The 123072-nt window shown below is 36.6% G+C and overlaps 1 protein-coding gene across 5 annotated transcripts; it reads left to right on the forward strand.

The window, feature by feature from the left end:
* Positions 1-29125: 29125 nt before the first annotated feature.
* On the forward strand, positions 29126-121019 carry LOC108718065. Of its 5 annotated transcripts, XM_041564778.1 has the most exons (84): positions 29126-29288; positions 37698-39611; positions 39645-49463; positions 50372-50497; positions 51432-51557; positions 51731-51841; positions 52011-52127; positions 54126-54239; positions 55310-55423; positions 56855-56968; positions 57129-57251; positions 57490-57618; positions 57752-57862; positions 58041-58151; positions 59071-59184; positions 59519-59632; positions 59792-59905; positions 60585-60707; positions 61344-61468; positions 61692-61859; positions 62074-62232; positions 63330-63463; positions 63895-64019; positions 64540-64755; positions 65488-65703; positions 67068-67184; positions 67302-67510; positions 68731-68800; positions 69161-69328; positions 70039-70152; positions 70446-70709; positions 71219-71365; positions 71510-71688; positions 72584-72764; positions 72857-72982; positions 73621-73749; positions 74920-75036; positions 75326-75562; positions 75666-75788; positions 77163-77285; positions 80785-80910; positions 81911-82036; positions 82203-82325; positions 82547-82783; positions 83383-83505; positions 84928-85050; positions 85878-86000; positions 86443-92019; positions 92798-92931; positions 93029-93193; positions 94065-94217; positions 94339-94460; positions 94673-94767; positions 95490-95672; positions 95818-95958; positions 96610-96729; positions 96908-97113; positions 97231-97309; positions 99062-99235; positions 99367-99468; positions 99846-100088; positions 100711-100848; positions 101013-101191; positions 101288-101447; positions 101869-101967; positions 102569-102685; positions 103498-103614; positions 104324-104440; positions 105016-105132; positions 105909-106025; positions 106789-106905; positions 107613-107729; positions 108296-108412; positions 108946-109062; positions 112784-112900; positions 113378-113548; positions 114612-114685; positions 115162-115229; positions 115577-115767; positions 117551-117707; positions 118118-118297; positions 118646-118689; positions 118790-118902; positions 120269-121019. In XM_041564778.1, exons 1-84 carry the CDS (start codon positions 29216-29218, stop codon positions 120299-120301), a joined length of 28266 nt encoding a protein of 9421 aa, XP_041420712.1. In that variant the 5' UTR covers positions 29126-29215; the 3' UTR covers positions 120302-121019. The 5 variants fall into 5 exon arrangements, with proteins under 5 accessions (XP_041420712.1, XP_041420710.1, XP_041420711.1 ...); XM_041564776.1 differs by having other exon boundaries at positions 37698-49463; XM_041564777.1 differs by having other exon boundaries at positions 37698-49463; positions 112787-112900.
* The last annotated feature ends 2053 nt before the right edge of the window (positions 121020-123072 follow it).

Below are 123072 nucleotides of genomic sequence, written 5' to 3' on the forward strand. Positions count from 1 at the left end.
AGTAGAATTTGGAATGATATCTACAGGTCCCTTTTAACTAATAGCACCCCCAATCCTTTATTTATGAAGTTGTTCAAAAATGTATATTTCTTATTCCTGGAGCTGTTATTTGTGCATCCAGTTGTAATTCCTTCTAAGATGCAGCATCTTATAATAAGAAGTATAGACTAGAGCTTCTATTATGCTGACTTCCGAATCTCCCAATATGGGGATAAAGAGGACAAGTACTTGGGTCAGAAGTAAAACACAAATGTGTTCCATCTAATTTTTGCAGGATAAGCCATTTCTTTGAAAAATTGTTTTAGTTTACGTTTCTATAAAATTAAAACTTAGAGGTAGAGATAAGAACCAATTTTGTGTTATGGAAAAGGGAAATGAAAATGGAATCAAAGGGTTAACCCAGCTTATTTGCAAAATTTGTGTAAATGCGACTAATGTTTGGATTGCTTTAAATGCAAAATGAATATCTACATGGAAATGTGTAAGCAGCACAAACCGTATATTTGTGTAATTTATGGAAATGCAACGATGGCAGTTGACGGGTTCAGTCATTTGTAGTTGGCTTGTTCTATATCTATTATAGTGTTTTCTATATACAGTGCCATTAAACAAAGTAGTGCATACTGTGCTTAAAATTAAGTATCTTTCGTCTAAATGCATATTTGTAAATAGCATGTACTATCCAAGTCTGCATGATATGGGCATAATTATATTTTCTCTGTAATAATAAAACAGAACCATGAACTTGCTCCTGCCTAAGATATAATTAATACTTATTGAAGGCAAAACAATGCTATTGGGTTTATTTAACGTGCAAATTGTGTGTTTAAGCATATTTGTGTATTGATTTGTAATCCTGGCACATTTATATATTATTGTAGGAAAGGAGGTGTCTATATATGACATACATTATGTTATGTATTTCCTTAATTATGTCATTATAGGTATATTTTATTAAGGTTTTCTACACTAAGGGGCATATTTATCAAGGTCGAATTTAGAGTTTATGGGAGTTTATAAAAACTCCCATAAACTCAAAATTCGAAAAAAAAAACAAACAATCGAAGTTCATTAAAACATTAAAATGTTTTAAATTCAGGTGAATAGGATCAACCTGCAAACTCGAATCGAATTCGAATTTAATTCAATTTGAGTTTTTTTCACCAAAAAAATTAAAAAAACACCAATTCGGCAGGTTTTAGATGGCGAATAGCCTAATTTGGATTCTTACAGGGACAGTACATGATAAATTTTCGAAATTCAAAATTACATTTTTTTTAAACCTGAATCGAATTTGGATTATTCCCTAGTCAAATTACACTAAAATAATTTTCAATTCGACCCTTGATAAATCTGCCCCTAAGTGTAAAATCGCGTTTTATTTTTTCCTAAAGTTTATTGTTCCCCCTAATCTGTTTACAGTACCTTACGCCTAATTTGTTTTATTGATCTTTATGATTAGTTATAAAAATTCTGTTTTTGTTTTTACATCATCATACACTCATATTATACAGGAAAGCTCATGTTTTGTTTTTTGTTTTTTCAGGCAATAACACAGTCTGCATGATATGACATTGTAACACAGCGATGAGTATTGATACATTTACAATATATGTAGTAGATCCCTCATTTTAGGGGACTAGGAAAAAAAGTGTGAAATCTGGAAAAATATAATTTCAGGGAACTTATTCAAGTACTGAAAGTATATAAGCACAGGAGTCTGACAGTAACATGCCCAACCTACAGCAATAAGTGATTAGTCTGTATGACTAGGGATGTAGCGAACTGCCGTTTATGTGTTCGCGAACGCCGTTCGCGAACACCGGCAAAAAATGCGAACAGTTCGCGAACAGTTCGCGAACTTCGAACATCCGCAAAATCGTTCGATTCGAACGATCGAAGGATTTTAATCGTTCGATCGAAGGATTTTCGTTCGAATCGAACGATCGAAACCATTCGATCGAATGATTTCATTCAATCGAATGGCTTTGATCGTTCGATTCGAACGAAAATCCTTCGATTTTAGCGGTCGAAGGAATCGAATGGTCGAATGGTCGAACGATTTTTGTTCGAATCGAACGCGAACACATATTGGCGAACGTCGGGCGACGTTCGCGAACATTCGGCGGACGCGAACAGTTCGCGAACATTCGGCGGACGCGAACAGTTCGCTACATCCCTATGTATGACTTGCAGACTAATAGGCTATTTACAGACAGAAACATGGCAAAATATGCATCTGTGTCAATCGATGACTGCAGCTGTGGCTCAGTCCCAAGCTTTGCACAGTATTCATAATGTCTTGTTGAAGCATGCAAGGAAATGGGAATGTGGCTTTTCCAGTTGGTTGGAATAAACCAGGATTGTATCATTGAACGTCTATTTTTAAATCTTTGAATAAACATTGCAGCTATTGCCAGTTACTATACAGTGCACTCTAATAAAATGAATTCTGGGTGTTTCCATTCATGAAGATTTAGATAAACTGGAAATCTGGCTGCAAGTATTCCAAGCACTACTAGCTATGAATACACTGTCTGTGTGGCCTGTGTAAGCAAAGACTACTCTTACTTGAACTCCTATATTACTAAATTAAATATATTACACTCAATCTTAGTTATGAAGATAAGCTACCCAAGTGTCTTTAATCTCTCTTACAGGGAATATGATCATTCTGTGCAAAAAACAGTGCTGCTTGGTAAAGTAAACTAGAATAAACCATTTCTGGGGATGTAAACTATACCAGGCTTTCAGCTCAGTAGCTCTCTTTGAAATACAGAAGTATCATATACAAACCATAGGGATGCAAATGCAAAAGTATGTGTTCACTTACAGAGCACTTGTGTCCCAGGGTTTCTGCTTTCTGCGGTGTCTTTTATAGCATGGATGTTTATCAGTCCTTAGCATTACTTGTATCAATATTTACCTGAATTTTATTTGCTTTTGCTTAAAAATGCCCTGTATACACAATACTAGTTAGTTATACATAATACTAGTTAACCACCCATAAAAGATACATGCATTTCTATGATTTTATGGGCTAATGTCAAGCAAGGTCCAAAAATAAGCATTTCAGAGTTTTTGGGCTTAAATCCACCCTGTGTGAGAACTGACAAGCGGATGTCATTCCTGTCAGTGTTTATAGAACATGGGGCAGATCAAAAAAATCATAGTTTAGGGGTTGCACTACGTCCAGGACCCTAGGGCATCTATGGGAACAAACAACTTCATCAAATAAAAAAAAAAGAAAATGACTAAATGGAAGGACTAACACATTATTCCACATGTAGCAGCTAAGGGATTTAGGTAGATGGGGGTGCATCAAGAAACCTGATCTTCTGGGTTTCTCAGGCCAGCAGATTGAAGGAAGAACTCTGGGTCTTTGCACTAGGGGCCTTTGTACAGCACTGGGTTCTCAGAAACATTAGAAAAATCTATAAAAATGCCTGTATCATGAAAATGAAAGCTTGATAATGTTGCAATCCACCAAGAGTACTGATTTAACAAGACAAGAACCTGCCTAGGACCAGTTCTACAAACTTTTAAAGCATTACAATGCGGGCTTGTCAAGATTTTATATTCAAGTATACTAAATATTAACGTTATAACTCTGCAAAGCAAATAAAGGGCACATATAAACAAAAAGATTTGCTTTTCTGTAAGTACTTCCTTCTTAATTTCACACAATTGTTTATCAAAGTGAAAAGTTAATAACCTATGACATTTCCTGCATTTCTTTCACTTCTTATTATTCTGGATTTTTCTGGATTGCTTACTAACACTTGGGGGCAGATTTACATATGGTCGAATATCGAGGGTTAATTAACCCTCGATATTCGACTGCCGAAGGTAAATCCTTCGACTTCGAATATCGAAGTCGAAGGATTTACCGCAATTAGTTCGATCGAACGAAATAGAAGTCGAAGTCGTAGTCGAAGGTCGAAGTAGCCAAAAAAAACATTTGAAATTCAAAGTTTTTTTTTTATTCTATTCCTTCACTCGAGCAAAGTAAATGTGCCCCTTGGCTGTTAACAATTTTTTGGCCCCAGTTTTATTCTCTTATAACAGCATTGTAGGAAACTTTTGTAAAAAGAGTACTCTAATGCTAGTTGTATCAAATTCAGATTTTTCCCGCAATTCCATAGAAAACACAGTGATAAACTACAATCAATAATATTTGCATGTTTTGAGTTAAAAAAAACAAACAAACAATTTCTTAAAGGGAATCTATCACAAAATTAAAAAAAATATTATAAGCTTCACCTCACTGAAATAAGAAACTTTGTAAACATAATCAATTCAAATATCTGTGCTGTTTATGAAATAATCAACTTATTCTTCACTTCCCCCTCGCAGGAACTTGTCTCTCTTGAGTCATGCAGGAGGTGTAGTCTGATTGTGATTGACAGGTCTAATACATACTGTCACGGCCGGCACCCGATACCAGAACAAATGCCAAGCACCCTGGTCTCGGCTCGGCTTCACCAGTAGTGTGACCACCGTTGGGCTTCGGGAGGAGCCCTCAGCTTACTTGGGTGCCACCTGGACTTAACGAGGGGTGTAAGGCGAGATGTTCTGGCTGGCAAAGGGGCACGGCTGTTTAGCAGAGTCTTTAGGCCGAAGGTCACGGTACAAAAGGTCAAGGCAAGCGGATGGTCAGACAGGCTGGATCGAGGCAGGAGGATATCAGAATCGTCAGGAAGGCAAAGGGTCAAAACCAGGTGATCAATCAGATGGGTTGAGGCAGAATCGGAGTCAAATAACAGGCAGAGATCAAACCAGAACGTCAAACAGGAGGATTAAGCAGAGTCAAGGTCGGTTTCAGGCAAGGGTCAGGTTCCAGAGATCAGAATAGTCAAACAGGCAGGCAAGGGTCAAAACAGATAATCAGGATCAGATTCACACAGAATAGCAACAGCTAAAGCACCAGGAACAAATCCTATCACGGGCAATGACAAACTGTGGGAATGCCCCTTTAATACTTTTGAATTTGGCGCCATTGCGCGCTGACATCATTACGTCAGCGCGCATGCGCCTTTAAATCTGGAAGTGCGCATGCGCGCGCGCACTAGGAGAGAGCCGGCACAAGAAGAGGATCAGTGCGACGCGGCGGGCGTCCCCGCCGAGGGGGCGGCAGGCGTCCCTGCCGTCCCCCCAGTAGACCACCAGGATGAGACTTCGTTACACATACTTTGTGGGGTGAAGTGTCTTATTTCAGTGGGATAAATCTTATATTAAATTGTTATATTTGTGATAGATCTCTTTTAAAGGAACAGTTCAGTGTAAAAATAAAGAATTGGTAAATAGATAGTACATGCAAAATAAAAATGTTTTTAATATAGTAATAAACTAACTACTACAACTAGTGTTTTCTTTTAAATGTATTAAAGCATTTGAAATTTGACAGCCACATTCAAAATTAGCGCTTTTTTAAAAATATGCTAGCGATTCAGAATGAAAAACTGTCAAAACCGTTGTGCCGATTTTTATGGCTAACACTACTACAAACAAATAATAGCAACACAAGTGTCCTGACAATAATTTGACCCCAAAACCTTATATTTTTGGAATGCACTAATTTCATTCAAAGTGGGTAAATATGTCTTTTTTACCAGTGCTGAGCTAATCAGTTGCGAAAAATTTGCAAAACACATTCTAATCAATAGATGACAATTTTTAAAATGGGTATATTTATCAAAGAGTGAAGTTATAGATCGCCACAGTCCGCTAGTGTGAAATACCATCTCTCCATTTATTTCTTTGGGATTTTTAAATGCGCATTTATCAAATGGTGAACTTTCACCCATTGATAAATGCGCCTTTAAAAATCCAATAGAAATGAATGGAGAGATGTGGTGATCTCTAAAAATATACCCCAATGGGTTTTTTTTTCGCACTCAAAATGCATTAAATCAATGGATGTTTTTTCTTGTGTTGACTTTGTTTCTCTGCCACAAATCCATGCCTGCCTCAGATATTCACTCATTGCTATTTTTTTTATTCCAAATAACCATTCTGCATTTTTTTTTGATATTTTTTCATTTTGACTCAACACTTTGACAAAATGGGAAAAATAAAATTAGATACATATATAATTGTGCTAGTAGTCTTTCTATTCACACTGCCCAATAAAAAAACTACAAGTGCATAAAAATGGGTGTCTATTTTTGAAACTGTCTGTAGTGTCGTACATGAAACACAAAGAAATCACCAGCACACACAGTCTAACCCACAATCTGGAGTTGACCAGCTGCTATATACAATGAAAGCCAATATTTGTACACAAAAAGAAAAATTGCCAGCACAAAATTCCTACACTATCCGTTAGCATTCTATCAATGTAGTGCATTTAAAACAAAGTCCCCCAGCAAACAGTGTGAGTAGTAAGACTAACAGTGCACTTTAGTGTAGTGTTGGTCTTATCTGGGTGTAGAGAAGCAGAAGGACCACCATATAGCTCAGAAAGTTTATCTGGGACACTCAAGATGCAAAAATATTAACAGGGCATTGGCCTATTGCATTAAATGTATGACCATTATTGAATGGTGATTGTAATGTGGTGTGTGATTGGATAGCTTGCTGGGATGTTGATAGTGTCAACATGCTATCCTATACGTTGCTACAATACAACCATTAAAGGATTGCACTGCACTGACCTGCCACTTTGGCGATTCTGAAAAAATTAATAAATACAAAATTATTCAGGATGCTTCTCTGAGAAATGTTAGTTTACAGCTATTGTATTTTCTATTTTCAGTGTATTCTGGTAGCAGTTTTGGAAAGACTTCAGCTCAGCAGCTCTATTTGAAGGCCAACTTTAAATAACAACTGGATTTAGTCCTAGGGTTGCTGACTCTAAATTAATTAAAAATGAAAATATTTAAGATACAAAAAAAACATAAAATGAAAATTGAAATTATTATAAATTGGAAAATTGTTCAGAAAAGCACCCTGTGTAGGTATACATGAGTTTAGACCACTCCCCTTTAAATATGAGCAAAACAACACAGAAATGTGGAGCCCAATAAGGTTGCAATAATAAACAGTATTCTTAGATAAAAGGGTTTGGGGTTGCTGTTTTAGTACCTCTATGTCACCTTTAAAGGAAACTAAAGTTCATACTTTCAACCTGTTGAAATATATTGATGCCAAAAGTAAAGCTGTTATTCAGTGTATTTAAGGTTCAAATATTTAAATTCCAAATTCCTTCTAGATTTTTCAAATATCAAATGGGAAGAACTGTATGTTTAATGCCAAGTCATCATTTCGTTCACATAAAAAGCAGTGGCATTCAAATATCCTGGTTAAAAAAATACCCCACTTTGCCAGTCACCACTTCCAGCAATATCTATGGGTAACATGGTGCCATACAGTAATGGTGACAGGCCCATGTTTTCTGCCTGATGACAGCATGGATGGCTGTAAAACTGTATTCAATCTATGATAGTATTTTTATCAGTATGACTTTAAGGGGCATGTTTATTATGCTGTGTGAAAAATTTGCTGAAAAAAATGTGTAAAAAGCTGTGTAAAATAAATGGTGAATTTATCAAGGCGGATGTTATTTTACTGCTTGCGAATGTAGTAAAGTGCCTTTACTGAATGGAGTTTTCTGCGCAACTTGTAGGAAAATTTGGGCTTGCAACCATAAATGACCCTTGCTCCTCATCAACAACTACCCCCCCTGACTGCCAACCTCCTGCTTGCTAATACCAATGCTCAGCTCCAGACATCACCCCCTACCATACAAATTAATGTCAGTTACCCAGTAATACACCTGTGTGTCTTGCAGGATCCACAGAAGGGAATGAATAAAAAGTATTTGAGTTTAAACTTTTATACATTTGTGAATCTGCCTCCTGAAACCTGTTCTGATGGCTTGTGACAACAACAAGGGTCAAGTCCATTGGGATATATTTAGCTGAGGGCAGGGGTAAAAATCCCGGCGGATGGCGGACCGCATCTGTTCGCAGGGGCGTAACTACAGAGGAAGCAGACCCTGCGGCTGCAGGGGGGCCCAGGAGGTACAGGGGGCCCCATAAGGCTCTCATTGATGAGCAATTTGAACATATATTAGTAAAACAGGACAAACACTGGATATGTTGGGGGCCCTAAAATTAATTTGCTGTGGGGCCCAGCAACATCAAGTTAAGCCACTGTCTGTTCGTATATGATCAACTGCCATATACCTTTCAGTATGGTACAATTGTTGTGCCCTAGTGCCCTTGATTAGATCAGCTCAATATCGCCCATCTAGGTGGGTATATTGGGGGGAGATCCACTGGTTTGGCAACATTGCCAAACGAGCGTATCTCTCTGTGTATGGCCACCCTAAAGTTGGTTCTGTTCTTTAAGAAAACATTTTGCCCCATCAGGCATAAAAGTTTGGATTGTACAGATTTAAAAATATACAGTACATACATAACTATTTTAAGCAGTCTAGAGTCAGAATTGCTTTCCTCTGTGCAGCACAAATACCAAGAAGATAAGGAAGAGAGTGTCATTTTCACTGTGGTAAATGGAGTATCTACTAACTATGACAGATAATACCAGATCCCATTTAAAGTCTAACTGTAACAACACCTTGGAAATACTTTTGAGTTTAGTAAATGAGCCTTCATTTGTTATTATATGGTGACACCCTCATTGGGGAATGGACTTCTCTGTATAATTATGCTTGTCTATTCTTTCTCTTCCATGTGTGTTATATGCTATACTGTAAAACTGAACAGTGTTATGTAACAAAAACATAGGCAGTTTTCTTTCACAAAAATAGCTTTTTTCTACAACAGTTCAGTGCAAAGACAATGCTTCGACACTGCAACAGATGTGCTCTTATGACATAACATGTTTGTATTGATGGTTTTGCTTCCAATAAGGATTAATTATATCTTAGTTTGGATCAAGTACAAGCTACTGTTTTATTATTACAGAGAAAAAGGAAATCATTTTTAAAAATTTGGATTATTTGGATAAAATGGAGTCTATGGGAGACAGCCATTCCGTAATTCGGAGCTTTCTGGATATCGGGTTTCCGGATAAGGGATCCTATACCTGTGTGTGTATGTGTATATATATATATATATATATATATATATATATATATATATATATATGTATATATATGTATATATAATGTCTAGTATTTAAGGGTTTTAAAAGACTTGAGAAAAAGTATGTTTTACTTTGTTAACACTTTAGGGCTGATTTTCTAAACCACAATTTTTTTGGTTCAGGCTTTTTGCAAAAATTGTGACTTTTCCTAGATTTATTATGCAACAAAACTGGGACAATTCTGAATCCGAAAATACTCCAGCTGTCAAAATCATGTATAAGTAAATGGCAGATGCCCCTTTCTTTGCATCATGGTTTTTGAGGTTTTCAGGTATTTTTGATGCTGGCTTTTGTGCAACAATATAAGAAAAGTTGTAGTTATTGTGCGGCAAGTTGAAAAAATTTCGGTTTTCGACACTTTTCTGCAACTTTTTCTTTTTTGTGCTTTTCAGTTTGGATCTTTTGATAAATTAATGACATTCATAGAAAGGAGTTTATTCTTTGTTTCAAAAACCACTAAAATTCAACCGTTGATAAATGGGCCTCTTATCAGTTTATCACTGTCACATTAGAGCTCACCCATTTTCCACATTCCTCATTCTTATGGGATTTTTAAGAGTGCATTTAAAAAATGGTGAGCATAAATGTTGATGTGTGGCATCACTTTTACAAGCGAACATGTGACTCTTGGTGGTAATTGTCTTAAAATGTAAACTGTAAACAAAAAATAATGGAAAGTAATTGAAAAAAGTCTTTATTTCTGGGGAACAATCTGAAAACAACTGAAGTGAAAAAAGTGTTTGGAAGGTGAACAATCCCTTTAATGAAGTGCTGTAAGGGTCCTACAAGCTGAGTAAACATTCTTTGTCCCCCATTTCATAATAAAACATGCTTTGCCGATGGAGAAGAGGAAACAGTGCCAGAAGAAAACAAAGATCAAAGAAAGAACAACTGTCAATGCTGAATTTATTTTTTATAAAGTTGTACCTCATATACTTGTATAGCTCACTGCTAAAATGATTTAAAACGTTTGCTGAAAATAGCCCAGGTTTCCAAGGTACCCATAAATACATTGATCATTTATCATGCATATGGTAAAAATCGCAATTCGCAAAACGTTCGCCGTGAATTCGCGCCTGGCAATAAATTCACCCATCACTAGAGAGCAGGCATTTGCCATTCAGTTCAGACTACTAGACTTAAACTACCTGAGTATCAGCATGTCCTAGTAATTTGTTGTAAAGTATGTGCGAGTGGGAATTGTAATATAACTACTAGAGGCACAGATCTCACTCAAACTCAATAGATCTTTTAATTATTTGGTAAATTTTCCCTATGAAAACTTTAAAAACATATAAATGAATCAACGTTTACATCTTTCTATACCACTCCCCGGTTCGTTGACATATTTCATCATACAAAACATTTCTATTTAAGAAACAATTCATGATAAATGCTGTATTTAAGTTACCTCCTTGTACTTGTCTTTTACTGCAAACACTGAAAGGGATATTTCACATTTTGATTTCAACTTGACCTTTTGAAAAGTCTCTATTTCATTTTGCATTTTTAAAGGGATACCTTTTACCTGCAACTTGATTTTCCAGGGTAAAAAGGTAAATTAAGGAACGGTTGCCATTTTTATTGGACACCACCAGGATTACCTAGCAGAAGCTGGGATTTCTGGGTGCTACAAGGGACTGACAACTGCATCTGTTTAAAGTAATCATGGGTTAAACCTCCAAATTTTATATGGTCAACAGGCTATTATTACAATGCATGATCATTTTTGCCATATACAAAGAAAATACAGGCAACATTTTTAGTTAAACTTAAAATCAGAGACCATATGGTGGCTCATAAAACATTGTAGGAATGTTTTAGGGTGCTGAAACATTATTCATGTATTTCATCTCTAATGAAACAATGAAGCAACTCATTTTCAGCTTTGACACAAAAGCATATGAAAATAGAAATAGAACATGTTACACCATTTTGATCTGCCTCGCCCTATATCTCACTATCTTTCTTATAGTTTTGAATCTTTCAAGTTTCAAGTTTCAAGCACATATCTACCACTCCCTGGAGATGCCTGCGACGTTAGACATCAGAATAGATTGGTATCAGTAGTAAGCTCCCACAACAATGAAAGAAAACAAAACAGGAATTTCCAGCTGAAAACATTCTTTGGAAGATTGACATATAAAGAACTAACAATTAATTGCATGCTTCGTTCCAGCCACCTCTTGAAATAACACTAACGAGTGTTCTCGAAAAATTTACAATAATTATAACACAATTATTTTGACACTGAATTGTCATACAATTTTTGCCACCAGACACAAGCAGAATAAATGATAATGAATAGTCATTATCATTTATTCTGTTTATAAACAAAAATACAGACTGTTTTAGACAAATGTTAGTGCTCATTGCTCATTGCTGCTGTTGTGTACTGCAAAGCATTGAAAATGAATGTGATCAAGTAACTGATCACATTCTGGTGAAATGTTATATTTATTAGCTATTTTATTACCAAAAGGGTAATGGCACACAGGGAGATATGAATCTCCCCATTCAGTGTGAATAAACATGATCACATCTATTTGGGCACATTTATCAGGGCATCTGCCAGGCCAGCCTGCACCCTAGTCAACCCGGCCGGCCACAGCCCCCCACCACACGTGTGCCCGACGAAGGAGAGAGAGATGGAGGGGAGGAGAACATAATGGAGGGGATCAGAATGCAACATCAGGGAGGGGAGGAGAATGCAAAAGCGGGTAGGGAGAAGAATGCAATGGAGGAGAGGGGAGGGAGGAGAATGCGATGAAGGGGAGGGAGGAGAACACAACGTGGGGAGCAGAATGCGATGGAGGGTAGGAGAACGCAACGGAGTGGAGGAGAACACAACAGAGGGGAGGGTGACAGGAAGGAGGGGAAATTGAGAGAGGGCTGGGTGACAGAGGGAAGGAAAGGTGGGGAAGGGGGAGGGGGTGAAGCTGGATAGGGGTGGGCAGAAGACAATTTTAGAGGTAGCTGCCCCCTATCATTGTGCCCTAGGCAGCTGCCTCTTCTGCCTACCCCTAGTTCCGATCTGGCAGCTCAGTAATTGAGGTTCAGATTCTGAACTGTTACAATTTTGCAACATTTAGTTGTTACATTTCTCAGCAGCAACTCTGGAGCATTAGCAAATATTGTATCAATTCTAACAGCTGCCTGTAATGAAACCCAGGGATTCTGCTCAGCAGCAACATAGATAAGAAATGTATCAACCAAATGTTTCAATTGAGAACAGTTTACAGAATCGACAGCCCCCCTTCACCAGAGCTGCTTTAGAAAGGTGAAAAATGGGACTTACACTTTAATATTAGGAAAATGGTCATACATAGAAAATCGAAAAGTAATTGGAAAAAGTATTTATTTGTGGTGAACAATCTGAAACCAACTGAACTGAAAAAAGTGTTGGAAGGTGAACAACCCCTGTAAGCCTCATTCTTGAGTGCCAGGACCTGCACCTGTATGCGATGATGGTGGGTCTAGGTGCAAAATAAGACATACAGGGTGGCTGTCCCTGCCCCAACTATCGTATATAAGCTTTATGTCCCACATGTCTAGATTTTATGTAAGATAACTGTCAGTGGTTAAGACAAATCTTGCTTCCCTTTTTTGTTTTCTAATTTCTTAGAAATTCAAACTAAGATTCAATGACAACATATAAGGAGTTGTTACGGTGACTATTATAATTAAGTAGTAAAATCCTAAAACCATTTACAATTACAGCACTAAAGCCCATTGGTATCCCAAACCCAGAACAAACATCAAGGTTTCGGTCATGGCTCACTCTTCTGCCTATAACAGCTGCCTTTCCCGTCGGAAGGAGCCCTTCGCTACTCAGATGCTGCCAGGTCTTCAAGTGAGAGAACCAAGGTGAGAGTTCTGGGACTGGAATAAAAGTGAAGAGCTAAGCTTAGTTGAAGCAATTCGCTGGGGTCAAAAAAAAAAAAAAACGGTCAGCATAGTACAGAGTCAGAATACAGAAGAATAGTCAGTAACAGGCAAAGGTCAGTTCAAGCAGTGATACAGCAGCCTGGCAGAGGTCAAGGAACAGAGACTCAGACTAGAAGCACATCTAAGAAATATCTAGAATAGACCCACATTGGGTAGCGAGAATTAGTGTGCGGTGCCCATCCTATGGACAAACAAGAATGTATTGAGCAAGCAGTTTTACATTATTTGTCCACCTTGCTGTCAGTACACACTGTCAGAGCATTCTAGTAGGATTCATAAAAATACACCAAAAAAAATGTAGGTATGGCATCTAATATCCAAAACGTTTAGGACCTTCACTCTTTCTGTATAGTTGATCACCATACCTTTAGGTTGCTTAACTTATTGAACTAGTAAAATATTGTTTCAGGATTGTTTTGAAATCAACATGAATTTCTGCTTTGTAAGTATAACAAATGATGTGCTGTATTATTAACACACAAAAAATGTTTACCAATTATGGCACTATGTAATATGACAGGGGTGTTTTTCAGAGCTTTCCAAGAAATGGCTTTGAAAACAATGGATTCCATTGTTATATGCAAATGACAGGGGTGTGTGTGATTTTTAAATACAGATTAATCCTTATATGCAAAGGACAGGGATGTGTGTGATTTTTAAATACACATTAATCACCTTAAACAAAGGATGTGGTGCTGGCTTTGCAACTTTTTACATATGTCTACTTTTCCCCAAATCTCTGCAATTTATAATTTTTTTATTAGTGCAACTACCATACAACTAGTTAGCTATCATCTCTCCTATTGAGTTGAACTAGTTCTATTATTAAGCCCACAGTTTACTGAGGGATATCCTCTACTGTTTAGTAAACAATTTAGTTGGAGTGTAGTGTTCAGGCCCCTTGGCACCACACATCCTTATTCATGTGTCTAAAATGCCTTTTTTCGTGATAACATCTGATTTATATCCCCACCCCTGCGTGGAGTTTTTACATAGTCCATTGGCAGACATTTAAAAGAGGAAATAGGATGTCTCACATTTATCCAATGTTGTACAATCTGTTTTTTCGAAATGCCCTGTTTTGTTAACACAGAATTTTAGACATTTATGGAATTCAAAAGAAGTTATTTGTGTATTGAATGTTGCTGGTATCCAGCCATATGATGGGTTTAATTTTGCACATGATGTCACAGGCACCTTCCTACCTATGTGGAACAAGGGGGGGGGGTAAATAAAGTCCCTATGGACCACAACATGTTCTATTCATTATTATTTTTCAGCCCATCACCAAGCTGTATTGCAGTGAATATGACTTTCCCTTAGTAAAATGTAGACTTTTATGTTTATCTTCAGACTGCTGTTTTGATTTCAGTAAGTCTATTTCCAGTAAGCCCACATGTAGTTTATCCTCCTTATTTTTTGGCTTAAAGGGATACTGTCATGGGATAAAAAAATTTTTTCAAAATGAATCCAACTTGCATTACAGCAGTAAAGAGTGATTGAAGTTTATCAGAGCACAAGTCACATGACCAGGGGCAGCTGGGAAATTGACAAAATGTCTAGCCCCATGTCAGATTTCAAAATTGAATATAAAAAAATCTGTTTTCTCTTGAAATGGATTTCAGTGCAGAATTCTGCTGGAGCAGCACTATTAACTGATGTGTTTTGAAAAAAACATGTTTTCCCATGACAGTATCCCTTTAACTTTTTGATAACAGCTTATAAGCAATGTATGCCCTTTGGCAGAGGGATTGAATTTCTGATACTCACATACTAACTGACATCATGAATTTTGGTAGGGGTGCTGCAGCTTACCACTACTGTGGAGCTCTAACCTACTGAATTGGTTTCAACTGCAGTTACATTTTTTTTTTTTACAAAACACTACTGGTTGCAATAGAAAATATTCATGGCAATGAGGAAAATGTTGAACAGAAATGGCACACTTATCAAAGCAGATGTCAATCATCAAATATTTAACATTTATTACAGTGCTCAATCTTGCATAAGTGAATACTACATAAGGAAAATGTACCCCTCCCAATTCCTACAGCATTAGACCATTACTTCTGGTTTACTGATTTATTTGATATCACCCACTTACCATACAACCCCCCTTATACCATACTATTTCCTGATTCCTTCTAATCTAGCTATTCCTATGATGATTGTTATAGTCTTTCTGCTCAATGTCTTCTATTATTTCCACAAAATGAACTGTGCCATCTTCAATCTCACTGAAATCAACAGACCAGCTGTATCTGCTGTCGTCAGAAAGTTAGAAATATGTTAAATTATTTCTTGAAAATAATTACTGAAGCTAAAACTCACAAAAGAAAACAAAAACATATTATGCATAGGTATAGCAAGCAGGTGTAAAAAAAAGACTAAACATTAAAACCTCACAAACTTCCATTTAAGGCAACATTTTTATGTGGTACAGAATATTTAAACTGAATTGTATTATTATTTCTTGTGTTAAGGCTTTTAGGTAAGAATGCACCGAATCCACTATTTTGGATTCGTCCGAACCCCCGAATCCTTCGCAAAAGATTCGGCCAAATACCAAACCGAATCCGAATACTAATTTGCAGATGCAAATAAGGGGTGGGAAGGGGAAAACATTTTTTACATCCTTGTTTTGTGACAAAAAGTCAAGGGATTTCCCTCCCCACCCTAATTTGCATATGCAAATTAGAATTTGGATTTGATTCAGATGGGCAGAAGGATTCGGCTTAATCTGTACTTTTAGGGGCAGATTTATTAAGGTTCAAATGGTAAATTCGAATTTGATTTGAATTTTCGGGTCATTCATAAATAACCTCCCATTCGAATACATTCGAATTTATTAGAGTTAACAAAAATTTACATAACTTCGAAATTCGACCTTTGATAAATTTGGTCCTTAGTGTGATACGTTATTCAGTGATATTTGGTGTAATTGTTAGAAAAAGAATTCCAACTTTTGTGTATAGCAGATGTCATTCGGTACAGTAGGTGTAAATTGTATAATACTGTCACTGAAATATGTGCATATGTTTATTAGATTGTTTGCTAATGTAAAGAGAATTTACTGAATCTGCTGTACTTTCCGGCCTTTTTTCCACCTAAAATATCAAGCTGGCACCATTCCAGAACCCCAAAAAAGTTGATTAGTTAGTAGAATCCAGGCGTCCAAAAGTTTTTATGAAGTAATACAAAAATATTTATTTACATCTTGTATAAAAAAATAGCCTGACGCGTTTTGTGTTCCCAAAGGACACTTAATCATAGCACACGAAACGCGTCAGGCTAATATTTTTTATAGGGCCTAGGGATGCACTCTATGTAAATCCAGCCCTGGTAGATCCTTTTAACAACAGATTAAATACATAAGCTTTTTTTTTTAATTCTTTACAACTACATACTGGGTTAGGTAACTAAGGAGGCCAATGACCACACAAAAATTGATTTTTACAACTAAGGAAAATGCAGGGAAGGGACGTAATTGTATTTGTAGAAGCAGGGGAACATAGATTTAAAAATGTTGCTCATTGAGAACATACTGTACTGTACATGCTTGAGGAACCAAAGGGAAAGTCCCGGGACCTTTATGACTGGAATCATGGGCCTCTAGCTAAGCTTCTGTTTCTACGTGTGTATCCGTGTCTCCTTGTAAACAAGGCCACCTTTAAGGTATGAAGATCTAAATTTGTTTTCCGGAAATCCCCAGGTCCTGAGCATTCTGGTTAACATACACTTATTTAAGATTAGTCTTTTTAACTGTATTATATATTTCTGTGGAGGCAGATTCCATTACTCAAATTGCCCTCGCAAACCATGCACTGATTTAAATAAAAGACTGTAATATGAATAGGAGATGGTCTGGATAGAAAGACAAGTAATAAAAAGTAACAATAACAATACATTTGTAGCCTGACAGGACATTTGTTTTTTAGATGTGGTCATTCGAAAGCTAGGAAGAGTCAGAATAAGAAGGCAAATAATTAAAAAACTATACAAAATAAATAATGAAGGCCAATTGAAAAGTTGCTTAGTTTTAGCCATTTTATAACACACTGAAAGGTAATTTAAAGCTGAACCACCATTTAACTTTTTGTCGTCAAAAATGAACACTTGCAAATGTAATGAAATATGACGTGTATGTACATATGACTTGTAATATGTTTATATAAGCAGTTGTATTACCCCTATATCATGTGTTTATACATAAAAAACATGGTTGGACTAGAGTCCCAATACAGACATGGCAATATAGATAGCAGTGCAGCAATCTCATATCAGTGTAGAGATTCGCTACTGTTTTGTTAGCTTCTCCATCTGTAGGTTTTAGTGTAGTTCCTGGGCTAATCATTGTTAGAAAAGGGGAAAAACCTATAAATACCATTCCCTTGGCTTCATAAATCAGTGCACCCATAGAAATGGTGAAAATACCACATTCTTTTGAATCAACCTCAGGCTTTAACATACCTGAAGGATTTCACAAGCCTTTTTCAAGCAAACATTCATATTCTGATCCATTATCTAAAAGATGTCTGAAAGCTGCTTTCCTTCATGAATATCCGTTAAACAATATGCCAGGCCCGTATATATGTACACTTTTGGACATAGTTATAAAAGGGTGAACGTTTATATTTAGAGTATTTTGACTAAAAATGAAAATGCGCCACAACATCACCAAATAAAAGTATAACAAGTTTTGGAAAATTAAAGGTGAACTAAAGCTCAACTAAAGAAGTAGTCTATACAGTAGGCTGTACCAGCCCAAGGCAACCACAGTCTTTTAGCAGTTCTGTGCCTCCAAATATGCCCCAGTAGCTCCCCATCTTCTATTCTGCTGATTCACTGCACATGCTCTGTGCTGCTGTCACTTACTGAGCTTAGGGACTCACTCACAATATACAGTACACATAGAATAGAAATGTCACAATATAAGGCTGATTAGTAATTAATACAGATAATTACTATATGGCAGTAGAGAAAACAGTGCAATTAAAATAAGAATTTAATAATTATCCTTGTAGCATCAGCTTATATTACAGGCCAACCTCATTTTCTGCTTGATAATTAGTGACAACCCCTAAGCTCAGCTTCTCAACAGCTGCTCAGAGCCCACTGAGCTTGTGAGTGTCACAGACACTTTCCGAGAGGGTGACCCTTGTGACAGGTTTGAAGTCCTGAATCATTGCTGCTATTGAGAAGCTGAACTTATGCTGGTTATTGCGTATTGCTGGTGCAATAAGTTCATTATATAAAATATGCTATTTTTAGCCATATTCATTTTTACGCTCTGGTTCTGCTTTAACTTTTGGCTTATTGGTGAGCATTCACATATTTTCACCAGTGCAAAGCTGTGAATATTGTTATCAACCGCACAAGAATGCATTTTTGTCAGGTTTCATTATAAAGATACAGCAGCCACTTTTGCACCTAAGTCATGTCCACCATGCTAATATTTGCACATGACATTCCTTTATGGCATTTATTCTCTAGCAAATTTTCATAATACAATTATATGGGGAAAATTCTCTCGAGAATTTTCCAAGAAAATTTACAAACCGCAAAATTTCACCACAGTTAACATGCAACGTTGTTGCAAAAACATGCCTGGAGTATTGAACAAACTTTGACTGAGTTAGGCAAGGAGAACAATCGGGAATAAGTTCGGTATATAAAACATGACATTTTTAGCCCTTTTCATTTCTAGGGTTTAGTTCTCCTTTAATCAGGGATATGAGAAATATTTGTACATACCTGAGGTATAAAATGGAAATGTTTTCCTTCTGTGACCTCATCGACATTCAGAAATGTATGATCATACTACTGTAGCTGCTGCCCCTTCCCTTCAGGTACAACCAACATTTTTATCATTTTCTGGCTGCAAACGCTGTCCGTAGCAAAAACGGATGAATATCTCTGTCCCTGAAGAGGAACATTAATCTAAAAAATGCTAAATTATATAATTCAAAACATTGTAACATGAATTTTGAGCTATTGCAGTCAGTCTATTCTGTGTAAAATTTGTTGTTTCCTTACTGGAGACCTTTGCTTTTCTTTGCTTTACCTTGGGATTTCCATATCATTCATCATGATCAGTGTCCTGTCAATGACACATAAAAATGGAACTGACCAAACTTGTTCAACCTTCATTGCTTGCTGAACATCTAACATTACCAAAAGCAGATGTCCATGTTATGGATAAATGCAGGAAGAAAAGAATTTAAATGTACCTTCAAATTATAACCTAATCAAACAACTTGCAAGAGATGAGTAAACCCCCAGACTTTAGGGTTCATTTATAATACTCCAAGCAGTATGCAAATTGCAAAAAAGGCCCTAATCAGCCATTTTTTATACAGCCTGCATCAGAGCCCTGTCTTTACCAGCTGTACCTCCTCATGCTGCCCCCTTTATTGACAATAGTATCTAGTATAAGTAATTCTAAAATAGCTGGACTTGCTGAGTAATCATTGAAGACGTTTCACTACTCATCTGAGCAGCTTCTTCAGTTCAACATGAGCAGCATGACCTGGATGAATGAAAATCTTCATAGTCTCAATGACAGAAGTATTTTCCTTCCTGGGGTTTGTAAATTACTCCGTTAAGCGTCTGAACAAATGTTGTCTATCACTAGACCAATTTGTAGAGTGATTGGGGAAGGGTTGCACTCAACTTTGACATATTATTCTACAACCTAACCTACCATTTTATTGTGTGTTCATTTCTGCTAGTGGGTTCTATAATATATGTTCCTACCGCACACTCGCCTTTCCTCTCACTGCGTTGGTGGTGTTGGTTTCTCCGTTGACCCCGAAACGTTGATCACGAGGTGATATAATAAAGAGGGGTGTCCCCCCAACTGCTGATCATAGCGTGTGTGCGGATCCGTTTCTTGTTTGCCATTTCTGCTAGTGGTACATATTTACCTGGTACAGTTTTGTAAATCTTTGCTAAAATTTTACTAGGTCTTTTGTTTAACTGGAAGAAAATTAAATGTTCTGCCCCCGAAAGAGAAAAAAAATGCCATTGGCATTATTAGAATTTATCCTTGTGTTTATCTTACATGGGGAAAAAAGTGTTTTTTATTTTTGTATGGAGAAAAACACAAAAAAAAAAGCCATTGACTCCAAAGCATTCGGCGAAATGTTGCACATTTTTCAGCAGTTTTGCAAATTTGCTGACTAAGTGGAAAGGATGAGTTTTGCTCATCACTTCTTTCTGCCATCTAATAATGTTATTGGCTCTTGAAATGCCAAAAATAAGTCTTTTTACAGAAGTGGATGTGATGTTGAGATGTGACATAGGCCTTACTAGTTAGTAAAGCACATTTGAGATTTCAGATTTCTGTGACCAAAATCTCCTTTTATTGAATAATATACCAAAATTCTTATACAAAAGTTAACCACAGGGTTGTGAAATAATTTAGGCAAAATCCTGTGTATTTCAAAAAAAGGCACATTGTTCATAAGAATGCATGCTTATACAGTACATAAACATAAAGGTGGTTGAGAAGTTTATATTCGCAAAGTGCCGGACAAATGGAAGGTCACTGTGACTGATCTGTACAGCATGAAAAAGAGGAGGTGCTTTTTGCAAAATATTTGAAAATTTGTGAAGTCTTTTCCCTTTTCTATCAATGAGAACAGAACAGAAAGTCTATTAGGCATTCATTCATCCAGGTCATGATATTTAGTGGGATATTTATCAAAATCTATTTTTTGAAAATGACTCCCTTCCAATGTACTGACTTTCCCCCATATCTATCAATACATTTTCCAGAAAATTTCTTGTGCAGGAAAAAAAATCAATAAAATTGTGAAAAATCTGAATTGTACGAAAACTGTGACTTTTTAGGATTTGACGCCTGAAACCTGTGACTTTTTTGGATTTGACACTGAAAAACCACAAAATCTTTGGATTATTGAACAAAACCCAGCGCAGATCAGGAGGCCATTGACCTCTACATGAATTTAGCAGGTCTGAATTGGAGTACTTTTTTATTCCTACTTTTAACACCATTGGGCTTCTATAAATCACAAAAAAAGTTGAGTTTTTTGTTCTATGAAAAAATGGTGGTTTGTTGTACTTTAATGAATAACCCCCATAGTTATCTAGTAGTGACTGAACTTGCTTAGTAATCTTGAAAACATTTTGCAACTCATCCGAGTGGCTTCTTTAGTAACCTAATGTGTCTTAACTCTTCCTCAGAACTCAGTGATCAAATGTCCCAGTCATAAGAATAAATTAGCTATTCAAAAATAAACTTTATCTGATACAAGGAAGCACATAATATAATGTATGTAAAATGTAGTCACACTGGTTCTCTGTACAAAAAATAATAGCAGAACTGTAATAGGATTCAGATAGAATTTTGTAAAATAAAATTGTTGTGGTTAAAGGGAACTGGAGGTACTGATGCTGTCCAAGACTGGCAAATTTGACCGCAAACAACTGTATCTCTAGCCAGTTATTCAGAATCTACACCAAACCATTTTCTATAATTAGGATTCCAATATTAAGGATTGGATTGTGGATTGTTTATACAGTTCTTAAGCTAATAAAAGTGATTTTCAATAGATGTAAAAATGCAGTCTATCATACAAGCTTAGTAATGCATAGTAATAAGTGAGGATCTGGGAGTACTTGAAACCCGCAGTACTGTAAGTAAGGGTAGGTTGAACAAAATTAAAAGACTGTGAGCGAACATAAGGTAGGGAAAAAAACATTCCTGGGACTACAGAAGAGTGGCAATTGTTTCAATACTTTATCCCCTTAAAAAAGAAAAAGAAATGAGCAGAGGTAGTAATAAGTAATTTTCAAAGACAACAGTCAAAGACAACTAAATTTTCTAATTGTTTATTTGTATCCAATTTAATGTAGTGAAGTGAACACTGGTAACTGGTAAAGTTAGTTATTTGTGATTAGCATTTGGATGGATTCCATTATGAATGCAATTGTGTGCTTTGCGGCACCCAATCCTCTCTACTATTTGAAGCAAATGTAGCATGTCATTCTCATTGAATTGTTAATATTACCGCTTTTCTTTGGTAATTCACTTTCACTTTACGTATGAGTCCTTTATAACAAATTTAAAGTGTCAGCACACCCCATTATGTACATAAAAAGTTGTTTTCCTTTCTAGTTTCCCTCCTTAGCTGCTGGGGGTGATGTTCATTGTATTCTGACTCGTAAAGTTAGTTTAAAATGTCAACTAACATTCTTGTGGCGACAGCTTGCTTATGTTGTTAGCTGTTTAAAGAATGTTTTCCCCTAGAAAGGAAGATTAGTAGGGGGTTGTTAAATGTCATTTTCTGACAGTCAAACACAAGAAGGTTTTGTGATAGTTTATTTGTGTTTAAGGGTAAGTAGTAAAGTATGTACCAGTATTGCAAATCATATGTTAAGTTAGCTTTTACTGGTCTAGTGCAGTTAGAGTAATGGAATTAAACAAATGGTTGTTTCTTTGGGGGGCTGCTATAGATTGTTTAAGCTGAACAAACCTTTCTCTATACTGTACATTTCTCTTTACATTTCAGTTCACAAGGGTGACAAATATGAGTACAGGTATGGGATCTGTTATCCAGAAACCCGTTATCCCGAAAGCTCTTAATTACAGAAATTACAGACTCCATTTTATCTAAATAATCTAAATTTAACAAATGATTTCCTTTATCTCTGTAATAATAAAACAGTACCTTGTACTTGATACAAACTAAGATAAAATGTATCCTTATTAGAAGCAAAACCAGCCTATTGGGTTTAGTTAATGTTTTACATGATTTTCTAGTCGACTTCGGCTATGAAGATCCAAATTACAGAAACATCTCCCAGGTTCCAGGCATTCTGGATTACAGGTCCTATACCTGTATTTGGAGTGCATATATAGTCACGAAAAGAGCCTGTGCAGATCAAAGCAATACAAGTTCCTATGTAAATCCATAAGAATGTGTCAGTATTAGTGAAAAGTTGCAACACAAAAAATCTTTTTTTAAGCAAAAGCCCCCCAAAGCCACCCCCAGCCCAGTGATACTTAGTGAAGGCGGCACTCAGACATAGCTAGAGGCTCTTCAGTAGTTGTTTTAGTCATGCTGGGATCAGGTGGAGTGATCCTTCCATGTGCTAATTACAAATGAAAACAGTACTCCAGCCTATGGAAGGATCGCACCGCTCCCAAACGACTTTTTTTTTGGCGTGCCAAAGCTCTCTGCACTAAAAAAAATAGCACAAGGACTTGTTTTGTCCTATGAATGTAGCACTGCCTGTATTCATCATTTAGGAGCACACACTGTGGAACATAGGCAGGCACAAGCTGCGATGGAGCCCTGTGCACACCAGGATCAAAACAGTTGGCATGTTGCACAATCTTATGTCCTTTGGTTTCTTGGGTACAAAGAAAATCATTTCACATGTCTTTGATACCACATACACATATGATTTCCCTGCTATGTGGAAATTAGAGGCAATAAGCAAGAAATACATGATCATATCTTCTTCTCAATTGTTTGATAGCACATGCATGTATGATTTCCCTACTATGTGTCATTATAGGCAACAAGCAGAAAATATATAATCATATCACACATCCTCCAGTCCCCCACAATTTCTATTTAATAATAAACAGTTTCTTGTACCTGAGCTTAACTAAGCTGCATGAATCCATATTGGTGGCCATATATTACTATAGGGAGGTATGAATAAGCATTCATGGATGTAGTTACATGATCAGGAGATAATTCCTGGGCTCATTTGTTGTGCAAAGTTGATTGTGGGGGACTGGAGGGTGTGTGATATGATCATGTATTTCCTGCTTGTTGCCTATAATGACATGAAGGCAACATTTACAAACAGTCTTCCAACCTTCATACTCCCTGCAAAAATAGGCTTGTTCTTGGCATTGAGGGGGCAGCACCTCTTGCACAAGTAGCTTATTATATCCATTCTTTAGTCATGTCTGACAAAGTGGCGTGCCCTCAAAATTTCACATTGTGATGTAATAAATGTCTCTCCCTGCTTTACTTGTCTGTTAATTTTGTAATTTGCAACATTATAAACAGGTAATTAAATACAAAAGCAAAGTTATTTAAAATCTATGCAGCTCTTCATTTGGGATTCTATTGTTCCCAAAATGTATAATGCTAATTTATGAACTGAACACTGTGTACTTAATTTACTTAGTATGACTAGCAGGTATAATAAAATATGTTGCGTGTAGTGACAAAATCTTTTTTCTCCTGGCATGGATTCGAGGCGAAATTTCGCACTTCCCCATCTGCAAATTTTTTCTCAAAACTGTGGCAAAAATCCACTGCAAAAAAAAAACCTCCACAAGAGAAACGGCCATTCACTTTAATGCATTTGGAGTGAGAAAAAATATTTTGACAACCTATTAAAATTCATGATATCATGATATGCTCTGGATTTCGTAAATAATCTGAAGTATTTGTGGTTTTCCGGTGATAATCCAATAAAATCTGAGTTTCTGGGAGTCGAATCCGAAGTGAGTTTTGAATTAATGATAATTACTTGCTTTTAGGTTTTTATGTAAAATAAAACCTTTTCATAATGGATTTATATTTATACAGAAATACCTAAACTCATTTTTACAGTTTCCACAAAATCAAAACAACTGGCATGTTGCACAATCTTATGTCCTATGGTTTCTTAGGTACAAAGAAAATCATCTTAATATGATTGTCGCATGTCCAGAAAATATAAATTCGGCTATGGTATTCCTTACACAGGAACCAAAGATCTGAATTAATGGAAGGTCATACAATTTCTCTGATCAGGTGATAATTCCAGGGCTTGTTTGTTGTGCAAAGTAAATTCGGGCATCAAATTCGAAAAAACGATTTTATCAAGTCTTTTCCTGCACCAGATTTTTTTGAGTAAATGTATTGATAAATACAGTAAAAATGTACACGGGGGGTTTGGTTAAAGTGGTTTTAAGAAAATAGTGTGACATTTTTGGATTTTTGTAAATAACCCCCAGGTGTAGATTTAGTAATACTGGTGCAGATTTGATTGATGTTAGTATTTTTATAACCATAATTTCAGTATACTGGATTTCAGATAATTACTTTGCATATACTTCAATGTTTTTTTAATGTCATGCACAGTTAATACTTCTGTAATCCAAAATACTTCCTCATTCTCTAATAAAAGTGCTCTAAATAGGTGATAGGTTGAATAATGTTTATACTGGTTATTTTTAGTCTAGTGAAACATTGTTAAGCATTGACAAACTTTGCTGCAGGGAGAAGCATTAGCAATAATAAATCACAAAAATAACTGGACATTTCCTCGACTGCACAGCATCCTCATACCTGTAATTTTTGGCCACTATTGTTCATAATTATTAACTTGCATGACCGCCTTAACCAGTTTTATTTTTTATTAGGCAGGGTGGGGCTCCTACACTGATGATGTGGGATGACAATGGGTAATATTTGAATGCTTGAATGCTACTGTTTAGCAGTGATCTTGCTAACTCACGTTCATGTCTCGGTAGGTTTCGAATCAAAGCAAATTACCTGTATGCCTCTATTGATAACATTCGCCATAACATATTTTGTGGTAGTTTCACTTTGAAAGAAAATATTTAGAAACCAATACAACCTAAACCACCAACCAACATTGATATAATTTGCAGTCTGTAAGGAATTCATGACCTGCTCCTTTTATAAACTAAAGTGACTTATTGGCTCCTTTTAAAGGTCAACCACTGACCAATTGTGAAATTGTTACGTCTCTGGCCACCTTAACTGTAGACTAGGTATGAAGGAAAGATCCATTAAATGGACCAAATACACAAATTATTTAGTTGTGCTTTGCAATATTGGCTTTTGCAATGATTTTTCTAAGACTGTTCACTTTCATTATACAATGCAAGACAAAAAATAAATATTCCCAGCCACTTGAGAGAAGACAGCAGAGTATTGTGCTTAAGGTCCTAATAGATCCCCCCCCCGACCCACACACAGCTGAGCTGGGCTCTAGGCATGTACCTCTGCTGTCTACCCTTAGTTCTTGTCTTTGTGGTGTTTCCTAACTTGTCTATCTGAAAATTGTGCAAATTAGAAATTGGGTTGGTTGTTGGAGTATTTACATGTGCCAATGAGAAGTGTACGTAATGAAATTCTGCATGGCAAACTCATTTTAATATATCTTTATATTTCATATATATTTATAGTTTTCTGTATAATGCTATGCATAATGGACAGTCCTTTTTTAAAGGGTGTATATGCCCAACCTGCTCCCCTCCAGCTATTTCTGAGCTACAACTTGTTTGAACTCTCAAACAGGGAAATGCAATAAATGTCATAATGAAAAAAAGCATAACTATGCAATATTCAATGTCACTGTTTTTTAAGGTGATGTATGTTTTGTGTGCAAAAATAACAACTAGAAGTATTATTCCATAAATTGTACACTTGTGTGGTGACAATGGTTTTCTGCTTGGGGCTGAGGCCCTATGGGTTTGCAAAGATTCTTCTAAATTGATGATGTTCACACAATGGAAAATATTGTTTGCATTGCCCATTTCCACACCTTGGGCTGTATATCAGACAGGTGAAAATAGTCAGCTCTCTATTGACTTGTGTGAAACTTTTAGAGGCATATTTGTAAAAAATATAAAAAAATTGAGTGAACTTTATTTTAGCCCTTTGGCAAATTATGGCTTTTTTTCAGTTACTTAAAAGGGCATTCAAATATGCTTGGAGCTGGATATCAGTGGGCAACCTGTTACGTTATTTGTATAAAAGTGGTTGAGGTTGAGTAATTTCAGGGCAGGGAGGAAAAGCCATCTAGCTTCGGTCATGAACCTTAGAGTATAAGTTCTTGTCTATTTTTACTCATGTTAGGGTTTTTTCATTAGCGGTGCCCAGCGCCTTTCTTTTGTAGCTGCAGTCCAGGCTAAAAACACACGTGATGAGTTCATACTTAAAATGTGATACACACCAGAAAGTAACAGATCTTTGGCTTCCTTTTGTAAAACACATTATGTTAATACTTATTATTATTAATAATAATGATCAAGGCATTTCGTGTCCCAGTGAGCTAAAAAAAAGTTTTCTGTTCATTCATTTTCTATGAAAAAATAAGTCCATGCTCCCATTTTTGTGAAAAGTAATTAACCAGTTTAAACCCAATGGATAAATTCTAAAAATGCATTGGCTTTTTTTTTTCCTGTTTTTTTTTTTGTGAAACAAAATGTGTGTTGAAATTCTAGTGCAGATTTAACTAAATTATTAGCTAAACTATTCACAGTTGATAGCAACGGGAAAAGTTTACTTATCCCTAGTCAATGGACCACTTTGAATACATAAAATCCTTTTGCCTCTGTTTAGCACCACTTGTTGCCCATATAAGGTACAAAATGAGCAAAATGCATGTAAAATATCCCTACTACTATTTTTGTACCTACCCATTTTTCATGTGGTGCCATTGAAATGGTCATACAAGGGGCAGATTTATCAATTTTCAGTTTTAGATGGCGAATGGTCAATGTCGAATTCTTCAAGAGACGGTAAACGATTAATTTCGATATTCAAATTTTATCATTTTTTTCAAATTCAAATCGAATTCGGACTATTCCCTAGTCGAAGTACACAAAAAATAGCTCGAAATTCTATTTTTTTAATTTGAATTTTCACTTCAACCCTTGATAAATCTGCCCCTATTAGAGAGAGTGTTAAACTTTTGATATTTCCTGTTCACAAGCAATTTGTTTTGTGAGCCTATCCACTATTTCCAGTGTTGGACTGGCCCACCGGGATACCAGGAAAACTCCTGGCGGGCCCAGGTGTCAGTGGGCACTCTTGTTTCTAACCATTTGGCCTATTTCATGATCCTTACATATTCCTTTATGGGGAAAAATGCTTAATAATGGAAAAAATATAGTAAGTAGATATACTGTAGATATAAAAGACTAGAAGAATGAGAGGTTGAGAGAGGAGAGGAGGAATAATAGTTTGGAAATTGGGGCCACTGTCTAAGGTTTTCTGGTGGGCCCCGGGCATCCCAGTCCGACACTGACTATTTCACATAGATAACAGATAAAAGGAAAGCTGTAACATTCTTGACCTTTATCCATCTTTTATACAAAGTATATAGTTTAATCAGATAACTGTTGAATAAATGTTGTATCACAATTCACACATAATGATATGGGTCTGGTACAGGTCAAGCAAGGCGTAAAGTACAACACTGCATCGAAATGAACAGGAGTTAAACTGTGATTCTTCTTTTCTAGCAAAAGCAAGATTGACTCCAGATAGGCTTCCATTGATATACAGCTTTTTAAGACAAACCTGTTCAAGTCTTTTGTCTGGATTTTAAGTTTGCTGTAAGACCCTTTCTCAATGTAAGCACACACCACAACAAACACTTCTGTATCCCGTCCACTTTACTTGCCAGTGCTCAATTACTTGCGTTTACCCGGCCAGGTTCAAAACTCTACTTTCTGTAACCATGTCCCACAAAACACACACACACACCTTTATTCTGCCCCTGGGATAATGCACACAGGACTGACATTACTTGTTATACTACCTGTATTCCTGGAATGCCTTCCAGGTATTTGTTGTATATCCAGATATCAGAGATTAAGCTCCACACACTGATCTTTATGGTCCATTCTTTGATCATTTTCATATAAATATTTATCCAGAATTCCATGACATTAAAAACACTGAACAATTTTTTTTACATCAGTTTAACAAAGCCCCCCCCCACCAATTATTAGGAATGCAGTCTGTTTTTTTAAGAAACCCTTTCTAATAAATAATAAATATATTTCCTAATCCATAGGAAACAAATCTGGCGCCTTTGCATAATTTGCGCATTATTTGATAAATATTATAAATTAGCATTCCACATATTGGTTAACCTCAGCATTCCATTGCATTTATGTAGAGTAAAAGGTTACAGGTGCAGTTGATTCCAATGGTGTAAATGTCCAGCATGTTTTACCTGTATTTCCATGCTGTGGGAGTGGAGTGGGGAGGAAATTAACTGGCTTGTGATCCTCCTCTCTTCTATAGCTACTTGCAAAGAAACAGAACTAAACACCTGCCACTCTATCAGTAAGCACATCACCTTCCTGCACTATGTTCTGATGCATGGGGACTTGCACTACATGGAATAAAGGATGGATAAATATATCATCTGGATTTTTGTTCTTGCCAGCCTTTTGGTATTTTCAGCTACAGATTCATCTACAGGTAAGAAGATGATATTTTTTGGATTTAATCGTTCGATCGAAGCATTTGCGGTTAAATCCTTCGACTTCGATATTCGAAATCGAAGGATTTTACTTTGATGGTCGAATATCGAGGGTTAATTAACTCTTCATATTCGACCCTTAGTAAATGGGCCCCTAAGGGGCCATTTACTTAGTTCGAGTGAAGGAATAGAGGAAAAAAAGTTCGAATTTTGAATGGTCAAATGGGCTACTTCGACCTTCGACTACGACCTTCGACTTCGAATCGAACAATTCAAACTAAAAATCGTTCGACTATTCGACCATTCGATAGTCAAAGTACTGTCTCTTTAAAAAATTCTTCGACCCCTAGTTCGCCACCTAAAACCTACCGAGGCCAATGTTAGCCTATGGGGAAGGTCCCCATAGGCTTGCTAACAATTTCCAGATCGAAGGAATATCCTTCGACTTTGATATTCGAAGTCGAAGAATTTTACTTCGACGGTCGAATATCGAGGGTTAATTAACCCTCGATATTCGACCCTAGGTAAATGTGCCCCTATGTGTTAAGCTACTATATTACAGGATTGTCCACTGGATTTCTTTCTTTCTTTCTTTCTTTCTTTCTTTCTTTCTTTCTTTCTTTCTTTCTTTCTTTCTTTCTTTCTTTCTTTTTCTTGTCTTTCTCTTTTTCTTGTCATTTGCCTCGTTGCCTTGCCTAGCTAACGGGACAGCTTTTTTTCCCTTTCTGTAAGCTTTGCCTGAAGCACAACGGATTTTTGTTGTTTGTGTCAATGAAAATAAAGGAAGCATTCCACTTACATCTTATAAAAATAATATAAACAAGCTCCAGAACGTACAAACATGAACATATTAGGCAATATTAATGTACACATTTTTGGTACATCAAAGCAAGCATTTTAGAATGTTTTTAATGAATATCTAGATACTACAGTCTTAGTTTCAGAGTTTATGAATCAGATGTAACCAGTTGTTCTGATGAAGCAACAATGTGACTGTTCCAACCAATATGTAGACAATATACATTTATTTTTCCAAATGCCATCCTTATAACTGTGTAAACTATATGCTGAAATGCAAAATTTGCTCTTTTACAAGATATTTGCTCATGACAGAAACATTGTCTCTCGTACTTATTTGCAAATTCTTTGCAAGTATGAAAATTTGCAGCAGAAATGACCATAATCCTGTGTGCTTGTTGCTGTCACAAAGGCATTTTGAGGAGCCAACAACAGGTTGTAATTAGGAGGATATCACCATTTTTTGGGTAGGGGAGTTGTCAGCAACTGAGGTATGTGCAACAGTCATGTGACAGAGGGCGGAAAGCCATTTAGTTAAGGTTTGGCCGGTTCAAACAAGTACTGTGCTCCCTGATTCCAGTGTCCAGAAATATGGCCGGTGTAAAAGCCTAATTTACTAGCTGGCTACAAAAATAGTGTTACTAAGCAGCTTTTATTTATTCATAACTTGCAAAACATGCCATAATATGATGATAGATGTGCCCTAATTTCTATTCAGTTCAGTGACTAAAATAACTGCACATCTATGCGTTGCCCCTGGGTGGGATGGATAATAAAATAGAGTAGCAGAATTGTTAAGTACAGCAACACACGTCATATTTTGGTACATACATAATTATACATATAATTTTAGTCATATATTTATACACGTTTGTGGCTGAAATTATTTCTGATATAATACTGTAGCAGAATAAAATAAAGCAAACAAATTCAAATGTTACCATCAGAATTAGTGATGGGAGAATTTCTCCTGTTATTTCCCCTGAAAAATTAGCGAAAAACTCATGAAACTCGAGAATTGACGCCGTGTCAATTTTGACGCCATGTTAAAGTCAATGGGCGTCCGAATAGTGTTGATGTGCAATGATTTTGACGCAAGCGTCTTTTTGGACACACGGGAGTTTCGCAAATTTATTCACCGGAAGTTTTATAAACGAGGAAGTTCGCTGCAAATTTGCGACAGGTGAATTTATTTGCCCATCACTAATCAGAATATATTATTGCCACACCTAATTTTATGGTGGGAATTGCAGCTACAAGTCATGTTTCTGTCACTAAAAGAAGATTTTAATAGTACTTGTACATTGCACAGTCCAGCTTCAGCTTATCAGCGTTGCCTTATTCATTTCTGCAAATGAAAGCGAAGTACAATAAAAGTGTCAGACAGTCTGCATGGTATTTGTATAGAAACAATGCAGTTTTTTTTTTATTCCATCATTTCGCAATAATTGTGACAAACTTTCAAAGGGGACATTTGAGGGGAAGTCAGAGGAACTTGATCGCAACTTTCTTCTGTTTCATAAAGCATTTCGCAAGAATTAGAACAGGGAAGTACCATCTCATGGGAATGTAAATATTTTTTGAATTATTTTGGGGAGATATTGAACATAGTTTAGTTTAGCCCCTCCCATGTGTACGGTAATTTGGAATGTATGTATGTATGTTTACAGAAATATACATACACATGGAGACCAATATCTGCAAATACACGGATTGTGCCTTATAAAGGTTTCAGCAGAGGAAGACAAGGGTTTTCTTGTCAGCTCTGTGCACCAGGAATACATTTAACCCAATGAAATGATAAACTTACCTGTAGACTACCCTGCAGACCTTTTTGGATTGAAGACCCCTGTTCGACACCAGCTTATAGATAAATAAAAATCTTGTGTTATCAAGTATTTTTGCTATGCTTTAAGCCAACTGATAATACCAGAATTTAGTAATCTTATTAGCCTTCACATTTGACTGCCAAAATTATGAAGAGAAGCAAATACAGATTATGACTAAAATTTAACTTAAATGGTTTTCAAGATAGAGCCCATAATAATATAACAAACATAATAGGATCACACTATCCCACGGTGTAGGTTTGTGGTGCAGAACTGCCTTTTGCTTCTTAGACAGAAAAATTGTTGTTTGCCCTGTTATTGTGAAATATTAACTACTGCCTTTGAAAGAATAACATATAGCAGTCCTAATTAAAAAAATATTCAGTTGGCATATTTATGTTAAAACGGTCCCACACACAAAATGATGAAAGAGAATGTACATTAATAACATTTGCAATCAAATTCAAGTTATCTGCAAATGTACTACTAGTTTGTCCTTTTCTGTTCTCTGGGTGTGACTTTTAAAACAATTTATCCTCAGTTGGGTCTCCTTCAGGTCTAGCTGGCTTGCAATATTGTTGTGTAACCAAGAGTAGTGAGAATGTACACATATTTGCAATAGCATTTGCATTTAAAAGTAACTTTAATACCACTGAAATTTCTATACCAATATATGTATATTGGAAAGTGAAACTTTTCAGCCCTTCGGCCTTTCAAAAGGACCAAGGGGAGCCTGAAACATTGCCCTTTTTACATATGCACTTTCTCTGCTGCTAAATACCGACTGCTTGGCATGAATGAGGTCTTCCAGGCAAGCACCCAACACTAGTGTGTGTATGCTACTTAGTGGGTCGATTACTTCATTATTGTGCATTACAATTTTTGTTTTTACTGTGATGAAAGCAATTTTGGATGTTATACCGCTTTGAAAGGACCATAAAGTATAAAAACAGGCACTCTTGAGAATGTACTACATAATGTTTAAATTCCCAGTCTGCCTTTCAGCTATGAGGATATTGCTTTATCAAGGGTCGAATTTAACAGAATTCTAACTATTCCCTAGTCGAATTTCAAAATTTGAAATTCGAATTTTCACCCTTGATAAATCTGCCCCTAAGTATTATCCATTAGCATGATCAAGGTTTAATGCCTCTGCCATCACTAGAAAGCTGTACCCTTACTTGTAATATGTTTTAATATTGGCGTCGGCAGCCATCTCAGGTCATTGTGCCGATCCTATGCTTTCAGAAAGAGCCAAACTTGCAAAATGGAACTGCTTTCAAATAAGCTATTGTTTCTCCTATACAATGTTATTTCCCAAGTCCCAGCTATAAGTCCATAGCTACCAGTAGGTGGAGCATGTGAGAATTTTTAGCAACGCAAATGATTGATCTCTACAGTGTTAAAATAACAAATAAAAAAACAAACAAATACAAAAAGTATTGCAGAAGTGATACCTATATTGGCTAACAATAAAAAAAATACATTGCAAGCTTTCGGAGCACCAAGGCCCCTTTGTCAGGCAAAATACAAATGAAAGCTAGAAAGACACAGCATATATTCCGTTAGATCAGTGAAAGGTATTCATGGGCAATAAATTAGGAAGTTACAGATAGATAGAGATCAAATGTAGAGATAATACAATGAATTAGGGTGGGTTGTAAATAGTCCAGGAGTCTGGATTCAATCAGGTCACATAGTGTGACATGAAACCTGACCCTAAATTATGGGTATTATTTTGCCTGACGAAGGGGCCTTGGTGCCACAGTTTTTGTTTTGTTCTCTACAATGTTGAAACCTTCTTGTTTTTTGGAGGTCACTGTATCATTATTTACAAGTACATAAATATATCTATTTCATAAGGGGAGCACATTGCCAAAATACTTGCCTCGGGTGCACTGTAAACATGATACTTCAAAAAAGACCAGCAACACCACGATATCTTGTGAAAAACAGCGTGTTCATGTTATTTTTAATACACTTTTTTAAAAAGATATCTCAGTGTGTATATATATATATATATATATATATATATATATATATACTGTATATATATATACCGTATGCGATTATCTATAAGTTACTGAGAGAAAAGCCTCTGAAGCAGTACTAGCTGCTAATAACTGTGTTTATTACCACAACATGCTTTGGGCTCAAGGCCCTTTATCAAGTATCAAATCTTTTTTGAAATATATATACAGGTATATAAGATTTATCGTGGCTAATGGCACAGGGGGCAGTTTTCCCACAGTGAATTTTTAGCTGGCAAAGAAATGCCTGAAACCATCTTTGCCAATTCCAGTGGCGGAACTACCGGGGGAGCAGGGGGTGCGAGCGGGCCAGGGCCCGCACCCCCTCAGGGCCCCCCGGCAGCTCAAGCGCCACTGACAAATGTAGCCGTACGGAGGATGGCGGGCCCGGCTGCGCATCACGCACCAGGGCCCGCCCCCCTCTAGTGACGCTACTGGCCAATTCCTACTATAAACTGAAGTGTTGCTGCCTGACACAGCAATTACAAGTTGGGTCTTGACTTGTCCCAAAAACACACAATGTGCATTTCAATAACCAACTGCACCAGCAGTGTTAGGGTTAGGGTTGTGGCACAAATGGCATTGTATCCACCAGCCAGCTAAAATGCCCCATTGCTGCTCTGTCCTGATAATATTAAATTAAAACATTGAATGACTTACATGAAGCAGTGAAATTAGAACCTCCTCCTCCTCAGCTCTTTGTGTATGCCAGCCACAGTACATTTCACATTACAGGTATAATTGGAATATTGGTGCAGCCTGCTCCTTGGAGAGCATAGGAAGACTAAAGCACCAGGTGTATATCATTTATATAATGTACCCATTATTGCACATAGTGCTTAGCCTATTGAATAATGTTTGCTACACATTATACTCCTGAAATTCTAGTGCAGTGCAAATCTAAGTGGCTGTTTAAGAGCCAGAGCCCAAGATAGGCATTTGTAATTGCATGGTATGGTGGGTTCTCTTTTAATCTATGCTTAGTAAACTTCTCCACAGGGTAGTGTTATGATATGGAGAAGAGGTTATGAAAAGAAAAATACATTCAAATTAGGGGACCTTTACTGTTGTTATGGTTGGGGATGTATAGCAACCCCCTTGGGAAACATACCGTAATGTGTTATCTTTTCAGAAGGAAATATACATTTTAGAGATTTTTTTCATATAATGGACCAGATTCAAATCAATAAGAAAACATTATCTTATGGTTTACCACATGAAGGGGCAAATTTACTTAAGGTTGAATATCAAGAGTTAATTAACCCTCGATATTCGACTGTTGAAGTTAAATCCTTCTACTTTGAATATCGATCGAATGAACGATTAAATCCTTCGAATCGTTCGATTCGAAGGATTTTAATCCATCGATCAAACGATTTTTGTTCGACCAAAAAAAAAGCTAGCAAAGCCTATGGAGACTTTCCCCATAGGCTAACATTGACTTCGGTAGCTTTTAGGTGGCGAACTAGGAGGTCGAAGTTTTTTCTTAAAGAGACAGTACTTCGACTATCGAATGGTCGAATAGTCGAACGATTTTTAGTTCGAAACGTTCGATTCGAAGTCGTAGTCGAAGGTGGAAGTAGCCCATTCGATGGTCGAAGTAACCAAAAAAAAAACATTCGAAATTCGAAGTTTTTTTCCCTCTATTCCTTCACTTGAGCTAAGTAAATGGGCCCCGAAAACTTATAGGCAAAGTTCAATTCAGGAGTAAAACTTTTCTCCTAATTCCATTCCAGACTTAAACAGAGTTTCTCATTGAATTACATCTGGCACTGTGGGACAACCTGGAATTAAATGAAGAGATAAGCTTTTATTATCACAATGCATCTAGTCCATTGTCTGATAACACCACATATAACCATAACTGTAGTGTGAGCAGTTAGTCTGCTTGAATTCCAAGAAACACCCGCACACCCTAATCAATTAAATAGAGAACACCTGGTGCACAAGCAAACAGGAGGAATCGGCCACCTCCCTGGAATACTGGAACAAAAACTTCACTGGCACACAGGATATTTCAAGCAGGAAAAACCTTGCTAGGTATTTATTGCAGCATGCAACGTTTCGGGGTTACCCCCTTTGTCAAGCATAACAAACACAAATTGCACTAAAAATTTATAGGTGAAAAGGGTCACGTGATTCCAAATGGGTGTGAACCCAAGCAATGAATAAATTACTACATTAAAAATTCAAAGGTCAATAAAGTGCAAGAGCTGATAAAAAAGCCAAAACATCCTTGGCAAGAAAAAGTGAAAGCATTTTCTTCGGTGAATAAAATGTTCATAAGTGAATAAATGTCCCATAATCAAATCTTCTGTCCTAACACAGTGTCTAAAACATGAAAAGTGGAGATATAAAAGACATTTTAACCACCAGTTATAGTATCAAAGTGAAAACATGTAAAAACATACATTGAAAAAAGATAAAAACATTGTATCGATACAAAAGAAGGTAAAAAGTAATGTTACTAAATCACCACAGGCAGAGGTAAGGAAATATTATATAACTTTTCAGCAAACGATAGAACAAACTGTCTAACCTTATGTGCAGAGAAAAATCTAACTCAGGGATAGATTTTTCTCTGCACATAAGGTTAGACAGTTTGTTCTATCGTTTGCTGAAAAGTTATATAATATTTCCTTACCTCTGCCTGTGGTGATTTAGTAACATTACTTTTTACCTTCTTTTGTATCGATACAATGTTTTTATCTTTTTTCAATGTATGTTTTTACATGTTTTCACTTTGATACTATAACTGGTGGTTAAAATGTCTTTTATATCTCCACTTTTCATGTTTTAGACACTGTGTTAGGACAGAAGATTTGATTATGGGACATTTATTCACTTATGAACATTTTATTCACCGAAGAAAATGCTTTCACTTTTTCTTGCCAAGGATGTTTTGGCTTTTTTATCAGCTCTTGCACTTTATTGACCTTTGAATTTTTAATGTAGTAATTTATTCATTGCTTGGGTTCACACCCATTTGGAATCACGTGACCCTTTTCACCTATAAATTTTTAGTGCAATTTGTGTTTGTTATGCTTGACAAAGGGGGTAACCCCGAAACGTTGCATGCTGCAATAAATACCTAGCAAGGTTTTTCCTGCTTGAAATATCCTGTGTGCCAGTGAAGTTTTTGTTCCAGTTAGTCTGCTTCTCTCGGCCTGCAAAAAAAAACCTCAGAGCAGCAGAGCCAACGCTCCATGTGTCCTGGTACTAAAAGCCTAATAATATTATTTTAGACTGGGTACCATTACTCTTTAAACTAGTTAAACATATTGGTAAACATGATAATGATTATATGTTAAAAATGTTATTTAATAGGGGTTGGGAATTGTAGACAGTGCTACACCATCCCCATAGCTGGTACCAAACTGTTATGTATTTAACAGAACAGAAAAGTTAGAACAGCACCAAACTCAATTCTGAATAAAAAAGTCTTTATTGGTGCATGGGCATTACAGCACCGTTTCAGGCCATGTGGCCTTTTATCAAGTTTCAAAAAGCCACATGGCCTGAAACGTTGCTGTAATGCCCAAGCACCAATAAAGACTTTTTTATTCTGAATTGAGTTTGGTGCTGTTCTAACTTTTCTACAAGTATTTCCAGTGGAAAGTGGCCATTGGAAAACGTGCACCAACAAAAGGAAAAAGGTGATTGTCTTGCTGACTACTTGCTTATTGTTTAACAGAGCAGAAATCAAATAATAAAACATATTCATTACATATTATTTATATTTATTTTGCAGCAGAAACAACCACAGAAACAACAGCTACAACAACAGATGATGGATTTACTACAGAGACTATAAATAGCACAACACCTGAGAGTACTTCAGGTCTACAAACGAATGTTACAGAGAGCACAAACATGTCAGGGACTACACCAAGTTCTACTAACTGGATATCTAGCATAACAGATTCTATTTCAAAAGCAAGTGTAATTGTGACTGAAGAAAACACCAGCCCAGAGAGCAGTACTTATGCACCACCCAGCACAAAAGAACAAAGTACAGTTCTCAGCTCAGATGTAACTGGGACTGGAGAAATACCAGAGAGCAGCTCAAGTGCAACACCAAATCCTATTAGCACTGAAGGCTTAATTACAACTATGAGCAAAACTACTCTACCTTCTGAGCAAAGCACAACAGAAGAAACCTTTAATACAGAGAGCATCTCACCCACAGTACCTATATTGACTACAACAAATGAAATAGTATCTAGTGCAGCATCAGACCTCACTGTGACAGGAGAAATCTCTACCCCAGAGAGCAGCTCAAGTGCAACACCAAATCCTATTAGCACTGAAGAACCAATTACACCTTCAAGCAAGACTTCTCCAACTTCTGAGCAAACCACAACAGCAGAAACCTTTAGTACAGAGAGCATCTCACCCACAGTGGCTATATTGACTACAATTAATGTGATCACAAATGAACAAAATTCTAGTGCAGCATCAGGCATAACTGAGACTGGAGAAATAACTACCCCAGAGAGCAGCTCAAGTGCAACACCAAATTCTTTTAGCACTGAGGAACCAATTACACATTTGAGCAACACTAGTCCTCCTTCTGAAAAAAGCACAAAAGAAGAAATCTCTATCACAGAAACCAGCTCATATGCACTGCCTATATTGACTACAGCTAATGAAATACTTTCTAGTACAGCATCAGATTTAACTATGACTGGAGAAATCACTACCTCAGACAGCAGCTCAAGTGCAACATCAAATCCTACTAATACTGAAGACGCAGTGTCAGCTCTGAGCAATACTAGTCCATCCTTTGAGAAGAGCACAACAGAAAAACCCTTTAGCACAGAGAGCATCTCATCCACAGTGCCTATATTGACTACAACTGATGTGATCACAAATGAAATATTTTCTAGTGCAGCATCAGCCTTAACTGAGACCAGAGAAATAACTACCCCAGAGAGCAGCTCAAGTGCAACACCAAATCCCAATAGCACTGAAGAGCCAATTACACCTGTAGTCAATACTAGTCCACCCTCTGGGCAAAGCACAGCTGAAGAAACCTTTAGCACAGAGAACAGCTCACCTACAGTGCCTATATTGATTACAACTAATGAAGTACTTTCCAGTTCAGCATCAGATGTAACTATTACTGGAGAAATCTCTACCTCAGAGAGCAGCTTAACTGCAATACCAAATCCTATTAGTACTGAAGAAGCAGTTTCAGCAACAAGCAATACTAGTCCATCTTCTGAGAAAAGTACAACAGAAAAAAACTTAAGCACAGAGAGCATCTCACCCACAGCACCGATATTGAATACAACATATGTGATCACAAATGAAACAGTTTCTGGCACAGCATCATATGTAACTGAGACTGGTGAAATAACTACCACAGACAGCAGCTCAAGTGCAACACCAAATCCTATTAGCCCTAAAGAACTAACTACACCTTTGAGCAATACTAGTCCACCTTCTGGGCAAAGCACAACTGAAGAAACCTTTAGCACAGAGAGCAGTTCATCTGCAGTGTCACTGACTACAACTAATGAAATTGTTTCTACTGCAGCATCAGATGTAACAGAGACTGGAGATATCTCTACCCTAAACAGCAGCTCAAGTGCAACACTAAATCCTATTAGCACTGAGGAACCAATTATATCTTTGAACAATACTACTCCACCTTCTGAGCAAAGCACAACCAAAGAAACCTACAATACAGAGAGCATCTCACCCACAGTGACTATATTGACTACAACTAATGTCATCACAAATGAAATAATTTCTAGTTCAGCATCAGGCATAACTGAGACTGGAGAAATAACTACCCCAAACAGCAGCTCAAGTGCAACACCAAATTCTTTTAGCACTGAGGAACCAATCACACATTTGACCAACACTAGTCCTCCTTCCGAGCAAAGCAAAACAGAAGAAACCTTTATCACAGAGACCAGCTCATCGGCAGTGCCTTTATTGACTACAGCTAATGAAATACTTTCTAGTACAGCATCAGATGTGACTATGACTGGAGAAATTACTACCTCAGAGAGCAGCTCAAGTGTAACACCAAATCCTACTAGTAATGAAGAAGCAGTGTCAGCTCTGAGCAATACTAGTCCACTTTCTGAGAAGAGCACAACAGAAGAAACCTTTAGCACAGGGAGAATCTCATCCACAGTACCTATATTGACTACAACTACTGTGATCACAAATGAAATATTTTCCAGTGCAGCATCAGCTGTGACCGAGACCGGAGAAATAACTACCCCAGAAAGCAGCTCAAGTGCACCACCAAATCCCACTAGCACTGAAGAACCAATTACAGCTGTATCCAATACTAGTCCACCTTCTGGGCAAAGCACAGCTGAAGAAACCTTTAGTACAGAGAACAGCTCACCTACAGTGCCTATATTGATTACAGCTTATGAAGTACTTTCCAGTTCAGCGTCGGATGTAACTATTACTGGAGAAATCTCTACCACAGAGAGCAGCTCAATTGCAACACCAAATCCTATTAGTACTGAAGAAGCAGTTTCAACAACAAGCAATACTACTCCATCTTCTGAGAAAAGTACAGCAGAAGAAAACTTTGGCACAGAGAGCATCTCACCCACAGTACCTATATTGAATACAACGTATGTGATCACAAATGAAGTAGTTTCTAGTGCAGCATCAGATGTAACTGAGTCTGGTGAAATAACTACCACAGAGAGCAGCTCAAGTGCAACACCAAATTCTTTTAGCCCTGAGGAACCAACTACACCTTTGAGTAATACTAGTCCACCTTCTGGGCAAAGCACAACTGAAGAAATCTTTATCACAGAGAGCAGTTCATCTGCAGTGTCACTGACTACAACTAATGAAATTGTTTCTACTGCAGGATCAGATGTAACAGAGACTGGAGATATCTCTACCCTAAACAGCAGCTCAAGTACAACACTAAATCCTATTAGCACTGAGGAACCAATCACACATTTGAGCAACACTAGTCCTCCTTCCGAAGAAGAAACAGAAGAAACCTTTATCACAGAGACCAGCTCATCGGCAGTGCCTTTATTGACTACAGCTAATGAAATACTTTCTAGTACAGCATCAGATGTGACTATGACTGGAGAAATCACTACCTCCGAGAGCAGCTCAAGTGCAACACCAAATCCTACTAGTACTGAAGAAGCAGTGTCAGCTCTGAGCAATACTAGTCCACTTTCTGAGAAGAGCACAACAGAAGAAACCTTTAGCACAGAGAGCATCTCATCCACAGTGCCTATATTGACTACAAATACTGTGATCACAAATGAAATATTTTCTAGTGCAGCATCAGCCGTAACTGAGACCGGAGAAATAATTACCCCAGAGAGCAGTTCAAGTGCAACACCAAATCCCACTAGCACTGAAGAAACAATTACAGCTGTAGCCAATACTAGTCCACCTTTTGGGCAAAGCACAGCTGAAGAAACCTTTAGCACAGAGAACAGCTCACCTACAGTGCCTATATTGATTACAACTAATGAAGTACTTTCAAGTTCAGCATCAGATGTAACTATTACTGGAGAAATCTCTACCTCAGAGAGCAGCTCAACTCCAACACCAAATCTTATTAGTACTGAGGAAGCAGTTTCAGCAACAAGCAATACTACTCCACCTTCTGAGAAAAGTACAGCAGAAGAAAACTTTAGCACAGAGAGCATCTCACCCACAGCACCTATATTGAATACAACGTATGTGATCACAAATGAAATAGTTTCTAGTGCAGCATCAGATGTAACTGAGACTGGTGAAATAACTACCCCAGAGAGCAGCTCAAGTGCAACACCAAATTCTTTTAGCTCTGAGGAACCAATTACACATTTGCGCAACACTAGTCCTCCTTCTGAGCAAAGCACAACTGAAGAAATCTTTATCACAGAGACCAGCTCATCGGCAGTGCCTTTATTGACTACAGCTAATGAAATTCTTTCTAGTACAGCATCAGATGTAACTATGACTGGAGAAATCACTACATCAGAGAGCAGCTCAAAAACAACACGAAAGCCTACTAGTACTGAAGAAGCAGTGTCAGCTCTGAGCAATACTAGTCCAACTTCTGAGAAGAGCACACCAGAAGAACCCTTTAGCACAGGGAGCATCTCATACACAGTGCCTATGTTGACTACAACTAATGTGATCACAAATGAAATATTTTCTAGTGCAGCATCAGCCGTAACTGAGACCGGAGAAATCTCTACCTCAGAGAGCAGCTCAATTGCAACAGCAAATCTTATTAGTACTGAAGAAGCAGTTTCAGCAACAAGCAATACTAGACCACCTTCTGAGAAAAGTACAGCAGAAGAAAACTTTAGCACAGAGAGCATCTCACCCACAGCACATATATTGAATACAACATATGTGATCACAAATGAAATAGTTTCTAGTGCAGCATCAGATGTAACTGAGACTGGTGAAATAACTACCCCAGAGAGCAGCTCAAGTGCAACACCAAATCCTTTCAGCTCTGAGGAACCAACTACACCTTTGAGTAATACTAGTCCACCTTCTGGGCAAAGCACAACTGAAGAAACCTTTAGCACAGAGAGCAGTTCATCTGCAGTGTCCCTGACTACAACTAATGAAATTGTTTCTACTGCAGCATCAGATGTAACAGAGACTGGAGATATCTCTACCTCAAACAGCAGCTCAAGTACAACACTAAATCCTATTAGCACTGAGGAACCAATCACACATTTGACCAACACTAGTCCTCCTTCCGAGCAAAGCAAAACAGAAGAAACCTTTATCACAGAGACCAGCTCATCGGCAGTGCCTTTTTTGACTACAGCTAATGAAATACTTTCTAGTACAGCATCAGATGTGACTATGACTGGAGAAATCACTACCTCCGAGAGCAGCTCAAGTGCAACACCAAAGCCTACTAGTACTGAAGAAGCAGTGTCAGCTCTGAGCAATACTAGTCCACTTTCTGAGAAGAGCACAACAGAAGAAACCTTTAGCACAGAGAGCATCTCATCCACAGTACCTATATTGACTACAACTACTGTGATCACAAATGAAATATTTTCTAGTGCAGCATCAGCCGTGACCGAGACCGGAGAAATAACTACCCCAGAAAGCAGCTCAAGTGCAACACCAAATCCCACTAGCACTGAAGAACCAATTACAGCTGTAACCAATACTAGTCCACCTTCTGGGCAAAGCATGGCTGAAGAAACCTTTAGTACAGAGAACAGCTCACCTACAGTGTCTATATTGATTACAACTAATGAAGTACTTTCCAGTTCAGCATCGGATGTAACTATTACTGGAGAAATCTCTACCTCAGAGAGCAGCTCAATTACAACACCAAATCGTATAAGTACTGAAGAAGCAGTTTCAGCAACAAGCAATACTACTCCATCTTCTGAGAAAAGTACAGCAGAAGAAAACTTTGGCACAGAGAGCATCTCACCCACAGTACCTATATTGAATACAACGTATGTGATCACAAATGAAATAGTTTCTAGTGCAGCATCAGATGTAACTGAGACTGGTGAAATAACTACCCCAGAGAGCAGCTCAAGTGCAACACCAAATCCTTTTAGCCCTGAGGAACCAACTACACCTTTGAGTAATACTAGTCCACCTTCTGGGCAAAGCACAACTGAAGAAACCTTTAGCACAGAGAGCAGTTCATCTGCAGTGTCACTGACTACAACTAATGAAATTGTTTCTACTGCAGCATTAGATGTAACAGAGACTGGTGATATCTCTACCCCAAACAGCAGCTCAAGTACAACACTAAATCCTATTAGCACTGAGGAACCAATCACACATTTGACCAACACTAGTCCTCCTTCCGAGCAAAGCAAAACAGAAGAAACTTTTATCACAGAGACCAGCTCATCGGCAGTGCCTTTATTGACTACAGCTAATGAAATACTTTCTAGTACAGCATCAGATGTGACTATGACTGGAGAAATCACTACCTCAGAGAGCAGCTCAAGTGCAACACCAAAGCCTACTAGTACTGAAGAAGCAGTATCAGCTCTGAGCAATACTAGTCCACTTTCTGAGAAGAGCACAACAGAAGAAATCTTTAGCACAGAGAACATCTCATCCACAGTAGCTATATTGACTACAACTACTGTGATCACAAATGAAATATTTTCAAGTGCAGCATCAGCCATAACTGAGACTGGAGAAATAACTACCCCAGAGAGCAGCTCAAGTGCAACACCAAATCCCACTAGCACTGAAGAACCAATTACAGCTGTAGCCAATACTAGTCCACCTTTTGGGCAAAGCACAGCTGAAGAAACCTTTAGCACAGAGAGCATCTCATCCACAATGCCTATGTTGACTACAACTAATGTGATCACAAATGAAATATTTTCTAGTGCAGCATCAGCCGTAACTGAGACCGGAGAAATCTCTACCTCAGAGAGCAGCTCAATTACAACACCAAATCTTATTAGTACTGAAGAAGCAGTTTCAGCAACAAGAAATACTACTCCATCTTCTGAGAAAAGTACAGCAGAAGAAAACTTTAGCACAGAGAGCATCTCACCCACAGCACCTATATTGAATACAACATATGTGATCACAAATGAAATAGTTTCTAGTGCAGCATCAGATGTAACTGAGACTGGTGAAATAACTACCCCAGAGAGCAGCTCAAGTGCAACACCAAATCCTTTCAGCTCTGAGGAACCAACTACACCTTTGAGTAATACTAGTTCACCTTCTGGGCAAAGCACAACTGAAGAAACCTTTAGCACAGAGATCAGCTCATCTGCAGTGTCACTGACTACAACTAATGAAATTGTTTCTACTGCAGCACCAGATGTAACAGAAACTAGAGATATCTCTACCCCAAACAGCAGCTCAAGTACAACACTAAATCCTATTAGCACTGAGGAACCAATCACACATTTGACCAACACTAGTCCTCCTTCCGAGCAAAACAAAACAGAAGAAACCTTTATCACAGAGTCCAGCTCATCGGCAGTGCCTTTATTGACTACAGCTAATGAAATACTTTCTAGTACAGCATCAGATGTAACTATTACTGGAGGAATCTCTACCTCAGAGAGCAGCTCAATTGCAACACCAAATCTTATCAGTACTGAAGAAGCAGTTTCAGCAACAAGCAATACTAGACCACCTTCTGAGAAAAGTACAGCAGAAGAAAACTTTAGCACAGAGAGCATCTCACCCACAGTACCTATATTGAATACAACGTATGTGATCACAAATGAAATAGTTTCTAGTGCAGCATCAGTTGTAACTGAGACTGGTGAAATAACTACCCCAGAGAGCAGCTCAAGTGCAACACCAAATTCTTTTAGCACTGAGGAACCAATTACACATTTGAGCAAAACTAGTCCTCCTTCTGAGCAAAGCACAACAGAAGAAATCTTTATCACAGAGAGCAGCTCATCTGCAGTGCCTTTATTGACTACAGCTAATGAAATTCTTTCTAGTACAGCATCAGATGTAACTATGACTGGAGAAATCACTACATCAGAGAGCAGCTCAAAAACAACAACAAAGCCTACTAGTACTGAAGAAGCAGTGTCAGCTCTGAGCAATACTAGTCCACCTTCTGAGAAGAGCACACCAGAAGAACCCTTTAGCACAGAGAGCATCTCGTCCACAGTGCCTATGTTGACTACAACTAATGTGATCACAAATGAAATATTTTCTAGTGCAGCATCAGCTGTAACTGAGACTGGAGAAATCTCTACCTCAGAGAGCAGCTTAATTGCAACACCAAATCTTATTAGTACTAAAGAAGCAGTTTCTGCAACAAGCAATACTAGACCACCTTCTGAGAAAAGTACAGCAGAAGAAAACTTTAGCACAGAGAGCAGCTCACCCACAGCACCTATATTGAATACAACATATGTGATCACAAATGAAATAGTTTCTAGTGCAGCATCAGATGTAACTGAGACTGGTGAAATAACTACCCCAGAGAGCAGCTCAAGTACAACACTAAATCCTATTAGCCCTGAGGAACCAATCACACATTTGACCAACACTAGTCCTCCTTCCGAGCAAAGCAAAACAGAAGAAACCTTTATCACAGAGACCAGCTCATCGGCAGTGCCTTTATTGACTACAGCTAATGAAATACTTTCTAGTACAGCATCAGATGTGACTATGACTGGAGAAATCACTACCTCAGATAGCAGCTCAAGTGCAACACCAAATCCTACTAATACTGAAGAAGCAGTGTCAGCTCTGAGCAATACTAGTCCACCTTCTGAGAAGAGCACAACAGAAGAAACCTTTAGCACAGAGAGCATCTCATCCACAGTGCCTATATTGACTACAACTAATGTGATCACAAATGAAATATTTTCTACTTTAGCATCAGATGTAAATGAGACCAGAGAAATAACTACCCTAGACAGGAGTTCAAGTGCAACACCAAATCCCACTAGCACTAAAGAACAAATTACACCTGTGGGCAATACTAGTCCACCTTCTGGGCAAAGTACAACTGAAGAAACCTTTAGGATAGAGAGCAGCTCATCTACATTGCCACTGACTACAACTAATGAAATAGTCTCTTCTGCAGCAACAGATGTAACTGAGACTGGAAAAATCTCTTCCCCAGAGAGCAGCTCAAGTGCAACGCCACATCCTATTAGCACTGATGAACCAATTACACATTTGAACAACACTAGTCCACCTTCTGAGCAGAGCACAACAGAAGAAACCTTTATCAGAGAGACCAGCTCATCTACAGTGCCTATATTGACTTCAGCTAATGAAGTTCTGTCTAGTACAGCATCATATGTAACTATGACTGGAGAAATATCTTCCTCAGAGAGCAGCTCAAGTGCAACACCAAATCTTATTAGTACTGAAGAAGCAGTTTCAGCTCTGAGCAATACTAGTCCACCTTCTGAGCACAGCACAACAGAAGAAACCTTTAGCACAGAGAGTATATCACCCACAGTACCTATATTGATTACAACTAATGTGATCACAAATGATGTCGTTTCTAGTGTGGCACCAGAAGTAACTATGACTGGAGAAATCATTACGCCAGAGAGCAGCTCGAGTACACCATCACATCCAATTACCACTGAAGAACCAATTACACCTTTGACCAACACAAGCCCTCTATTCCTGCAAAGTACAACTGAAGAATCTTTTAGCACAGAGAGCATCTCATCTGCAGTTGCTAAATTGAGTACAACTAATGAAATTGTTTCTAGTGCAACATCAGACGTAACGGTGATAGAAGAAATCACTACCAAAGAGAGCAGCTCAAGTGCACCAACAAATATGATTAACACGGAAGAATCAATTAGACCTGTGAGCAACACTAGTCCTCCTTCTGGGCAAAGCACAACAAAAGAAACCTTTAGCACAGAAAGCAGCTCATCTACAGTCCCACTGACTACAACTAATGAAATACTTTCTAGTGCAGCTTCAAATGTAACTGTAAATAAAGAAATCTCTACCTCAGAGAGCAGCTCAAGTGTACCACCAATTCTTATTAGTACTGAAGAAGCAGTTTCAGCACTGAGAAATACTAGTCCACCGTCTGAGAAAAGCACCACAGAGGAAACCTTTAGGACAGAGAGCATCCCACCCACAGTACCTATATTGATTACAACTAATGTGATCACAAATGAAGTAGTTTCTAGTGTGGCACCAGAAGTTACTATGACTGGAGAAATCATTACACCAGAGAGCAGCTCGAGTACACCATCACATCCAATTACCACTAAAGAACCAATTACACCTTTGACCAACACAAGCCCTCTATTCCTGCAAAGTACAACTGAAGAATCTTTTAGCAAGGAGAGCATCTCATCTGCAGTTGCTATATTGAGTACAACTAATAAAATTGTTTCTAGTACAACATCAGATGTAACAGTGATAGAAGAAATCACTACCAAAGAGATCAGCTCAAGTGCACCAACAAATCTGATTAACACTGAAGAAACAATTAGACCCGTGAGCAACACTAGTCTTCCTTCTGGGCAAATCACAACAAAAGAAACATTTAGCACAGACAGCAGCTCATCTACAGTGCCACTGACTAGTGCAGCTTCAAATGTAACTGTAAATGAAGAAATATCTACCTCAGAGAGCAGCTCAAGTGGAACACCAAATCTTATTAGTACTGAAGAAGCAGTTTCACCTCTGAGCAATACTAGTCCACCTTCAAAGAAGAGCACAACAGAAGAAACCTTTAGCACAAACATCTCATCCACAGTGCCTACATTGACTACAACTAATGTGATCACAAATGATATAGTTTCTATTTCAACATCAGAAGTAACTTTGAAAGGAGAAACCACTACCCCAGAGAGCAGCTCAAGTGCACCATCAAATTCTATTAGCACTAAAGAACCAATTACACCTTTGAGCAACAATAGTCCTTCTGCGCAAGTCACAGCTGTAGAAACCTTCAGCACAGAGAGCAGCTCATCTACAATGCCTACCTTCACTACAACTAATGAAATACTTTCTAGTGCCACATCAGACCAAACTGCGACAGGCAAAATCTCCACTCTTGTGAGCAGCTCAAGTGCAACACCAAATCGTATTAGCACTATTGAACCAATTACATCTTTAAGCAAAAGTAGTCCTCCTCCTGATGAGAGCACAACAGAAGGAACCTTTAGCACAGAGAAGAGCTCATCTGCAGTTCCTATATTGACTACAACTAATAAAATACTTTCTAGTCCAGCATCAGACATAACTGTGAATGGAGAAATCTCTACCCCAGTGAGCAGCTCAAGTGCCCCACCAAATCCTATTATCACTGAAGCATCAAGTACAGCTCTGAGCAACACGAGTCCAGCTTCTGAGAGAAGCACAACTGAAGAAACCTTTAGCACAGAAAGCAGCTCAGCTATAGCATCTAGCCTACCCTCTGGGCAAAACACAACAGAAGAAACCTTTACTATATTTACTACATCTCATGTGATCACAAATGAAATAGTTTCTTCTGCAGCATCAAAAGTACCTGTGACAGGAGAAAACTTTTCCTCAGTGAGCAACACAAGTTCCCCACCAAATCCTATTAGTACTGAAGGACCAATTGCCCCTTTAAACACTAGTCCAGCTTCCAGGCAAAGCACAACGGAAGAAACCTTTAGCACAGGGAACAGTTCAATCACAGTGCCTAGCCAACCATCTGAGCAAAATGCATCAGAAAGTTTTACTACAAAAATCAGCTCATCCGCAGTACCTGTATTGACTACAACTGTTGAGAAAGTTTCTAGTGCAACATCAGTAGTAATTGTGACTAGAGAAGTCTCTACTCCAGAGAGCAGCTCAAATATACCACCAAATCCAATTAGTACTGAAACACCAGTTACAAAGCTAAGCAACACTAGTCCGTTATCTGCACAAAGCACAACTAAAGAAATCTTAAGCACAGGCAGCAACTCAACTACAGTACTTATATTGACTACAACGAATGTGATCACAAATGGAATAGTTTCCACTGCGTCTGTAAATTCTACATCTACAGGGTACAGTAATATAAGTGCACCTGGAAATCATGTTGTTTCTACAACTACAATCAAGACAACAAGTAAGTGATAGCCATTTTTTTAACAGTGTCAACAGTGTGTTTAACAGAGGTTTAAAAAGGTACCATAATTAGCAAATATCCATTTTGAACATAAACAAAAAGTACATTCAGTGATATAGGAGTGGTGTAGTTTACTTTATTGCAGCTCCCCTAGAAGAGTGCACTTTGCAGGACCCACAAATACACTTAATGTTTCTGTAGTAAAGCACAAAATGCACATGTGCTACCAATTAAAAATACACACAGTGAACAAAGTGCAGCCTGGAACCTAGTACAGGTGGCTTATCTGTCAGTTACTCAGCAGATGAAGAACAAACAGGTGCTCAATATAATCAGACAACTCAGCCTTCTGATCTCCCATCCATGGTTCAGAGGATGAGGCACTTCTTTTAAATCTTGGCTCAATTGCCCTTAGTGGCAACTCTTCAAATAGTTTTGATTAATCTACTACAACTTAAAAATTAAAGTTAACTTTCACTTAATGTTAGTCCATGGATTCAAGGGAGGTCTGGAAGTAACACCAGTCCCGAAGAGATGTTACTTGCACGTAATGAATGACATGATGATGTAATTTCCAGTGAAGCACATTTTTTTGCCTGAACTGACATTATTGCTTACAATATGCCAACGCTGATTCTATGTTGTGCCTGTTTTGCTAATATTGTGCACGTTTCTTTCTGTGTTATTATGGAGTCAACTACTATAATGGTGATATTCTGGGAAATACTACTTCCAGCTAAAGAATGCCAATTTGTGGTGCATTTATGTATTGTTCATAAAAAATAAATGCAGTGCAATATTTTTATTGAATTTGCTGATGGAAGCACAAAAGTCACTAATCACTTTTACAAAAAAATTTTTAATGTTGTATTTTTTTAATTGCGACTAACCTTTTTTTTTCTTTTTAGCTCCCCCTGTGGTTTGCAGCCTTCCATGTATGAATGGGTTGTGCAGAATTAAATCTGGAACTACCACTCCAATATGCATGTGCAATGCTGGCTTTAGTAATGATGAGTCAGAGACACTTTGTATAGGTAAATGGCAATATCCCACCATATACAAAGCATTATTTAAATAAATATTTAAATTAAAAATGAAAATGTAATGTTCCCTGTCTTTATAATATGAGGATATTAGAAGTCAGCTCAGAGTTCCATTTCCTTTATATGGTTGTGGAATGTTTAGCTTAATTCTAATATTATAAAGAAAAAAGAAAATAAACACTGCTCTGTAAACATTTTATTTTTATTATTTTTTTTCATAATGCAATGCTTCAATGTGCCATGGCCATGTAACATGTGATGTCGCCACCTATGGGAGGGGAGATGTCTGAAGGGAGGCAGGAAATAGGAAGTGTGTGAGCTACTTTATAAGAGAACAGAGTTGCCAGGTTGGAAATTTCCAGCCAAATTTGGCTACTAATTGAAAGCCCAGGCAGGTTTTGAAAGTACAAACTAGCCAAGGTATAGATTTGGGCTACTTTTTGGGCCTTTGGCTGGTTTTGTACGTTGGAAACCAGCCACTATTATTTCTTGCCCTAATGTGCCAAGCCTGTGTCTCTCAATGCATGTTGAATAATGTAGTTTTTGCTTAATTTGCCCATTGACAAGTTTAATGTAAGACTACAATACCCAGCATGCAATGGGACTGACTTAGTCCCTTAGTGTAGAAGTCAGGAGCTACCAGATTTTGGGTTCGGTACCCAAGTCTCCCGTCACTCTTAAGCATTTTCAATTTCAGACAATTTTGGGGCAAAAACTGATGGGTTTGAAATGATTAGATACATTCAAAGAACTCTTCTGTTTTAGACCTTGCTAGAGACTGAGAAATTCTTATTAGATTCCTGTTTCACTGAAATCTGAAATTACTGGTCACCTAAACAAATATTACCAGTAGCAGTTTACTTGCTTTGATATAGTGAGCTGTGTGTGTTGAATTGATATGAGGATATGCGGTTTTTTTTTGCAGACATCGATGAATGCACACTGAATACAAACGACTGCCAGCAAGTCTGCTCTAACACGCTCGGTGGATTCAAGTGCTCCTGCAAGAATGGTTATGAGATAGACCCAAACATTCCACAGAACTGCAACAGTAAGATATTTAAAAAAAATTGTAGAACTAGATTTACATTTATTCTCCATAAAATAATATTTTGTATTCAGCTATTAATTATTATTAATCAGGTTTATAAAATACATAGAGTAAGACAGTATAAAATATGAAAAATATATAGTGTTTTGCAACTTTAAGTTTTTCTTTTGCAGAGATTGACTATTGTAAAACCTCCCCCTGCATAAATGGCCAATGCCACAATGAATTATACAGCTACACATGCAATTGTAACTCAGGATGGCAAGGAACCAACTGTGACATAGGTAATATGGGATTTAAGCACAAGGGTTTGACATTTTTCTTATCTGACAGCCAGGCAATTTAATTCTGTACTTCCCACAGTCAAAACAGTTTCCAAAACCTTAGGTTTCGTACCACATAAATACCTTAAAATACAAAGGCTGTAACTCTTTTTTTGTTTTTCATTATCAGATGTAAATGAATGTGCATCAGCAAATGTATGCAGCCCTAAAGGTGATTGCACCAACACATTAGGATCCTATACATGCAAATGTATACCAGGTTGGACTGGACAAACCTGCAATGAAGGTGAGTTTAAACACAATTGTTATGGTATTTAAATATATAAAGGTTTCAGATTTCCTGTTTAAATGAAAAACACAAAAGTAGTTGCTGTTGGAGCAGTTGTTTGTGTGATCTAGTTCTAGTAACTCTTAGCAACCAGTAGTTAATATGTGCTGCTCTGTTGTTGGAAAGAAAACATTTGATTGTTTCAATGTGTATTTATAAAACCATGTGCTTGTTATTAAGAAAAATGTAATTAGGAAGGATATCAGACATTAAAAACAGTGATTCTTATTTGGTTGTAAGCGTTTAGACAAGTGCTCTGAAGACAATTCTGCTCTAGGAGTGTTAGAGTTCAGCAGCATTATTTTAATACAATCTCTAAATATTTATTGCCACTGAATATTGAGTATTCAGTTGTTAAAATACAGTTTTTATTACTTTTCTTACAAACATGTACACTAATAGGGCAATTAATACATGCTATCAGCACTATCAACACTATTATTTGTTAAAAATAATCCTGGCTAACAACCTTAATCATAACTTTTGCAAATAGATTGGATGATTGTAAGAATGTGTGCCAGTGTCTTAGACCTTAGGCTCTACACCATACTTGAGTATAACACTAATCACTGATCATTACTAATTCCTGGTGTCACTGGTCCTCTTTGTGCATTGTGTATATATGTATGTATATATATACAGTATATATATATATATATATATATATATATATTATACACAGAGAGGTTTTTGCATCACCCTGTAAAGTAACAACACCAGTTTTAATCATTACAATTTCTTATATACCAAAATAATTATAGCTTCAGAGAAAACACCTTGGTTTGGATCATTATGAGAAAAAATATGACCAGCTTTATTTTGAAAAACATTTAAGAAAGTGAATTGTGTTGTGGGTGGATGAAAGAGTTAAAATATTGTTTGTGAATTATGTGGTGTTAATGAAAATTTATATGTGAAAATGTGTTTATGGTTATTAAGGAAAAGACCACTAGGTGGTAGTAGAGCATCATAGTTAGTAATAATTTAATTCTTTCACCGCTAGAGGGAGTTTTCTAAAAAGGTATAAAAGGGCAGCCACACCCCTAGTTAAGGGCTTTTATTGGAGGAGATGAGGTCATGTAACAGCCCCACTGAAGAGGAGGAACACCGGCCTGGGATCAGGTAGTCAGTTAGGAAGTTTCAGTACCAGCGGCACTAGGTGTCAGAGATAGGGAGAAAGCAAGTGTAGCCTATTGCTCCAGCAAGGCGCTTAGTCGGATTTGTGTCCGGGGAATAATTCCCAAGATAGGGTTACAGTAGCAAGTTTGTTAGGCAAGAGAGGGTGGAAGTGGAAGACTTCAAGTCAAAGGTTGCTGGTGGCCTGCCGGAGTGGCCAATGGGCACTGGTCAAGTGCCGGATGGTCGAAGGGGGAGGCTGGTGGAGTTGTGAAGGGGTGTAGTAGTGCACCGGATCACCGAGTCAGGCCATTGAGGACCAGAACGCTGTGAGTAAAACCCTATCCTAACTGCTGAGTAGTGATTCACAGACTGCTGTAAACTATGAGGAAAGAGTTCTGACACTTGAGTAAAATTGACTATTGGAAAGTTTGCTGAAGTAATGTGTCCGCTTGATAAGCATTTAATAAAATAAACAAGTTAAAGGTTTTTTTTTTAAGAACTGATGTGTCCGACTTTCTGTGTTGGTGGTTAACAATCAGAATTTCCCCTTACAAACAAATTAAAATGTTTGTATATCCATAATGCCTCTTGCTTCAAAAGTTTTCTATCACTCCTCTTGGTCGTAAAGGTATTTGCTCTATAGGAATGCATCTAAATGCAGCAGGGTCATGTTTGGTTGTTGCCATATATAATTTGCAGTTCTGTGACATATGCTGGAAGAAAGTTCTATATTTAACATTTTTACAGGATACAACAAACTTTTGCATCACATGTATGGTTTACATTTGTCTTTCAATACTTGGAAATAACCAAAGTGTTCATCTTTCTATGTTTCAGACGTAGATGAATGTCTTGCAAGTCCTTGTAAAAATGGTGGGCAATGCAGGAATAACATGGGAAGTTATAATTGCCTGTGTAACGCTGGGTATGGTGGTGTGAACTGTGATCAAGGTAAAAGGAAGTTATTCTTACGTGTGACGTGTAGGGCTAGATATTTGCCAAATTTAGTCTTAAATTCAGCAGCCATTAACAGAAACCAAAATGTTCAAAACTGCTTCTGGAACTCCATCTGTGCTGGTGGAGGGCACTGGTAATGCCTGTTAAAGTGGACCTGTCACCCAGACATAAAAAACTGTATAATAAAAGTCCTTTTCAAATTAAACATGAAATCCATATTCTATTTTTTATTAAAGCATTTAAAGCTTTTGTAAACACATTTAAAAATCTCAGCTGTCAATCAAATATTGCCTGACCCTCCTCAATGCCTTAGGCACAGAGGCAGGGGCAGGCAGTTACATTCACTTTCCATTCAGCACTTCCTAGATGTCACTGCTCTGCCAACATTCCCCCCCATTCTCTTTACCATTTAATTGTGTAACCAGGGCATGGGGATGGACATCAGGTCCCCTGTTCTGGTGCACAAACAAGATTCTGAGATGATGCAAGGCTTGCAGTGTCCACAAAATGGCTCCTGTCTGCTTGATATAATTAGGACATCCCAAACTGAAGGAAACAACATTCAAATAATGTATACAGTATAATTAAAGTTGCTTGACTAATGTGATAAAATAGGATTTGGATTTTTTTTGGGGTGTCGGGTCCCCTTTAATAAAAAGGCTTGATAAAGGGTCCAGTGGGCCCGAAACGTTGCCTGTTTGATATATGGTTTTTGGGCTAAATAAATCAATTTTTGCAATCACTACAACTGACTTGGTGTGCTGCTGGAAAACTGACTTGGGTCCCCTGTAATAAAAATGGCACCATTGCCCATAGCTTTCTAAGGGATTCATTAGAATCAGATCAGTCATTGAGGCCAGAGATAATGTAATTCTGAAGGAACAAACAATGGTTGCTAACAGTTTAGTTTGAATTGATAAAAGCGGCTTAATGAATTGAAAAATATTAGCAAGAAAGAATTGATATTTGAGGATTCCCCTTCTTAATCAAAATTTTATATGAAGTGTTATGCATCAATATAAAAATGTATAATTAATATAGTAAACAAATGTATTTATCTGTAGATATTAATGAGTGCCTCAGTAACCCTTGCCAGAATGGAGCAACCTGCAATAATACGCTGTTTAGTTTCTCCTGTAATTGTAATCCTGGATACACGGGCAAATTATGCGAGACTGGTGAGTATTAATGTTTAGCTGGTCACACATGCTACAGGCTTTATGCTTTGTTTTTATCATACTTTAAGGCCATTGTTTATCCAAACATAATTATTTTTAAAATATTACATTTCATTTTCTAATGTGCTCATATCTTGTAGGTAAAGTAGTTAATCAGATATGGGTATGTACAGCTTGTTGTGCTATTGATATAAAAGGGACACTCACATAGTAAAGATATCAATACAGGAGCACAATTCTGTGAAAACGCATAGAGACGCTCATAGAAAATGTATATTTAACGGATGCACTAATTGCATTTAACTTAAATAAAGTGAATATGGATTGAGCAATGTGTATTTATTAGCAGGTACATAGCATTTGAAGTATTCATAATTTTTCAAATGTTCTGGTAACTTTACTTTGTTGTAAGTATAAACCTACAATCTATGCCATAAAGCAAGACACAGCTGTTATTTTAACTTGAAAGAAGGCACACTGTAACAGACACAGTAACACTAATACTGTATTACAGAATACATTTTCCAGTGAAAACACAAAACTGACCATTAAATAAGTAAAGATAATATTTATGCCCTCCAAGGCTTTTGTACATTAGTATATTTTAAGATTATCATTTAAATATATTAGGGGTCATTCACTACTGCAGTTGTTGCTGGTCAAATTTCATTAAAGGTACTTGCATCAAGAGGTGTCCCTTGCACTTGTGCTCAGTGCTGCTTGGTCCACCCTTTCTGCTGTTCCAGAATTGCATGCAAAGCACCTACTGATGTAGGCAAACTTTTGAGATATTGCAACCTCTGAAAGTGGCGTTAGTTTCCTCAGTGACCTGTGTCCTGACCAGTTATTACAGCATACTAGCATCTAAAGAATGTAATTTTGGCAGCTAGTGGTGAATGTAATGCCATCCAGGCATCCAGCACAATTGTATCTGATTCACTTGGAAGTGCAGTTGCAGTTTCACATGTTTTAACTCACTGGGCAGTTGCCTATAGCAATCAATCATGATTAGCGTTTTAAAGCCAGCTGCAAGTAGAACAATGAATGCAGCAATCCGATTGGTTGCCATGGGTTGCTGCCCATGGGCAAATTTGCCACGTGTTGATAATTGACCCCCACTAGCTGTAATTGCGTCAATTTGATCAAGCGAACTGCCCACTGGAAACGACAATTATGCCGGTGTTACGGGGATAAACTCCGAATTGTTGGGAATAAACACATGGCGACTTGTAATTGAAATTGCACTTCGTACACTGCATTTGTATTCGTAAATGACCCCTATTGTGTAAGTGAATTTGTTTAGAAGCTAGTGGAATATATAAATACATTTATTGGTTGTATTAATTCTGCAAGTATTTTAAAAAGGAGATGCAGAGATGATGTATGCATTTTACTAAATATATATATTTTTAAATCTCTTTGTTATTACAGAAATAAATGAATGCAACAGCAACCCATGCCAAAATGGAGGAATATGCATTGATAGAGTTAATGGATTTTCTTGCCAATGTCCAGTGAACTGGCAGGGAACAACTTGCGTGGATGGTATATCACTTATAATATTCCAAAGAGTAGTGTTGCTTTTTATGTTAATAACCAATCACACATAAGTTATATTTGAATACTTGTCTTCTAGGACTGCTTAATAAATTGCATGACTTCCATGGGTACTTTTCCACTGTAAAATAAACCTCTTGTCTTTTAGATGTGAACGAATGTTCTGCCCAGCCTAGTAAATGCAGTGCACAAGCAACATGTACAAACACTCCAGGATCCTATACATGTACATGCAAAGCTGGATATTATGGAGATGGCACTATTTGCAGAGGTAAAAAAATTGTCTCCATTTGTATAGGGCAAAAGTATAAAATTAATAGAGCAATTGAATTTTTTTAGCATTTGCTTTGTAGCATTGCAAACACAGAAATATGTAAGATGGTGGTTTCTGTCTCCTTAAATCTTTTTAATCCCTCATTTAACCTGGCTAATCTGAAAAACAGTACGCTTCAGTTTGTTATTACAGCAGCTTTAATTCCTTATTGTAATAATGTCATGACTTCCTGCAGACACTGATGAGTGTGCACTGAAACAAAACAATAACTGCCAACAACTGTGCTCCAACACGATTGGTGGATATTTCTGTTCATGTCAGAATGGTTATGAACAAGATCAACTAAGCTCACAGAAATGCAACAGTAAGAAAACTTTTTTTTATCGTGTTATGCCATATACATTATATGTGAAACAGCTTTACAAATTACAAGTTACTGAGATGGAAAAATGGAAAACAAACATGATATAGAATTTGTGATTTTTTCCCCTTGGCAGAAATTGACTACTGTAAAAGCAACCCCTGCAGAAATGGTCAATGTCAAATTGGACTCTTAGGCTATAAATGCAATTGCTATGGAGGATGGAAGGGAACTAACTGCCAAACAGGTATGAAAGAGCTGAATCATGAAGATACTAAAAGTAAAATCAGGTCAGCTTATCTAGTTCCTAGCATAGTATATCATTTCTGAATGTTTTAGAAATTGTATGGTCCAAAATGAATTTCTTTATTGGCTAATGCAGTTGTACTAATGAGACTTGCTTTCTTTTGTCTTTCCTTAATCAGACGTAAATGAGTGTGAGACTAGCCCATGCGCTAAGGGAACCTGTACTAACACAAAAGGATCCTTTTTCTGTTCATGCATGCAAGGCTGGAAAGGACTTACTTGCAATGAAGGTGAAAGAATATTATTATATTATTTTTAATTATGTTATGGTTGGTAAGAGTTAGAAATTTTCTGAAGGAATTCTGCTTTCATTATATGGGATTTTAAAGCTCAACATTATTAAAACAGAGCACACATTTCTACTCCTTCAGTAACCCTGAAATTCAAATTCAAGAAGTCAATCAGCTAGCAAAAAAGGCAATGGTATTTACTATATCAGGTGAAAATGTCCCTTTGTGAATCGCAGTGTTGGAATAATACACATACCTTATTCTAGTTGCAGGTTTGGGGTTATTTAGGAAAAGGTAGAATTTTTGAGTAATGTGAGTTTTTCTAAACTCTAATAAATTATATTTTAGTAACAACTGGAATGGTACGTTATTTATGAAAAAATGTGAACGTCTAAAATTTGTTCCATTAGTCGCGACCCGAAAACTTGAATTAAATTTGAATCTAATTCAAAAACGATCCTCAACATTCTTTCGACAAGCAACATTTTCTTTCCCCTTGGAATCTATGGGGCATCATTTTCGAAGCCAAACTTAGCAAAAATGTGGTTCATTACTACTATTAACATTTTCAAATAGTTCAAGGGACTTATAGATGAACTGGGCAGGTTTTAGGTGGAGAATAATCGAATTAAAACTGTTTCCAGGGTCGAGGTGTGATACATCTCACATTCAAATTCAGTTTCAAGCTGGTGGTTTTAAATTCGTATTTGAGACCAAAAAAAATGTGAAAATAGAAATTCGAATTCACCATTCGAACCTTAGTAAATCTGCCCCTTGGATTTTAGTTTTTTAACATTACATCTGTAACAATAAACCCTCCCAACCATTTTCTCATAATTGGTACAGAGAAATAGAAGCTTATTTTTTTTTTCATTCTGAGAACAACTGAACCCTTTAAATATTTGTTCTTATATTTCAGATGTTGATGAATGTCTCTCCATGCCATGTAAAAATGGAGGGCAATGCAAAAACACCTTGGGAAGTTACACTTGTTCATGTGTACCAGGATACCAGGGAGAAAACTGTGAGCGAGGTAAGATGATGATACTGCAACATCTAACATGCAAAACTAGGATACTTGCGATCATGCTTTTAACTTTAGGATTGATTGTACTCATCATATTAGCCAAGTGGTGTAACTGTTAAGGGTGTGAGGCAAGCATTTTTATTTTAAAATAGAAAACCTGCCAAAAAAGTGCAAGTAATCACACATTTTTCAATAATGCTGAATATAGATAGGGATGAAGTTACTCTGTGCAAGAAAACAGCTGCTGAACTGATAAAAGTCTGAAAGTTGAAATGATTAACATCAGGTCACATGTATCGTATTCATATATAATGTAGTAATAAACAATATTTATCTCTAGATATCAATGAATGTCTGAGTAACCCTTGCTGGAATGGAGCAAGATGCAATAATCTGGTCAATGCTTTCTCCTGTACTTGCATTACTGGTTACACAGGAAGATTCTGTGAAATCGGTGAGTAATATTAATATATGGTTAATGCCTTTAACAATGCATTTTGAGCAAGACAAAACTGTAAAATCAAACAATAAATCCATATCTGAATTGTATATATCGAACAACATGCATTAAATGCTAAATTAGTTCTTTTAAATGTACCTTTTCTTATTACAGATATTAATGAATGTGCCAGCAACCCATGCAGAAATGGTGGAATCTGCATTGATAGAGTCAATGGCTTCTCTTGTCGGTGTCCAGAGAATTGGCAGGGGACATTCTGTGAACAGGGTACTTTCCTTTATCATTTGTATTCTGTACAGTTTTATTATATGTATTTTGTAGGGTTGTCTTTTAGGCTTTCTTATCTAACCTTTCAATCACAGTCAGATAAATTATTTTTACCATCCAGCCAGTAAATACCACTAAATAAATGTCTATAGTATTAGACAATTCTAAAGATGCTTATTATGCTTCTTAAAGTAAAGTAATATAATTTTACACTTGGGGTGCCAAAAGTAAGACACCCGAAGTGATTACTTTTACTTACCTGACACCCGGGCGTGTGCTCCTAGCAGCAGAAAGCCGCACCGGCCCAGCGTTCTTCTAGCAAGCACCACGGAGCGATCCTCTTTGATAAATATATCCCTATATCTACCTCACATTCCTGCATCACCCCCTCCCCACACACACCTATCTTCTGTCTTTCAGATTTTGGCTAACTCTATAAGTTATTTCTATCTATCTGTAACTTTTCTAATTTATTGCCCATGAATAAGTTTCAATGATTCAACAATGTATATGTTTTGTTGTTAGCTAATATAGTCATTACTTCTACAAAACTTTTGTATTTGTGTTTTATTTATTATTTTTGCAACTGGTTAACACAGTATCACAGGTTTTGCTGTGTGATGGCTAACACTGAATTCCTTTCATTTTTTGTGAAATAACCCTACTGCTTACAATCTAGATGTAGACGAGTGTGCTACTAGGCTGAGCAGATGCAGTGAGAAAGCATCCTGTACAAACACGTATGGATCCTATACATGCTCATGCAACAGTGGATATTATGGAGATGGATTTACTTGCAGAGGTAAGTATCTGTGAAACATTTATGTCAATATAATTTAGACTGTTTGTTTCTCTAATCAGAATTTCCATCATTTTGCCTTTGCACATTCAGATGTTCTGTAACTGTAACAATAAGTTCTAAATTTGCATCAGTTCTAGTAAACCCTTGTAATACGCAAGAAAAATTTGCTGATCTAATGTTGCATAGTTATATTGCTAAATCGGATTTAAAAAATACCAAAGTCCATCAAGTTCTACCTCTCCAAATGCAACCCAGCATCCATGCATACACACAATGATCAATCTAAACACTCACATAAACTATATATACCAATATCTATACTAACTATAGATTTTAGTATCACTATAGCCTTTGATATTATGTCTGTCCTAGAAATCATCCAAGCCATTCTTAAAGGAATTAGCAGAATCAGCCATCACAACATCACCCGGCAGGGCATTCTACAACCTCACTGTCCTCACTGTGAAGAACCCCCTACGTTGCTTCAAATGAAAGTTCTCTTCCTCTAGTCTAAAGGGGTGGCGCCTGGTGCTTGACTGCCAGCACCATAGATTTTACACCACTTTGATCTATTTATGTAAACTTTTTCCTAATGCATATATATAAACTGTATTTTTTCGTTTAATTTAATTACAGAAAAACGTCTGTTTGACTACAGATCGGATATCAGAGTAACCCAACGTTTAAAAGATTTTACCTCTCCGTTAATTAGTGTTCCCATGCGCTTTCCCTTTGGCAACTCATTCTACAGCAATTTATATGTAAGTAATCTTGGTAAAATCAATTGCAAGCTGTACTGGGGTATGGAGTTATTAAAAAGCCTCTTTTTTGTGTTACAGAACATATTGTTATTATGGTGATAGTAAATAGTAATCATGATAATTGATTATTAAAAATATGCAAATATGATTAAACTAGCTACACAATTATTGTTTATATCTCATTTAAGTTTGTTGTATAATTTCTTTTTCTCTTTTTTCTCAGTTCACAGACAATGGAGTTATCATGTTCCAGCGTTATTTCTATGAACCTATTTACACATACAACTATCCCTACAGCAATTTCTACAGTAATGATTATAATAGGCCTCCCATGATTGCAGTTTTTTGGGCAGATGCTGATATGTCACAATCAGGGGAACTGTATTACCAGGTTAGTTTGTTTATATATATATATATATATATATATATATATATATATATATATATATATATATATACTTGTATTCTTTTTTCTTTTTCTATTGTGTCTTTTTAATTATGTTACTTTAGCACTGGGTGAAATGTAAAAGCACATACCTAATGTATCTTTGTAACATCGTCACTGTACTATTAACTATTTAAAAAAACGTTTATTTTTCTCCTAGACTTATGACTTCCAACAATCACCATACTCAACATTCAAAACACAACTTGAAACTGAGATACAAACCTCTTTTAATATGCAAATTACAGCCCGCTGGGCTATCAAGATCACATGGGAGCAAGTTCGACCATACCCATCATATTACTTCACAACAGCCAATGTAAGCTTTTAGGATAAACTGATTTCCAATGACCAATAAAATAATTTCCAAGAGACCAGAAACATAGGTAGTTATGCAAATATGCACAGTGATAGAAAGATACCAAGAAGGGGCATATACTGGGTATATACTGGGGCTTTTTAAGAAGGTAAAGAGTAAGTGCAGAGCTCTTTGAGGGACTCATCAAAATGGGGACATATAGTACAGTTTGTTTTACTTATAATTACTTATAATTATAATTTGTAATCCCTGACTATGACGGGGTATTTATTAAAATTCCCAACCACAAATGTCTTTAATTTACTAAAAATTAGAACAAAAATCTTATGAGTGGGAAAAAGTCTTGATAAATGGTGCGACAATTCTATTCATGCAACTTTTTCGAAAAGTGTGACTTTCTAGAAATGTTGCTCAAAAAGAACAACTTTTTCTGATTGTGGCACAAAAATCCATGTAAAAAAATGTCTGAAACCCATGAAGACAAAGATTTTTCCCCTTATAAACTTGACCAAGAAAAAATTAAGGCATAATAATTAGGCCCCTTAATGAGCATTGCATTAAAATGAACACAAATCAATTTAAGGGTGGGATTTGTAAATCTAATTTCACCACAGACACCTTAGTTGATGTGGTTACAGCTTCTAGTACTGCTGGGAGTACTAGTATACTAGTATATACTGTATACCAATCATTTTTAAATTGCCCCCTTGCTGTAGTTCAGAAATGGCTATTGCTTAGATTCACTTCAGTCACTGCAGGGAAATCCATTCTGATCATTATATCCATTAAAATGTATTTAACTTAAAGTTATGGATCCTGCCCCTGCTGCTGCTACTGGCAGAACAAGTGTTAAATAAATAACTCTGTCTCAGAGGGGCCCTCACTGTAGTACTGGAGGAAAATTCTATTGCAGGAATAGGGATTTAAAACAAGTGGTAATTGTTGCTTTCCAGGTGTCCAGTCCCATACTAAAAGGCCTTTACTGGTTAGGGATGGACTAAATTCCTTCTCCCCTGTAAATTTTTGAGCTCTACATGAGCCACATTTTGGTTAGGTACATGTTAGTTTGTGTATTTAACATTAATTATCATTTACAGACAAATACCTATCAAGCTGTGTTAGTCACAGATGGGATCTATTCTTTCTGCCTTATACGTTTTGATGATGGAGGAATGAATTGGAAATATGAAGCACTGCCTACATATTATGTCGCAAAAATGGGATATTTCAGGTAATTTTGTTTAGATTTTCAGTGTTTTATTGAAAATGAATTAATTAAAAAATAAGATGCAGTTTTAATATGTGCTACAGCATCTTCAATAATGAACGTGCACAGTATACATGGTTTTTACATATATTACTTCTCCCCACTTCTAGCTGATGGTCACACCTTGACTGTAAGACCTATGCTGTTATATTGCTATACATCTTTTCTGAAGGATTTAGCCTTTTTACTTAATGCACATTAAGCACATTCTATGTATTCTATTGTCTACAAACAAAAAGTACAATATTCTTAAATAATGATTAGGATTAGGTCAGGGGATCTTAAATGTAAAGTCAGATGGTGTTGTTTTTTCAATTTCTAGCTTGTGTGCATTTGGTTACACATGTTTTTGAAGGTGTGTATATATTTAATATATTTAATGTTTTTGCTTTCAGTGGTGAGCCTAGACAATACAATTATGCCAATAACCCAGCTCTGCCAGCATTCAATGACCCTCAGACATCAAGTGGTAGCCTCCAAAAGATTTACACACCAGACCAGTATAAAGGATACAATACTAGTGAGTACAAAAATTGATGTGTATGGCACAAACTATTATAATGAATAGCTTTTTGAAGGGAAAAATCTACCATATTAACAAGTAAAGCTTATTTATTTTCAGCAGAAATCAGCTTACTGTCTTAAACAATACATTTCTGCATATTTCTATTCATATTACACCTGTATTACCTGCTCTTCATAGTTTAGAAACAGAAAATTGTAGTCTGTTATTGAAATAACTTTGTACGAATGCAAAACCATGACATCTCCCACTGCTATGTATTAATAAATATATGTAAAGAAGTAATGAAGTTCGAAAACAGCAATAATGGATAATATGGCATCATGTTTTTTTTTGTCTGGGAATGATAACATGGTTGTAAAAACACCTTCTATTTAAATTTTAGTGCATTTGATAAAGAACAGTTTCTTCAGCAAACTCTAAAGTCTTTTATCATCTAAAAGCAATATGACAAGTATATCAATTGCATAACTAGAGTATAACTGTTGTCCATCATTGTATTTCTTTCCTACCACAGACAGAAATGGATACTGGGCTTATAGACTTGAAGCTAATTCAGCAAACACCAGAAACTCCTGGCAGCAGTGTCTCAGCTGGTATTACAGTGAACCATATCCATCCTGGTCCTACTATTCTCAGCCTTGTCCCTGCTCTTTTTGGCAAGCCATATTTGATTCATCATTCACTTCGTCAAACAGACTAAATCAATATAGTTTCCCAAGGAAAAGCTCAGGTCAGTTAATTCCTAATAAGCACTTCACATTTATTCTACGCCAGTGTGCTCAGCAAAACTTCAAGCTTGCTTTATCGCAATTGTTTATTTCTCCATTTATACAGCATTTTTTATATTATATTTTTCTCTTTTTTCTCTCTCAGGTTTGTTAGTTGCATATGTATAATATGTTTTTTTCTGTGGCACAGTAAGGTATAGAATTATTGCCAGAAAAATAAAAAATGATATGATGATGGTAGACACCTGGTTCACCAAAGGACACATAATTTGGCCCCATAGTGCACCAAACATTTAAGTCTTCAACCTATCCCTGGTTTAGTGCAAGAGCTTTCTGTGCCCTTGAACTTGTTGGTGCAGGAGAGTTTTGCACTAAATGTCTGTTTTAATGAGGCTGTTCACTTTTTAATCAACTTTTAGTATAGTGATATTCCCAGACAACCTGCAACTGGTTTTAATTTTTTATTTGCGTTTTTGTGTTATATTAAACTTATACTATATAGACTAATTCAAAATATATAAAAAAAGAAGAAATGAAGGCTAATTGAAAAGTTGCTTAGAATTAGCCATTCTATTAAATACCACATACGTGGTACTATGAAAAGGATGACCAGACCCTCAGTTTCACAAAACCTAGTCACCTCTGAATGTTATTTTAAATGCAGTGAAATTCATACTATCAAAGTGATAAAGAACTAAGCAAAATAAGTGTTGCTTTTTTTTCTGTTCCTGTAGACAGCTATATCAGCTTCCAGAGTGCATTTTCTAGTTGGAATGGAGGAGGCACAAGATGTAACTATTACTGGTTTGGATCACTTATCTATGGAGAAAAAGAAAGGTTCTTGCCAACTCCTTGGACATATGATAATGCCTGGTACTGGTGGTGGTATCCTCAATACCAGAACTATTTTTGGTCTACAACATTACCAGTATTAAGGAGTCAATACCAAGGTAATATCATGAAAGTCAAATAAATTGTCTAAGGTTTTACATGCAGCATATATTATATTGCTAATGTTTGTATTGTCTTCCTACACAATGAAGTGATCTGCTTTCTTGATCACACAGAAAGCAAAGTAAAATAGTATGAGAATTGAATGGATCAGTATTGTAAAATTAAGAACTGAAAATGTTAGGAGTCAGAAATTAGAATGGACGTTATATAAAGATTTTTATTATGCACACATATTTTGCCTTTCTCAAGGCAAATTCTTTTCATAAAATCTGTGATTGCTGCAATTCTGGGAACATGGACAGTTCCTATCCAGGAAAACACTAGCTGCATATTAACTGGATGAATGCAGCAGCATTTGGGATTTATTCATTTTATATGCTGCCAGGAACAATTCATTTTCTGCCCTATTTAAAGAATATTTGGTTACAGTGGGCTATTTTTAAATGAAGATTTCAAAGATTATGAAATCAAAGGCATAATGTTGTCTAGAAAACTGTGGACAACCATGTTATACCAATTCTATGAACTGATACCACTAAATAGAAACCTTTCCCCTTGAGACTGGCATATGGGTTTATAAATAAGTTAATGTTTTCTGTTATTTATATAGAACCAACACGTTTCTGCAACAGTTTATAGAGATAGTTCATCATTCACATCAGTCTCTACCCCAGTGGAGCTTACAATTAGTGGTGGGCGAATAAATTCGCCAGGCACGAATTCGCATTTCACTGAATAAACCCGCGAAACTGTGTGAAAATTGTTGCGCATCAAAATTATTCGGACGCCCATTGACTTTAATGCATTTGGACAAAATACACGTGCATATAAAAATTGTCATGGGCATCTAAATTGAATCACATTAAAATGATTTTAACACCCATTGACTTCAATGCGTTCCACAATTTTTCAGCGAATCGAAACGGGACAAATTCACCCATCACTACTTACAATAAAGGGCCATATTGTATTTTAATACACTGCAAGCACTATGGTTTATATGACAGAAGCTAAATTAACCCTTTTAGTAAATACATATGGATAAAAGGACCAAGGAATGCCTCCAATCATAGTTAACCAATGTTATGGCGCAGCTCAAACTCAGAGAAATAAAACATTTATGCAATGCAATTATGTTTGCACATTAAATTCACCATTATTGCCATCTTTATAAATAGAAAAAACACACAGGGCTGATTTGACCCCACATGAGATTAAATTGCTGTCTATATTTATATTCTCTCTTGCATTATAAGAAAATATTCTCTTGAGGGATTAAATACAGAAATAGCTGTAACTGCTCTAACTTATGCTCTATGTTGATTAAATTCCCTCTTTCTTTGTGTCTTTCTTTGTGCAGCTAATGAGGTGGATCCTTATGAAAACTGCTGTACATTGGGTTCTCCCTACCTTTGTTATCTGTATTCACAGAAGAGGCCTCGGGATTACTGCTATGGTTACATCCCGCCGCGTTTAGGTATGGTTTAAAAAAACAGTTAATGTGATGTACAATATGCTAGTATAAATATTTCTTAAGCATTATAATTCTAACATGAAGGTGCAAGAGTAGTGTCTACTTTTTTTTCTGTTTTAGGATTTTTATTTGGCGACCCTCATATTAACACACTGGATGGAGTGAAGTATACCTTCAATGGTTTAGGTGAATTCATATTGGTCAATGTTAAGAATGATAATGGAACAATTTTCCGGCTCCAGGGACGCACAGGCAGAGCAGGGACTAATGGAACATCTCAAGCAACCAATTTTGTGGCACTGGCTGCAGAAATAAACAATGAAACCACGGTAAAGTCTGCATGAGAGTTGTTTGCCCTTATTTACTTGAATGTAATTTTGTTTCCCCACAATAACTTCAGACTAAAGGAACAACTGTATTAAGCAATTCCTCCCGTATACCAAATGCCCTTTTGCTTAATTCAAATTCAGACATGATGCCACTTCTTATAAGGTGATATTAACAGACAGCAATGCCAGTCCACATGGGATTACCATATAGCCAATCACTGCCCTTATTTGGCAACACCCAGGACAATTGGATGCTTGTGTGGCTAAACAATACTTTTAAAATTTGAATGTGGCTCTAACCTAGAGTCACCTTAAGCCTTATACTCAATTAACAGGTTTTACAGACCTTCAATAATGTACGTTAAGAGACTGAGCCAACAATATTTATATATTTTGGAGCAGTATGACTGAAGCATGCCATTGTCCCAGAGCTTGTGCAAGAACATGTCTTGGATTGAATAAGAAAAAATCTGCCGAGAGTATGAAGCGAATATAGTATGATGGTCCTTAACCTGTGGTTTGGTGTTTCATCATATCATCAATGTTCATCATCTATAGCTCATATCTACTTCTCTCAATTTCCTGGTAATCTACCATATCTCAGTTTCCTTTTAGTCTTTCCCATGGACTGTATGGTGGAAGCTTGCATACAGTTTAAATATCAATATGTGATACCACACAACCTAAGACAGGAATTGCATTTTTTTCTTTTTCCTTATACTGTTTGGAAAAAAACCATATTAGCTGAATATATTTCAATAACATTTCCATGGATCTACAATTTTTTCTGGTATAGGTTACTACCCAGTAACCCATTATTATTATTTATATTAAATAAAGCCCTTTTTTCATCATGCAATTCTTCATTTTGTAAGGATTCTATTATTCTCTGTACAAAAATATAAAACTTGAAAACTCAACAACTCTTTCTCATTCCCTGAGCCATTACATGAGTAGGCATTATTAAACCAACTTATCCTAATTACTGTATGAGCCATAGGTAATGTTAATGGCTACACTGGCAAACAGAAGTGACCATTACTCTTCTACAATGACGTGTATATTGGGGGTTAATGGACAAGTAGTTTGAATTGAAATGGTCAAAACCAGACTACTTCCTGACCCACAATGCTTGCAACTCAGGATGCACTTTCTGAACGTAAGCTGTAAATTAATACAAAACATGCAAAGGTGATTCAAGAATATCCCATCTTTTCCAGATTGAATGGCAGCTCTCTGATGAAAACACCACTTATGTGAAAGTTAATGGTTCTGAATTTCCATTGACAGGTAAGCTGGATAATTTCTTAATGCACTTGGCAAGGGATACAGAAGACCTTGCTTAGGAAATGAGTGAAAAGTGCAATTCTTGTACAAACCATGCAGTTTCTTCTGAGAATTTTGGGCACCTGCTGAGTTGCAGTGTGCAGCCAATTTGCTTTGCTCTTGTATCCATAAATCGCTCCTTGAGTTTTTCATTTAGAAGTTGGCAGTTGTGAAATATATGGAATGGTATACTGTATTTAGGAACAATCAATTCTTCAAAAGCACAGACAAAAATGTAATTTAGAATCCAGTTCTTTTTTGAATATAATAATAATATGTTTTACAGTAACTGTTTTTAATATGTAGTTCTTTCTACAATTTAAGTAAATAGCACATCATTGGGAATGATCACCCTGGAAACCACGACTGAGGAAGGACTCAAAGCCACTTTTGTTGGTGGCATCTCAGTGTCAGTTACTGCAAAGTTTGGGGCTCTGAGCTTTGTAGCATCGTTGGATTCTTCATATCAGAACAAAACAGAAGGACTTCTGGGTAAGATGTTTGAAGAGAAAACCTACAATACACTGCTACAGTATTCATGTAAGGGGATTATAGGTCTTTAGTATGGTTATGGGAGATCACAAGGAAGGTTTTATTGAGTACCTATGTTTCATCCTCTCCCTTCAAGCTGTTTCAACCACTATTCTGTCATCTAGTAGGATATGATAGAAAATGATGCAAAGAAGCAAGACATTTTTACACCTGTATATTCATTAACCACCATGATGTGCAGAAATTATGATTGATTTTACTAATGCCTTTATTATGTGCACACTATTTATTAGAATGTATGTGTTACATTTTGGAGCATTCATCTGTGTAAAATACATTGATGATGAAACTAAATACAAACATAGAATAGCATACTATCAATACTAAATTTTCCAAAATACAAACTGAACTTGGTTTATGTTGTTCTGTTTTTTTAACAAGTGGTATTGTTGGGTCGTGTTAGAATATATTTTTGTTAAAGTAGCTGCTGTTTAGGTCAGGCAGAAGGGGGCTTACATGTACTTCTAATAAGGCTAGAATAAAACTGGATGGACATTTATGATGTTTTTAACCCTACAAACCATTAGACACAAGGGAAATATTTGTCAAAGAGCATTTACTTGTATGGGGCATTTGCTCATCTGACAAACTATGGGGTCTCTTCTTATAAATACTGTAAGCATACTTATTAACTGTTCTTTTCCTTCAAGGTCTGTTCAATGGGGATGTTACAGATGACTTGATGTATTCTAATGGAACGAGTCTAAGTTACGATGGCGTTAAACTTCCAAATGATTCCGCTATATTTGAGATGGGAATGACATGTAGGTGCCATTAATATATTATTTAATTACCTGACCTAATACTTTCGAGAAATTACATTAATTTGAAGTTTGATGACAGATTTAGTAGATGTAATGTTTTACTGGATAAATAAAGACATTACATTACGTTAATTTTTCAGTTTATCGTTCACCCAAGTACACAATAAGATTTTCTCTTTTCTCTTTTTCTTCTTTGGTTGTGTTGTTTTGTAAAATATGTGCGCACACACCAGATCTTAAGTATTTAAGTACAAGGCTATTAATATTTTGTTTGCATTCCTTTCCTTCCACAGGGAAAACTAAATCAAGTAGCAGCATTTTTAGTTACAACTCATCAACTAATGAATCTTGGTACAGATACAACAATAACAGCTTTGTGCCCCTGTTTTATGATGAACTGCTGCAGACTAGAAACAAAACACTTATTGACGCAGCAAATGCAACTTGTAATGGAAACGATGAATGCATTTTTGACATCCTGAGCACTGGAAATCTTGCAATTGGAGAAGCCACGCTTGAAGCAGCAAACTCAGCTATGGCACAAGAAAGCAGCATGAGTAAGATGATTTTAGATCCTTTATTTAAAAAAATATTGCATGAAATAGTGCTGGAATAAACAGTTCAGGGGATGAACCCACAATATATTTATCTAAAAGGATTTTAGTTCCAATTACTTAGAATTTGTGAACTTCAGATAGCTGCTCACTTAAGAATCCTACTGCATATCTGTCATTGGCTGCCAAACATTTTCCTTGTAATCTTTTGGTTCAACTAAAAGGTAAAACAAGCAACATGGTTTTCCACAAAAGTCACCACAATATATTAGGACTCTCGGATGTATATGGACATGCCAGTCAGGGGAATGTTTGTAGCAAGTTATTTTACTAAAAGACTGTTTACATAGTTAATTTCCTATGGACATTTGTGACTTATATTTACTGGTTGCCCAGTACACTCTAAATACAAAGATTATAATATCCAATAGAGGCACATTGCTGAAAAACATCTTGCCTGCACCAGACACAGAGAGAATGAAAACTCTAATTCTCCATTGCCTTCTCACTAGATAATTTCCCTCCAAACATAACTGGACCAAGCACAATTTATGCAAGCCTAAATATGTTATTGACGGTGAACTACACAGTAACTGACCAGAACAACGATACTGTGGTGTTGACTTTACAGACAGATTCCAAGGATATAACTATTAAAGGTAACCAAAACCTAACCTGAATTTTCTCTTAAGATTTCATAATGTTTTACTATATTTTCATAACAAAACTAAGCACCTATTCATTAAAATACCAATATTTTCTTTCTTGTCTTTTTCCTCTTTCTTTCTTTTCCTCTAATATAGCTGATGGTACACTGTTATGGAATGTAACAAACTCAGAAGCATTTAATGTCACTATCCAGGCAAATGACTCTAAAGTAGTCACTAATTTTATCCTTACACTGGTGCTTTGTAACTGCTCAAACAATGGGCAGTGCCTCTTTAATAAAAATATCAGTATTCCGGATTACCCTAACTTCAAGGTAAGAAAGCTTCTCACATTTAATTTTTTCGTAACTGCCTTGTTACAAAATATGGTTAAAGTCTTGTAACATACTGTATCTAATGAAAATAACCATAAATATATATATATATATATATATATATATATATATATATATATATATATATATATATATATATATATATATATAGAACTGAAGCATAAGAAAGAAGTAGAGTAGAGTGATGCTGCACATTATCTTTTGGGGCTCTGTACCAACCCAAGCCAACCGCATCCCTTTAGCAGTGTTTCTGAAGATTTCCCTAGTAGCTCCCCATTTTTCCAGCTGATTCGAAGGCGATGTTGTTGAATCAGCTTGTTGCTGCCAGGGGCGTAACTATAGAGGAAGTAGACCCTGTAGCTACTGGGGGCCCCAGGGGTATAGTTTGCTATAATTTGCTGTGGGGCCCAGTAATATCTAGTTACGCCACTGGTTGCTGCCAGTTACCTGACCTGTAGAATATAAAAGTCACAAAACAGGGCTGATTAATAATTAATTCAGATTCTCATTATATGGCAGGTCAGAAACCAGTGCAATTTGCATCAGAATTTAATAATCAGCCTTGGCAGCATTAGAGTATATGATAAACCAGCCTCATTTCTGCTTGATAATTTGAGACAACCTGTAAGCTCAGCTTCTTAACACCTGCTCAGAGCCCACTGAACATGAGTGTGTCACTGACACTCAATAAAAGCCAAGATGGGGAGCTCCTGTGACTTTGAAGCTCTGAATCCTTACTCTTATAGAGAGACTGCACCTTTAAGTTGGTGCAGAAAGTCCAGTATACAGTCATTTTTGGTGTTCTATTTATAGCATATGTTCTCATTCATTTCTGATAGATTTACTTTAATTGTATCTTCTGGTTATCTTTTAGATGGCTGGATGTAACTGTTCTGAAGCATGGACTGGAATTTACTGTGAAGATGATTTTGATGGCTGTTTGGAAAACCGATGTTATATAAACAATACTTGTAATGATACTAAAGCTCCTGGTGTAGGTTTCACCTGTGGTCCATGTCCTCCTGGCATGACAGGAGATGGAATACACTGTGTTGGTGAGAATACATAAAATATTATCCACCTGTATGTCTCTAGCAGTGGATAGACAGTATTAAATGTTTTAACTTTTTTTCTAAATTTATTTCAGATATTGATGAATGTTATCTTAACATATCAAACTGTGAACAGATATGTAACAATTTCCCAAGAGGATACAACTGCAGCTGTAGGGAAGGTTACAAAGTGAGTGAAGCCAACAGCTCCAAGTGTGAAGGTAATTTATACACATTTTCTCTTCATCACATTCTTTGGCAGCAAATTTAGCAATCATAAGTCACTGCAAATAACCAATAAACGTCAAATCATATAAAATAAAGGAATGAAGGCTTTAGACCTGTCTTACCGTAAAACACCCACTCAGCTATGAACTCTCAAGTATATATATATATATATATATATATATATATATATATATATATATATATATATATATATATATATATATATATATATATATATATATATATACTGTCTTATTCATAAGTACTTACTCCCAAGTATAAAGTTGGGAGGGAGGAGTCAGCAAATGCTTACAGTGGCCCAGTGGGTTTCATTCCTGCCTTGCAGTACTAGGATGTTGAGTTCAATCCCAGACAAGGCACTTTTTTTCAAGGAGTTTGTACAGTATGTTCTCCCGCTTTCTGCAGATTTCTTCCTGCCTTATTGCAATTGCAGTTGCAATACTTCTGAAGCAAACATGCAATTTGTATCAGTGCAGGGTAAAAGTAAATTACATTTACATTTATATCAAACATCTTATTTTGTTGATGTTATAAGTCATTTAACATTCACAATATTAAAAAAGAGCGAGTGAAATACAATTTTGTTTAAATTTTTTTAAATTCTCATCAGATATCAATGAATGTCAAAACACAACTGATTACCCATGTGGCGAGAATACAGAGTGTTCTAATCTCCCTGGAAACTACTCATGCCAGTGCAAAGCTGGGTATACTGGGGATCCTACTGTTCTTTGTGTTGGTGAGTACAATGAACCATTGTATCTTTCTTTTTAATTTATTGGCCTTCATTGTCTTAAGACAATTAATATATGTGGGGCAAGATGTTTATCTTGACCATATGAGTGTACTGCACCATAGGTAAAATAAGTGCTGTTATTCAGGTCACAAAACTACAAGGTAGCACAATATACATGGGGGTGTTTCCACTATTGTTGCTCTTCAAGCAGGTCAATGCTATGTGCATCTCTCTGTCAAACCTCAAAAAAAACTCAAAAAATACAAAAAACCTCTAATACAAAACTTTGGCAGATAAAAGTTGTTGAGATCTTATAGAAGTCAATGGAAGGATCCTATTGGGCTGCTTTAAATAAATTCAGATTTTTAGAGGTCTTCATATTTTTTTCCCGCTAGGAATTGTACAAAAAAATCCAAATTTTTAGATGTCTCAAGGTACAAGTATGCAATCAATTATCCAGAAACCCATTATCAAGAAAGCTCTGAATTACAGAAAAGCTGTCTCCCATAGACAGCAATTATGTTCATGTAGTGCCTGGATTAACAATCAGAACTGTCTCCCAGACTCCATTTTATTCAAATAATCCAAATTATTAAAATGTATTTCCTTTTTCTCTGTAATAATAAAACAGCATCTTGTACTTGATCCCAACTAAGATATAATTAATCCTAATTGGAAGCAAACCCAGTCTATTGGGTTTATTTAGTGTTTCCATTATTTTTTAGTAGATTTAAGGTATGAAGATCCTGATTACAGAAAGATCATTAATCTAGAAAGCCCCAGGTCCCGAGCATTGTGGATAACAGGTCCCATAGCTGTATTTATATTTTGTAGCGCATCATTCAGCGTAATTCATAATTCGACTTTGTACATTTTTAATAGAGATTTTTTGATAAATGTGACATTTGTAATTTTAGAATTTGTGTGTTTAGTTTGCGGTTTGCGGTTTTTAAAAACCTCTAAAACCACTAACTCTACCCCCTTAGGGTTGCCTCATAGAGATTTCACACACTACTCTGGGACCTAACCACTAAAGTCCTTACATTCTAGAAGGTGTCACCTAGTAAACTACCCCTCACTACTTCTCCTCAGTAAAACTTATACTGTGTGTCAGGTGTGCTGGCTGCAGTGCCAATATGAATTATTTGTTAACCAAGCTGTATTTTTGTTTAGATATCAATGAATGTGCTGCAAATGTGTCTCTGTGTCCAAATACATCAACTTGTACCAACACCAATGGCTCATACATATGCGACTGTCTGCCTGGATATAATGGGACTAACTGCACAGGTAAGATGAAGGAACACAAATCATATATATCATGAATATGACTCTTACAGGTAATGGTTACAGAGAAGATTGAGGTGGTGGTTTTTTAAAGCTCAAACAAAAGAATCCAGAATGATACAATACTTGATCTAGTAAGAAAAACGGTGTGGCTGTGTATGAGATTCTTTCATTTAGTCCATAATTATAAAGAGCTAAAAAGTACAAGAAACCTTTGGTTTTATTAATTTTGTTCCAAATATACAATCATTTCAAATCCTAAACACCAATGCTGCCTTTTTATTTATTGCAGATATAAATGAATGTGACAGAAATGACACATGCCCCCAGAATTCCGTGTGTAATAACACTGTTGGCTCCTACATATGTAACTGTAATACTGGCTTTGATGGAGAAAATTGCACAGATATTGATGAATGTTCTAATGGAACCCATGACTGTGGCCCTAATTCACATTGCTTTAACACATATGGGTCCTTTAGGTGCGAATGCATACATGGATACACAGGAGATGGCGTACAATGTGAAGGCAAGTTTATTTCTATTGTTTTATATGAATGATTCCTCACCAGTAATTGTCTTATGGGATAATATTCACTTAACAGCTGACACTTAATTCTAATCGCTTCCAGATATTAACGAGTGCCTGCGTAATATCTCTGTCTGTAATGAACATAGCACCTGTCAAAATACCAACGGCAGCTACATTTGTGAATGCAAGGATGGATTTACAAACGATAATGGATCTTGCATAGGTATGTAAAATGTCAGGCTTTCTCTCCCACCAAAATGTGTAGCTATGATGTCTGCACACACTCAAATAATCATTTAAACAAACTACAACATTTCAGGAGAAGGCACTTGTGCACAGTGCAACAATAGTAACAGACTTTTTCTCAGTCCAGGGGTATCCTGTGGTTCTTTTCTAAAGTTCTTTTGAGGCAAATAGCTGTAAAAATAATTAAACTCATACTGGGGATATAATTCAGTTTATGATAAGTTATTTGGATCCTTCTACCTTATTAACAATGAGTTTATAGAACCTATAAAATATATTGGCTGGTATTTGGTTGGACTAAATAAAGGAATTTGACGTTTTTATGGGCTTTTATATTGGTATTTATGAGATTTATTATTATTTATACAGTTACATACAAGTGTAATAGTACCCCAGAATTGTATGTTTATAACAATTGCTAATTAAGAGGCATGGCCAAACTTTCCGATTGGTTTTATGTTAGATTGGGAGGAGTTATTTTGGTTTTAAATTTTGATTGCTGTGATGTCATACCTAGCTATGATTAAGTACCAGAGTGTACGAAACATGCAAGGTGGACTGTCATGGGGTCTGCATGTAAAATTTTCAATCTGCAATTCAAAATAAAAGAAGTTTTTTTTATGATTTTTAAGGTACAGCATAATTTTGGATGTTATGCCTTTGGAACTGGGGTAGAATCCTGTTTACTCTGTTTCTTGTTTGGCTGGCCATTAGATCCCTGAAAGTGGACTTAATTTTTCAGCAGTTCATGCCTGTTTACACAAAATGACCACTGTGCCCAATCTATAAATGTGGAAGCGAATCGTGCTTGAAACATACTTTGTATAGCTTGTTAATTTATATTCTGTTAATTTGTAGTATTAAACATTGATGGACCATTTCCATGCCGAAAAGGATCTTGCAAATCTTGGTGCAATCATAATGGCATATTTAAAAAAGTAAACCATTCCAGTATATGTATTATATCTAAATCATATCTAAAAACATATCATTTTACATCAGATTTATGCTATTTAACTTTTTTGTATATAGTTTTCAATTTTTGCTTCTATTTTACAGATTTTAATAGACCAGCAGCCCATGCAACAAAAATAAATGCAAATTATGGGTCTCATTTATGATTTGTGAGCCCAGTGTTAGCTCCTAAATCGTTCACATTATTGTCCACATAAAAAAAAACTACTTACCTTACTTAAATGATATGAGCTTCTAATGTTAGAACAAATACATGTGAGAAGATTCTTGTATCTTTTATATGTATAGTGTCAATTCATGATTCTCTAAAAACTAATATTAGAACTGCAAATAATTGCTGTAGTTGGAATTCACAAATTGCCTGCTTCTTTTCCAGATATCAATGAATGCAACTCTACATCTTACTGCTTGGCTGTAGGACAAACATGTGAAAATACCGTGGGCAGCTATGTATGTAATTGTACAAGTGGCTACATTTTGGTCAATAATACATGCACAGGTATGTGGAAATCTATCAATTAATATGCCAGTCAATCACTATCCAGCTGCTACAATAGGTTTGAGTCAGTTCTTTGGAACTGAGGTTCAGTAAAATCTAAAAATCATAATCCTTGCTATCAATAATTAATATAAAATTATATTCGCACCCTTATAGGAAAAAGGACAAATATTTCCTTTGCATAATTAAAAAGCAGAAGGGAAGCAACTGCTTAACAAACATCTTGACGTTTGGTAATGCAAACACAGACAGCAGCCAGAGCTAAGCTAAGAAGCTCTGGCAATGTATCCCTCACTAAGGTACGAATGTACAAAGTGGGAAAGAGCACACCAGAATATGTAAGCAATGCCTTAGTTCATTTGCAGATTTATTGAGTGCACAAGCTTTTGGGGTCACAGCCCCTTCCTCAGGTGCAATACAGAAGCAGTGAACACGGTGCAATTTAAACATTCAACCCCCAAACAAAAAACAGGCAATTAATCCCATCATGTGATTTATTAACCCCTTCAGCATTTATACAAAGACAAAAAGTCCCAAATGATTGTGGTCAATCTGTGTGCAATTACACGAATCAAATATCACAGTCCACTTTCTTATCTGAAAAAATGTGACAATACAGAACATATTAAAAAACATTGTTGCAAAGTCATATACAATATATAAAATCTATAAAAAGCATCTAAGGCCAAAGCTTTCATTGAGTCCCCTAGGAGAAAGCGAGTCTATTTTATTAATCCAAAAGGCCTCCCTCTGGAGTAATTGTTTGCTGACGTTACCCCCTCGAGGCAACTTAATCTGTTCTAATATAGTCCATCTTAATTGGGCAGCAGTATGCTTAGCATGGTAAAAATGTTTAGCCACGGATAACTCCGTTGTAAATTTACTTGAATCTCCATTTTTTGGTTTTTTTTTTTCGGGATTATAATTTTTTATATTGCTTTTATGCTCATTCAGGCGGGTTTTTGACGTTTGCCCAACGTAGGGAAGCCCACATGGACATTTAATTAGGTATATTACATTAGAGCTATTACAAGTAAAGTGGCCTTTGATCTTAATCGGGGTTCCTTTGGTGGGATGTGCTATATTATCACCCTTGATAATGCCCGTGCAGTGTGCACACTTAATGCACTCAAAGGTGCCCATTCTCAAGGGTGCTAGCAAGCCAGTTGTTTTAGATTTTTCTAAGATTTTTTTGGAGACTATTTGGCCTATAGATTTCCCTCGCCTGTAGGAAAATTGTGACATATCTCTGAAAATTTTCCCTACTTCCTTATCATTCCTCAAGATTTTCCAGTTTTTTAATATACTTCTCTTCACGTATGGAGTTAGGGTACCAAAAGTCGTCCCCATTGCGCAGCCCATAGTTTGGACAAAAAATTGTTCTAGAAAAACAAAATAGTTTCGTGTTAGAACTATGGGCTGCGCAATGGGGGCTAACATGGCGCCAATATATGCGAATACGTTCATGTACGAATTTGAAAACAAACACATATTAAATAATCCAAAGTGGAAAGAACGTATTTTGCATTATTGGCGCTATGTGGACGAAATCTTTTTGGTGTGGGATGGCAATGCAGAACAATTTGAAACAATGACTAAAGAACTAAATAAGGCACATCAGACAATCAAGTTCACATCAGAATATTCAGAACAAACGTTAGCCTTTTTAGATGTCAATGTTTCAATTGTGGACAGCAGCCTGACCACTACTATGCATTACAAACCGACCGATTGTAACACTACCCTATTGCCTAGCAGTTGCCACCCTCCAGGAGTATTTAAAAGCTTACCCTATGGTCAACTTAAGAGAGCTAGAAGAATTACCTCTAATGATAAGCTGTACGACCTAGAATCTGAAAAAATGGTTAGAAAATTTGTTCAACGGGGCTATAGTGAAGATAACTTGCAAGTAATCAGTCAGGAAACTAAAAAAATCAAACGTGAAGATCTACTTACCAGAAAAGGGAAACAGACAATAAAAAAATCCACAAATAATAGAGTGACATTTGTGACGACTTTTGGTACCCTAACTCCATACGTGAAGAGAAGTATATTAAAAAACTGGAAAATCTTGAGGAATGATAAGGAAGTAGGGAAAATTTTCAGAGATATGCCACAATTTTCCTACTGGCGAGGGAAATCTATAGGCCAAATAGTCTCCAAAAAAATCTTAGAAAAATCTAAAACAACTGGCTTGCTAGCACCCTTGAGAATGGGCACCTTTGAGTGCATTAAGTGTGCACACTGCACGGGCATTATCAAGGGTGATAATATAGCACATCCCACCAAAGGAACCCCGATTAAGATCAAAGGCCACTTTACTTGTAATAGCTCTAATGTAATATACCTAATTAAATGTCCATGTGGGCTTCCCTACGTTGGGCAAACGTCAAGGTGTCTAAAAACCCGCCTGAATGAGCATAAAAGCAATATAAGAAATTATAATCCCGAAAAAGAAAAACCAAAAAATGGAGATTCAAGTAAATTTACAACGGAGTTATCCGTGGCTAAACATTTTTACCATGCTAAGCATACTGCTGCCCAATTAAGATGGACTATATTAGAACAGATTAAGTTGCCTCGAGGGGGTAACGTCAGCAAACAATTACTCCAGAGGGAGGCCTTTTGGATTAATAAAATAGACTCGCTTTCTCCTAGGGGACTCAATGAAAGCTTTGGCCTTAGATGCTTTTTATAGATTTTATATATTGTATATGACTTTGCAACAATGTTTTTTAATATGTTCTGTATTGTCACATTTTTTCAGATAAGAAAGTGGACTGTGATATTTGATTTGTGTAATTGCACACAGATTGACCACAATCATTTGGGACTTTTTGTCTTTGTATAAATGCTGAAGGGGTTAATAAATCACATGATGGGATTAATTGCCTGTTTTTTGTTTGGGGGTTGAATGTTTAAATTGCACCGTGTTCACTGCTTCTGTATTGCACCTGAGGAAGGGGCTGTGACCCCGAAAGCTTGTGCACTCAATAAATCTGCAAATGAACTAAGGCATTGCCTACATATTCTGGTGTGCTCTTTCCCACTTTGTACATTCGTTGTAATAATTGGCGTGGAGGCGGCCAGGGATACGGATGCACCCAGCAAGAAAGTAAGTGGTGTGCGGCAAAAGACTTTGTTGTTCCCTCACTAAGGTCCCACAACACCATTACCTCTATTACTTCTATAGAAAAATTATTGGTGACATGGGATGGGTAAAGAGTGACAAATAGCTGGTTTTAGCCTAGCTGGCTTCCTGCACTCAACACACCCCTTCTCTTTTTCTTTCCTACTCACAAGAGCTGCAGCTTACTAAACATTTGGTATTTATACTGCTCAGTTGGTGCCATGTAAATGTGACATCACTGTTAACTGATTAAATTAGTGATGGAGGCGAATCCACACTCAGATAACTTTCACAAATGTTACTAAAAAAAATGTATCCCTATGTATACATATATATGTATAGCTAAATTTATGTTTTGCATTTTTGCAGATATTAATGAATGTGCATCGAATACAACAAACAACTGCTCAAGTAATGCATTCTGCTCTAACATCGCAGGCTCCTATGTCTGTCAGTGTTATAGCAACTATATGGGTGATGGTGTCAATTGCTCAGGTAATTTTTTGTTCACTCTTAGATGTTAGAAAAGCAAAGATTCATTAGCAACGGCTGTAAATGTAATAACATGTGTACTGTAAAAGTTACAGATGGTCTATCAATAGAAGTAGATCACAATAATCTTATGAGAAGACTGACTGAAACAGAAAATTACTGGAACAATATAGGAATATAGGGTGCAGTGCAAATAAGATAACTTCCATGTTAAAGATGGTTCTGTCATTAGTGAAGTTGAATACTGTACTGTATGTCTCCTCATATGAAGTAGTAGCTACAGCACTCCTAATGCAAAGTTAATAATCGTCTAACATAAGTAGCACACAATTAGGAATATGTGGAATACTTTCCATTGCTCTTCATCAATGGCATCAATGGTTCCTTCTCTTTACCCAATTATTGGAGCTTCAATACCTATGCAATTTCTATTGCATGTGAACAGTAGGAATGGATTAGGGAGAGAGAAATAGAAAATGAAAAAAGAAAATAAAAAATGTAAGAAAACACAAAAATGTAGAGGGCAGAAAATCAGGAACATGAAATTTTCATCTGGGGATGAGATCTTTAGGCTCTGCAGTAAAGTGGATAGCCCCTATTCAGGACTTGCTAATAAGGAAAAGGGTATATGCATATGGACTTGTATAATTTTCCACCAAATAAGGGGGTCGATGTTGCTTTTAAAACATAGTTTCTAATGCTAATGGACTACTGCTGCACAAATATGGCAGCCCCCACAGCAGGGGTAGTAAAAAAGGGCATGTAAAAACATCAGGCAAATACAGGCAAATACTTTTATGGCAAAATTATAAATAAGACAATAAGACAATGTTATGATAGATAACCAAAAGGTTATTTTGTGATGTCAGTATCTCTTTAAGTGTTTCTTAAAAGTCTATGACTAAAAATCTATGACCTGCTCAAAATATTAGGGACTGAAGATATTAGAGCCTTTAGCTATTCATAGTGTCAGAATAATGTTTTTATTTAATTTTTATTGCAGATATTGATGAGTGCCATCTAAACACATCAATGTGTGAACAGCTTTGTTATAATTTCCCGGGTGGATACAACTGCAGTTGCGAGAAAGGATACAAAACTAATGAACTGAACAGCGCAATGTGTGAAGGTAATATGATGCATGAGAGAATATTCTTGATGGTTGAATACAACAAAGATTATTGTTCCTATGCTGAGATCCTTGTGTACTACAGGCAAGATAGTTTACCTACAGAAAGACAGTTGTTAGCACACAGCAGCAGTAGTATAACAGGACTTGCTTTTATTTCCATCAGATATTGATGAATGTCAAAACAGCACTGTGTGTGGTGAGAATGCGCTGTGCATCAATGGACCTGGTAATTACACATGCCAGTGCAAAGATGGGTTCAGAGGAGACCCCACTAAGCAGTGTGTTGGTGAGTACAGTGAATCAATGTCAGACATGCTGTATACTGATGAACACACATATTCTGATTGGGGTTTAATCCATGTCACTATTTTGCCTTTTTTGCAGATTATTTTTGTCCAACATTTGGTCCAACATTTTGCTTTTTTTGCAGATTATTTTTGTTGATCATATCGTATCAAATCCTAAACACTTGTTATTTTACCAATGCTGCCTTTTTATTTATTGCAGATATAAATGAATGCGAGATAAATAACATATGTCCCCATAATTCCGTGTGTAATAACACTGTTGGCTCATACCAATGTGAATGTAATGCTGGCTATGAAGGAACAAACTGCACAGATATTGATGAATGTGCGACTGCACAGTATAACTGCACTGCCTTCTCAATCTGTATCAATACAAATGGCTCCTATAATTGCTCATGTCAGCCTGGATTCACAGCAAATGGTCTACAATGTACAGGCAAGTTTGGTCCCATGGGTCTCTCAATTTCTAGCTTTTTGTAACTCATGATTATTGAAACTACTGGCCGCAAACATGATGAAAATAACAGGCTTTGGAAAGAAAAGTAATAGAGATTTGAGACAAGATTTGTATAAGCTTTGGAGATATTTTAAATAGTCTATGATTATGGGCATGGGGGGCAAATTATAATAGTATAATAATTATATTATAGGTATGGGACCTGTTATCCAGAATGTCTGGGACTTGGGGTTTTCCAAATAAGGGGTTTCTGCAATTTGGATCTCTATACTGTGTCTAATAAAAAAAAACATTAAATAAGCTAATAGGATTGATTTACCTGTAATGTGAAAGGTTCTTCCCATTGTTTGTGGCTTTTGGAATTACAGGTTTCCAGATAACATGTCCCGTACATGTATTACAATATACATAAAACAAATGTATGATAAAATAATATTAATGATAATGGAACCACCTGATTGCAATTCACCTATTTGTTAATGGAAAGAATGACTTTTGTGAGCAGCTGACACTTTCCTAGTGCAGATAAATATTTAATATTTACCCAACAATTAACAGAAATGTTTTATTGCTTCCAGATATTGATGAGTGCATGAGTAACAGTTCTCTCTGCAATGAACACAGCACCTGCCAAAACACCAGAGGCAGCTACACTTGTATATGCAAAGTGGGATTTACAGATGTCAACGGCACATGTGCAGGTATGAACAATTTCTGTTTCCCTCTGAGAAATTAACTTATACCTTCAGTAACTTTTATTATGGTATAGATGGGCCCTATACTAAGAAACTTTATGTTGGTCTTCATTTTGCATTTTGCTTTTGTATTAAATTAAAATAAAATAAATTAAATATTGGCCTCCTTATTCTGCCATTTGCAGCAGGCAACTACAAAACTGTCTGGTTGTTAGGGTCACTAACCCCTGAAAGCCAAAAACCATATTGTTATTATAATTAAGTTGTTATAATTAATTTGTTTGGCATCTTACTATTCAGGCCTGCCTAATATATAGACAAATTGTGATGAGTGAATTTTTTTGCAAGGCATTGATATGCGGCGTAATTCTGTATTTCACCATCTGCAAATTTCTTCATGAAATTTAGGCAAAAATTGCGGCAAATATAATTTTGCAGAGACTAAATTGTTGCCAAGACAAAAAAAATCTCCATTAAAAAACTCTTTTTGGAGCGAGAAATGCATTTGGAGTAAGAAAAATAATTTTGAATCCAATGTTATTTGCAAATTTTTCGTCGTTTCGTGAGTTTTTTTAAGGGTCGCTAATGTTTCGGCGAATCGAAAAAGGATAGATTCACTCATCAGTATAGACAAATTAAAACAGTGACTATAAATCACCCACCATGGAGCTTACAGACTAATGGCAAGGGCACATGGAGCGTTGGCTCCACTGATCTCAGCCTGCTTTTTTTTGCTTATGCTCATATAATGAAGACAAAACATTGCACCACTCTATGTATACAGTGCTGCCTGGGAAATATGTGGGTGGCACAAGGATGACCCTTGGAATGCTCCTTAGATTGTAATTCATTCATACCGCATGAGCAAGACACAGGGCGCAATGTGCTGCAAGCTCTATACGTACAGTACCACTGGCACTGGATTATGAGAGGCACATTTATTAAGATTCGAATTTCGAATTCACATGAATTCGATTATTCTCGAAATTCGATTGGGGGGTTATTTATCAAAAAAATCGAATATCCAAAACTTGGAAAAAAAAATTTCGACCCGAAAACTTTAATCGAATTCGAAACATTCTCCGAAAAAAACTTGAATGTCAGGAAGGTTACAAACATCTCAAAATTGGTCACTGGACTTCGCCCATTGACTTATACATCAAATTCACAGGTTTTAGGTGGCGAATAGTCAAATTAAAATTCTTAAAGGGCCAGAGTTTGATAAATATTAAAAATAAAAAATTATTTTGAAAAAACTCAAATAGAGTTTGGCTAATACCCTAGTCGAATTTGACAGTTTTGACCATAAAAAAAAGATTCGATTTTGAATTTTCGATTTGACCCTTAATAAATCTGCTCCTAAATGTCATGTTACTATTTAATTACAAATATATTTATTCCCTGAATTTGCTGTATATTTTCTTCCAGATATTAATGAATGTATCTCTGCATCCTATTGCTCTGCTGACGTACAAACATGTGTAAATACTTTAGGCAGCTTTACATGCAACTGCAGAGAAGGTTACATTTTGACCAATGGCACCTGCTTAGGTATGTGTTTTACTTATTTGTGACTCTCAGAACACTGACACAAATTATTGTGAGATAATGAGGTAGAGAAATCTCATCTTAAAAAAGCATTCCTCCTAAAGATCACAAAGATTCTGACATCTAGATCAATTCTATGCAATTGGGCAATTTAGCATTTCTTTAATGGAAGAATTCCACATAGCACCTACCTGTTTTATAGTACGATTGGCCCCACTGTGCTCCTGCAAGGCACTTAAAAATCCCAACATCCCACATTTCAGTCAAACTTATAAGAAAGAGCATGTATATTTTGGGTAGGACATTGCTGACCAAGGTGCATGTTCTGTATTAATCTGTCCTATCATCTGCCCTTCTGTGGATCTATGCCCCTAATATGGCTCAAAACCTTGTTTGCCTTTGATGCTGCAGACTGGCATTGCTTGCTACAGCCAAGTTTATTATCTACAACGAATCCATAGTCATTTTCCAATATGGATTTGCCTAATTCAGCCCCATTAAGAGTATAATGACTTTGCATTTATCAACATTGAATCTCATTTGAATATCATTTGCCACTTAGCTACTCAGATTGGCAGTCTGTCAAAATCCTGATGCTGCATCCTGAGTGGAATTAATCGGGCTGGATAGTTTTGTGTCAGCTGCAAACACTGGTACATTTCTTAAAATACCTTCCCCTAAGTCACAAAATAAAAGTGGACCTAATACAGAGCCCTGATGGACATTTGCCACAATTTAAATAGATCACATAGATCAATACATTTGCTTGCTGTGATATATACATGTGTGCATAGATTTATTTACATCCATGATTTTTTTTGTTTAAACAGATATTAATGAATGTGTTACTAACACAAGCAATTGCTCGATTAATGCATTCTGCTCCAACATTGGTGGCTCCTTCGTCTGCCAGTGCAAAAGCAACTATTCAGGCGATGGTGTTAATTGCACAGGTATTTCACAATAGCTTGATTTCACATAACTGAATGTTCAAGGACTGTTTAACTACATGGTCACTGGTTTACAGTCCTGAGAAATGAGTAAATTAGGGTTAGCATCCCCTAACATTAGGGTTACAAGGGTTATAATGTGATTTTTTTTTAGTTAAGTATTTGTGTCTGCTTTTTCAGTGAATGGTTGAGAAATGTGCGAACATTAAGGTAGAAGGGATATACACACTGCTGCTGCAGTAATGCTATTGTCTGACATTGTTGGTGGAAAGTTACAGCTCATTTTCTTTATGATTTACTTTTGAAATTAATAAAAAGCTCAAGTTTATTTCACTGTAGATAGATATTTCCTGAATATCTAGTGGGCTGTTTATAGGGGAATTATAATTACAATATATTAAAAAAATTACTTTTCTAAACAATAATTTATTCTTTCCCTAACCAGAATTTGTTCCTACATCAATGCCAACTACTTCACCAACAACAGTGCCTCTGACTACTCTAAATGAGACAACATTAAACCACACAACAGACGTAACAACTGGAAACATAAATGAGACAAGTCATGTGCCCGTGACCAACAGTAGTACTGACACGTCACCCGAAGTGAATTCTGAAAATCAGACGACATCTGTGTACAACATAACAGCCCTCCAATCTGAAACTACAAGCAGTGTGATTAGTCCTGAATCTGTTACCAACAACAATGATGTCACGTCTTCTGGACCTTATTCTTTAAGTTCTGAAACCAGTTCAACAACTGCTCTTGTCACTGCAACATCAGACGCTTCACGTACAGTGAATCTAAGTACATCTGTATATGATACATCTGCTGTAATACCTGAACATGTGACTGTTGGAACATCTGCATTTATTACATCAGCCATAAACTACACAACAGCACTAACAACTGAAAACATAAGTGAGACAAGCTTTGTGCCCGTGACCAATAATAGTAATGTCACATCTCCCGAAGTGAACACTGAAAATCAGCCAACATCTGTGTACAACACAACAGTCCTCCCATCTGGAACTGTAAGCAGTGTGACTAGTCTTGAATCTGTTACCAGCAACAGTGAAGCCACTTCTGGACACCATTCATTAAGTTCTGAACCCAGTTCAACAACCCTTATTGACACTGCAACATCAGATACTGCAAGTACAGTCAATCCAAGTACATCTGTTTATAATACTGCAACAACAACCGCTAGTGGGACATCTATTATTGTGAACACTGGTGAAACATCAACAACTACTGGCACAACATTAATAACAAACAATCCTATAGCAACAACAAACACTGTTACAAAGAGCACAGGTGAAACAGTAGCCATTGCTGCAACAACGGTAGCCACAGGTGCAACAACAACTACCACTAGTGCCACAACAAACACTGATACAACAACCACTGGTGCAATAACAACCACTGCCACATCCACAGACAGTGGCACATCTCCAACAACGGACACTGGTGCAACAACAACAAACACTGTTACGATCAGTACTGGTGAAACAACAGCCACCAGTGTAGAAGCAACAAACACTAGTAAAATAACCAATGGTACAATGACAACAACCCCTGCAACAATAACTAGTGGCACATTCACAACAGTGAACACTGGAACATCAACCAGTGGTGCATCATCAACAACTACTGGCACAACATATATTACAAGCAATGGCATAGAAACAGCAACCACTGCTCCAACAACAACAAGCACTGTTACTACCAACAATGATGTCACTTCTTCTGGACCCCATTCTTTAAGTTCTGAATTCCGTTCAACGACTCTTCTTGTCACTGCAACATCAGATACTGCAAGTACAGTCAATTCAAGTACATCTGTTTATAATACTGCAACAACAACCGCCAGTGGGACATCTATTATTGTGAACACTGGTGAAACATCAACAACTACTGGCACAACACTAATAACAAACAATCCTATAGCAACAACAAACACTGTTACAAAGAGCACAGGTGAAACAGTAGCCATTGCTGCAACAACGGTAGCCACAGGTGCAACAACAACTACCACTAGTGCCACAACAAACACTGATACAACAACCACTGGTGCAATAACAACCACTGCCACATCCACAGCCAGTGGCACATCTCCAACAACGGACACTGGTGCAACAACAACAAACACTGTTACGATCAGTACTCATGCAACAACAGCCACCAGTGTAGAAGCAACAAACACTAGTAAAATAACCAATGGCACAATGACAACAACCCCTGCAACAATAACTAGTGGCACATTCACAACAATGAACACTGGAACATCAACCAGTGGTGCATCATCAACAACTACTGGCACAACATATATTACAAGCAATGGCATAGAAACAGCAACCACTGCTCCAACAACAACAAGCACTGTTACTACCAACAATGATGTCACTTCTTCTGGACCCCATTCTTTAAGTTCTGAATCCAGTTCAACGACTCTTCTTGTCACTGCAACATCAGATACTGCAAGTACAGTCAATCCAAGTACATCTGTTTATAATACTGCAACAACAACCGCCAGTGGGACATCTATTATTGTGAACACTGGTGAAACATCAACAACTACTGGCACAACATTAATAACAAACAATCCTATAGCAACAACAAACACTGTTACAAAGAGCACAGGTGAAACAGTAGCCATTGCTGCAACAACGGTAGCCACAGGTGCAACAACAACTACCACTAGTGCCACAACAAACACTGATACAACAACCACTGGTGCAATAACAACCACTGCCACATCCACAGACAGTGGCACATCTCCAACAACGGACACTGGTGCAACAACAACAAACACTGTTACGATCAGTACTGGTGAAACAACAGCCACCAGTGTAGAAGCAACAAACACTAGTAAAATAACCAATGGTACAATGACAACAACCCCTGCAACAATAACTAGTGGCACATTCACAACAGTGAACACTGGAACATCAACCAGTGGTGCATCATCAACAACTACTGGCACAACATATATTACAAGCAATGGCATAGAAACAGCAACCACTGCTCCAACAACAACAAGCACTGTTACTACCAACAATGATGTCACTTCTTCTGGACCCCATTCTTTAAGTTCTGAATCCAGTTCAACGACTCTTCTTGTCACTGCAACATCAGATACTGCAAGTACAGTCAATCCAAGTACATCTGTTTATAATACTGCAACAACAACCTCCAGTGGGACATCTATTATTGTGAACACTGGTGAAACATCAACAACTACTGGCACAACACTAATAACAAACAATCCTATAGCAACAACAAACACTGTTACAAAGAGCACAGGTGAAACAGTAGCCATTGCTGCAACAACGGTAGCCACAGGTGCAACAACAACTACCACTAGTGCCACAACAAACACTGATACAACAGCCACTGGTGCAATAACAACCACTGCCACATCCACAGCCAGTGGCACATCTCCAACAACGGACACTGGTGCAACAACAACAAACACTGTTACGATCAGTACTGGTGCAACAACAGCCACCAGTGTAGAAACAACAAACACTAGTAAAATAACCATTGACACAATGACAACAACCACTGCAACAATAACTAGTGGCACATTCACAACAGTGAACACTGGTACATCAACCAGTGGTGCATCATCAACAACTACTGGCACAACATATATTACAAGCAATGGCATAGAAACAGCAACCACTGCTCCAACAACAACAACAAGCACTGTTACTACCAACAATGATGTCACTTCTTCTGGACCCCATTCTTTAAATTCTGAATCCAGTTCAACGACTCTTCTTGTCACTAGAACAACAGATACTGCAAGTACAGTCAATCCAAGTACATCTGTTTATAATACTGCAACAACAACCGCCAGTGGGACATCTATTATTGTGAACACTGGTGAAACATCAACAACTACTGGCACAACATTAATAACAAACAATCCTATAGCAACAACAAACACTGTTACAAAGAGCACAGGTGAAACAGTAGCCATTGCTGCAACAACGGTAGCCACAGGTGCAACAACAACTACCACTAGTGCCACAACAAACACTGATACAACAGCCACTGGTGCAATAACAACCACTGCCACATCCACAGCCAGTGGCACATCTCCAACAACGGACACTGGTGCAACAACAACAAACACTGTTACGATCAGTACTGGTGCAACAACAGCCACCAGTGTAGAAACAACAAACACTAGTAAAATAACCATTGACACAATGACAACAACCACTGCAACAATAACTAGTGGCACATTCACAACAGTGAACACTGGTACATCAACCAGTGGTGCATCATCAACAACTACTGGCACAACATATATTACAAGCAATGGCATAGAAACAGCAACCACTGCTCCAACAACAACAACAAGCACTGTTACTACCAACAATGATGTCACTTCTTCTGGACCCCATTCTTTAAATTCTGAATCCAGTTCAACGACTCTTCTTGTCACTAGAACATCAGATACTGCAAGTACAGTCAATCCAAGTACATCTGTTTATAATACTGCAACAACAACCGCCAGTGGGACATCTATTATTGTGAACACTGGTGAAACATCAACAACTACTGGCACAACATTAATAACAAACAATCCTATAGCAACAACAAACACTGTTACAAAGAGCACAGGTGAAACAGTAGCCATTGCTGCAACAACGGTAGCCACAGGTGCAACAACAACTACCACTAGTGCCACAACAAACACTGATACAACAGCCACTGGTGCAATAACAACCACTGCCACATCCACAGCCAGTGGCACATCTCCAACAACGGACACTGGTGCAACAGCAACAAACACTGTTACGATCAGTACTGGTGCAACAACAGCCACCAGTGTAGAAGCAACAAACACTAGTAAAATAACCAATGGTACAATGACAACAACCCCTGCAACAATAACTAGTGGCACATTCACAACAGTGAACACTGGAACATCAACCAGTGGTGCATCATCAACAACTACTGGCACAGCATATTTTACAAGCAATGGCATAGAAACAGCAACCACTGCAACAACAAGCACTGTTACTACCAACAATGATGTCACTTCTTCTGGACCCCATTCTTTAAATTCTGAATCCAGTTCAACGACTCTTCTTGTCACTAGAACATCAGATACTGCAAGTACAGTCAATCCAAGTACATCTGTTTATAATACTGCAACAACAACCGCCAGTGGGACATCTATTATTGGGAACACTGGTGAAACAGCAACCACTGCTCCAACAACAACAAGTACTGTTACCATGAGCATTGTTGCAACAACAACCACTGCTCCAACAACAACAACAACAAACTCTGTTACAATGAGCACTGCTGCAACAACAACCGCTGGCACAACAGCTGCTGCTGCAATAACAAATACTAGTGCAACATCAAATACTGATACAAAAACCATTGATGCAATAACAACATATACTGGTACTACAGCAACTACTGGTTCTGTACTAACAACCACAAGTACAACAACCACCACTGGTGCAACAACAAACACTAACACAACTGTTGCTGCAACAACAAACACTGCTCCAACAACAACAAATACTGGTACCATGAGCACTGGTGCAACAACAATAACCACTGCCACTGCTCCAACAACAACAAAAACTCTTATCATGAGCACTGCTGAAACAACAACCGCTGGCACAACAGCTGCTGCTGCAACAACAACAATAAATACTGTTCCCATAGGCACAGATACAACAACAACTACTGCTGTCGTAAAAAAAACCATAGGTACAACAACCACCAATGGTGCAGCAACAAACACTGACACAACTTTTGCTGCAACAACAAACACTGCTCCAACAACAACAAATACTGGTACCATGAGCACTGGTGCAACAACAATAACCCCTGGCACAACAACTGCTGCTGCAATAATAAACACTGGTGCAACATCAAGCACTGATACAAAAACCACTGGCGCAACAACAACAACAACAATAAATACCACCCCAACCTCCACTCCCAAAATAACAACGGTGTCTTCACCCTTAATGCTTCCAGGTAAAACTATTAAGCTAAAATTAAACATTTTAAGAGCATAAATCACTGTTAAAAATAAATAAAGAAAGCTAGTGTTTAAAGGGGACCCGTCACCCAAAAAAATTATTCCAAATCCTATTTTATCACATTAGTCAAGCAAAATGAACTTTAATTACACTATATAAATTATTTGAATCTTGTTTCCTTCAGTCTGGGAATTCAAAATGATAGCAAGCAGGCAGCAGCCATTTTGTGGACACTGCTTTTAAGGAAAGCCTTGTATCATCTCAGAATCTTGTTTGTGCACCAGAATGGGGAACCCGATGTCCATCCCCTTGCCCTGGTTACACAATTAAATGGTAAAGAGAACGGGGGAATGTGGGGAGAGCAGTGACATCTAGGAAGTGCTGAATGGAAAGTGAAAGTAATTGTCTGCCCCGCCTCTATGCCCATGGCATAGAGGAGCGGTAGACAATATTTGATTGACAGCTGAGATTTATAAATGAGCTTACAACAGCTATGAATGCTTTAATAGAAAATAGAAATTGGATTTCATGTTTAATTTGAAAAGGATTTTTATTACACAGATTTTTGTGTCTGGGTGACAGGTCCACTTTAAAGAATATTTGATTGTTTTCCTGAAGCTGTTGTATATTTCCAATATTTATAGTAAATTTATCAGTTTTATGCATACAATACAATTTTTTCATTTGGATCTAAAATATGGGTCATATGGGTGAGGGAGGGTAATAAGTAAACCTTTATTTCACACTTTCTTTCTTAAATATTTGTATTTCAGCTGTCCCCCTCTTCCCTTATGGGAAGGGCGAAAATGATACAGAATTTGTACAGAGAAACGTTGATTTTACATCTCCACTCTTCCAGCCACAATTAGGTTTTCCTTTTGGGAACAAGCTGCGGACTAATATTTATGTATGTATTAATTTAAGCTACTGTATACATATCTATTGACTACCCTCAATGAGAAATACTGTATATTAATTCAAGCAATTTCCCTTGTTTCTTATAGTACACAGACAATGGGCAGATCATCTTTCCAGCATCTCAAAATGACATCTTCTCCTATACCAATCCACCAGTTAATGGCTTTACTGCAGACTATCATGTGGCCATGATTGCTGTGTTTTGGGATGATGCAGATTTCTCCAAAAATATTGGGACCACCTATTACCAGGTTAGTTAATTTGATATCGCTGAAGCAAAAATTATTTCAGGAAAAAAAAAAAAAAAAAAAATCAGCACACTCTGTAAAGTTTAGGTGAAAACAAGTGTTGGTTTATTCACACATTTTATCCGACGTTTCGGTCCCACATGGGGACCTTTCTCAAGGATCCCATGTGGGACCGAAACGTCGGATAAAATGTGTGAATAAACCAACACTTGTTTTCACCTAAACTTTACAGAGTGTGCTGATCTTCTATTCATCATATATATATATATATATATATATATATATATATATATATATATATATATATATATATATATATATATATATATATATATATATATATATATATAGGTATGGGACCCGTTGTCCAGAATAGTCGGGACCTGGGGCATTCTGGATAATGAATCTTTCCGTAATTTGGATCTTCACACCTTGACACTACAAGAATATCATGTAAACATTAAATAAACCCAATAGCCTGGTTTTGCCTACAATAAGTATTAATTATATCTTAGTTTGGATCAAGTACAAGATGTGGTTTTATTATTATAGAGAAAAAGGAAATACATTTTAATAATTTGGATTATTATAATGTACTGTTTTAACACTATGAGAAAAATTTTGAGTATTTGATTATAATGGAGTCTATGAGAGACAGCCTTTGCATAATTCGGAACTTTCTGGATAACGGGTGAACCATGTTATTAATAATAATAATGATAATAATAATAATGTATAGTATAATAAAAACAAGAGGTTAACAATATGCAACATTGATAAAGATGTGATATATGATGATATGCTGTACAGACACTGACCACTGTATGCCTCACAATTATCTTTAATAGTGCTTTCTATTATTTGAAAACTATAGGAATACACCAACAGGAATGCAAGCACTGCCACATTTCAAGCTGTTGAAAATATGGTCAAAAAATATATTGATACCAACTACACTGCTCAGTGGATCTTGAAGATTACATGGGAAAACGCTCCACCATTCCTAGCTGCAGCTGATAATACACAGGTAAGGTGTAAATGTTTATCACTTAGTACTGTAAATATTATTGGAATCTTAAGGCAATTAATCATGAATGTGTACCAGTCATAGTATTTCTAAACTCACACACTACTCATATTTAATTTAGACCAATACGTACCAAGCTGTGCTTACCACTGATGGCTATAAATCCTATGTCTTGATGCTATATGGTGAAATGAACTGGAATGTGAGCAGTCGTGTAGCCAATGTCTTAATTGGTTATTCAAGGTACTGTGCAAGTTTTGCCTTATTTTGCCTATACAGTGTGTTGTTTTTGTAAAAAGTAGACCATCACAGTCAGTGTTTTAGTCCTTACCTCCTCCATAGGTTTTACTGGAAAAATTTTTTTCCCAAAATACTATATAAACAGAATGTGAAATATGAAATATTTGTTTAAATGCCTAAAACAATCACTAAACATTTCTTTTTCAACTACTTAGTGGCAATGGTGATACATTTTACAAAAATGATGACCTAATGAATCGCCCAACCGCTGAAAAATATCGACCTTCAAACTACCAAGGACTGCCATCAGGTAAAAGTTCATTGTTAGGGAGAGGGAATATTTGTTTCAGAGTTTATATGAGCTCCCATATGAGTTTATGGGGAATTTAACATTAGACAGTGGTGTAATGTCAAATCCCAGCCCCCCTGCATAAAAAATGCCTGGACCTCCCATGCCATGTATAATACACCTCACAGATTCCACCTCCAGCCACAATTGTGCAGGGAACACAGAGTGTGGGTTTAGGAGAGTGTGGAAGGGTGGTGGTATTTGGGTTTTTACAAGGCCTACTATGGTTGCAGGGTCTGAGGATAGCTAGTTACACCACATTAGGAATATATCTGTATTGAACCATTGTAATCCATTACAAAGAAACCAGTATCACTCCATGTTATGAGTCCACTGCCCAACCAACCATAATATTAAATTACTTGAAAAAAAAAAAAAACTAAATTGCAGAAAAATGGTAAAAAAATAAAAAGCAGTTAAAAAAAACCTTAAAATTGTGGATATGGTCACCAGGTTAATAGGGATATGCTGGTCTTTTATCATTATATTGCTGCAGGTCTACATGTCTTTATACCATAATAGTACTTTACCATAACTGTGCTGTTGTGTGTTATGTGCTGTGTGTTATGTGAACCGTGGCTGGGACATGTTTTTAACAATTCATCAAAAACTCAACTGCTATTCTCTATATTATTTTTTATGTTTGCATTTACACTATATCTATTTTTCTGTATTCCCATTAGCTGATGTGCGAGGCCTCTGGATATATAACCTTAACAGCCAGGTTGTGGCTAACAACCGTATGGCATGTGTAGCCTGGATTAATTCTGAACCTGCTCCCTCAAACTGGAATTCAGATTTATTATCCTGCCCATGTTTATACCAGCAGGGGCTCTCTGATTCCAGATTTAGAAAAACCAAAGCAGGTAGGAAATATACTTAATTTCTTCTACAAAGCTTACCATAAAAGTCACATATACACACACAATAAAAGCTAAAATTATTGTAATATTTCTCTATTAAGATGTTTTTATTTAAGGACTATAATTATTTTGTGAATATTTTTTACAGGAACATCTGGTAGCACCAATATGCTCCGCAGTACAGTGTCCAGTAGGTTAAAGGCTGGTGTTAGGTGTCTGTACTTTAGAAAAAATCAATTCTTAGAAGGCTTCCAAGAAAGGTCTTGGATATCTCCATCTTCTCAGTCTGGTAAGTGAATTGTCTGTTAGTTCTTGTAACTGTAATTACATTCTGAAACTGAAATAAAAATTTCTGTAACTAATTCGTTCAGATAAACATTAATCAGAAATATATATATGGCTACCATCTTAGCAACTCTGTTGTGCCTTCTGCATCACTAGAACTTTCCAGAGGACAGAAGGGTATCAACTGACTTTAGAGGTTGCAATATTTGTACTGCATAATGCCAAGGAATGGTCTAGAGATTTATTTTGACTATCTAAGGCAAAGTTGAGACAGGTTCAGATGGGGTTTATTTTCTTTTCTTCTGGATCAGATTAGAGTTTGAATTACTCGAGCATAAAGGTTGGACTAGATGAATGTATTTCTTTTTTAACGCCACACATATTTATGTAATTCTTCTGTTAGAAAATTCATGAGTACTTCTAACTAGTGATGGGCGAATTTGCGCCGTTTCGAGAAACGGCGAAAAATTTGCGAAACGGTGCCGGCGTCTCGTTTTTGACGCCGGTGTCTGTTTTTTCAGAAAATTTTTTTTTGACGCCGGCGAATTTTTGACGCATATTTTTCACACATTTATTTGATGTAAATTTCGCCGTGAATTCGCGCCTGGCGAATAAATTTGCCCATCACTACTTCTAACATGTTTTTATTTTACAGACCCAGAACTCCAGGCTCATGACATTTGCTGCAATCAGGTGGATGATCCATGGTTCTGTTCAATGTACATGGAAAGGAGACCAGAAATTAATTGCAGAAATTATAGACCATTATCTTCAGGTGCGTTATTTTATTAAATATTTGGCATCCTAGGATGAAGAAGATAAGAGAAAAATATGTACATAATTCCAACATCTGTTATGCTCATGCTCTCTTTGACTTTGTATATCTAAGTGCTGGTAATGGTCAGACTTATTGTCAATGATGAGTTATAAAGTACAATTTCTCCATATTATAGGCTCAAGCTTTGGAGACCCACATATTTCAACCTTGGATGGACTGACATACACCTTCAATGGACTGGATGATTTTATCCTTTTAAAAGCAACAGATTCTTCAACTTCCATACTTCTACAGGGGCGAACAGAGCAGACTGGCACTGCATTGGCCACTAACTTTAAAGCATTTGCATTAAACTACACATCTAACACTTCAAATGTGAATGTAAGTGGTGACAAAGGGAATTCTAAAGTTGTTATTAACTAAATAGCCAGGTACATGAATGATCTGTTACTGATATCTGTAATATGTTACTTATGCTCTGTTCTGCTCTTTGTGCAGGTTGAGTGGTATCTTGGAATTAATGATTCAATAACAACTTATGTTAATGGTCAAACTGTCTCATTCAGCAATTCACAAGGTATGTGGTCTGCATTTAGATAACGTGTAGTTTTCCTCATGTTGTAAACATGCAGATAACCAGCATAATGATGACTTATTCATAACATGAAAAGTAATTGTCAGAAAAGCATTTACATCTAAATTCAACTGTAGCAAATCAGTAATATTCCATAACAAATTTCTAAATATGTCCTCTGCAAACAATAAATGTTAAGCAGCACATAATGAAAACACCAAAAACAAAACATAATATTAGTAGGCACATTGTTTATGATTTGGACCCCTACTGCTCCAGGAACAGGATCCACCTTTCACTGCTAATACAGGGTGAATCAGCTAAATGGATTTTATTCCTGTCACACCTCATGTGACATTAGCCTAGACACACAGAGCGGCATATTTGCCTTGGCACAGTAAGCCACAGAATCTGATAAGACACTAGCTTTTATTATTGTAATGGTAAAAACCAGTGAGATCTAACTTTTTTGATACAATAGATTCCTGTGGAAAATGTTGCTCATATTGTAACATAAACCTTAATAACTCTAAAGACCAGAGCTAATTACTAAAGAGCTAAAGACATGCAAACGACCAGAGCTAATTGCCCATTTTACAGCTTTACTCTAGGGGGCACATTTACTAATGGTCGAAGTAAAATCCTTCCACTTCGAATATCGAAGTCAAAGGATTTAACACATTTCCTACAATTGAACGATCAAAGGAGAAATCGTTAGATCGAACGATTAAATCCTTCGAATCGGACCTTCCCCATAGGCTAACATTGATGTTCAGTAGGTTTTAGGTGGCGAAGTAGTTGGTCAAAGTTTTTTTTAAAGAGACAGTACTTCGACTATCGAATGGTCGAATAGTTGAACGATTTTTAGTTTGAATCGTTCGATTTGAGGTCGTGGTCGAAGTAGCCAATTCGATGGTCGAAGTAGCCAAAAAAAACATTCGAAATTCGAAGTATTTTTTCTTCTGTTCCTTCACTCGAGCTAAGTAAATGTGCCCCTAGAAGTCAGAAAGTGTTCCCTTATACGTTATATTCCTCTCTAACTGGAGTTACCATTTTTTCTAGAAAGTCAAAAAATATTTTGACTAAAGTCAAACCCTTCAGCACTCATGCTTTAAAAATAATCTCAATTAATTAGTGTAAAAAATCGAATACTAAATAATAATAGAGGCTGCTAAAATCAATATATATATATATATATATATATATATATATATATATATATATATATATATATGACCTTTAAGTCTTTCTAGATCGGAATCCCCAACCTTTTTCACCTATGAGCAACATTCAGATTTAAAAAGAGTTGGGGAGCAACAAAAGCACTAAAAATGTTCCTGAGTGGTGCCAAATAAGGTTTATGATTGACTATGTGGTAGCCCCTATGTGGACTGGCAGCCTACAGGAGGGTCTGTTTGGCAGTACATCTGGTTTTTAAACCAAAACTTGCCTCCAAGCCTGGAATTCAGAAATAAGCACCTGCTTTGAGGCCACTGAGAGCAACATCCAAGGGGTTAGAGAGCAAAGCTATTGGTTGGGGATCATTGTTCAAGATGTTGCAGGTTTTCAAAACAAGATAACTAAAACTATTAGTAATAAAAACTTTTAATGAGTTAAATACAGTTAAAGTATATTTTCACAGGGTTTGCTAAGTCAGTAATATGCTTGATATGAACAAAAACTGTTTACTGTGCACTTTGAGAAATTGCTTCAGGATAACAAAGCTTATTGTATTTGTCTGTTATAAACTTTTAGATATGGGAACACTGATAAATTACTCCAATCCAGATGTGTTCTTGATGATGAATGATTCAATTAATGCAACAATTGGAGGTTTGATTACTGTGTCAGTGTCATCCTACTATGGAATATTGAATATCATAACATATCTCCCAGCACAATTCATTGGCAAAACCCAAGGCTTAATGGGTATGTATTATTTTTCCTGATATTTTATTACCATATCTAAAATGAATGGCTAGAAATTATTTAATTGCCTCTTGTTATACATTATAACCCCCTGTTAATCTCTTCTCAATGTTGCCATTGTCTTGTTTTAGGAGTGTGGAACTCAAACAAGAATGATGATTATCAGAGTCCAAATGGAACCAGCATTAGTATAAACAGTTCAGATGAAGACATTTATAACTATGGAATGTTGTGTAAGTTTTTCATTCACGTATTCTGAGCATATTGTGTGTCAGTTACTATGAATTAATAAAGCTCAAAAATTATTCACTATGAAGCTTCCAAAAAAAAGTGTTTTTTTTTATCAGTGTTTGCATGTCACATTTTTTTCAAAATTTAATTTGAGTTTTTATTATTTGAACATGTATTATGATTATCATGAAATTATTTTAAAACAAAGACACTACATGAAAATTGTTGCTGTCATTGGTTACATCACATTTATTAAATTACTGATTATATTAATGTATATTCATGTGTATCTGAAAGAAATCAATAGTATGTTTGGATAATATAAGATGTTAGAATGTAAAACTTTCCTACATTTTACTCTTTTTCTTCTACTTAACAGGGAAGGTCACTGGAGTTAATCTATTTACTCAGTCAAGGACACAGCAAAAAAATAGTGGCACCTTCAAACCTCTCTTCCTGAACGATCTGATCAAACAGAATGATTCCAGATATAATCAGCTGGCAGAAACCTGCAAAAACAACACAGAATGCATTTATGATGCTTTGTCTACCAACAATACTAATTTGGCTTTAGCAACTCAACAAGCTATAGGACAGTATCGAGATACAATAGTTATTCTGAGTAAGTGTACTTTTAACAAGATGTACAATTTTTTACAGTTCATCGTCCTGACATTTCTGCATTTTATGTTGCTAGTTCTGTGCCGTAAACAGCTATTCCCATGGATGCAAGTGCTTGAACCCTACAGGGCTCATAATTGAACCACATAGGACCTATCCATTGCACATTTGCTGCCTGGAGGAGCTGTTTCTTCCTTTGTATTTTTCAATTACATACAAATGTTGCATCCCACTGTAATATAATTGCCTTTGCTGCATAAGAAATAATAAAGCTAGCACCCATAAACCATTGATGCAAGCAAAACACAAATAAATATCGCACACAGTATACCAGTGAGAACAACATGAATAAATGTCAATGTTGGTAAGTTGCACACAAGTTCCAGTCCACTCTATTTGTAGACATCCACAATTAGGTTAAGAATCTGGGAAATAGTGGTGCACATATGGTAAAAACATGCTGATCTGAATCTGTTTTTCCATTCTGCGCATTGCAGTTGAATGAATAAATGAGCCCATAATCTATGGTGACATTTTTAGCTACTGTTGATACTCCATATTTTAAACAATATTTTAGCTCTCTCTCCTCATTTGTGTGATGCCTTTTTCTCTGTGCATTTCAGATGTGGTACCGCCTTATATTTCTGGAAATGAAACCATCCAGGCTTTCATAAACCAAAAAGTCACTGTGCAATACACTTCCAATGGTACAGGAGTCACTTTTGCTGCAGATGTTCCATATCAAGATGTAAACATAACCTGTAAGTGACAATATAGTAATGATATAAAATAGTAATAATATACAAGATACTATAATGTAAAACATTACTTGGTAAAACCATTGCTTGGGTTTTCACATATAAAAATATCCATCAAAAAGCAAATCTGCTTTTGATATTTACTAAATTATATTCTTTTTATACAGCAAATGGTTCTCTGATTTGGACTCCAACAAGTACTGTGGGATTCACCTTGCAGCTTATTGCTACAGATTTACAGAACCATTCTTCTATCTTGAAGCTCAAGTTTGTTGTATGTAACTGTCGTTTGGCAATTGAATGCAACTACAATCGAATAACTGTAGTCAATGATACGTCTTTGTCGGTACGTTTGAGAAATCGGAGTGCTCATCCCACTTTTTTCTTGATAAATGAATAAAACACATCTGCTAATTCTATTTGCTATTATTTTGTTAAACAGATCGCAAGTTGCAGTTGCACAGGCAATTACACCGGGACATTCTGTCAGACTGCCCCAGACTTATGTGCTCAGGGATGTTACACTAATGTATCATGTAACAGCACTACTGGCTGTGGGAAATGTCCCGTGGGCCTTACTGGTGATGGACTGCATTGCAATGGTAAGGAAAATCTGTTTTTTTCAGTAAAACTGACCCATTTTGCTCACCACTACTTTCCACTAGATGTTAGGCGGGATTGGACTTTCCATTAAGTTTTAGGAAGAACTTTCAATTAAAAACATTCTTGAGTTTAACAATTAGTAACAAAGAAAACATTTCACAAATATGTATGAAAATAACTTGGGTGTGCTAAAAACGTTTAGAGAAAAGTTTTATTTTTCATCTAAAAAATGTAGTGAAAAACATTCTTGAATACAGTATATGATGATCCATATATAAAAACATGCATCTGCATATTACTACATTCACACACACATATATGCAATAAAGGGTGTGTAGAATATGTATGATCTAATGTAGAGCTAGTTCTAGTGTATTGATGTTTATTTTGATAATACTTGACTTTTTTCTTCTTCTCTAGGTATAGATGAATGCTCTCGAGCCAACAACTGTTCACTAAATGCCACCTGTGTAAATACCTTGCAGGGTTTTATCTGCAACTGCAATACAGGCTTTACTGGTATGTTTTTTACATGTGCAATTGCTCTTAAATAGCTCAACTTCTGTAAGCTTACTGAGAAAGTATTTTTAAAATCTGGTAATCAGTATTTAGTCATGGAAAGGTGTGTTCAGCACAAAACAGTAACATTTTTGATAGTATGCACTAGGGATTCCTAGAAGAAGTAAATAACACAGTGATACAGAGCTGTGCTACTTATCCACATTTGCTGGGGATTTTTTCCTAAAAGGAGCTCTGGGCCAAGAAAGAATCTTAGCAACTTAATTGACTAGGAGATTGCCTTACATATTGGCATCCCAGTAAAATTGCTGTGTCATCTGATTGCATGTGTTTTAAATAGATGGAACCAGTTGCAGAGATATAAATGTATGTATTAAAAAACCATGCTCACTTAATGCCAACTGCACAAACTATGAAGGAGGTTAAAATTGCTCCTGTAACCAAGGATATTCAGATAAAGCAATAATCAAATATTTAATAGTCAAATTTGCATAATAATCCTAGATTTAAATTGCCTAAGTTTAGGTTTTTGCTTCACATGTAACTTTTTCAACTATTAACATTAATTTCTCATACTAACTCTACATTACATTGCACTTAGGTAACGGAACCTCCTGTACTGATATTAATGAGTGTGATAACAAGCCATGTGGAACTAATGCAGTGTGCAACAACACCCAAGGAAGTTTCACATGCACCTGTAACCCTGGATTCACAGGTAAGTAATGAAACATGTCCACAACTGTTTGTTCTAAAATGCTATAAGATTGATTTACTAAAGGTATATAAGGTGGCATATTAAAAAATATAGGTTATGTTTGCCATATTTTTTATATACAATGCAACATTTTCCCCAGAATTCTGGGTTAAAGGCATCAACTCCAATCAGGCTTAAAATTGAGTATCTGTGAGTGTGGAAGTAGCCTGGGGGCAGGATATGGGAAGGCATTTATCCAGTAGCATGTTATGCAAATAGATATACAGATGAAGCCACTTGGATTTGTGAGTTAAATGCGTCATGACTCAGGGTTAATTGAAGAAACTGGGTTATCTAAAGTCATCTTAACTCATTTAATGCATTTAACCTTTTCATTAGCATACCAAAGCACCATTGTTCACAATGGTGAATGCTTTAATTAGATGGGATGTTGTGACACAGTTTTCTGTGTTAAATGAGATAAATGGGATATCTGTGTTTAGTTATTCTGTGTCAAACAGACAAACCAAAGTGGCTGCATCTGTAAATGAGTGTATTACAAAACTATGTTCACTTATTGCCATTAGCACAAACTATGACCAAGGCTACAATTGTTCCTGTAACCCAGAATATTCGGATAAAGCAATAATGAAATCATTCACAGTCTACAAATTTGCATAATAGGCCTAGATTTTTGTCTAGGTCGAGGTTTTTGCTTCACATGTAGATATTGAAATTTAAAAAAAGAAGTGTAACAAATGTTACTTGATTTAATAATTTTTCAATTAATAACATTAATTCCTTATACTAACTCTACATTACATTGCACTTAGGTAACGGAACCTCCTGTACTGATATTAATGAGTGTGATAACAAGCCATGTGGAACTAATGCAGTGTGCAACAACACCCAAGGAAGTTACACATGCACCTGTAACCCGGGATTCACAGGTAAGTAATGAAACATGTCCACAACTCTCCAATCTAAAGGAATATAAAGTGGCATATGATAAAATATAGGTTTAGGTCACCATGGTTTTTGCCTACCATGCATCATTTCCCCCAGAATTCTAGGGTAAATCCACCAGCTTCCGTCAGATTAAAACTGAATGCCTGCAAGGGTGGAGGTGACATGGGGCAGGATATGGGCATACTTGCCATCCAATTGCATGTGATTAAACTAGATTTACTCCCTCATGCACCAAAGTAGGAATAACTGACTAACTGTTGCATGGTGCTAGTATAGATGCTCACTAGTAGGCACTAGACAATGTGCATGCTATTTTAATATGGTGAATTTTTTGCCAGTGTTTTGTTCCCACGGTTGTTCCTAACAATGATGTATAAGCATTAACAATTTACATTATAGAAGATAATCTCTAGGCCTTTAATAGAATTGTCTCAAGAAAACATCTTGGACTTATCAGCACTGCATCACTATATTACTTACCACCTAGGTGTCCATGGCTTGGATATTTTCATACTTTACTCTACTACTTATAGCTGAGTTTCATTATATATATATATATGCATATTGTATAAAAAATTTTAGGGTTTTAGGGTTTTTTCCCACTAAAAATTCTGATTTTATAGTGAAAAACTTGTTTGTCAGCTATTAACTTTAATTCCTCATACTAATTCTACATTACATTGCACTTAGGTAACGGAACCTCCTGTACTGATATTAATGAGTGTGATAACAAGCCATGTGGAACTAATGCAGTGTGCAACAACACCCAAGGAAATTACACATGCACCTGTAACCCTGGATTCATAGGTAAGTAATGAAACATGACCACAACTGTTTGTTCTAAAATGCTATAAGATTGATTTACTAAAGGTATATAAGGTGGCATATTAAAAAATATAGGTTATGTTTGCCATATTTTTTATATACAATGCAACATTTTCCCAAGAATTCTGGGTTAAAGGCATCAACTCCAATCAGGCTTAAAATTGAGTATCTGTGAGTGTGGAAGTAGCCTGGGGGCAGGATATGGGAAGGCATTTATCCAGTAGCATGTTATGCAAATAGATATAAATGAGTGTATTACAAAACTATGTTCACTTATTGCCATCAGCACAAACTATGACCCCTCGGTCATAGTTTGTGCTGATGGCAATAAGTGAACATAGTTTTGTAATACACTTGTTCCTGTAACCCAGAATATTCAGATAAAGCAATAATGAAATCTTTCACAGTCTACACATTTGCATAATAGGCCTAGATTATGGTCTAGTCCTAGGTTTTTGCTTCAAATGTAGATATTGAAATTTAGAAAAAACGTTATAATAATTTTTTAATTAATAACATTAATTCCTTATACTAACTCTACATTACATTGCACTCAGGTAACGGAACCTCCTGTACTGATATTAATGAGTGTGATAACAAGCCATGTGGAACTAATGCAGTGTGCAACAACACCCAAGGAAGTTACACATGCACCTGTAACCCGGGATTCACAAGTAAGTAATGAAACATGTCCACAACTCTCCAATCTAAAGGAATATAAAGTGGCATATGATAAAATATAGGTTTATTAGGGTAAGGCCACACAAGGAGATTCGGGGAGATTTTGTCACCTGGCAACTAATCGCCTCGTCTTTTGAGCGACTATCTCCCCGAACTGCCTCATCGTTTTTCCCCATAGGCTACAATGAAAAGTTGCCTGCGCTAATGCACAAACGGTGATGCGTTTTCTATAGTCGCCCGAAGTTGCCTCACTAAAATGCTATAGGATTGATTTATTAAAGGAAAATAAGGTGGCATATCAACAAATATACGTTATGTGTGCCATATTTTTTTATATACAATGCAACATTTTCCCCAGAATTCTAGGTTAAAGGCATCAACTCCAATCAGGCTTTTATATTGAGTATCTGTGAGTGTGGAAGTAGCCTGGGGGCAAGATATGGGAAGGCATTTAACCAATAGCATGTGATTAAAATAGATATAAATGAGTGTATTACAAAACTATGTTCACTTATTGCCATTAGCACAAACTATCACCGAGGCTACAATTGTTCCTGTAACCAAGAAATCAGATAAAGCAATAATGAAATCATTCACAGTCTACAAATTTGCATAATAGGCCTAGATTTTTTGTCTAGGTTGAGGTTTTTGCTTCAGATGTAGATACTGAAATTTAGAAAAAAAAGTGTAACAAATATTAATTGATTTAATAATTTTTCAATTAATAACATTAATTCCTTATACTAACTCTACATTACATTGCACTTAGGTAACGGAACCTCCTGTACTGATATTAATGAGTGTGATAACAAGCCATGTGGAACTAATGCAGTGTGCAACAACACCCAAGGAAATTACACATGCACCTGTAACCCGGGATTCACAGGTAAGTAATGAAACATGTCCACAACTCTCTAATCTAAAGGAATATAAAGTGGCATATGATAAAATATAGGTTTATTAGGGTAAGACCACACAAGGAGATTCAGGGAGATTTTGCCACCTGGCAACTAATCGCCTCGTCTTTTGAGCGACTATCTCCCCGAACTGCCTCAGCGTTTTTCCCCATAGGCTACAATGAAAAGTCGCCTGCGCTAATGCACAAACGGTGATGCGTTTTCTATAGTCGGCGGAAGTTGCCTCACTAAAATGCTATAGGATTTATTAAAGGAACATAAGGTGGCATATCAACAAATGTACGTTATGTGTGCCATATTTTTTATATACAATGCAACATTTTCCCCAGAATTCTGGGTTAAAGGCATCAACTCCAATCAGGCTTAAAATCTGTGAGTGTGGAAGTAGCCTGGGGGCAGGATATGGGAAGGCATTTATCCAATAGCATGTGATTAAAATAGATATAAATGAGTGTATTACAAAACTATGTTCACTTATTGCCATTAGCACAAACTATGACCAAGGCTACAATTGTTCCTGTATCCAAGAAATCAGATAAAGCAATAATGAAATCATTCACAGTCTACAAATTTGCATAATAGGCCTAGATTTTTGTCTGGGTCGAGGTTTTTGCTTCACATGTAGATATTGAAATTTAAAAAGAAGAAGTGTAACAAATATTACTTGATTTAATAATTTTTCAATTAATAATATTAATTCCTAATACTAACTCTACATTACATTGCACTTAGGTAACGGAACCTCCTGTACTGATATTAATGAGTGTGATAACAAGCCATGTGGAACTAATGCAGTGTGCAACAACACCCAAGGAAGTTACACATGCACCTGTAACCCTGGATTCACAGGTAAGTAATGAAACATGTCCACAACTCTCTAATCTAAAGGAATATAAAGTGGCATATGATAAAATATAGGTTTAGGTCACCATGGTTTTTGCCTACCATGCATCATTTCCCCCAGAATTTTAGGGTAAATCCACCAGCTTCCGTCAGACTTAAAACTGATTGCCTGCAAGGGTGGAGGTGACATGGGGCAGGATATGGGCATACTTGCCATCCAATTGCATGTGATTAAACTAGATTTACTGCCTCATGCACCAAAGTAGGAATAACTGACTAACTGTTGCATGGTGCTAGTATAGATGCTCACTAGTAGGCACTAGACAATGTGCATGCTATTTTAATAGGTTGAATTTTTTTGCCAGTGTTTTGATCCCACTGTTGTTCCTAACAATGATGTATAAGCATAAACAATTTACATTATAGAAGATAATCTCTAGGCCTTTAATAGAATTGTCTCAAGAAAACATCTTGGACTTATCAGCACTGCATTACTATATTACTTACCACCCAGGTGTCCATGGCTTGGATATTTTCATACTTTACTCTACTACTTATAGCTGAGTTTCATTATATATATATGCATATTGTATAAAAAATTTTAGGGTTTTAGGTTTTTTTCCCACTAAAAATTCTGATTTTATAGTGAAAAACTTGTTTGTCAGCTATTAACTTTAATTCCTCATACTAATTCTACATTACATTGCACTTAGGTAACGGAACCTCCTGTACTGATATTAATGAGTGTTATAACAAGCCATGTGGAACTAATGCAGTGTGCAACAACACCCAAGGAAATTTCACATGCACCTGTAACCCGGGATTCACAGGTAAGTAATGAAACATGACCACAACTGTTTGTTCTAAAATGCTATAAGATTGATTTACTAAAGGTATATAAGGTGGCATATTAAAAAATATAGGTTATGTTTGCCATGTTATATTTTATACAATGCAACATTTTCCCCAGAATTCTAGGTTAAAGGCATCAACTCCAATCAGGCTTAAAATTGAGTATCTGTGAGTGTGGAAGTAGCCTGGGGGCAGGATATGGGCAGACTTTTATCCAATAGTATGTGATTAAAATAGATGGAACCAACTGCACAGATATAAATGTGAATTACAAAACTATGTTCACTTAATGCCATCAGCACAAACTAAGACTGAGGTTACAATTGTTCCCTTAACCAAAATTATTCAAATAAAGCAATAATGAAATCTTTCACAGTCTACACATTTGCATAAAAGACCTAGATTTTTGTCTAGGTTTAGGTTTTGCTGCACATGTAGATATTGAAATTCAGAAAAAAAAGTGTAACAAATATTAATTGATTTAATAAGTTTTCAATTAATAACATTAATTCCTTATACTAACTCTACATTACATTGCACTTAGGTAACGGAACCTCCTGTACTGATATTAATGAGTGTGATAACAAGCCATGTGGAACTAATGCAGTGTGCAACAACACCCAAGGAAATTACACATGCACCTGTAACCCTGGATTCACAGGTAAGTAATGAAACATGACACAACTGTTTGTTCTAAAATGCTATAAGATTAATTTACTAAAGGTATACAGTATAAGGTGACATATTAAAAAATATAGGTTATGTTTGCCATATTTTTTATATACAATGCAACATTTTCCCCAGAATTCTGGGTTAAAGGCATCAACTCCAATGAAGCTTAAAATTGAGTATCTGTGAGTGTGGAAGTAGCCTGGGGGCAGGATATGGGAAGGCATTTATCCAATAGCATGTGATTAAAATAGATATAAATGAGTGTATTACAAAACTATGTTCACTTATTGCCATTAGCACAAACTATGACCGAGGCTACAATTGTTCCTGTAACCAAGAAATCAGATAAAGCAATAATTAAATCTTTCACAGTCTACAAATTTGCATAATAGGCCTAGATTATTGTCTAGGTCTAGGTTTTTGCTTCACATGTAGATATTGAAATTTAGAAAAAAAATTATAATAATTTTTTAATTAATAACATTAATTCCTTATACTAACTCTACATTACATTGCACTTAGGTAACGGAACCTCCTGCACTGATATTAATGAGTGTGATAACAAGCCATGTGGAACTAATGCAGTGTGCAACAACACCCAAGGAAGTTACACATGCACCTGTAACCCCGGATTCACAAGTAAGTAATGAAACATGTCCACAACTCTCCAATCTAAAACTCAATAGGATTCATTTACTAAAGGAACATAAAGTGGCATATGAAAAAATATAAGTTTAGGTCACCATTGGTTTTGCCTACCATGCATCATTTCCCCCAGAATTCTAGGGTAAAGGCGCCAGCTTCAGTCAAGCTTAAAACTGAATGCCTACAAGGGTTAATGTGACAAAGGGAAGGATATGGGCATACTTGCCATCCAATTGCATGTGATTAAACTAGATTAACTGCCTCATGCACCAAAGTAGGAATAACTGACTGTTGCATGGTGCTAGTATAGATGCTCACTAGTAGGCACTAGACAATGTGCTTGGCATTTTAATAGGGTGAATTTTTTGCTAGTGTTTTGTTCCTAGGGCTGTTCCTAGCAATGATGTACAGGTATAGGATCCCTTATCCGGAAACCCGATATCCAGAAATCTCTGAATTACGGAATGGCTGTCTCCCATAGACTATCCAAGAAAACATCGGCACTCGAAGGCTAGCAAAAGCAGGGTTATACCCTTGCGTTTTTATTCTGCAAACGACGTTTGCAGAATAAAAACGCAAGGGTATAACCCTGCTTTTGCTAGCCTTCGAGTGCCAGTGTTTTCTTGGATAGTTTGCTGAGGAGGGTGCCGATCCCTCCAACACTGTGCACCAGGCGCTGAATCGTTGAAGGCCAGGGTGTGTGAGGGGGCTACAACACATTGCATGTCTCCCATAGACTCAATTTTATCCAAATAGTCCAAATTTTTGAAATTTTTGAAAATGTCCCTTTTCTCTGTAATAATAAAACAGTACCTTGTACTTGATCCCAACTAAGATATACAAAAAGAGGTAGCCGGAGAGCACTTGTTTCTTTAGTTAAAAGGTCATCTCTTTATTTGCAGACATTTACTGCACAACATGTTTCGGCTACACAGGCCTTCATCAGGTGCATAAAATCAACTGACACAGCAAGCTATTTGACCCCTCACCTCACCAACAACTGCATACCCGCTCCACAGTGTGGCCAGGTTAATACAGACATATTAGAAATAATAGTACTGCCATCTTGTGGCCTACTAGTAATTAGCACCAACAAAAGTTGCAATTGTTTTGTAGCGATGGTGATACATATTGACACAATATATGCAGAAGTTTGAAACAGTAACAAGGTATTGTCCTACCAGTGTCAAGCAATTTTCAGTATTACAGTGTATGTTATTCCAAAGTATATCTGTAAGAAAAAATGGAATTTCAATTATACATAACCATTTATAGAAAGCATTTATAGCTCATAGCTTCGTTCATTCCCCTTGGTTCAACTGTATTCATTCTATCTATCCATCTTGCCTCAGTTTGTAGTAGTAAGCGTTTTCTATCTCCCCCTCTTTGGCGTAACTGAACCTTCTCTAAAACCAGCCACCTTAATGTTGCAGGATTGTACTTATGCAAATAAAAATGTTTACCGACAGGTGTATGAGTTTTTTTATTCTCTGGATCATAATTGGAAATAGAGTACTTATGTTCCCTGATCCTAATTTTTATTTGTCTCGATGTTTGCCCAATGTACATTTTCCCACAGGGGCATTTAAGGGCATAGATCACTGAGTCAGTATTACAAGTATGATAAGCTTTTATGGGGATCTTATAACCCTTCAATGGGTGCGTTATACTGTCACCCTTGATTATGGAACTACAGCACCCACAACCCAAGCAGGGGAACGTGCCAAACTTAGGAGCGCTTAAAAATCTTGTTTTATTCTCTGTCTCATAGATGTCAGTCTTTACCAGCTTGTCTGCCAAATTTCTCCCTCTCTTATAGGAGAATAGTGAGACCGCTTTACAATGTTTGCCAACCACAGGATCCCTTTGTAAAGCGGTCTCACTATTCTCCTATAAGAGAGGGAGAAATTTGGCACCCATTGACCCATAACGCACCCATTGAAGGGTTATAAGATCCCCATAAAAGCTTATCATACTTGTAATACTGACTCAGTGATCTACCGTATGCCCTTAAATGCCCCTGTGGGAAAATGTACATTGGGCAAACATCGAGACAAATAAAAATTAGGATCAGGGAACATAAGTACTCTATTTCCAATTATGATCCAGAGAATAAAAAAACTCATACACCTGTCGGTAAACATTTTTATTTGCATAAGTACAATCCTGCAACATTAAGGTGGCTGGTTTTAGAGAAGGTTCAGTTACGCCAAAGAGGGGGAGATAGAAAACGCTTACTACTACAAACTGAGGCAAGATGGATAGATAGAATGAATACAGTTGAACCAAGGGGAATGAACGAAGCTATGAGCTATAAATGCTTTCTATAAATGGTTATGTATAATTGAAATTCCATTTTTTCTTACAGATATACTTTGGAATAACATACACTGTAATACTGAAAATTGCTTGACACTGGTAGGACAATACCTTGTTACTGTTTACTATTATTTCTAATATGTCTGTATTAACCTGGCCACACTGTGGAGCGGGTATGCAGTTGTTGGTGAGGTGAGGGGTCAAATAGCTTGCTGTGTCAGTTGATTTTATGCACCTGATGAAGGCCTGTGTAGCCGAAACATGTTGTGCAGTAAATGTCTGCAAATAAAGAGATGACCTTTTAACTAAAGAAACAAGTGCTCTCCGGCTACCTCTTTTTGTATTAGTAACCTTTGGCACTCCAGCACGGGGATTGCAGCGCATAGAGAAGCACACTCACACGGATGAATACATAAAGGACTCTTTTATAGTTGGATACCAACTAAGATATAATTAATACTTATTGGAAACAAAACCAGCCTATTGGGTTTATTTAATGTTTAAATGAATTTCTAGTAGACTTAAGGCATGAAGACCCAAATTACGGAAAGATCCATTATCCGGAAAATCCCAGGTACGGAGCATTCTGGATAACAGGTCTTATACCTGTATAAGCACCAATGTAATTTTTCACATACAACAAATTTACATCAGAGAAGATAATCTCTAGGCCCATAATAGAATTGTCTCAAGAAATGTAAACATCTCGGACTCATCAGCACTTGCATCACTATTTAACTTACATCTGGGTGTCCATGGCTTAGAAATTTCTGTACTGTACTCTACTGCCTATAGCCGAGTTTTATTATATGTATGAATATTGTATTAATATTTTTACTAATATAATACTACTGATATACTTCAAAAAGTCATCTTAAAAGGTATTGTTGTTTACTCCCCCCACCACTAAATCACTAAAAATGAGTGCACCAACATCATGTTGCTTATCTTTCTCAGATGACCCTCTGGTCGCACAAATAGAAAAATGCACTGAACAATGCTCTAAAAAAATGCGCTTACCTCAGAAACCTCAAAAAGTTTAGTTTTTCAGTAAATTTCAAGCACAGTGCAATAAAAATGTTTATAGTCTGCACTAAGGCTGTCTGTAAAATGTACATAACCTGGTGGTACAGAGATGTGATACTTAGCCCCAAGGGCTGGTGCATTTCTTTCCTAAAAGGCGCACCGGGCTGAGGAAAAAACACAGTGACTGAATTGACTTACATATTGGAATCCCAGTGAATTTCCCTTTACTTGTCCTTTAAATAATAGATTTTTACTTCAAGTGTAGACGCTAAACTTTTGGGAAAAAAAGTGTAACGAATATTAATTGATTTCATTTTTTTCAATCATAACAACAATTCCTCATACTAATTCTACATTATGTTGCAATTAGAAGATGGAACCTCCTGTACTGATATTAATGAGTGTGATAAAAACCCATGCGATACAAATGCTGTGTGCAACAACATCCAAGGAAGTTACACATGTACCTGTAGGACTGGATTCACAGGTAAGTAATGAAACATGTCTGAAAGTGAACACTTTAAAACACTATAGGATTTATTTACTAAAGAAATTTAAGGTGGCATATGAAAAAATATAGGTTCAGTTTGCTATGTTTTTTATATACAATGCAACATTTTCCCCAATAAAGGCACCAACTCCAATCAGAATTCCAACTGCACAACCCATAAAGGAGGTTACAATTGTTCCCATAACCAAGATTATTTAGATAAAGCAAGAATAAATATTTCACATACTACAAGTTTACCTAATAGGCCTAGATTTGAATTGTCTAGAATTCAACTGCATTTGTATATGTAAATTAGGGTTCGGCTCTGCATTTGGCCAACAGACCATACATGCTTTTGTCAATTATCAAAGAAACTTATGGAAACCCAGTTGTTGGAAAGGTTAACTTAACATTCGTTTATAATGCAATTATTATATAAGTGGTGTAAAAAAATATGTTGGTTGCTATTGACAGGAAATGGAACTGTCTGTACATGTGATACTTGTGAATCAAATTATTGCCTAAATGGTGGAACCTGCACAAGAGAAGGAGCAAACTGTGCCCAAACGTGCAGCTGCAATTTAGCATTTGAAGGAGATAAATGTGAAAAAACAAAAGATACATTCTCTGCACAGTTTCTACCAAGTAAGTACATGACATGCTGTCAATTATATGAATTATATATAAAAAATATGTTCCACGATTCTATCTTTGGAATGGCAAACATTCCACTATATAGATTTTTGCCTAGTAAGAGAAAGGAATAAGCAATAAAAATTATATTCTTGTAAGCATCCATGATTTGCCATTTTTTAACTATTCTTTCAATTTTCTCTGAAGAGAAAGTTACGGACTGACTCATATATTGATTGGTGAATTTCTCCTTCACTCTTGCAATCAGCAGGCTAATTATATCAGAAAATGATAGATGAAGCTGCATATGGGATAGAGGGATGCACACACATACACATAGAAAAGCATATACAAAAATGTAGACAGGCAACTACATGAATAATACAAAAATGCATTTATAAATATGCACAAATGCTCACACAAACATAGAAAAAAAAACACATGAACAAATAGAGAAGCAAATATTAAAAAGTATATGGTATTCCTTTCTAGCACTGGGAGAGCTCAGAGTCTTTCAACCTTCCTGCTGAACACTAGGGGCATAGGGGCAGCAATGGCAGTTTAATGAATCCTTCTCCATGGGGCTGGTGGTGTTGAGTAGTGAGGGGCAAATTTCCCCCATTTCGCCGAAAAATTCGAAAATTTTCTGCGAAATCCGCAAAACCGCAAAGAAATTGTGAAACTCAAATTCTGCCGCCCGCATCAATTTTGACGCCCACCTCAATTTGGGGCAATTTTTACGCTCACATCAATTTTGACACCGGCATTAAAGTCAATGATCGTCTGAATAATGTTGATGCGCGGTGGTTTTAACGTGTGCGACTATTCCGACGCGCGTCCAAATTTTTTCTTCAGTGTTGAGCTTCCTCTACTATCTAGGCTTTATTTAGAGAGATCCACTGCAGGGAAATGCAGGGTGAAGTACCAGTGTGAAAAAAGTCCTAACATTTTTGCACTTTATAATGAAAAAAATAAGAGCAAAACTCCAGAAAACTGTGACTAGTTTGTGCTGTGTAGCTCCTTTTTTAACATGTTTTCAATGTGTATCAAATTCTAATGACTGTTTTTCACTTAGATGTACCAAACAGAACAGTGCGTATATTTTTTAACAGTAATGGACCCACCAATGAGGAAGAAGCTAAAGGAAATGTATGTATCTCCATGTTTCGCTTTGTAATTTAAGTCTGTGTTGAAATATTTACTCTACAACATACAGGGAGCAAAAACAATATTGCTGTGCCTATCAATGCATGGGAAGCCTGGAGCTACCACCACCTCCTGACCTGGTAGTTGCTCCAGGATTCCCTTTGCGCCCAGTGTCAATAGACTCGGTGCACTTTGAATCGGGCTAAGATGTCAGAACACAGGGAAATGCCAGCAGACTGACTTCCACAGTCTGCTGGCAACGGTTGCATTAACTTTGGTGACCACAGTGACACTGGATTTCTGGGTAAAAATAAAGCTGCACCATGGGGAAAATGTGAACTTAGATCACTGCACTTGTGGTTGTAATTGACCTCCATAGGGTATACAATGAGAGAATTGCAACTAATAACTATAAAAAAAATGTTTAAAAATGTCTCCTTTGACCACTGATTTTTCTTTATTCTGTTCATTCTTTATAGGTTTCTCAGAAAATGAACACTACCATATTTCGACAGTTTAACAAATTGAGCAATTTCACTGCACCAAGGTATGCCTTTTTCCTGTCCTTGTTTTAAACATCTGCATCTTAATAGTTAACCAGTTATGCAGTGGTATACTGTACATGTACATATGTATATGTATGCATTAAAAAAAAAACATCAGTACAAAAAGGGAATATGTAAAAAAAAAACCCAGTAACAAAGATTAAGTGGGATGTGTTAAGAGACACGAGAGAAACAAGGGCTCTGACATAGAGAGCATCATTATTACAAATAAGTATCATTATTTGTTACATTGCTGGTAAACAATAATGGATTCATGGCACAATATTAGATTTATATTTTATTTTTTATATAACACTCTGACATGGTTTTTGGCTCTGTTCTTTTCTAGAATTGCTAACAACGACAAGGACAGTCTGGCGCAAATCACAGTTGAATTTAGATATGTTACAAACCGGACAGACGTTGAATATCTGAATAACAACTTGGTAAAAGAAATGCGGCAAAAACTTCCAACGACAAACTCAAGTAGCCGGGCAAAGATGTTATCAATTTATTATGATGTGGAAAGTGGAAACTATTGTAAGTAAATTGTTTCTGTACAACCGTCTGCTTTTAAACAATTAAATGTACTGGATGCATTCAAATTTTCCATAATGACGAGATAGGGTTACAGACAGTGTCGGTAGCTATTGACATTGGTCGTTGGTTGGTTAGCTTAAGGCCATTTAGATATGTCTTTTGCCTGGTTTTGAAAGCTCTGAGTTATGGGAGGCCATATCCCATAAAGACTATTTTAAGAAAATAAGTCAAATTTTTTCAAATGATTTCCCTTTTCTCTGTAATAATAAAACACTGGATCCTTATAAAGCTGCATGAATCCACACTAATGGCAAAACAAGCTTTGTGGGTTTATTTAATGTTTAAATGTGTTTTTAGTAAACTTTGGATAGGGTGATTCAAATTACATAAAAAACCCTTATCTAGAAAACTGCAGGTCCCAAGCACTCTGAATCACACAATCCCATACCTGTACCATATTGCAATATCCACTTCCTCTTCTGCCTTTATTAGTACCTTCTTTTTACCAGTTCTCTGCTCAATTAATTTTCAAATACCATTCTGTATCTTTCTCCTATTTCTTTTTCTTTTAAAGGGATACTGTCGTGGGAAAACACGTTTTTTCCCCAAAATGCATTAGGTTATAGTGCTGCTCCAGCAGACTTCTGAACTGAAATCTGTTTTTCAAAAGAGCAAACACATTTTTTGATATTTAATTGTGAAATCTGACATTGGTCTAGGCATACAGTATTGTCAGTTTCCCAGATGCCCCAGTCATGTGACTTGTGCTCTGATAAACTTCAGTCAATCTTCACTGCTGCACTGCAAGTTGGAGTGATATCACCTCCCCATCCCTTCTCCCCACCAGCAGCACATCAGCAGAATAATGGGAAGGTAACCAGATAACAGTTCCCTGGTAGATAAAGGAACAGCACTCAATAGTAAAAATCCAGGTCCCACTGTGACTCCTTCAGTTACATTGAGTAGGAGGAACAATAGCCTGCCTAAAAGTAGTTCCATCCTGAAGTGCTGGCTATTTCTGAAAGCAAATGACCTAAAATGGCTGCCTACACACCAAAATTACAACTAAAAAAATACACTTTCTGGGTTAGGAATAAAATTTGGTAGAGTGAATTATTTGCAGTGTAAACAGTGTAATTTAGAAATAAAAACTACACCATAAAAATAATGATAGAATTCCTTTAATGTGCTTCTCATCTCCCATTATTTGCTTTCCTTCTTTTCTCTTCTCTTTTATCCCTCTCTCCTCCTTTCCCTTTCTCTTTTACTTTTTTTTACCATCCCCCTGTTTTTTCCTTTCCTGAGCATACACTATATGTTAAATATGTGAAGGTGCCGATCCACTAGGCTCTCAGTCTCGGTATAACACATCCCCAATATTGCACAGCAATGTGCAAAGTACAAAAAGGGGCATGTTTTGCACTTTGCACACTGCAGTCCTCTAATTCCAAATTGCCACAGGTCTATACTCTCTGTTGTGGAGCACAATGATCTGTGTGCCCCCATCCTACCCCTAAATTCCATCCAGAAGTGCATGTTATAGAACTTCAGAAGGTCCCTGCCCTTACCACCCAGTGTTGTGACTGTCGGAGAGACATTTTAAATGGCACAAAATGCACCACACCACTTTTTACACTGTTTTACACCATATAATAAATTGTGTTTGGCACACTTGGAACTCCCTTATTACAAATTGCATGTTAGATGTCTCATGCAAAAATCATTTGTCCTTGTGGTGTGTGAAAGTGTGACATTAAGTTTTTAATATGACTTGTTTCCTTAGTGACTCTGGAGCAACTGCGTAGTATGGCTGTCTGCAATGCTAATAATTTAAGCGGGGGCTACATTGTGGATGACAACTTTATGTGTGTTTCAAGGTGTCGTGGTTATTGCCAGAATGCTGGACAATGCATACTGCTATTTAATGGACCTTTCTGCAAGTAAGTGAATGGGTTGCATTATTATTTTTATTCATGCAGAAGTGCCAGAATATTTAACAGTGCTGTACATATACTGCCAATTGCCCATGACCCCAACACATGAGTATATAGTGGTCCTCTTACAGGTTTTATAAGTGTTTTTTCGCATGCTGAAGGGATCTGCTTAGCCAGAATCAGATACATCTGAAGATGAAGCATTAAGTACTTTATAGGAAAGTTATAGTTTATGTTACCTGCATTTACAAAAAATACATTTGTATCCATACAGAAATAAACATCATGATAAGCATGTATGATCCCTATCAGCATTCTATGCCACCTACCAATATAATGACAAAATGGGCCAAAATGTACTATAGACCATTCCTTTATTATGACATTAACTGCATCCTACATGTTTTCTATGACAGCTGTACCTCCTTCACCATATACACCGTCTCTGGGAAGCAGTGTGAAAATCTTGCCATGAACCTGAATGCTTTCTTTGGTATTTTATTTGGAGCCTTGGCATTCCTCTTCCTCCTAATGTTGGGCATTGGATTAGCTATCTTCTATTATCGCCGGAATCAAAAGAAAGATGATACAGAAAGGTTGGTTAATATACTGTAGCAGAAGCATCTGATCAGCGAGACAGAGAATCAGAGAAACATACAAGGCATTGTGGGAACCATAGTCTTGGCTGGATACTGCTGCATTGTTTCAGTGATACATGTAGCCAGGACAAGTGTTGAAGAGCAAGGGACAGAAAGATGCTGATTTAAATACCAATTCAAATTCAAATAACTGAAAAATTTTAATTAAATATATTGGAAAATTGCTTTAAATTATCTTTAATTATGCCAAATGCTACTATTTTCACTTGATGTGTAAAGTGGCTACATGTAGAGTATGTGTACAGTTTTTTTGTGTAACACTTTTTTCTTTTGTTATTGCTGCAGAATATTCCCTACTACATTTAGTACAAAGAGATCCCCATTTTCCAGTAAGTTGAGCACCTTTTTCACCATAACTTATCATGTGTTTGCATTCAGTGTCGGTGTCTCCTAAAATGCATTTACACTGCTCTATTCTCCTTTTTACAGGTTTTACTACCCTGAAAGAATCCAATATACCAGCGATATCCACTAATAGTAGAAATGAACCTCACCTTGTTAGCTGGAAACCTCATCTGGAGACAGTTGACAGTTTTTCTGAAGTATGTATAGTATGAGATATCATCTCTTTTCTTTCTACAGTATCTGTTTGCTAACCTCTGTAACAGGACTAACATTTAAGACTTATTATGGGTTGAACTGAGGACTCTAGGATTGCCTGCAGTTTGATCGTTTGTGATTGTCTTTGAGAAACAATTGAATTTAATCATTTATACCCAAGTCAATCACGTGGGGAGAAAGTATTCTCACCTACAAAGTATATTGTAGTTTGATTGCTAATAGATAGTTAAAAGCAAAAGTATAATTATAACTGCTATCATACACACAGTTGGTTTCCTAACTGTGGGGAATGTCACAAATGAGTTGGGTAGGATCTTGCATATAGATGGTCACTTGAGAGTGTGGGATGGTGTCTTTACCTGTACCTTGTAGCAGGATGGAGAACCTGCAGTCACTTTCCTAATATGTAGGTGAAGTGATACACTGTCTAGGGTTTGGGCAAGCACCCAGTTCATTGGTTTTCATAATAAATGTTTGTCCAGTCCCCAAAAAAGGACTTTCCTGCTCCTTCTAGAGGAAAGACACGTATCAGAAAAAAATGAAGAGGGGAAAAAAATGCAGAAGGGCTTAGAAAAGTGAAGCAAGTGTAATATCCAGAATGAAGGACAGAATATAGAAGTTGAAACAAAGAATTAAAGGCATTAAAAGAAGGTTGCAGAAGATAATCTGGAGTGATGAAGAAAAACTTGGGTTAACAATACATATTCTATATAAAGGCAGTGTATTTGGAAAACACTTATGAGTCTGTGGTGGATTTTGCAGCATTTAATAGAATTTAATGAAATTGGCAAATAAAAAAAGTAAGAAAACAAGACTGAAAGCAGGTTACAAGTGGAATGCATTAAGAAGGTTAAATAGAGAACACGAACATTAATAATCTGGTGGTCTGCTATTATTATTACTGCCAATTTGCTCCAATGCTATTTTCCTCTAGTAACCCATTTACTGCTGCACCTGAACTAATTTGAGAACTAATTTATGTAAACACTAAAAAACTGTTGCTACGCTGACTGAGCACCATGAAGCTACTGTATTTGGCCTGTTGTAACTTCATGTTTACCATAACTTGCCAAGATCAGTCCATGGACTCTGCTGGATCATTGATTAGATGGTTCATAATACAGTGGGGGATCTCCAGCTTGCATGGCTTCCATTTTGACCAATGAAGTCTGGTGTTTGGCTGGCTAAATTGTTCTTCACACACTCAGACTGAGGATCATACAAGTTCACTTAAAAATGACCAAGTTAAACAAAGCAGTTGCCCCTGAAACAGTTGCAGAGATTTCACTAAACACTTTATTCCAGCCTAGGTTTCACATATAGATCATCATGTTTGTTTTTTTTCAGGTGAAGATAAAAAGACCGGATGTAAAAACCTGAACACCTTCTTTATAGAAAAATGTTTACTTCAATGAAGTTTTAGCTGGTTTACTAAAACGGAGATATCCAACGACCCTGTCCTATGCTTTAATTAAAAGACAAGTATATATGACAATGGCCTTCCTCTATAAGTAATAAACGCACTTTTACTTTATGATAAAGATAACATTTATTTATTATTCGCTGTTTGAGAGCAACAATTGTGGCCAGCAGCATCTGTGTATTTGTTTGTTACTGTATATTCTTAAGAACAAATGTAATTCAATAATTTATCAAAATTCATTAAATTATAAGTGTTTACATAATGACCAGTGCAATGAAGGGAGAGTGTCAGGATAGGCATATAACTTATAATGCTTTGGAATGTATGACTGCCTTATAATTACTATTAATGAACAAGCATTACTGTAAATCATGTGCCTTTCTACTTCCTTATCACTTGTTACTTTAAGAGATTATTTAATTATGCTTTACAGTATCACTAAAAGATTTATTTTGACATACCTCAGGTTTAAAAATGTAAAATCCCTTTGCACACTTTATGTACTTTTTGTCCATTTTTTAAAAAAACATAACAAAAACAAAGAATATATTTTTATATCAGCTTTTAAAGATTATGGTTTAGGATGAGATATTTTTATGGTTAAACATTGATGATTCTGTATTTAATCTTATTTATATTACTAACATTTTAATAAAATGATTTTCCTGCACATTACATAAAGGGGTTTGTTTATTTCTTTGCCTGGATGAATGTGAGCAGTGGTTCGTTATCATTGTTCTGATAACTTTTTTAAAAAGACGTCAACAACAAAGTTCACAATTGAATACACGGTAATAAGCAGTGGGTGTAGAAATTCTTTTACCTCAGAGACAAAGGGCCTCAATTCCCATTGCATTGGGTGCAATAATTGAGCACTTAAAGGGATACTGTTGTGGAAAAACATGTTTTTTACAAAATGTATCAGTTAATAGTGCTACTACAGCAGAATCCTGCATTGAAATCCGTTTTTCAAAACAAGAAATGGATTTTTTTATATCTAATTTTAAAATTTGCTATGGGGCTAGACATTTTGACATTTCCCAGCTGCCCTCAGGTCATGTGACTTGTGCTCTGATAAACTTCAGTCACACTTTACTGCTGCACTGCAAGTTGGAGTGATGTCATTACCCCTCCCTCCTACAAGCTGCTGTAATGTAAATAGAGCCTTGTCTGCTGAGCCTGTCAATTGAACAATAGCCAGGTATCAAGATAAGCTCCCACTGACACCACTTCAGAAGGACTGAAATAAGATAGTCCTGTGATCACTGCCCCCACTTACGTTTAGAAAAAGAAATAAATATATATATATATATATATATATATATATATATATATATATATATATATATATATATAGTCAAATACAAGAGTCCTCTGCACTCAACCCATTATCAATATATTTAAGACAGCGACATTTTGTGCATACTGCTACTGAAAAATGCCTTACCCTTTAAACAAAACAGGGATTGTTTGTCCATATATTGCAATATATTTAAGCTGGCCAACTACGTCAAAGTCATCCCATATCTGGCCAGTCCTATGCTCAATTTTATCTGATTCATTAAGAATTCTATTGCTTCGTTATACATTTTACAAAGGGACTAGGTTTTACCTGCAACTTACTTGCTGCTTTCAAAGTAAACCCCCATACTTGGCTGCCCTTTTATTAGACACCAGTGGGATCACCTGACTATAGCTGGGAAGGGTGGGAGCTACAACATGGAGCTGGTCACTGCTCCTGTATAACTATAACAAACAAGGGAAAGTTGTGCTCACCACTATTTTTTAAAACCATTAGGCGGGGTGCAATGAGGCTGTGACCACAAAATACATATAGTCAAATACAAGAGTCCTCTGCACTCAACCCATTATCAATATATTTAAGACAGCGACATTTTGTGCATACTGCTACTGAAAAATGCCTTACCCTTTAAACAAAACAGGGATTGTTTGTCCATATATTGCAATATATTTAAGCTGGCCAACTACGTCAAAGTCATCCCATATCCAGCTCCATGTTGTAGCTCCCACCCTTCCCAGCTATAGTCAGGTGATCCCACTGGTGTCTAATAAAAGGGCAGCCAAGTATGGGGGTTTACTTTGAAAGCAGCAAGTAAGTTGCAGGTAAAACCTAGTCCCTTTGTAAAATGTATAACGAAGCAATAGAATTCTTAATGAATCAGATAAAATTGAGCATAGGACTGGCCAGATATGGGATGACTATATATATATATATATATATATATATATATATATATATATATATATATATATCTATATATATATATATATATCTATATCTATATATATATATATATCTATATCTATATCTATATATATATATATATATATATATATATATATATATATATATATATATATATATATATATATATAGATAGTTTATTATATTTGTTTACACAAAAATGAATGGCAGAAACACAGGAGTACACTCCCAGGACTGATGACAGGGAATAGACAAAAAGGATAAAATAAGGAGGACATACTTGAAAACCAGAGGAAGTCTAGGAAGGGTTAAAATAGCTCATGAAAAGGAGGCAGTAAGTAGTTAATGTAAAAAGAAGTATTGCAGGCAGGAAAGGAGCAAGGTCTGTGTGAGGTGGATAGCAGAGGGAACTCACAGCTCCTTTACCTCATCTAGTAACCAGTAAAACAAACTAGGAAGGCAGCAAGGAGAGAAAGCTCCCCCCTCCAAAGGAAAGCAGAG

The sequence above is a fragment of the Xenopus laevis genome, chromosome 5S, assembly GCF_017654675.1.
Source record: "Xenopus laevis strain J_2021 chromosome 5S, Xenopus_laevis_v10.1, whole genome shotgun sequence".
NCBI lineage: Eukaryota > Metazoa > Chordata > Amphibia > Anura > Pipidae > Xenopus > Xenopus laevis.

What these genes read in the sequence shown, in the direction of transcription:
- LOC108718065 (XM_041564776.1), top strand. Translation starts at nt 29,216, where the DNA reads ATGGATAAATATATCATCTGGATTTTTGTTCTTGCCAGCCTTTTGGTA. An exon ending in AGCTACAGATTCATCTACAG is followed by an intron (nt 29,289 to 37,697) that starts GTAAGAAGATGA and finishes TTTATTTTGCAG; the next exon opens with CAGAAACAACCACAGAAACA. An exon ending in AAGCTCACAGAAATGCAACA is followed by an intron (nt 57,619 to 57,751) that starts GTAAGAAAACTT and finishes TCCCCTTGGCAG; the next exon opens with AAATTGACTACTGTAAAAGC.